At 40.4% G+C, this 121,896-nt stretch overlaps 5 protein-coding genes, 1 long non-coding RNA gene and 1 other non-coding gene across 11 annotated transcripts; 1 reads left to right on the top strand and 6 right to left on the bottom strand.

Moving 5' to 3' along the window:
- The first annotated feature begins 289 nt into the window (after nt 1–289).
- On the top strand, nt 290–31,475 carry birc2 (baculoviral IAP repeat containing 2). The gene is given in 16 exon segments (XM_034178389.1): nt 290–383; nt 505–522; nt 525–562; nt 564–641; nt 644–793; nt 2,619–2,921; nt 4,884–5,154; nt 8,427–8,526; nt 8,684–8,762; nt 8,853–8,901; nt 23,861–24,103; nt 24,740–24,838; nt 25,195–25,325; nt 25,327–25,354; nt 30,575–30,616; nt 31,129–31,475. Coding segments are annotated over 16 exon segments (1,917 nt in total). The 3' UTR covers nt 31,323–31,475.
- On the bottom strand, nt 22,048–23,829 carry LOC117517392. Its single transcript, XR_004562716.1, has 2 exons — nt 22,342–23,829; nt 22,048–22,110 (listed from the first exon to the last, which is right to left on the bottom strand). It is a non-coding gene; the product is annotated as an uncharacterized LOC117517392 (long non-coding RNA).
- A 788-nt stretch (nt 31,476–32,263) lies between the features above and the next one.
- Nucleotides 32,264–45,454, bottom strand: rpl23a (ribosomal protein L23a). Its single transcript, XM_034178395.1, is given in 6 exon segments — nt 32,264–32,323; nt 32,552–32,621; nt 32,902–33,078; nt 33,326–33,375; nt 33,377–33,507; nt 45,415–45,454. Coding segments are annotated over 6 exon segments (468 nt in total). The 5' UTR covers nt 45,440–45,454; the 3' UTR covers nt 32,264–32,308.
- On the bottom strand, nt 33,199–33,274 carry LOC117518021. Its single transcript, XR_004562892.1, has one exon. It is a non-coding gene; the product is annotated as a small nucleolar RNA Z17 (small nucleolar RNA).
- Nucleotides 45,455–46,141: 687 nt separating the features above from the next.
- Nucleotides 46,142–60,669, bottom strand: ddx52 (DEAD (Asp-Glu-Ala-Asp) box polypeptide 52). Of its 3 annotated transcripts, none has more exons than XM_034178390.1 (15): nt 60,528–60,669; nt 60,112–60,310; nt 56,327–56,466; nt 54,118–54,303; nt 53,897–54,040; nt 53,137–53,248; nt 52,979–53,051; nt 52,673–52,876; nt 52,476–52,566; nt 52,253–52,375; nt 52,003–52,153; nt 51,155–51,230; nt 50,346–50,417; nt 49,865–50,171; nt 46,142–46,297 (listed from the first exon to the last, which is right to left on the bottom strand). In XM_034178390.1, the coding sequence occupies exons 2-15, from the start codon at nt 60,218–60,220 to the stop codon at nt 46,265–46,267; spliced, it is 1,821 nt and encodes a 606-aa protein (XP_034034281.1). In that variant the 5' UTR covers nt 60,221–60,310; nt 60,528–60,669; the 3' UTR covers nt 46,142–46,264. The 3 variants fall into 3 exon arrangements, with proteins under 3 accessions (XP_034034281.1, XP_034034282.1, XP_034034283.1); XM_034178391.1 differs by having other exon boundaries at nt 60,121–60,310; XM_034178392.1 differs by lacking the exon at nt 46,142–46,297 and having other exon boundaries at nt 49,801–50,171.
- Nucleotides 60,670–65,409: 4,740 nt separating this feature from the next.
- Nucleotides 65,410–109,395, bottom strand: heatr6 (HEAT repeat containing 6). 3 transcript variants are annotated; one of them, XM_034178386.1, is made up of 20 exons: nt 109,069–109,395; nt 104,097–104,204; nt 103,315–103,455; nt 103,087–103,202; nt 92,886–93,000; nt 92,708–92,809; nt 92,179–92,343; nt 91,812–92,060; nt 91,451–91,621; nt 85,146–85,352; nt 80,484–80,583; nt 80,010–80,389; nt 79,798–79,920; nt 79,483–79,566; nt 78,919–79,053; nt 78,676–78,798; nt 78,341–78,465; nt 75,879–75,975; nt 74,800–75,004; nt 65,410–66,303 (listed from the first exon to the last, which is right to left on the bottom strand). In XM_034178386.1, exons 1-20 carry the CDS (start codon nt 109,351–109,353, stop codon nt 65,747–65,749), a joined length of 3,588 nt encoding a protein of 1,195 aa, XP_034034277.1. In that variant the 5' UTR covers nt 109,354–109,395; the 3' UTR covers nt 65,410–65,746. The 3 variants fall into 3 exon arrangements, with proteins under 3 accessions (XP_034034277.1, XP_034034278.1, XP_034034279.1); XM_034178387.1 differs by having other exon boundaries at nt 91,451–91,625; nt 91,816–92,060; XM_034178388.1 differs by lacking the exons at nt 103,315–103,455; nt 104,097–104,204; nt 109,069–109,395 and having other exon boundaries at nt 92,891–93,000.
- Nucleotides 109,396–114,957: 5,562 nt separating this feature from the next.
- On the bottom strand, nt 114,958–115,377 carry dynll2b (dynein, light chain, LC8-type 2b). Its single transcript, XM_034178385.1, has 2 exons — nt 115,224–115,377; nt 114,958–115,150 (listed from the first exon to the last, which is right to left on the bottom strand). The coding sequence occupies exons 1-2, from the start codon at nt 115,347–115,349 to the stop codon at nt 115,013–115,015; spliced, it is 264 nt and encodes an 87-aa protein (XP_034034276.1). The 5' UTR covers nt 115,350–115,377; the 3' UTR covers nt 114,958–115,012.
- Nucleotides 115,378–121,896: the final 6,519 nt, after the last annotated feature.

Raw genomic sequence — 121,896 nt, 5'->3', positions numbered from 1 at the left:
TGGTAATAACAATTGGAATGCTATTTTCACTTTTGTTTTTTCTCCAGTGTCTTGTAGTCCACAGTTCTAGGGTGTCACTTTCTATTTCACTGCAACTGGATCTGGGTTAAGATTTGTTTTGAGATGCCACCTCTAAAACAACCCACCCACCCTGAAAACCATGTGATCTGTTATACCGTTTTCCACTTGTGTGTGTGAGAGAGAAAGTGAGACTTTGGGACTTCTCAAACCTCTCTCCCTTTGAAAGATGTCTCTTTTGCCTTATATTTAATATATACATATTCCTAACATGGAAACTCTTCATCAACTCAAAAACAACCAATTTTTGATGGGGCTTTGTCGCAACGGGCCTCCACCTGATCTTCAATATGATAATTCCTCAGGTACTGATGCTTGCTTTTTTCTTTGTCTTCAGAGTGATGTAAAAGGAAAGACAATTTATTTTCAGCTATTTTCTGACACCCTGTATTTCCAAGCTAACACATGACTGTGCCTCATCCTTAGAGCTCTTCCGAATCTCAACCTTGCTCGTTTCCCTTCATCGGGAGTGACAGAGCGAAGTCCTTGCAAGGGCAGGTTGGTTCTACACCGGCGTGGGTGACCGAGTGCAGTGTTTCAGGTGTAATGTAACAAGCAGAGGGCTGGCAAGACTGGAGATTGTCCGATAGAGAAACACAGACAACTATCTCCAACTTGCTGCCCTTTATCCAAAGTCCTGCCATCAACAGCCAACCTGCTCTCTTCATCTCACTCTGCCTTTTCACCACTCTCCGTGGCGCTCCCACCCATACCAGTAAGATGAGAGACATGTCTATAAAAATAAGTATAGCCTAGTCTCTTGGTGTCTGTATTATGAGATACTTAATTTTCGGCACAAGTAATCATTCTAATGTAGCAACAGTAAAGTATTTTTAAATCAGTCTTCATGTTAGTTCAACGTTAAACAGATAGAAAGAGGTTATCTGCCAAGAGTCATATTATTCACTGAAATTTCCCACATTGTTAGTTGTACAGCTTAAAAAAATAGGGACAAACAAGGTTTGAAAGAAGGGTCAACCTTGAGTTAGGGCCCCTTCACACATAGTGCGAATTTGGTCAAAGTGCGCATGAAGTGCACATGAAGCAGGAATCGTATGCAGTACGTGTAAAATTGTAGCTGCCTTTAACACTTTGTACACCTGTTGCTACAACTATTTGCGCAAAGCAGCGGCTGAAAGACGGAGTGTGCGCTGTGAGAGCCCATCAAACCCTCTCGTGGCAGATGTCGGCCAAATTCCAGGTGACACATGAACACCAAACACCAGTCGCATGGCACTTAGAAAATGTGTGGCCATTTGCACTGTTACTATGACAACAGTCAGCAGACGATCACTGTCGAGCTGGATGTGAAATTTGTCTAAGTGTCCCCATGAGTGTGGCTTTGCAAACAGACACAGTGACACGTTGGTGTGTGCGCTGAACTGACAGGGGGCGTGTCCGCCCACAGGAGCGGCTGTGGAGATCTGTGGTTCTGAACGTCACGGCTGGGGAATTTGTACCGTGTTTGGACAGACATGAACTACCAACTGCCCACTGTGACGCGATTGTCTGCTTGCTGTCATCACGTGGACATACATAAAAACATGTTGCTGTTGCAATAGGCTGCAGCGAGCACGTGCACGCTGTGCACATTGACAGGCTACCCCAGGTGATCTGGACCGTCACATCATAACACGCAGTGGGTGATCTGAATGTCACGCCGCCCGTGTGAGCTCTGTTCCACATGACGCGGTGTCTGTCCTGCGGACCGCCGTCCACAAAACACGTGTGTCGGGCAGGACACGTGCACGGGGCCAGCTGGACACACCGCCAACAGATGTGGACATGTTACGAGTGCCCTGCATCTCATGTCATTTCATGACTGTACATCTGTGATCATGGGTCATCTACAGAGGAATAGATGTATCACACTTGTATTGCCTGCTTGATAAGAGGGATTCAATAAAATGCAGTGTTTTTACTATGGTCTGTGTGTGGTTTAATTTTTTTTTAAAATATGTCCATGTCCTTCTTGATATCAGGCATTTTCACGCACCTTTCACAGGACAGTGATGGTGGCTCAGTGGTTAAGTTTCTGACTGGCCGTCAGAGCTTTTGGAAAGTGCAGGTTCGAATCCCGTGGGTGGCATGTATTTTTTTATTTTCACAGCAGCTGTGCAATGTGGTTACACATGCTTGTTGCTGCCCGCACTGTGTTCTTGCGTGCATGAACCATCACAGCGGCATCGGGCATGCCTGCCCGTCGGGTCGTGGTTCGCTCATACAAGTTGTTCCGCCGTGAGTCGCCCTGAGTTGTACTTATTCGTACTATGTGAGAAGGGGCCCTTAAGGAAGACTTGATTAGTTTCGATATCTTAAGATTTCACATAGATTATAAATGCACAGAAAAATACCTTATGATCCCACAAAGATCATAAATTAAGTGAAACCCAAATTTTTATTGCAAAGATCATAAATGTGATGGAACCTGCCTTATGATATTAGAAAGATCATAACGTCCTGCTGATAGAATGACTCCTAGATTATCGAGGTATGTTTATCAAGTGCCCTGTGGTTAAACTTTAGCAATGCTCCTCCAGCTTTCAGGTCCAGGCCCAGCTGCTAATCCTCCAGCAGGGAGCCAAGGCGATGAACCTATGGGCTATTTAAATATGGGCTTTTCTGCTCCACCACCATCCAGCCCTCTCAGTTCTCGTGGTGTAGAAGACATGTCCCACCAAAGACCAACGTGCCACAACCCCAGCATGCGCAGGGAGCAAGACCGCCTGGACTCCTTCCATTCCTGGACGCTGTCCATCATCACCCCTGCTGAGCTTGCCAAGGCAGGCTTCTACTACCTGGGCCAGGGTGACCGAGTGGCGTGCTTCAGCTGTGGAGGACAGGTGTGTTACATCACAACAACACAAGCATAGTGGCTGTTAGGGAGAAAATCACTGGCTGTTTTTTGCTGGCTCTGACTCTTGTAGAGAAGAAATCTACATTCTCTACAAGAATCAAGACAGAAGTCAGACCACCAGAGCAAGAATTTTAGCTGAGGAAGCTTCTGTGATTTGAAGCGAAACGTCCTCGCGTCAAACAACCCAGTCCAGTTGAAGATTCAAGCTACTCTACTACTGGCCAGTAGTGTTCATGGCATATGAGCGTCTGGACGCCAGGAGATGGAAGTGTTCTATTTATTTTATTTATTTATTTAACACCAGTTATATCAGATGGTTATTTAATTACAACTTACTTTTTTTTTTTGCAAATATACAGAGACCGCCTGGGGACATGGTGGTTAATTTTTTTGTCCCAGATTATTGCGTTCCCTTGCAATACCTTTTACGTTCCCTCACAATATTATTGCGTTTCCTCACAATAGTTTTTGCGTTCTCTCGCAATAACCTAATATCATATTAAAACTCATGCCTAACGAACCACACAGTGAGTGAAATCAGGTGGGGGGAGACTGAATGCATATGCGCGTGCGCACACAGCAGACAGCAACAGGATTCGCGAGAGGATGGTAAAAAAAGAAAAGAAAACAAACATTCATAAGGCACATTAACAGGTGTTGCTACTTACTACCACTTGTATAAATAAACTATATTTCATAGGGAGTCTTACAGCTGTGCAAGTTGTAGCAACTTACTCCCTCATCTGTTGTAAATCCTGTTGCTGTCTGCTGTGCGTATGCGTTGATTCTCCCCCCACCTGATTCCATTCACTGTGTGCTCTGATAGGCATGAGCTTTAATATGATATTAGGTTATTGCGAGGGAACGCAAAAACTATTAGGAGGGAACGCAATAATCTGGGCCAAAAAAAATGTAACCACCATGTCCCCAGGCAGACTCTGTGCAAATGCCTTCATTTTTTTTTTTTACAAATAAAAAAATGGCATATTTTACAAAACAAAAGCACATTTATATATGTGAACACCCAACACACACCTCACATTGTGTTGGTTTTTTACATAGAATGAATGAGTCAACCAATCAGTGTTTAGCGGAGGCACATTTTACCCATAATCCCTTTGGTATCTGTCTTTGTTTGTTGCAAAACTTCAGAATTAGTGCATTATTTAACATTAAAAGATATATGTTATATTTTAACTTTGTACAAATGACAGAATTGACATTAATGGAGTTATTCTATCGGTATTAATTTTATTTTTAAATCCAAACCATAAGTCAGCGCTACTTTATTTTCCAAGACCTCCACCTCACGGCAACACTGTTACTGGGCAGGACTCACAAAGACAGAAGTACTGATTCATTGTTTGGGTCTGTGATCGCCTTTGATGCTACCAGAAGTGGTTGTGATGTTAAAACTAAAAAACAGCTTGTTAGTAGTTGCAAGTGTACTGGAGACAATATTGGAAGTTATCGGTTAGCTGTAGCTTCCGCAAAATTTTTGGGTGGTTTATTGGTTTAGTTTTATAAAAGATAACTTTTCAGTTAGCTGATTATCTGTTATCGAAGCTAACCCCCCCCAGGTCTTCTGTCAGTTGATACATAGTGAATGACTATCATTATATGTTTAGGTGTAATAATAACCTTTGGGTATGTCATTTTTGTGGAAATTCCTCAAAAACACCTACAGGTGATAGAGATCTTCTTTTTCTGTTTTTTTTTTTTTTTTTGCTCAGTCTAAAGTAAAAACCATCATGTCAACATGATTTGATAAGTGTTGCACAGACCAATTTAAAAGCTAATATTAACAAAGAGGTGATTGTACAATGACCTGCACCCACCATTCCACGTAAGTACACCATTACGTATACTTACATGATCCAGCATGTAAATATACGTAATGGTGGGTTTTCCTTTATGGTCGATGTGACTAAAATCCCACTTTTTGCAGCTTTGTAACTGGGAGCCCGGTGACAGAGCTGTGTCCGAACACCAGAGGCATTATCCCAACTGTCGATTTGTCCGTGGAGACAGAGCTGACAACGTGTCACTGGCCGGACCTACATCTGGATCAGTGTCCTCCCAGGGAGTCCTGGCACTCAGTAATGTATCCAACCCAGCCATGCAGCAGAGCGAAGAGAGGCTACTTACCTTTGTAAACTGGCCAACTCGGATTCCTGTCAGACCTGATCAACTGGCTAGAGCTGGTTTCTACTATGTAGGTACGAACAACATCCGGAGGAGCAAAGAAATACACTTATTGCATAAAAGTAACCTGACAACACCTTTAAACAGACTGAAGAAATATTAACTACATTTCTGGTCATCAGGTTTCATTTCATATATGTACATTGTACACTATGTTGCATCATAACTGTGCTGTCCACTGTGCTGTCTGGAGGCTGTTGGCAGAAAGTTGGAATAATTTCTGATGTGATTTTTATTTATTTTTTTTATTTTTATTTTTTCTACTACACTGAGGATGTACAGTCTTTTTTTGGTAGTACACGCACGCACAAGCGCCGACCAGGTTGCGTGTGTGCATGCACGCGGGGGACAACCACTCTCCCGAGACATAATTTGATTGAGCTAACTGATTGAGCTAATTGACACTGCTAATTCTTTAACACACACCCACACACACACACACAAATTCACTGTGCTGGCTGGAGGCTATTAGCAGGAAGTTGGAATGAAAAGCTGGACTCATTTCTGACTTGATTTTTTTTTTTCGCTGCACTGAGCAGGTCATTACTGACGGTCAAAGCGGTTTTCCAGAGCTGCAATCCTGCCCAAGATGGTTTCCAGCGTGCGGTTAACACCCGCTGACTGCGCAGTCACTGCCTTCCCAATTGAATCAATCATGGGGCAGCCTGGACGGCCCAATTATTGCTGCTTCCACCTTCTTAATTTTCCGGTAAACCAGTGCCATGCCCGCTCCACACAGCAGAAAGCCGGTCACCACCAAGCCAAATATATACACATCTTCAACGTCCTCCACAGACAGCGTGTAAAGGCACATGACCTGCCATCTCCTCCACGAGTCCATCACGTAACCCATCACATGCGTCCCGGCAGGACAGATCGGGTCCTCCGCCCCCGAATGTCTTGTGGAAAAAATAGTGTCAATTGCGTTCAGAGACCACTTTAACAAATCCATTTTTGTTGTTTTCCAGAAGAGCAAAACTGGAGCCTCACAGACAACATGCCACAGAAGCAGGAAAAGATAAGGAGGGAGAGAGAAGAAATGCGTCCGTCTCGGCCGAGTGCAAGCTGGCAAAAAAAAAAAAAAAAAAAACAGAGCAAGTTGCTGTGGTCTATTTGTTGTGTTCGCACATGCACATGTAAACACAGAAAAGAAAAAAACTGGCTGCGGTTCCTCTCTCTCTCTGCCCTCAAACTCTGTCGTCATTGTGTTATAAACCAGTCACCATTTGTTTTATTATACATCTGTGTAGTTAATTATCTTCAGAAAAGATGAGTTCGCGCGTGGACGTGAAAAAAAAACGGGCTGCCGCTGCGGTTTCTTTACAGAACCCGGGAGAGGTCACTTAAAGTGTTTTTTTTTTTTGGCCATGATAATTTGTGCACACATTTTCCTTTAATTGAGCCAACAAATTAATAAACTGTGCGCATGTTTTCCTTTCGTTAAAAATGAACTCCATAGTATGACCTAAACTGTCATCCTCACGATGGGGAGACGCCCTCAGCATCCTTTTTAATGTGCTTAAACTCCAGATGTCGTCATGCTGGGTAACTTGAGTTCTCTATATGTCCTTGTGCGCCCAAACCATCATGATATACCCTGACCAGATCCATTACTAATGGGGAAATGTAATACACTGGCTCCTGGTTTGTTGGCTAATAGCTAACATTTATGTATCAAGACAATACTGAGTGCACGTTTTACAAATTGTGGCCACATTTAAGTAGATCGTACCTTTGTTTTACTCAAACGATGCTTAAAACGTGCGCACAATATAATAAAATGAGCGCACAATATAATAAAATGAGCGCACATTCTCTCCACATGCAAAACATTTTGCGATGACACTTCCAGGGCTCCGTAGTTCCTCGCGCTCTCTCCCCTGAAACTCTGTCATAATTGTGTTATAAACCAGTCACCATTTGTTTTATTATACATCTGTGTAGTTAATAAATAAAATAATCTTCACGGACGATTCGTTCGCGCGCGCACGTAAAAAAAACCAACAAACTATCTGCCGCTGCTGCTGCTCTCCCCTCAAACTCTCCCCAGAGAGGAAGAGTCTGACACATCAGAGGAGGAGTTTTAAGGTTGATATAAGACTGACTTTTGGTTGTGCAAGTTACTTTTTTTTTGGTGCAAGTAATTTTTTTTTGTTACTAGCGCCAGTGCAAGTAGGTTAAAAAAAATGTATTTCGACCCCTGATGGCAGTCTGCTTTATATCGGCGACCGGCAGGACTAGAACTAATATACATTGTAAGCTCAGGGTTCTCCAACCCCCGACAATTAGGCAGGCAGACATCACATCCATCGCCACATCACAGAAAATGACTATCTGCCACAGCCAGGTGAAGCATGGGCGTCTCCTTTGTCGTTTCTAGCAAGGCACATTCATTGGTGATTTGGATACAGTCAACTCTGGGGTCAAGGGTAAACTTTTCAGTACATATTGTACAGGTTTGTATGGTAGTATATTTTATAACTTAAGTGGTAATAGTCTTAATAAGTTTGGTATTGCATGGAGAAAGGCACAGAGACGTCTTTTTAAATGACCTTACACTACTCATAATAGGTTACTACCCCATATTTGTGATATACTGCCACATGATACTTTGATACATACCAAATTTATTAGTCATGTTATTGCAGGATGTACATATGATAATCCTGTTGTAAAACATTTGTTTCAATTATGCTTAGGGACTCAGCTGCCCAGAACTGGGTATAATTTACTGTATTTATGTGATTTATATGGTTTAGACTGGTTTTATATACATACTTTGAGTAAGGGTCACATCAAAGGTCTGATTTACAAACAATTTCTGGATTCAACAAATGAAGTTGATGTTCAACAAGGTGTTCAAATTAGAGAACTTGTAAGAATCAGGGACTCTGATTTTAACAATTAATTTCTATTGTCTAAGAATGAAATATGTGACATAATTATGTACTTATGTACAGAATGAATTATTATTTCTTATTAATTTAATTTTAAAATTTGTTTTTTACCTTTGTTGTTTTAATTACATGTAAATATGGCTTTATTGGACGAATAAAATGTTATTATTATATTATTATTAGTCAATTTTAAAAACGGCCCCTCAATTTCCAGATGAAAAATGACCACAGTTATCATTGTCTAAATACTTAAGTTTTCAAGGAAATGAAAGTAAGGTGAATTGGTTTCAGTTATCATCCTGAGAAGCAGAATATCTTTTTTTTTTTTTCCTTCCCTTAAATGTACCATAAATGGTCACACTTGACTTGTGACGCGTGTTTGTGCTCAGGTCGTAATGATGATGTCAAGTGTTTCTGCTGCGATGGAGGCCTGCGATGCTGGGAGTCTGGAGATGATCCTTGGGTGGAACATGCCAAGTGGTTTCCTCGGTAAACGCTTGTTTTTGTTTTTTAAATATTGTCATTTTGTATTAAAAAATTGTCATTACACTTTTTTTTAATAACCCAAAATGTGAATACTACTAGAACCTGTATATTTCATGACATCTCTCATTCAATATAAGTGTGTGTTCTGGGTTTACTGCAGCTGTGAATATTTACTTCAGGAGAAGGGACAAGAATTTGTTCATCAGATACAGGCTCGCTTTCCCCGACTGTTTGAGCAAGTCAGTAGATTATTAAAAAAAGATTGGGAAAGTTCTTTGTTGTACTGATATAAATAATTTAATTGTTTTGTCTTGTTTTTCTCTATAAAGCTTTTAACAAATGGGGACAGCACCTCCAGAGAATTTATGGATGCACCTGGTGAGTTTAAATCTATCTAGCAGACTACTACATATTACTGCTATGAAATATGCAAATATAGACAGTACAGTACTAATATCTGAAAGTTTTCAAGATTTTTTATTTATCCATTATTTATACAGGTAGTCTTATTGAGACATGAAGTCTAATTCTCAAGAGAGACCTGTTTCAGTTAGACATACAATATAACAATAACAATTAGTTACAGACAGACAGTGATATACAGTGCCAAACAGAAGCAGATTAAAATACTGAAAACATTCATATAAAATAATACCAATGCATACATGAAAATAATACCAATGCAAAGGTCTACGCATGGATAGTGATGATCAGTTGACCAGAGAATACAGAGTACAGTGGTGAATGAGATGTTTACAGGCAGTTATAAATCTTAAAGCTCCATGGAAAACAGCGTTCAGCATCTGTAGAGAGCTGGCAGAGGCATTCATGTAAACAGTGTCACCATAATCAAGAACTGGCAAGTAAGTGGCAGCTACAAGTGTTTCCTGGCTTTGAATTTAAAACATAATTTGTTCCTGAAGAGGAAACAGAGTTTAAGCTTCAGCTTCTTTACAAGATTTTCAGCATGGGACTTAAAAAGAGATTTTCATCAAATCAGATTCCTAGATATTTACAGAAGACCACAACTCAATCAGGATGCCTTTTGTGGATGTAACAGATGGGAGAACTGCTGGCACTTTCTTTCTGTTTGAAAACAGCATACCGTTTGTTTTGTCAGCCTTTAGCACCAATTTGAGATGGAATACATTTGACTGAATAATGCCAAATGCAGACTGTAAACATTGAAAGGCCTGGGGAGCAGTACTTGCGTGATGATGAAGGCTTGTATCATTGGTATAGAGATGTAAAGATGCATCAGTGATATTTTGGCTCACGTTGTTTACATAGATTGTAAAAACAGTGGGTGTTAAAACTGAGCCTTGTGGCATACCATTTGCGACCATTAGGTAGCTTATGAAAGACTACTGTACTGCACACACTGCTTATGGCCTGAAAGATAGTTTGAAAATATCTGAGAGTGTGTGACATAAAATGCCATGCTCTATCTATCAAATGCTTTGGGCAGATCTATGTAAAGTGCAGCACAGTAATACTTGGCATCAATGCTTCAACAACATATTTTAAACCTTAATCGTGGCAGACGCTGTGCTGTTTTCTGAAGCCAGACTGAATGAAAAGGAGCATGTTTATTTATAAAATAACTAAAACTATCATGAAAACAAGAGCAATCAGAGATCCAGATCACCTCCAAAATTAAGTGGAGTTTTTCATGCCCTTCAGGGTTCTCAGCAAGATTTTTTTTCTCAGCGTAATGGGATTTAAAATCACCTTAAAAAGCCAGGGGTTCGGGGGATGCTTAGGCTTCGTGCCCCCCTCCCCCCGAAGCTTTTGTATTATTGGCTTATAAAGGGCCTTCTATGTCAGTCTAAATATACCAAACCCTGGAGTCCAGACGGAAGAAAAGAACTTCTCTGGGCTTCAAAATGTGAGAAAGTGTCTCCAAAAACTCGATTCAAAATTTGAGGTTGAAGCTACAGAGACCATCATCTGGTTAAATGTCATGAGGGTCCTGCTCACCTGTTGTCTCTGCAAACTCACACCTGCTGCTATGCTTCTACATAAAACAAAGGCTCTTTACACAGCAACTATTTTATTATTTGGAAAAGCTGTTTCCTTTTATATTTCACTTCAAATGAGTGAATCATTAAACATGTCCATGTAGTCAGAGTTCAGTCAAAAAGGCATTTGCACGGGGAGAAGAAGTGCGCCCTTATTGTGCATAATTTTAAAACATTCACAATCACTAAATAGTGAAATTACTCAGTCCTAATTACAACATTAAAAGCAATCACATAGTCAATAAGAATGTAATTAAATGTTGAAATGACTAAATTAAAAAAATGATTTCATCATGAGTTTTATGTCACATTGAGAAATCCTAATTAACAAACACACTGCAGTTGTTGCATCATGTCCTGATGTGTTTATAATATATCTATATACATAAAGGGCTACGTCTGTCTGTCCTGACGGGATGAACTCCCAAAACTATAATAATGTAGCCCTAAAAACTATATATATTCTGAATTCTCATGACATGGGGAACTGAAACTTACCCCCAAAATAGCCATTTATGTAAGACCATACAGTGTTGTACCATGTGCGATAAACTCCCAAACTATAATATGTAGTCCTAAAAACTATATACAGTGAGGAAAATAAGTATTTGAACACCCTGCGATTTTACAAGTTCTCCCACTTAGAAATCATGGAGGGGTCTGAAATTTTCATCATAGGTGCATGTCCACTGTGAGAGACAGAATCTAAAAAAAATCTGGAAATCACAATGTATTATTTTTTTAATAATTTATTTGTATGTTACTGCTGCAAATAAGTATTTGAAGACCTGTGAAAATCAATGTTAGTATTTGGTACAGCAGCCTTTGTTTGCAATTACAGAGGTCAAACGTTTCCTGTAGTTTTTCACCAGGTTTGCACACACTGCAACAGGCATTTTGGTCCACTCCTCCATACAGATCTTCTCCAAATCTTTCAGGTTTGGAGTTTCAGCTCCCTCCACAGATTTTCTATTGAGTTCAGGTCTGGAGACTGGCCAGGCCACTCCAGGACCTTGAAATGCTTCTTACGGAGCCCCTCCTTAGTTGCCCTGGCTGTGTGTTTGGGGTCATTGTCATGCTGGAAGACCCAGCCATGACCCATCTTCAATGCTCTTACTGAGGGAAAGAGGTAGTTTGCCAAAATCTTGCAATACATGACCCCATCATCCTCCCTTCAATACGGTGCAGTCGTCCTGTCCCCTTTGCAGAAGAGCAGCCCCAGAGTATGATGTTTCCACCCCATGCTTCACGGTTGGGATGGTTTTCTTGGGGTTGTTCTCATCTTCTAAACATGGTAAGTGGAGTTGATTCCAAAAAGCTCTGTTCTGGTCTCATCTGACCACATGACCTTCTCCCATTCCTCCTGTGGATCATCCAGATGGCCTCTGGTTAACTTCAAATGGGCCTGGACATGTGCTGGCTTGAGCAGGGGGACCTTGCTGGCCTGCAGAATTTTAAACCATGATAGCATAATGCTTTACTAATGTAATCTTTGTGACTGTGGTCCCAGCTCGCTTCAGGTCATTGACCAGGTCCTCCTGTGTAGTTCTGAGCTTTCTCAGAATCATCCTTACCCCACAAAGTGAGATCTTGCATGGAATCCCAGACCGAGGGAGATTGACAGTCATCTTGTGTTTCTTCCACTTTCTAATAAATAATCATAACAGTTGCTGTCTTCTACCAAGCTGCTTGCCTGTTGTCCTGTAGTCCATCCCAGCCTTGTGCAGGTTTACAATTTTGTCCCTGGTGTCCTTAGACAGCTCTTTGGTCTTGGCTATGGTGGACAGGTTGTGGACAGGTGTCTTTTATACAGGTAACAAGTTCAAACAGGTGCAATTAATACAGGTAAAGAGTGCAGAATAAGAGGGCTTCTTAAAGAAAAATGAACAGGTCTGTGTGAGCCAGAAGCTCACACAGACAAGCTCTTGCTTGCCTCTACTGGTGGTTGGCTCTCACTGCGGTATTGTATCACTTCCTGTTCCGGAGCACAGCTGTGTTTTGCTGTATCTGTTAGCTGTTTAATCTGCGCAGTTAGATTGATCTAGTTACCTAGATAATGATTTGTTTCACAGTGTAATCTTCACGTACCTTAACTAAACCACTCCCTATGCTTAATCACCTCTAAATTATTTACACATTGTTCACTTTGTGTGTTTTTAGGAAACCGCTAGCTTAGCGCAGCTACTAGCTCTTAGCCAGTTTAGCATGGCGGCTTCTCCTGTCTCTCCCGCACTTTTCTGCTCTGGGTGTGAAATGTTTAGTTATTCCTCGGCCTCCTTCAGCAGTAATGGTACTTGTAATAAGTGTAGCTTATTCGTAGCTTTGGAGGCCAGGCTGGGCGAATTGGAGACTCGGCTCCGCACCGTGGAAAATTCTACAGCTAGCCAGGCCCCTGTAGTCGGTGCGGACCAAGGTAGCTTAGCCGCCGTTAGTTTCCCTCTGGCAGATCCCGAGCAGCCGGGAAAGCAGGCCGACTGGGTGACTGTGAGGAGGAAGCGTAGTTCTAAACAGAAGCCCCGTGTACACTGCCAACCCGTTAACATTTTGAACCGTTTTTCCCCACTCGATGACACACCCGCCGAGGATCAAACTCTGGTTATTGGCGACTCTGTTTTGAGAAATGTGAAGTTAGCGACACCAGCAACCATAGTCAATTGTCTTCCGGGGGCCAGAGCAGGCCTGGGGAAAACCTGGTCTTGTTAGGAGAGACGGCATCCATCCCACTTTGGATGGAGCAGCTCTCATTTCTAGAAATCTGGCCAGTTTTCTTAAATCCTCCAAACCGTGACTATCCAGGGTTGGGACCAGGAAGCAGAGTTGTAGTCTTACACACCTCTCTGCAGCTTCTCTCTCCCTGCCATCCCCTCATTACCCCATCCCCGTAGAGACGGTGCCTGCTCCCAGACCACTAATAACCAGCAAAAATCTATTTAAGCATAAAAATTCAAAAAGAAAAAATAATATAGCACCTTCAACTGCACCACAGACTAAAACAGTTAAATGTGGTCGATTAAACATTAGGTGTCTCTCTTCTAAGTCCCTGTTAGTAAATGATATTATAATTGATCAACATATTGATTTATTCTGCCTTACAGAAACCTGGTTACAGCAGGATGAATATGTTAGTTTAAATGAGTCAACTCCCCCGAGTCACTCTAACTGCCAGAATGCTCGTAGCACGGGCCGAGGCGGACGATTAGCAGCAATCTTCCATTCCAGCTTATTAATTAATCAAAAACCCAGACAGAGCTTTAATTCATTTGAAAGCTTGACTCTTAGTCTTGTCCATCCAAATTGGAAGTCCCAAAAACCAGTTTTATTTGTTATCTATCGTCCACCTGGTCCTTACTGTGAGTTTCTCTGTGAATTTTCAGACCTTTTGTCTGACTTAGTGCTTAGCTTAGATAAGATAATTATAGTGGGCGATTTTAACATCCACACAGATGCTGAGAATGACAGCCTCAACACTGCATTTAATCTATTATTAGACTCAATTGACTTTGCTCAAAATGTAAATGAGTCCACCCACCACTTTAATCATATCTTAGATCTTGTTCTGACTTATGGTATGGAAATTGAAGACTTAACAGTATTCCCTGAAAACTCCCTTCTGTCTGATCATTTCTTAATAACATTTACATTTACTCTGATGGACTACCCAGCAGTGGGGAATGCGTTTCATTACAGTAAGAGTCTTTCAGAAAGCGCTGTAACTAGGTTTAAAGATATGATTCCTTCTTTATGTTCTCTAAAGAAGACATGGATGACCTCTAATTTCCTGCTTTTAAACTCAGATAAAACTGAAGTATGTATTGGCCCCCAAATCTTAGAAAACATGGTGTCTAACCAGATCCTTACTCTGGATGGCATTGCCTGGCCCTTAGTAATACTGTGAGAAATCTTGGAGTCATTTTTGATCAGGATATGTCATTCAAAGCGCATATTAAACAAATATGTAGGACTGCTTTTTTTGCATTTACGCAATATCTCTAAACTCCGAAAGGTCTTGTCTCAGAGTGATGCTGACAAAGATAATCATGCATTATTCCTCTAGGCTGGACTATTGTAATTCATTATTATCAGGTTGTCCTAAAAGTTCCCCTAAAAAGCCTTCAGTTAATTCAAAATTGCTGCAGCTAGAGTACTGACGGGGACTAGAAGGAGAGAGCATATCTCACCATATTGGCCTCTCTTCATTGGCTTCCTGTTAATTCTAGAATAGAATTTAAATTCTTCTTCTTACTTATAAGGTTTTGAATAATCAGCGCTCCCATCTTATCTAGGACCTCGTAGTACCATATCACCCCATAGAGCGCTTTGCTCTCAGACTGCAGGCTTACTTGTAGTTCCTAGGGTTTGTAAGAGTAGAATGGGAGGCAGAGCCTTCAGCTTTCAGGCTCCTCTCCTGTGAACCAGCTCCCAATTCAGATCAGGGAGACAGACACCCTCTCTACTTTAAGATTAGGCTTAAAACTTTCCTTTTTGCTAAAGCTTATAGTTAGGGCTGGATCGGGTGACCCTGAACCATCCCTTAGTTATGCTGCTATAGACGTAGACTGCTGGGGGGTTCCCATGATGCACTGTTTCTTTCTCTTTTTGCTCTGTATGCACCACTCTGCATTTAATCATTAGTGATCGATCTCTGCTCCCCTCCACAGCATGTCTTTTTCCTGGTTCTCTCCCTCAGCCCCAACCAGTCCCAGCAGAAGACTGCCCCTCCCTGAGCCTGGTTCTGCTGGAGGTTTCTTCCTGTTAAAAGGGAGTTTTTCCTTCCCACTGTAGCCAAGTGCTTGCTCACAGGGGGTCGTTTTGACCGTTGGGGTTTTACATAATTATTGTATGGCCTTGCCTTACAATATAAAGCGCCTTGGGGCAACTGTTTGTTGTGATTTGGCGCTATATAAAAAAAAAATTGATTGAAAATTGAAATTGATTAATGCCATATACCAACACAGTGCAGAGTAGCTACCTAAACTCTGTAAGTGAGATAGAGTATCTCGTCAATAGTTTTACATCCTCATTGAAGACAACTTTGGATGCTGTAGCTCCTCGAAAAAGAGAGCTTTAATCAGAAGTGCCTGACTCCGTGGTATAATCACAAACTGCGCTAGCTTAAAGCAGATACCCCGTAAGTTGGAGAGGAAATGGCGTCTCACTAATTAGAAGATCTTCACTTAGCCTGGAAAAAGCGTCTGTTGCTCTATAAAAAAGCCCTCCTTAAAGCTAGGAATCTTGCTACTCATCACTAATTGAAGAAAATAAGAACAACCCCAGGTTTCTTCTTTTCAGCACTGTAGCCAGGCTGACAAAGAGTCAGACTCTTGCTTGAGCCGAGTATTCCCTTTAACTTACCTAGTAATGACTCATGACTTCTTTGCTAATAAAATTTAAACTATTAGAGAAAAAATTACTCATAACCATCCAAAGATGTATCGATATCTTTGGCGCTTTCAGTGATTGCCGGTACTTGGTTAGACTCTTTCTCTCGATTGTTCTGTCTGAGTTATTTTCATTCGTTACTTCATCCAAACCATCAACATGTCTATTAGACCCCATTCCTATCAGGCTGCTCAAGGAAGCCCTACCATTATTTAATGCTTCGATCTTAAATATGATCAATCTATCTTTATTAGTTGGCTATGTACACAGGCTTTTAAGGTGGCAGTAATAACCATTACTTAAAAAGCCATCACTTGACCCAGCTATCTTAGCTAATTATAGGCCAATCTCCAACATTCCTTTTCTCTCAAAAATTCTTGAAAGGGTAGTTGTAAAACAGCTAACTAATCATCTGCAGAGGAATGGTCTACAACCCCTGGCAAAAATTATGGAATCACCGGCCTCGGAGGATGTTCATTCAGTTGTTTAATTTTGTAGAAAAAAAGCAGATCACAGACATGACACAAAACTAAAGTCATTTCAAATGGCAACTTTCTGGCTTTAAGAAACACTATAAGAAATCAAGAAAAAAGATTGTGGCAGTCAGTAACGGTTACTTTTTTAGACCAAGCATAGGAAAAAAATATGGAATCACTCAATTCTGAGGAAAAAATTATGGAATCACCCTGTAAATTTTCATCCCCAAAACTAACACCTGCATCATATCAGATCTGCTCGTTAGTCTGCATCTAAAAAGGAGTGATCACACCTTGGAGAGCTGTTGCACCAAGTGGACTGACATGAATCATGGCTCCAACACGAGAGATGTCAATTGAAACAAAGGAGAGGATTATCAAACTCTTAAAAGAGAGTAAATCATCACGCAATGTTGCAAAAGATGTTGGTTGTTCACAGTCAGCTGTGTCTAAACTCTGGACCAAATACAAACAACATGGGAAGGTTGTTAAAGGCAAACATACTGGTAGACCAAGGAAGACATCAAAGCGTCAAGACAGAAAACTTAAAGCAATATGTCTCAAAAATCAAAAATGTACAACAAAACAAATGAGGAATGAATGGGAGGAAACTGGAGTCAACGTCTGTGACCGAACTGTAAGAAACCGCCTAAAGGAAATGGGATTTACATACAGAAAAGCTAAACGAAAGGCATCATTAACACCTAAACAGAAAAAAACAAGGTTACAATGGGCTAAGGAAAAGCAATTGTGGACTGTGGATGACTGGATGAAAGTCATATTCAGTGATGAATCTCGAATCTGCATTGGGCAAGGTGATGATGCTGGAACTTTTGTTTGGTGCCTTTCCAATGAGATTTATAAAGATGACTGCCTGAAGAGAACATGTAAATTTCCACAGTCATTGATGATATGGGGCTGCATGTCAGGTAAAGGCACTGGGGAGATGGCTGTCATTACATCATCAATAAATGCACAAGTTTATGTTGATATTTTGGACAATTGAAAGGATGTTTGGGGATGATGAAATCATTTTTCAAGATGATAATGCATCTTGCCATAGAGCAAAAACTGCAAAAACATTCATTGCAAAAAGACACATAGGGTCAATGTCATGGCATAGGGTCAATGTCAGCGAGCAGATCTGATTTGATGCAGGTGTTAGTTTGGGGGATGAAAATTTACAGGGTGATTCCATAATTTATTCCTCAGAATTGAGTGATTCCATATTTTTTTCCTCTGCTTGGTCTAAAAAAGTAACCGTTACTGACTGCCACAATATTTTTTTCTTGATTTCTTATAGTGTTTCTTAAAGCCAGAAAGTTGCCATTTGAAATGACTTTAGTTTTGTGTCATGTCTGTGATCTGCTTTTTTTCTACAAAATTAAACAACTGAATGAACATCCTCTGAGGCCGGTGATTCCATAATTCCACACTCAGCACAGCCACAGCACACTCAGCAAAACAACAAATGCTTAGGCTGAGGCTGTGGGTATGACCAGGCAAATTCAAATTTCCAGCCCTGTATATGTGTTGGCCATCTCTGTTTATTTAATCCTTTTCAGCTACTTTATGTTCTCAACTGTTATGCACCTGAGTGTCCTGTACAACCCAGTTTGCCTTCCTGTCTGAATACATTCATTTTATGTTTGTAAAATTGCACTGTAAAAACAGTGAAATACACCACTACCTCAATTTTGATTAATTGATATTTACATTTACTGTTACCTACCTTTTGTGTGTAATTTTGTTATAAATTTGATTGCAAAACAAAGTCTGCATTAAGGACTTCAAATGTGTTTGTCTTTTAACCAAGTATTTCCACTTAGTTTGGGGAGTCCATCTCTTATAGTTCTGCTGGACAAACTTTAGCCCATTAACTATTATATTTATAAGACATCAGCATTACAAAAACAAATGTTGGGCATTTGGCTTATGTCTAAAACAGGTTAACCTGGGCAGCGCCGGGTACCCCAGCTAGTATACAGTAGTGTTCAGAATAATAGTAGTGCTATGTGACTAAAAAGATTAATCCAGGTATTGAGTATATTTCTTATTGTTACATGGGAAACAAGGTACCAGTAGATTCTCACAAATCCAACAAGACCAAGCATTCATGATATGAACACTCTTAAGGCTATGAAATTGGGCTATTAGTAAAAAAAAAAAAAAAAAAAAAAGTAGAAAAGGGGGTGTTCACAATAATAGCATCTGCTGTTGACGCTACAAACTCAAAACTATTATGTTCAAACTGCTTTTTTAGCAATCCTGTGAATCACTAAACTAGTATTTAGTTGTCTAACCACGGTTTTTCATGATTTCTTCACATCTGCGAGGCATAATTTTGTTGGTTTGGAACCAAGATTTTGCTCACTTACTAGTGTGCTTGGTGTCATTGTCTTGTTGAAACACCCATTTCAAGGGCATGTCCTCTTCAGCATAATGCAACATGACCTCTTCAAGTATTTTGACATATCCAAACTGATCCATGATACCTGGATCATCTTTGATCATCCTGGAGCTGATCAATGGGTGAGCCTTTGCCATTCTGGTTATTCTTCTATCCATTTTGATGGTTGTTTTCCGTTTTCTTCCACGCATCTCTGTTTTTTTTTTTGTCCATTTTAAAGCATTGGAGATCATTGTAGATGAACAGCCTATAATTTTTTGCACCTGTGTATAAGTTTTCCCCTCTCCAATCAACTTTCTAATCAAACTACGCTGTTCTTCTGAACAATGTCTTGAACATCCCATTTCCCTCAGGCTTTCAAAGAGAAAAGCATGTTCAACAGGTGCTGGCTTCATCCTTAAATAGGGGACACCTGATTCACACCTGTTTGTTCCACAAAATTGACGAACTCACTGACTGAATGCCACACTACTATTATTGTGAACACCCCCTTTTCTACTTTTTTTTTACTAATAGCCCAATTTCATAGCCTTAAGAGTGTGCATATCATGAATGCTTGGTCTTGTTGGATTTGTGAGAATCTACTGAATCTACTGGTACCTTGTTTCCCATGTAACAATAAGAAATATACTCAAAACCTGGATTAATCTTTTTAGTCACATAGAACTACTATTATTCTGAACACTACTGTATATAAAATTATATATATACCCATGATAATTAATAATTCAATTCAATTTTATTTATATAGCGCCAAATCACAACAAACAGTTGCCCCAAGGCGCTTTATATTGTAAGGCAAGGCCATACAATAATTACGTAAAAACCCCAAAGGTCAAAACGACCCCCTGTGAGCAAGCACTTGGCGACAGTGGGAAGGAAAAACTCCCTTTTAACAGGAAGAAACCTCCAGCAGAACCAGGCTCAGGGAGGGGCAGTCTTCTGCTGGGACTGGTTGGGGCTGAGGGAGAGAACCAGGAAAAAGACATGCTGTGGAGGGGAGCAGAGATCAATCACTAATGATTAAATGCAGAGTGGTGCATACAGAGCAAAAAGAGAAAGAAACACTCAGTGCATTATGGGAACCCCCCAGCAGTCTAAGTCTATAGCAGCATAACTAAGGGATGGTTCAGGGTCAAAGTATAAATTAATCCCTGAACTAAAATTTCAAAAACAAAAACAGCAGTGCACCAAAAACAAAACAAAATCAATAAACCTAATTCATCATGCTATAGCAAGTAATCAAATAATTTTTGTTGAGCCTTTTAAAGCCAAGTAGAGAAGCTTGAATCTTCGACTGGACTGGGTTGCTTGACGCGAGGACGTTTGGCTTCAAATCGCAGAAGCTTCCTCAGCTAAAATTCTTGCTTCTGGAGGAAGCTTATGCGATTTGAAGCGAAACGTCCTCGCGTCAAGCAACCCAGTCCAGTTGAAGATTCAAGCTTCTCTACTATGGAAACCACCTGGACAACTGAGAGCCTACACAGAAACTTTTAAAGCCAACCAAATTACTGAGTGATTGTTGTTATCCAGAGAATTATTCCAAATATTAACACTTTTAACAGAAACACAATGACTTTTTATGGTAGTTCGAATCTTTGATTTCTGATTCAGCTATTTCAACACAAAATATTGACTATCACTGATATAATACGTGCAATCAACTCGTGTAGCAGAGTGGGGGAGCTTGGTCACAGATCGCTAACTTCTCAATTCTCTACACACAAAGAAGGTGCCCACTGTAAAATATCATATATTACAGCTACAAATTCCCAGGTCACCCCCTCTGATTTTGTTCGAAAAATTCCTACATCTAGGTCTCAGTGGTGGCTGCTGGTCTGTCAGAGAGGGGAAGCTCATTGTTGGCTTACATTATAAAATTTGTCCATTTATTTATATGTAAATTCAAATATGTAAAATGGTCATAACGGTCCCTAGTTGCACAAGCATTTCACAAATTATATCTCTGTTACATACCAATGGTTAGTGCGCTTGGTTTCAGTGTGGAAGGTTCCCAGTTCAAACCCCAGCCCTGCCACATTTCTCTGTGGAGTTGCGCCAAAAATGGGCATCTGGCATAAAACTTGTGCCAGAATTAACATTGCAGGTCCACCTTGGATCTGCTGTGGTGACCACGAGTGAAAACAAAGACAATTATTGTTTTTAAACATAAATATCAAAGATTTCAAGAAGCACATAGAACCTTTATTATTAAACATACATAAGTCTGTTTCCTGACATTGTTCAAAGAAAATGTTATTTTAAAGATTGGCCAGCAGATGTCGCCATATGTAATTTGTACCAAAGCTTCAAAACACTGAACCATTGCTTCGGTTTCTCCATCACTAATTTTCATGAATAAAATACATCAGCAACCACTAATTATTACCACATATGCCCGGATAGACTTATAATTATGAATTCTTTGGTGTTGTCTTGCGAACTGGGACATTAATTAACGTACGATGACTTTTAGAACACTGAAGATCAAAGCACAGAGTAACTCACTGAGATCTTTTCACATAACGTCTAATCCAATGTGCTTCTCTGTGCGCTTTTAAAACAGACTGATTTATAGTGCAAGCAAAACACTTTGGCATAATTTGGACTCATTTCAAAGACATAAAATACAAATGAGGAAACAGTGCTGACTGTTTCTCAACCTAAATTTCACTGACTTGTCATTTATTATTAGTCTCTGAATGTTGATCCAGAGATGTAAATATAAAAGCACCTTATAGCTTTTTCTGTATTGCTGCATATCATCTTAGCACCAAATTGACGACTTTCAGGTATGTTCTGGCCTTTTTTTTTTGTTTTTTGTGGAACTAAGGAATCTGTGTGGACAGCTGGTGATACAAGTCTTCTGTTCCAGAAAATGGCAGCTTTGCCTGTAACTTATTCACTGAATGTAATAAACTGATATTACAGTAAACTCCATCTCAACCTTTTTCCATCTTTAATTCACTCCAGTGCTCTACTCATCACAGGCCTGGCAAAGACCTGTTTTGACAATGTCAAGAGGACATTTATATAATTATAGTTTCTCTCATCAACTTTGCATTTTCGCTTTGTTTGCGTGTCAGAAAATGCTGTTTTTGTCCCCAGAAGTAGAGAAATTACACCATATGCATCATATTTTACCCCTTTAGTGTCTGCCCTTAAACAAAACTGCACTGCCCAATAGGCAAACCTTAAATGTTGATGTATACACGAGAAGACAACTTGCAAATTTAAGTTTGTTTGTACAAATATTTATTTTTCTACAAGTCTTTTCACACCCACTTCAGATAATGCCAATCTGTAAGGAAAGAAAAGGACAAATTACAAACTGTTCTTCTCTGAATCAAAAACACCTGAACCTGAGTGATCTGGCATCAGTGGTTCCTTTGAATGCATCACAGACATTCAGACTCTAAATTAACATCACGTGCACAGGATTAACAAGTCAAAGAAACTAACTGTGGTACTGAATTAGAAATAATAAAATAATTTATACTGGGTTACTGTTAACCTAATTTGGAACACACACCTTGTTTGCAACGTCCAAGGCATCGTAATCTGGTGCAAGACGAACATATGCCTTCTTTTCACCATCAGGCCTGAAAATGGGTCAGAAAATACATGTCAGGAAAGGTTTTCTCTCCCACCACCCTCTTTTTAAGCCAACTGTTCACAGCAAACCATCTATTTCACTCTTATTGAGTTAAATTTAACCAAATACAATTTTTAATGACAGAATGCTGACTAAAAAAACAAAGTCCTTATGTGTGCCCAACAAATGGAAATCTGAAAGCATACCACTTTGGCATAAATTTAAAAATGCATAAATACGTACACAAAAATGTGCAAACTAATTCTCACATTCCTATAACTGTCATTCAAAATGGGATTCAGCCTTTCGACAGATCGTCCAATCATTGTGCAGAACTCTGCCTCTGGTAGGTGTATGATATTATTCACCATGCAAGCTGTATAAGAAAGTGGTACTGCAGAATCTAGGGGTATTCTGATACCAGAAATTAAAATTTTGTATGCTGTTTTATAAAATTCTGCAGTATCACTTTCCTATACAGTTTGGTTTAAATTTTCCCTGACTATGAAGAAAGTGAATATTTACAAACCATTCATGTGAATAAAACATTTTTCTAAATATGAAGGTATGAGCATTAGATAAAGTCCTTTGGTCAGTTGAATGATCTTATATTAACCAATCTTCAGAAAAAATATAAAGATTCCAAGCGCATAGCCACATGGCCAAATCAGAAGACAAAAATGGCCCGTTTCAGAGCACTTTAAGCGTGGGACTACTTTTAAAATTTTTTAAGAATTCATTACCAAACTGTGTTACCCTGGCAACCTCTGTACCTGTGAATACATAATCTCTATAATTGCTGAGTTGTGATGAGAAAGTTCCAAGTTTGATATTTTCAGAAAAGCTCCTACAGTTTCACCATATTGTTCCCATTTTGGCCAAAAAGCCATTTTTAGCCTCATACAGTGCAAAAAAGTATTAATCCCAGAGGCTATTTGATGCAACAACAAAAAAAGAAAAAGTTAAAAAGAAAAATATGGACACCATTTAGTAAACCTGTGCAGTATGATCTTCCTAGGTGGTTCCATTATAAAATTATAAGCCCCTGAAGTTGGTGGGAAAAGGTAAATTTTCACATACAGCATCTTCAACATGAAATTTCAAAGGCCTCTATTACCTAAACTAAGAGGAATTGAAAGCTAAGCTTTTGCATGGTGAGTAATATCTTATAGACCTATACTTAGGAATTTTCTTAGCAGAATCTGAGGGGGTGACCTGGTGACCCTTAGGTGAGTTGGTAGGGAATGACCCTTCTACATTCTGTATTCCATAAACAAAGAGATGCACATTAAACAGCATTATCTTTTGGTCAGTCCAAGATAAATGTTGTACATTATCCTAAGTGGGACATGTACTTACAAGATCTGATCTGTTGTATAAACTCTGCCAAAAAGATATGACTTTGCTAGATGTCAATACAGTGTTGGGAGGCTCATGTTTGTGTCTCGTCTCTCAGTGGTCCACCTCGGCTCAGGAGAGGAGCGCAGCGAAGACGCAGTCATGATGAACACACCTGTGATTAAATCGGCCTTGGAGATGGGTTTTGAGCGTAGTCTGGTTAAGCAGACCGTCCAGAGTAAGATCCTGACCAGCGGAGAGAACTATAAAACAGTCCAGGAGCTGGTGTCAGACCTGCTCAGTGCTGAGGATCAGAAAAGAGAAGAAGAGCGGGAGATGCTGGCAGAAGCAATGGCGTCTGGTAAGTTTAACAGCAGTGTTATAGCTGGATGTAATAAATACATAATTTCAGACTCACAAATGGGCCCACAGAAACATTAAAATTAAAATAAATACATAAAACAAATTCATATAAAAACACAACCCGGCATTATAAAATGTTTGTATAAAAGCTAGTGTTGCTAGACAGCAAATGAGTACTGAAAATTTATACATCTGTCTTCGTAGTGTGTCACATGTAGGAATACCCGGGTATACACACAGTTGACTAGCGGTGTGCCATCTGGGGACCTGGAGAAGCAGCCTAGTTGTGTGCCACTGTGAGCCTCCGCAAACTATTTTTTGTATAACTCCACCGAAGATGAGCTGTTTATATATGCGCATAAAGAGCATTGAACTTTTTTAGGGCACATACTAAACTTCTGAAGTAACATATTGGCCTGAGTATATAATTTACAACACTGTCTGTACATACTAGTGACCAAGAGATTTTATTTACTTGCACGTTATGAGATTATCCCACAAATGGAAAACTGGTAAAATAATCTACAATCATGAAATTACCATTACCATCCTTCACCATTGCCATATTGCCAGCACACCTTGCATGTTATATGTGGGCAAAATCCAATACATTTTTTGTGACGTCCTCTTTCAGATGGATTTACTTTTGTAAAGAGACACCAGGCAGCATTGATCCAGCGTCTGAAGACTGTCGAACCCGTACTGGAGCACTTAAGAGAGCAAAATGTCTTAAGTATGTTGTTTGGGCATAACACCCCCCCCCCCCCCCCCCCCCCAACACACACACACCAAAAAAAAAAACCTTTGATGGTTTGTGCTTTTGATAGAAATCGTGCCACCTGATCTTATTCATACCTAATTTTTGACACCCCTAATAATTAATATTATATTGTAATGTTGTTTCTACAAACAGAAATTGTAGCATTCAGCTAGCTATCACAACAGATTTTATTTTGTTTTTAAATAAAAATGCATACTGTACTCACTGGCATCAGCAAAATGATAATGATCAGCATTGCTTACTTTAGTTCTCATCATTTGGATGTATCGCCCATCCCCCTTTTGTGCTTCCTGTCCATCTTAATGTAGCTGCTGAGGAGTACAGTGGACTTCAGGCCCAGACATCAGCACAGCAGCAAACTGCCAGGCTGATAGAGCTCATCCTCATGAAAGGGCAATGCAGCGGACTCGAGGTCTTCCGCAACTGGGTTCAGAAAAATGGACGTGCACCTGCTCAGAGATCTCATGGGTATTGTGTTTTGCACAGCAGTCCACTTTCTGTCGTGCTTGTGTCGGTTGTATAGTGAAACATTTATAATGGTGTTTTTGTAATACTAACACGATATTAAACTGTCTGAACCTTGAGCAGTGTTCTGGGAAGCTTTATATCTATATTAGAATAGCCAAGTGGCCTCTGTGTGTGTGCGTATGGATTGATCACAGAACGGGGAGAGCTGCATTTCCAATTTGGTATGCTGATATAATTGTGGGTCAAGGATGAACGCTGCATAAATGGAAAGTTGATAGGACTAGTATTTTTGAGAAATTAGTGATATTAGCTAATAACAGTGAACAATGGACATGTGCTGTCAATGCACCATGGGAGTTAAGGTTTTTAATGTTATTGTGGTTTCGTGTTAGTTTAAACAGTGTTGTTAGTATTACTGATTTATTGTGTGTTTGTGGTTCACTTAGTCAGTTTAGGTTGGTGTCATGTTGCCGGGTGCCATGAGGTGAAAGCTGTACTACCTTTGTCTTCCTGTCACCGTCTTTGTGGTGTGTAAAAGTTAAAAGCACCTGCTTACAGAATACAGAGAAGACAAAAAGCTGTGCTTGCATACGATGAGCTTCGTCATGGACAAACTGAGGTGACATGACATTTGCCGTTGGTATGCTTATATTTTGGGGTCACAGATGAATGCTGCCAAAGTATTTTGGAGAAAACGACCAACAACACTGATCATGGGTGTTGCTATAGGGCAGCGCAGTCTCGCTTGAATCCCTGCATCTGTGGACAGCCTGCCCATTGTACATACAAACACAGCATCACTTCACACAGAAAAGGCATATTGTTTTGTTTTCGCTGCAAATCAACCGGGTAGCAGTCGATAAAAGTGCAGTTTATATTTTCGGTTCTCAGTGGAGAAGATGAGCAAATGGGAGAGGTTGGTGTCAGTAAGATTTAGGTTTACACACCTAGACAGATTAGCTGTGTTCTTTCGCCTACTCAGCCACCATGGTTTGAGCTCTGGATATAAAACAACCGGAACACAGCTTCTGCTCTCCACCGCGTCACTTTTCTTTACATTTTCCACTTCTGTTAATTACCGAAAAATTGTGCCGTGTTTCTGATGGGTACATACAAAGGACTGTCCCCAGATGTAGGGTTATTGCATCATATTTAACCCTTTAGTGCCCACCCTCAAACAAGACTGCGCTGCCCAATTATATTCTGGACTCACATGCCATTGCAGCAGGGAACATAAATCATCTTTATATTAAAATCGTGAGTGATTTTATTTAGTAAGTTCAATGTAAGTACATAATTGTAAATACTTAAAAATACATGAATGGCACCAAAAGTCAAAACACTTATTCCATTTAATAAATCAATGACAAAATAGAAGTACTAATAAAGTGTATATGATAAGAACCTAAACAATTTTTAAATACATTAAGACAGTAAATTAACATTAAAAAAATATGTAATAAGCAGGAAATGAAGGGCTTGAGTTCTTAGAAAAATTGTTGCGGTCTAAGGTTCTAAAAATGTTCTGGACGTCTCATGCCAATTCCAACTTACACAGACCTTGTATAATTTATTACCACCCTTGAAAAATGTCACCTCCCTAGTTTATAAACACTACCCAATCTAGAGCCCGTGGATCCCCACGGTCAACACACAAGTTTACATTATAATGCAGGAAATGCTTGAGGTGTTTTCTGTACAACTATTTAGAGAACAATAAAGATGTCACACAAATTATTGGTGCCGCTCAAAAACAATTCCTGTCCAAAACAAGATAGTGAACACAGGCCTCACCCACAGGAATGTCATTCCTCCTGTTGACCACCTGGAAGTCTGTGTTTGTACATTGGTCTACCTTTGGTGGTGTGTATAAAGCCTCGGCCCCACCAAACCATGATAATGAACCCGCATGGGGTGTCAGCGATTATTTGAAGAAAGATCCACGCTTTCATCTACAACCCTGGCAAAAAGTATGGAATCACCGGCCTCGGAGGATGTTCATTTCAGTTGTTTAATTTGTAGAACAAAAGCAGATCACAGACATGACACAAACTAAAGTCTTCAAATGGCAACTTTCTGGCTTTAGAAACACTATAAGAAATCAAGAAAAAAATTGTGGCAGTCAGTAACGGTTACTTTTTTAGACCAACCAGAGGAAAAAAAATATGGAATCACTCAATCCTGAGGAAAAAATTATGGAATCATGAAAACAAAAGAACGCTCCAACACATCACTAGTATTTTGTTGCACCACCTCTGGCTTTTATAACGCTCGCAGTCTCTGAGGCATGGACTTGAGTGACAAACAGATACTCTTCATCAATCTGGCTCCAACTTGTACATGTTCTCTTCAGGCAGTCATCTTTATAAATCTACATTGGAACGGCAACCAAACAAAAGTTCCAGCATCATCACCTTGCCCAATGCAGATTCGAGATTCATCACTGAATATGACTTTCATCCAGTCATCACACAGTCCACGATTGCTTTTCCTTAGCCCATTGTAACCTTGTTTTTTTCTGTTTAGGTGATTAATGATGGCTTTCGTTTAGCTATTCTGTATGTAAATCCCATCTCCTTTAGGCGTTTCTTACAGTATCGGTCACAGATGTTGACATCCAGTTTCCTCCCATTCGTTCCTCATTGTTTTGTTGTGCATTTTTTGATTTTTGAGACATATTGCTCGTCGTTTTCTGTCTTGACGCTTTGATGTCTTCCTTGGTCTAACAGTATGTGTTGCCTTAACAACCTTCCCATGTTGTTTGTATTTGGTCCAGAGTTTTGACACAGCTGACTGTGAACAACCAACATCTTTTGCAACATTGCGTGATGATTTACCCTCTTTTAAGAGTTGATAATCCTCTCCTTGTTTCAATTGACATCTCTCGTGTTGGAGCCATGATTCATGGTAGTCCACATTGGTGCAGCGCTCTCCAAGGTGTGATCACTCCTTTTTAGATGCAGAACTAACGAGCAGATCTGATTGGATGCAGGTGTTAGTTTTGGGGATGAAAATTTACAGGGTGATTCCATAATTTTTTCCTAAGAATTGAGTGATTCCATATTTTATTCCCTCATGCTTGGTCTAAAAAAGTACTGTTACTGACTGCCACAATTATTTTTCCTGAGTTCTTATAGTGTTTTTCAAGCCAGAAAGTTGCCATTGAAATGACTTTAGTTTTGTGTCATGTCTGTGATCTGCTTTTTTTCTACAAAATTAAACAACTGAATGAACAGCCTCCGAGGCCGGTGATATCCATAATTTTGCCAGGGGTTGTATTATGTATCCGGTATGAAGAAGTTCTATGTGCCGCTAAGTACCTCACATGTGCCAGGTATCAGCCTCTAGTCCAGCCTCAAATGGCTCTTGTCACCCGCAGATGATCACATGTAGCGCCATGATAACACGACATCAGTGCACGTTTGGCATGGGTTTGGGCCCAAACCTCCAGCCCTCCCACAACTGGGTCCCCTTAATCATTTTTTTTTTACGCAGTCAAAATTATACTGCAGTACATTCCGGTAGGTGTGCGCCAGGCTGCTGTTCAGAGTCATTAAATGCACCAGACTGGCTAGAACCAAACCACGAAATTCACTGGACGTCACCTCAGAGCGCTTCCTCTCGCTGGATTTATTTCTTCTGTGGCTTAATAGCATTTTGACAACCGTGATCCACTTTAACTTTGTGTTTGTCCATTAATGCCTGTGAAATCGTGCTTTGTGGTGCGCACATTCTGTTGACAGTTGCCCTCTGCTTTCCTTCTCACTGGCTGTTCATTTCTTCCATGGGTTTAAACACACATTTGACACCATGATCCAACTTTTGACTTTGTGTTCGCCTGTTATTGACTGGAAAATCACTCTTTTGTGCATGCTGCTGTTCTGTGTCCCTGGACAGTCACCTCTGCAGCTCCTTCTAGCTGGCTTCCTATCCATCCGCGGCTTTAAACACACATTTGACACCGTCAGCCAACTTTTAACTTTGTGTTATTGACTGCAAAATCACTGTTTTTCGAGCTGGCATTTTGCGTAAATGCCCTTTTTGAGCTCAAGTCATTGCATCAGCTCGCACAGAGCACAGCTTATCTGATCCATTATAACAAGATATTAAATCTATCATAAACATACTTTTACAGCAGCTCATAAAGAAGGAATGAACATGCAACTGTTTTACCAAGCTATTACAATAACAAAGTTACCTTTTAAGCTGTTCCAAAATACACTCTCCACTTCATGGAGCAGGAGAGAGGGGACAAAAAGGGCCCGGATGTAATGGTTTTGTGATTCCATAAGTGATTAGAGGTGTTTTCAACATCCAAACTGACAGAAAATGATTAATCCACTACAAAACAATTATTTTATATACAGCATCTGGCACACACATAGCAGATGGGATTGTGCACAGGGGCGCTGACCCTGTCCAAAGTAGTCTTCATAGCTGCCAGGTGCTCAAATAATGGGCTTTTAACAGCCTAGTCCTCATCACAAACATGCCTCTGTCATGCATGTTAGTCCTCATAGTAACTCGCAAACTGCCCCATGCTGTTGTTGCTAAATTTTGAACATCTTGAAATTAGCACCACACTCAGATGAGCCTCATTAACTGAATACACTGCCTCTAAGAGCCACCATTCTCCCATGATAGTTGAATAAATCCTCATAGCCAAAAAAAAAAAAAAAAAAAAGTTGCGTGGCTCATTAGTCATCCTTCATTATTTAGTGGGACCAGGGCTAAGAATTGTAAACATTTTAGGAAAAAAAGTTGAGTGGCACTGCATGTTCTGCAAATGTGTTTGTCGTTTCTGTGTTGCTGTCACACTCGACAGTGTGTCTCCTTTATGTCCGTGCTCTTCTGTCCAGCAGGCTCCAGTTGGAAATTTGTTGAGTTGTAGTCCATGACTGTTGGTCTCAGCCGAGTCATTTAATTATGGGGAAAATTTTAGACCAGACATTTTGAATACCATTTTGATGAAATATCACCATTTTAAAGCTTTTTATTCTAAGTTTAATGCTCCAGGGGCCATCAAAAATGTAATGGCATTTTTGTTAGTTTCTGGTTATGATAGGTCATGTGATAAGATTTAAAAAAAATTTTTTTTTTTTAAAACCTGCTTTTCAAACTTTTGTGAGATTTTGATGATGAAAGAAATCAGCACACAAACATCTTATGTTGATACACTTTGGACCAGTCAGAGTTTATATTTTCTTTTTATATTTACAGCCCAGTCAACGGAAGCTGCATCACCAAGTCAGGATCTTTCAGGTAAAAACACTCAAGACACATCTGTTTAAGAAACTGAGGTTTAAAACATTAGCTATTCTTTTCCATGCACTTATTTTCTCCCACCAGTCCTGTGCATACCACCAAAATGTTACTCCTATTCCACAGCGATACTGAGAAACCCATCGCTTAGCCCCCAGAATCGTCGATGACGAACTCATCTTAATGTGTCTTAGCTGCAGAAGCTATCAGACAATATCTAGTGATTTTAAAACATTCTCCAGAACACTGATGTAGGGTTATCTGACGAACTCATCTTAACGTGTCTTAGCTGCAGACGCTATCAGACAATATCTAGTGATTTTAAAACATTCTCAGAACACTGATGTAGGGTTATCTGACAAACTCATCTTAACGTGTCTTAGCTGCAGACGCTATCAGACAATATCTAGTGATTTTAAAACATTCTCAGAACACTGATGTAGGGTTATCTGACAAACCTATCACCATCTGTCCTTTGAAAGGTTTTGTTAAAAGTGCGTCTTCCTGTACAGATCTCCCAATGGAGGAGCAGCTGCGCCGCCTGCAGGAGGAGCGAACCTGTAAGGTGTGCATGGATAAAGAAGTAAACATCGTCTTCATCCCATGTGGGCACCTGGTGGTGTGCACAGAATGTGCACCTTCACTACGAAAATGCCCAATCTGCAGAGGTCTGGTTAAGGGCACGGTCCGAACCTTCCTGTCTTAACCAGGAAGTAGTTTTGACTAATCAGTAATTAATGTAAGCAATATGATATACATTATACATTTATAAACTGTTGTAGGATATTGGGGGGGGGGGGGGGGGGGGGCACTTTGCCCATTCAAAACATATTAAGAAAAGAGTTGCAAAAATTGTTATTCTGAAGAACCAGTTCAAGGTCACATTAAGAATCCTCAGATTAACAACAGTGTAGTACTTCATTTGTTAATTTTTTGTTCAGGACTCCAGTAAATTAGTTTTTATCCTGTAGTTTGTAATCCTGGCCAGCTGTTCTGTGGGAAGGTCATTTGGACTGCATTACTTGTTCCATTCTCAACCATCAAATATATTCTTCTGCAACACAGGACTCATTTCAAAGACATCATAAAATACAAATGAGGAAACAGTGCTGACTGTTTCTCAACCTAAATTTCACTGACTTGTCATTTATTATTAGTCTCTGAATGTTGATCCAGAGATGTAAATATAAAAGCACCTTATAGCTTTTTCTGTATTGCTGCATATCATCTTAGCACCAAATTGACGACTTTCAGGTATGTTCTGGCCTTTGTTGTTGTTGTTGTGGAAATAAGGAATCTTTGTGGACAGCTGGTGATGCAAGTCTTCTGTTCCAAAATGGCAGCTTTGCCGGTAACTTATTCACTGATGTAATAAACTGATATTACAGTAAACTCCATCTTGACCTTTTTCCATCTTTAATTCACTCCAGAAATCGGTACATGCTCTACTCTTCACAGGCCTGGCAAAGACCTGTTTTGACAGTGTCAAGAGGACATTTATATAATTATAGTTTCTCTCATCAACTTTGCATTTTCACTTTTTCATATTTACCCCTTTAGTGTCCACCCTCAAACAAGACTGCACTGCCAATAGCAAACCTTAAATGTTGATGTATACAGGAGAAGACAACTTGCAAATTTAAGTTTGTTTGTACAAATATTTATTTTTCTACAAGTCTTGTCACACCCACTTCAGATAATGCCAATCTGTAAGGAGAGAAAAGGACAAATTACAAACTGTTCTCTGAATCAAAAACACCTGAACCTGAGTGATCTGGCATCAGTGGTTCCTTTGAATGCATCACAGACATTCAGACTCTAACTTAACATCACGTGCACAGGATTAACAAGTCAAAGAAACTAACTGTGGTACTGAATTAGAAATGATAAAATAATTTATACTGGATTACTGTTAACCTAATTTGGAACACATACCTTGTTTGCAACGTCCAAGGCATCGTAATCTGGTGCAAGACGAACATATGCCTTCTTTTCACCATCAGGCCTGAAAATAGGTCAGAAAATACATGTCAGGAAAGGTTTTCTCTCCCACCACCCTCTTTTTAAGCCAACTGTTCACATCAAACCATCTATTTCACTCTTACTGAGTTAAACTTAACCAAATACAATTTTTTTGTGACAGAATGCTGACTAAAAAAAACAAAGTTCTTATGTGTGCCCAACAAATGGAAATCTGAGAGAGTCTGTCAACCCAGATGTCACATCAATTTTTTTAAAGGATATATTAAAATGTATAAAGTGTCAGTCTGGATTAAAGCTAATACCTGATCAACGTGTTGACTTTGGCAACGTCGATGTCGTACAACTTTTTGACTGCCTGTTTGATTTGGTGTTTGTTTGCCTTGACGTCTACAATAAACACCAGCGTATTGTTGTCTTCAATCTTCTTCATAGCTGACTCTGTTGTCAAGGGGAACTTGATAATGGCATAGTGATCCAATCTGGAAAAGAAAACAGTCCACGAGAATAACAACCCAAGATCCAAAACCACACAAAGGCTGCATATTCATTTGTGTCCTGCCAAACTAAATTATTTATAGTTCTACCACCATTCAGAGTTGGGTGCATCAGTAGTCTAAAAAGTAAGAATCATTTTTTTTTTTTCATACTTTGGTCGCGACAAACATCATTTGCACCAAGTTCAGTGGGTGTTTTTTTTTTTTTTCTCCACTGCATTCATCCACTCACTTGTTCCTGCGAGGAGCACTTTTCCTAGGGTACTTGGGCTGCCTGCGCAGTACGGAGGGTTTTAGGGCGACGGAAGGTGGGAGAAGTCCTGATCTTCTTCTTCCTTTGGCTATGTACACCTTTGAGCACAGCCTTCTTGGCCTTCAGAGCCTTTGACTTAGCCTCAGTCTTGGCAGGGACAGCTATGACAAAAAAGACAGGCACAAATGCAACTTTTCAGTTTGTAATGATCCTCACACATGCACTTTGCTGACACCACCACAATTACCCCAAAGAAATGTACGCACTCCCCCTGCTTGGTACCACCATGCCTGAATCCTAGGGAGAAACACTGAAATCTCAACTAATTTGACAATTCTGCCATAAACGGAAACACTGATGGCTGACTGGTGGAAGTGGACAGTAGTATCAGCACCTTTCAGTCACCATGGACTGCAGGCATCTGTGCTAGTACCTTTTACCTTCTGTTAAATGAGCCATAGAAATTAAGGAGTGTATGAATGTGACAGAGGCGAGCTGGAGACACTGTGCGTGTGATAGTAAATCTCACTCCCTGACAACAATAGGAATCTGTGACGTGAGACATACACAACACAGAGGTTAAATAAAGATTACAACCCCAATTCCAATGAAGTTGGGATGTTGTATAAAATGTAAATAAAAACTACAATGATTTGCAAATCCTCTTCAACCTATATGTAATTGAATACACCACAAAGACAAGATATTTAATGTTCAAACTGATAAACTTTTTTGTTTTGTGCAAATATTTGCTCATTTTGAAATGGATGCATCCAATACATTTCAAAAAAGCTGGGACAGTGGCAACAAAAGAGTGGGAAAGTTGATGAATGCTCAAAGAACACCTTTGGAACATTCCACATGTGAACAGGTTAATTGGAAACAGGTGAGTGTCATGATTGGGTATAAATGGAGCATCCCCAAAAGGCTCAGCCGTTCACAAGCAAAGATGGGGCGAGGATCACCACTTTGTGAACAAGTGCATGAAAAAAAATAGTCCAACAGCTTAAGAGCAATGTTTCTAAATGTTCAGTGAGTTGGCTCTCACTGTGGTATTGTATCACTTCCTGTTCCGGAGCACAGCGGTGTTTTGCTGTATCTGTTAGCTGTTTAATCTGCGCAGTTAGATTGATCTAGTTAACTAGATAACGATTTGTTTCACAGTGTAATCTTCACGTGCCTTAACTAAACCACTCCTATGCTTAATCACCTCTAAATTATTTACACATTATTCACTTTGTGTGTTTTTAGGAAACCGCTAGCTTAGCGCAGCTACTAGCTTTTAGCCGGTTTAGCATGGCGGCTTCTCCTGTCTCTCCCAGACTTTTCTGCTCTGGGTGTGAAATGTTTAGTTATTCCTCGGCCTCCTTTAGCAGTAATGGTACTTGTAATAAGTGTAGCTTATTCGTAGCTTTGGAGGCCAGGCTGGGCGAATTGGAGACTCGGCTCCGCACCTTGGAAAATCCTACAGCTAGCCAGGCCCATGTAGTCGGTGCGGACCAAGGTAGCTTAGCCGCCGTTAGTTCCCCTCCGGCAGATCCCGAGCAGCCGGGAAAGCAGGCCGACTGGGTAACTGTGAGGAGGAAGCGTAGTCCTAAACAGAAGCCCCGTGTACACCGCCAACCCGTTCACATCTCTAACCATTTTTCCCCACTCGGCGACACACCCGCCAAGGAACAAACTCTGGTTATTGGCGACTCTTGTTTTGAGAAATGTGAAGTTAGCAACACCAGCAACCATACTCAAATGTCTTCCGGGGGCCAAAGCAGGCGACACTGAAGGAAATTTGAAACTGCTGGCTGAGGCTAAGCGTAAATTTGGTAAGATTGTAATTCGCGTCGGCAGTAACGACACCCGGTTACGCCAATCGGGGGTCACTAAAATTAACATTGAATCGGTGTGTAACTTTGCAAAAACAATGTCGGACTCTGTAGTTTTCTCTGGGCCCCTCCCCAATCGGACCAGGAGTGACATGTTTAGCCGCATGTTCTCCCTGAATTGCTGGCTGTCTGAGTGGTGTCCAAAAAATGAGGTGGGCTTCATAGATAATTGGCAAAGCTTCTGGGGAAAACCTGGTCTTGTTAGGAGAGACGGCATCCGTCCCACTTTGGATGGAGCAGCTCTCATTTCTAGAAATATGGCCAATTTTCTTAAATCCTCCAAACCGTGACCAGGGTTGGGACCAGGAAGCAGAGTTGTAGTCTTGCACACCTCTCTGCAGCTTCTCTCCCCCTGCCATCCCCTCATTACCCCATCCCCGTAGAGACGGTGCCTGCTCCCAGACCACCAATAACCAGCAAAAATCTATTTAAGCATAAAAATTCAAAAAGAATATAGCACCTTCAACTGCACCACAGACTAAAACAGTTAAATGTAGTCTATTAAACATTAGATCTCTCTCTTCTAAGTCCCTGTTAGTAAATGATATAATAATTGATCAATCAATCAATCAATTTTATTTATATAGCGCCAAATCACAACAAACAGTTGCCCCAAGGCGCTTTATATTGTAAGGCAAGGCCATACAATAATTACGGAAAAAACCCCAACGGTCAAAAAACGACCCCCCTGTGAGCAAGCACTTGGCGACAGTGGGAAGGAAAAACTCCCTTTTAACAGGAAGAAACCTCCAGCAGAACCAGGCTCAGGGAGGGGCAGTCTTCTGCTGGGACTGGTTGGGGCTGAGGGAGAGAACCAGGAAAAAGACATGCTGTGGAGGGGAGCAGAGATCAATCACTAATGATTAAATGCAGAGTGGTGCATACAGAGCAAAAAGAGAAAGAAATACTAAGTGCATCATGGGAACCCCCCCAGCAGTCTAAGTCTATAGCAGCATAACTAAGGGATGGTTCAGGGTCACCTGATCCAGCCCTAACTATAAGCTTTAGCAAAAAGGAAAGTTTTAAGCCTAATCTTAAAAATAGAGAGGGTGTCTGTCTCCCTGATCTGAATTGGGAGCTGGTTCCACAGGAGAGGAGCCTGAAATGTGGTCTATTAAACATTAGGTCTCTCTCTTCTAAGTCCCTGTTAGTAAATGATATAATAATTGATCAACATATTGATTTATTCTGCCTTACAAAAACCTGGTTACAGCAGGATGAATATGTTAGTTTAAATGAGTCAACTCCCCCGAGTCACACTAACTGCCAGAACGCTCGCAGCATGGGCCGAGGCGGAGGATTAGCAGCAATCTTCCACTCCAGCTTATTAATCAAAAACTCAGAGCTTTAATTCATTTGAAAGCTTGACTCTTAGTCTTGTCCATCCACATTGGAAGTCCCAAAAACCAGTTTTATTTGTTGTTATCTATCGTCCTCCTGGTCGTTACTGTGAGTTTCTCTGTGAATTTTCGGACCTTTTGTCTGACTTAGTGCTTAGCTCAGATAAGATAATTATAGTGGGCGATTTTAACATCCACACAGATGCTGAGAATGACAGTCTCAACACTGCATTTAATCTATTGTTACTCGATTGGCTTTGCTCAAAATGTAAATGAGTCCACCCACCACTTTAATCATACCTTAGATCTTGTTCTGACTTATGGTATGGAAATTGAAGACTTAACAGTATTCCCTGAAAACCCCCTTCTGTCTGATCATTTCTTAATAACATTTACATTTACTCTGATGGACTACCCAGCAGTGGGGAATAAGTTTCATTACAGTAGAAGTCTTTCAGAAAGCGCTGTAACTAAGTTTAAGGATATGATTCCTTCTTTATGTTCTCCAATGCCATATACAACACAGGGCAAAGTAGCTACATAAACTCTGTGAGTGAGATAGATTATCTCGTCAATAGTTTTATATCCTCATTGAGGACAACTTTGGATGCTGTAGCTCCTCTGAAAAAGAGAGCCTTAAATCAGAAGTGCCTGACTCCGTGGTATAACTCACAAACTCGCAGCTTAAAGCAGATAACCCGTAAGTTGGAGAGGAAATGGCGTCTCACTAATTTAGAAGATCTTCACTTAGCCTGGAAAAAGAGTCTGTTGCTCTATAAAAAAGCCCTCCGTAAAGCTAGGACATCTATCTTAACTAATTATAGGCCAATCTCCAACCTTCCTTTTCTCTCAAAAATTCTTGAAAGGGTAGTTGTAAAACAGCTAACTGATCATCGGCAGAGGAATGGTCTATTTGAAGAGTTTCAGTCAGGGTTTAGAATTCATCATAGTACAGAAACAGCATTAGTGAAGGTTACAAATGATCTTATGGCCTCAGACAGTGGACTCATCTCTGTGCTTGTTCTGTTAGACCTAAGTGCTGCTTTTGATACTGTTGACCATAAAATTTTATTACAGAGATTAGAGCATGCCATAGGTATTAAAGGCACTGCGCTGCGGTGGTTTGAATCATATTTATCTAATAGATTACAATTTGTTCATGTAAATGGGGAATCTTCTTCACAGACTAAGGTTAATTATGGAGTTCCACATGGTTCTGTGCTAGGACCAATTTTATTCACTTTATACATGCTTCCCTTAGGCAGTATTATTAGACAGCATTGCTTAAATTGTCATTGTTACGCAGATGATACCCAGCTTTATCTATCCATGAAGCCAGAGGACACACACCAATTAGCTAAACTGCAGGATTGTCTTACAGACATAAAGACATGGATGACCTCTAATTTCCTGCTTTTAAACTCATAAAACTCAAGTTATTGTACTTGGCCCCACAAATCTTAGAAACATGGTGTCTAACCAGATCCTTACTCTGGATGGCATTACCCTGACCTCTAGTAATACTGTGAGAAATCTTGGAGTCATTTTTGATCAGGATATGTCATTCAATGCGCATATTAAACAAATATGTAGGACTGCTTTTACTAATTCATGCATTTATTTCCTCTAGGCTGGACTACTGTAATTCATTATTATCAGGTTGTCCTAAAAGTTCCCTGAAAAGCCTTCAGTTAATTCAAAATGCTGCAGCTAGAGTACTGACAGGGACTAGAAGGAGAGAGCATATCTCACCCATATTGGCCTCTCTTCATTGGCTTCCTGTTAATTCTAGAATAGAATTTAAAATTATTATTCTTCTTATAAGGTTTTGAATAATCAGGTCCCATCTTATCTTAGGAAACTCATAGTACCATATCACCCCAATAGAGCGCTTCGCGCTCAGACTGCAGGCTTACTTGTAGTCCCTAGGGTTTGTAAGAGTAGAATGGGAGGCAGAGCCTTTAGCTTTCAGGCTCCTCTCCTCTGGAACCAGCTCCCAATTCGGATCAGGGAGACAGACACCCTCTCTACTTTTAAGATTAGGCTTAAAACTTTCCTTTTTGCTAAAGCTTATAGTTAGGGCTGTATCAGGTGACCCTGAACCATCCCTTAGTTATGCTGCTATAGACTTAGACTGCTGGGGGGTTCCCATGATGCACTTAGTGTTTCTTTCTCTTTTTGCTCTGTATGCACCACTCTGCATTTAATCATTAGTGATTGATCTCTGCTCCCCTCCACAGCATGTCTTTTTCCTGGTTCTTTCCCTCAGCCCCAACCAGTCCCAGCAGAAGACTGCCCCTCCCTGAGCCTGGTTCTGCTGGAGGTTTCTTCCTGTTAAAAGGGAGTTTTTCCTTCCCGCTGTCGCCAAGTGCTTGCTCACAGGGGGTCGTTTTGACCGTTGGGGTTTTTCCGTAATTATTGTATGGCTTTGCCTTACAATATAAAGCGCCTTGGGGCAACTGTTTGTTGTGATTTGGCGCTATATAAATAAAATTGATTTCATAATATAATAACAAGATTCAGAGAATCTGGAGAACTTTCTACATGTAAGTGGCAAGGCTGAAAACAAACATTGAATGCCCGTGACCTTCGATCCCTCAGGCGGCACTGCATTAAAACCGACATCATTGTGTAAAGGATCTTACGGCGTGGGCTCAGGAACACTTCAGAAAACCATTGCCAGTTCACATCGTTAGTCACTACATCTACAAGTGCAAGTTAAACCTCTACCATGCAAAGCAAAAGTCATACATCAACAACATCCAGAAACGCCACCACCTTCTCTGGGCCCGAGCTCATTTGAAATGGACAGATGCAAAGTAGAAAAGTGTGCTGTGGTCTGATGAGTCCACATTTCAAATTGTTTTTGGAAATCATGGACATCGTGTTCTTCGGCCAAAAGAGGAAAAAGACCACCCAGATTGTTACCAGCGCAAAGTTCAAAAGCCAGCATCTGTGATGGCATGGGGGTGTGTTAGTGCCCATGGCATGGGCAACTTACACATCTGTGTTGGTACCATCAATGCTGAAAGGTACATCCAGGTTTTGGAGCAACACATACTGCCAATAAAGGATATTCAGTTGCATTATGGATCTGTATAGCGGGACTTGAGGCCTAAATGGGAACTAAGAAAATTTATCGACACGAAGACAGAAGTAAGTAAACTTTATTTATATAGCACTTTTCACAGACCAGGGTCACAAAGTGCTTCACATGATAAAATCAATAAATACAAAATAACACATACAAACATTTAAAAGAAAATCAAGCTAAAATGCAATTTTTAAAAAGTGAGTCTTAAGTTGCTTTTTAAAAACATCGACAGAGTCTATCGAGTGAAGGGAGCAGGGAAGCTCATTCCAAAGGCGCGGCGCCACGGCTTTAAAAGATCTGTCCCCTCGAGTTTTAAAACAGGTACGGGGAACCATCAGCAGGTTCAGGTTGGAGGACCTCAGGCCCCTGGTGGACACATACGGTTGGATCAGTTCCTTGATGTATTCCGGAGCCTGCCCATGCAGAGCTCTAAATGTAAGCACCAGGATTTTATAATTTGTCCTAAACGAGACAGGGAGCCAATGCAGGGACTTGAGTATTGGGCTAATATGGGCTCTCCTGTGGGTGCAGGTCAGAAGCCGTGTAGCGGAGTTTTGCACAACCTGCAAACAAGCCAGTTCTTTCTTATTAAGACACGTGAACAGGCTGTTACAGTAATCCAGTCGCGAAGATATAAAAGCATGTACAATCATCTCTAACTCTTCAAAAGACACCATTTTTCGAAGTTTAGCGATATTCCGGATCTGGAAAAAACAATTCCTAACTAACTGTTTCGTATGATGTTCCAGAGACATCCCTTTATCCAAGATAATGCCAAGATTGCGCAGGCTGCCCTTAACTGAACTATTCAGTTCACCAAGGTGCAGCCTAATAGCAGGCACGGCACTCTCCGGAGCAACAATCAATGATTCAGTCTTATCAAAGTTCAGCTGCAAGCTGTTTTCACTGAGCCATTCCTTAACTTTGGTGAGACAATTGGTTAAAGAATTGAGTTTCTGGGTCTCAGTTGTTTTAAAGGAGCAGTACAGCTGCAGGTCATCAGCACAGAGATGATCGGATACGTCACAAAACTGCTGGATCAACTTGCCGAGAGGGATGATATACAAAAGAAATAAAATAGGTCCCAGAACCGAGCCCTGCGGCACACCCCACAAAAGGTCAGCAGACTCAGACATCACATTATCAACAGACACACTAAACGTTCTACCAACCAGGTAGGAGCTAAACCACTCTAATACAGGACCCGACATCCCCACCAGATCCTGTAGTCTCCTGATCAGGATGCCATGGTCAACTGTGTCAAATGCAGATGACAAATCCAACAAAACCAAGACAGTGCATTTGCCAGTGTCAGCGGCCATCATAATGTCACTTGACACTTTCAACAGAGCCGTTTCAGTGGAGTGAAACTCACGGTACCCAGATTGAAAAGTGTCATAAATGTTGTTAGTCTGCAAAAAGAAAGTTAGTTGGGCACAGACCAATTTTTCCAGGACTTTAGCCAGGAAGGGGTTTTTTGATATTGGCCTAAAGTGCTTCAGATCTGTAGGGTCCAGTCCAGCTTTCTTAAGCTGTGGCTCCACAACAGCATGCTTAAAAGAACTGGGGAACACACCAGTCGACAGGGACATATTAAACATTTTGGCAACACATGGCCCAATAGAATCAAATACATTCATGAAAAGTCTAAAAGGAAGAACATCTAGTGTACTAGAAGATGGTTTCATTTTGCTGATGATGGATAAAATGTCCTCCTGTGTAACAGGAGCAAATGATGCCCAGCATTGAGGGGGTGGTCCCATATGCTGGGGGCCTTGACAAGGTGGCACTGACTGTGGCAGTCTATCTTTTATAGCCCTGACCTTATCAATAAAGAAAGTCAGAAACTCATCACTAGTAGTTTTATAGTGAACAGGAGTGACATAAGTAGCAGGTGCCACAATAGAGTTAATAGTTTCAAAGAGCGCCTTGGGATTTCCTCTATTAGAGGAAATCAGCAGATTGAAGTAGTTTGCCCTGGCCTCTTCTAACATCTTATTTAGGGAGGCTATTAGGTCTCTCAAATGCAGCCTGTGGACCTCCAATTTTGTAGATTTCCACAAGCGTTCAATTTGACAACAAGATCTCTCTAGATTCATGATTGCATCATTAATCCAGGGGCAGAACTTTTCACGAGATGCATTCTTAGATTTAAGTGGTGCAACTTGATCCAAGATGGTTGCACAGTGACCGTTAAAGCTGTCCACAAGGCCATCAATTTCAGTGCATTCACTAAAAAGAAGAGGATCAAACTTATCACAAAAATGTGTGGATGTTGCCCCTGTAATAATCCTCCTTTCTACCTTGGAGAGCACAGGCCTTGGCTGAGACAGCACCCTCAAGTCAAAGAGAACACAGAGTGGTCGCTCAACATAACATCCTCTACGCACACATCAGTAACATGCAGACCCAATGTGAAGACCAGATCCAAAGTATGGCCTTTACTATGGGTGGGGCCTGACACATGCTGTTTAAAATTAAATGTCTCAGTCACTGATAAAAGTTCTACAGCATGACTTGATGTGTCAGTCAATGTGCAAATTAAAATTCCCCCATAATTAAAACCCTTTCCAATCGAATTATGGATGTTAAAAGGTCTGTAAAATCCTTTAAAAAGGTCCCAGCAGGGCGATAAATCAAAATACAATAAAAAGTATCTGAGGAACCAACTTCCATCATAAGTACCTCAAAAGAGGCGGCGTGATCTGTGTTCGTATGTCTGCATGTGAACCTGTCCTGGTACACAGCAGCCAGGCCCCCACCACGGTGAGAGGGGCGGGGCTTTCCCACAACTAAACAGCCAGCCGGACAGAGCTCATTTAAATGTATGAACTCGTTCTCCCTCTGCCACGTTTCAGTGAGGAAAAAGAAAATCCAGGTTCCTCCTTACAAAAAGTTCATTAATAGAGAATGCTTTATTTGTGATGCAGCGTGCATTCAATAATCCGATCCGACTCAGCGATGACGCCTCGGTCGAGCCAGCAGGAAGCAGCGGGATTGGCTGCAGGCATCTCCCACGGTCATGTGACATCCAGCTATACCGGCACAGCCCACGTCGCTCCCAGGATGTACACAAAGATGGCCGAGATGAGCCAGGGATCCAGGCGGGACGTCCATCAGGGATACAGCGATGCAAGGGCCAACCATTGCTGCATGGAGGGATCGCGGAGAGCGTTAGCAGAGCAGCACCGCCAGCCATGTCCTGCTGAAGAGAAACGGGGCACAGCCACCTGTAGCTTCGGTATGAGCGAGCCACAGACCTCGCCTCACATTTTACCCGAAACTGGATGCCCGCTCTGCAACCTTGAGGCTTTGAGGATTTCCTCTTGGACCCCTTTTTGGAATTACCTAGACGATGCAATAACAGGTATTCCTGGGAGGAACGCGAGCACACAAACGGGGGTGGGAAAGTTTGTTTGTATCTGTCCCAGTCATTAAAAAGGCATTCCATTGACTCTTTGATTTGAAAAAGAGAGCCTCGATCATAACTCCTTACAGCATAGACACAGTCGCAGTCCGTCACAACTGATATCACGGCACAGACGATCAGAAACATGACAGAAAGTCGGCACATTAGCAGGCAAGACGCAGCCCAAACAAACACAGGCGCCATCTTGCCCCCAAATGGTGTCGATAAAAGATAACGTAATGACTCTTAATTACTTCTTTTGACCAAATGATCTGTAACCAATCTTAAAAGGTTAATGCACAACACTGACACATGAAAATTTCAGATTAGTCCATTTCGGATCAGAAAAAAAAAAAAAGACGCACACACCTTCAGTCCTGATTTACGTACAGTCACTTGCCCAGTTCTGGATCATTGCCAGTTCCGGATCAGTTCCGCCGCTGTTTTTCGTAATCAGAGCGAATAAGCCAATACTTGGTACCAATGGAAAGACTGATGTTTTGTCTACAAACGACCACAAGCTCGACTGGATCCAGCCATCTTTGTGATCACCAGAGGAATCAAAACATCTGGTCTCTGTGGTGTGCGTGCATTTTCTGACTCACTCATTCCTGCAAGTGTGAAAGTGACGATCTCTAAGAAGTAACAAAGGTGAGTTAGCCATTCAGTATCACTGGTTCTAGAGTGGGAAAATACTTACTTACTTGGGTAGAAAATGTCAGTGTGTTATGCCTTGCTGTTAAATTGCTGCTCGCATTTATCTCCGACACGAAAATTTGCCGGTTGTGGATCACTGAAGCAGCAGCCCCGTGTCAGTACTTGTGAGCCATGTGTACTTTGGGGGTCATCTCAACATCATGAATGGGCAAGAATGTGGGGGCTTTTAGTTTTTAATTCGGGAGAAATCTCACCTCTACACATTTAAAACCCTCCTTTGCTCTCCATCTCTAACAATATAATGTGTGAAATGACAGCAAGTTGGGGCATCTTGTGCTATCCCCCACTTCATTGAGTTAAAAGCTTAGGGCGACATGTCAAAATCCAAGAATGTTTATTACCACACATTTTATTTTATCTTCATTTATTAAGGAATGCCACCCAATATGAGTAAACACTTCATTTTTTGCTCGTTAAAAATGTATAACAATGCCTTTCGAAACTAAGTAAATTCTCATTTAATAAGTATAATTTATATCATTTTGTGTTCAAAACATTCTCGGGCACAGTGTGTATCATTCTGCATTAGAAGGGCTCCAGCCAGATGCCAGGAATGCCCCCAAAGTGACACAGAGTGTCGTGATCCATTTCCGGCAAATATCTGCACCACACATAATGTGGCTTCACATGTTAAGTAGAAGGGCTACCCCATCCTGACTTCTTCAGCTAGATAACATCCAAATACCCAATACAACAATACCCAATAAAGGATATTCAGTTGCATTATGGCTCCGTATAGCGCAACTTTCAAAAAAGTGATCCAGAACTGGGCAACTCGCTGTAGTAAGTCACAATGCCTACCAGCCCCTGGAGACCTAAACGGGAACTAAGAAAATTTATGGACGTGAAGACAGAAGATAACGTAATGACTCTTAATTACATCTTTTGACCAAATGATCTGTAACCAATCTTAAAAGGTTAACGACAACACTGACATGAAAATTTCGGATTAGTCCATTTCGGATCTGCCAATTTTCTGAATTAAAAAAACAAAACAAAACGCACACACCTTCAGTCCTGATTTAAGTATGACTGTCTTAATTCCAAACATAAAACAGGACTTCAGGTGTGTGCAAACTTGACCTGCTCTTTCATCAAAACTGGACTGGCATCAGGAAGGACATTTGGAATAAAACCTGTGCCAAATCCCAATGCAAATCTGTGATGAATCCACTATGGCGACCATGAACAAATGGTTACCTAACAAAACAAAAAAATAAAGATCGGACTGGATATCCTGGACTGACAGAATATCCTAAAAAACGGCTTTAACAAGTTACTGCATTTCAAACACCACTAAACATACATTAAATACCGCTGCTTAAACGTCATAATACACACAAAAGTCGTATCAATGAGGCGTACATAATCTACCGTATGAGGACAGAATGTTTCGAGGGACCTGCACCTACATTATCACGCTAACGCTAGCCTAGCATCACGTTACAACACGCAAAGCCGGAGACGCGCAATCATGTGCACATTCACATACTCGACAACAATATACCCAGATGTTTTCAAGCCCTATGAATAGAATTTTGCTTTCTGATAACACCTGCTTATTAAATCAATGGCACGGTTTCGTATGAGCGATGAATTAAATAAGCAAAACTAAAAGATTAACAGACCTTCCTTTTTCACCTTCGGTGCCATGTTGAGAAAGGAAGACCACGCGGGGTTTTCGACGGGATAATACACGGGCGAGATCAACCCGCAGATGTATCGCGAGAGTTAAAAAGCTCCCTTTAGTTTGACAAAAGGCACATGGGAGCTCGAGCCCGGGTTTGATGTTTTCTTCTACTCAATTACATTTGCCTTAAAAAATAATAACCAGTGTGCCAATAACTTCACATATACTTTTAGTTGTGTTTCAAGTTACCTTAAGAAACACTGACTACAAAATTAGCTCAGTATTGCTGAACATTTTAAAATTCTGTAGTTAGAATTTAGATGTACCAGTAATGCTTACAAAAGTGTGTCACTCAAAAACAGATCCACCACTACACTCATCTGGTTCATTCTTTGGCATCATAAATGTTACTCAATTTCTTTGTTTTCCACTTTAAAACATAAGTGTTGTCAGAAAGGTTTATTGGACCTTGTGGATCAAATGTAATCAATATTTCATCATCTTCAAGCAGGGGTGTCAAGAAGGATTCTAGGGGCCCATGATTGAAAGGGGCCCAGAGAAGCCCCTAATACAATTATAATACTGGCAAAATAATATTGGGGGGGGGGGGGGGGGGGGGGCAGTAAGACTTCTTTTAATGGTGCCTTCAAGCTTCAAGTCCAGGGCTAAATGTCAATGTTCTGTCATCAGCTGCAGCTGAACAAATGAGACAGAGACTAAATACATATATCAAAAGTTTATTTTTTTCCTCCAGCTTCAAATACAAAACAGAAATGTGAAGATTTGCAGTAAAACATAACTGCAAGAGGTCAGCCTCCATCCTGTTGCATGAAATTGTCTTTTATTCCTCACGCGACTGCTGTTGCTGTTCCCCGTTTAACCTGAGGGTGAAGAGTTAAATAAAAAAGGAAATCCCTGTGAGATGTGGCACAGGGACCAAGTCCATCACTTTCACTCATCCTAAACAGTACACTTTATATTTCATTCAGACTTTTTAAAGTATTTCTGAAATAAGTACTCATTTTGTAACATGTGCTTCTTGAAAATAATCACTATTCAATAACTACTAAAGTTAATTATTAACTACCAGCTATCACACAGATATGCAGTAGTGTTCAGAATAATAGTAGTGCTATGTGACTAAAAAGATGAATCCAGGTTTTGAGTATATTTCTTATTGTTACATGAGAAACAAGGTACCAGTAGATTCGATAGATTCTCACAAATCCAACAAGACCAAGCATTCATGATATGCACACTCTTAAGGCTATGAAATTGGGCTATTAGTAAAAAAAAAAAAGCAGAAAAGGGGGTGTTCACAATAATAGTAGTGTGGCATTCAGTCAGTGAGTTTGTCAATTTTGTAGAACAAACAGGTGTGAATCAGGTGTCCCCTATTTAAGGATGAAGCCAGCACCTGTTGAACATGCTTTTCTCTTTGAAAGCCTGAGGAAAATGGGACGTTCAAGACATTGTTCCGAAGAACAGCGTAGTTTGATGAAAAAGTTGACTGGAGAGGGGAAAACCTATACGCAGGTGCAAAAAATTATAGGCTGTCCATCTACAATGATCTCCAATGCTTTAAAATGGACACAAAAAAAAAAAAAAAGACGCGTGGAAGAAAACGGAAAACAACCATCAAAATGGATAGAAGAATAACCAGAATGGCAAAGGCTCACCCACTGATCAGCTCCAGGATGATCAAAGACAGTCTGGAGTTACCTGTAAGTGCTGTGACAGTTAGAAGACGCCTGTGTGAAGCTAATTTATTTGCAAGAATCCCCTGCAAAGTCCCTCTGTTAAATAAAAGACGTGCAGAAGAAGTTACAATTTGCCAAAGAACACATCAACTGGCCTAAAGAGAAATGGAGGAATATTTTGTGGACTGATGAGAGTAAAATTGTTCTTTTTGGGTCCAAGGGCCACAGACAGTTTGTGAGATGACCACAGTTCACAGTGAAGACAGTGAAGCATGGTGGTGCAAGCATCATGATATGGGCATGTTTCTCCTACTATGGTGTTGGGCCTATATATCGCATACCAGGTATCATGGATCAGTTTGGATATGTCAAAATACTTGAAGAGGTCATGTTGCCTTATGCTGAAGAGGACATGCCCTTGAAATGGGTGTTTCAACAAGACAATGACCCCAAGCACACTAGTAAATGAGAAAAATCTTGTTTCCAAACCAACAAAATGAATGCCTCGCAGATGTGAAGAAATCATGAAAAACCGTTGTTAGACAACTAAATACTAGTTTAGTGATTCACAGGATTGCTAAAAAAGCAGTTTGAACATAATAGTTTTGAGTTTGTAGCGTCAACAGCAGATGCTACTATTATTGTGAACACCCCCTTTTCTATTTTTTTTTACTAATAGTCCAATTTCATAGCCTTAAGAGTGTGCATATCATGAATGCTTGGTCTTGTTGGATTTGTGAGAATCTACTGGTACCTTGTTTCTCATGTAACAATAAGAAATACACTCAAAACCTGGATTAATCTTTTTAGTCACATAGCACTACTATAATTCTGAACACTACTGTATACTAGCTGGGGTACCCAGTGCTGCCCAGGTTAACCTGTTTTAGACATAAGCCAAATGCCCAACATTTGTTTTTGTAATGCTGATGTCTTATAAATTTCAACAAGACAATGACCCCAAGCACACTAGTAAACGAGCAAAATCTTGGTTCCAAACCAACAAAATTAATGCCTCGCAGATGTGAAGAAATCATGAAAAACTGTGGTTATACAACTAAATACTAGTTTAGTGATTCACAGGATTGCTAAAAAAAAAGCAGTCTGAACATAACAGTTTTGAGTTTGTAGCATCAACAGCAGATGCTACTATTATTGTGAACACCCCCTTTTCTACTTTTTTTTTTTTTTTTTTTACTAATAGCCCAATTTCATAGCCTTAAGAGTGTGCATATCATGAATGCTTGGTCTTGTTGAATTTGTGAGAATCTACTGAATCTACTGGTACCTTGTTTCCCATGTAACAATAAGAAATATACTCAAAACCTGGATTCATCTTTTTAATCACATAGCACTACTATTATTCTGAACACTACTGTAGAAACACACTCTTGCAATTCGTCAGTCACATATAACAAATACAATTATTATTATTATAATTATTATCAACTGTCACCAACTTTCAAATTAACAATCCCAAGGGAACACATCTAAAAGGAGTTCAAGTTTGAGCAGTATGAGATTTCTCCAAGACCCTCTAATGGACTGGTCACACGGCACACAGTGTTAGCTGAACGAAAGGGGAAAAAAGCCACAGATCGTCGAGAAAAAGTGTACGAATGAGCCAGCACTTCTCCCATCACCGAAAAGCCTGCAAGTGCAGACTGCATAAAAGACAGAAACGAAACTAGCAAAAGAAAAACAAAGTGAATGGTGACCTTTGATGCTGTGATCATTTCTGCAGTGAGTCTGTGCTCTCCATGGCCACCTGCAGCTGCGTTGTCTTGACAACAGGTTCGTCTACACTATGTGTGCGCACATGTACGTTGCAGCCAGAGACAGCTGCAACGTGTGTAAATAGTTAAAGTAATTGATCAAATGTTGTTGCCGCTATTGTTTCTATATGAAAATGTTACTTTTCGTCCCACACATGGACGAGTCACATTCAGCTCGTCGGATCTTTAGTTATTGATCTGTTCAGATATCGACAATGCTCATGCAAGATGTTAGACTTGGGAGGATGGACGAAGTTGGACGACAATCAAACAGAACGCTGACGGTACGGGAACTATGCAAAGGATCAGGAACCGTCAACACAGAAAGCAAAACGGAATACAAACGAATTGAGGTTGCCGTTGGGATTCGTTCTCATTTTTCAACAGTTTGAAAATTCTGACGAAGCGCCACCTACAGAAACAAAGCTGGACGACCGTTAAATGACATCTCCGAAAGTCAACGTAACTCCAGATTTCTTGTTTTGTTTTGGCTTCGGTGTCCTTCGTTAGTGCCGTGTGACTGGGGCTTTAAGAACACCCACTTTACTGAATACTGAACAAAATTGATCAGATTTTCACCAAATTTTAAATAGACATCCCAAATAACTATATCTTGGAAGAGTTGGAATTTGAGCATGATCGGATTTCATGATGGCCCCCTAAGGACCACCCAATTTACTGAAAAAAAGCATTTTTATTATAGACTTCTGTTTATCCCACCTTTATCATGATCAGTTGACTTTGTCAAGATCCCAGCTCTAACCAACCAGCCACAAATCATCATCATGTTATCATTATATGGCTTACTCAAGTTCTAAACCTTTCAGCTTTAAATTTTGAGAGAAAAACTGCCAATACTGTATTTACCCAAATACTGATGTGGTATCTCGGTTACATCAGCAGCAGTTTTTAGTGTTTTAGGCACAAAATGTAAAATATTAGAAATAATTGTGCTGCTCTACATCCGCCTTACTTTCTTTTTCGGTTTGGCTGCAGAGAATTTGGCTCCCATCTTTGCTGAGGTCTTCCTGTGTTTTTCTGGTCCTTTTTCTTTCTGCGTTTTATTCTTCACTCCCTGTGCTTTTCTCTTCTTTTCAACATTCTGCCTCTGCTTGACCACCTGAGGTTCACTTCCTGCTTTCTGCTTGTCCTCCAACATCTCTTTTTCTGCCTGTTGACTTTTCTTAGGTGGTTTGACTTTTTTCTTCATCATGAATCGAGGAGTGGTGCAAATGGTGCTTCTTATCGGAGGTTTCTTCTCAAGCTTTCGCTTAGCTTTGCTAAACAAAGAAACATCTGGATTATGAGCAATCACAAGACCATAACTGAAAACTTAATATTCAAGGCTGATTGCCGAGTACAGGCAAAGCTCCATTTAGCAATGAGTCTAATTAAATTCATGCCTGGATCTTCACTGTCATCATCATCACCATCTTCTCCATTTAGGATCTCACCTGTGCAGTTTCTTGAAGCCAATCATGTAGTCTGGTACAGGACAGCCAGCTTGCTTTATTACATTAGCAATGCTGTTAGGAACAGAAGCACAGGTGTCAAATGCAGAAAACATGGCACTCAGTGATGAAAGTGAGGTGCGTACGTGTGTGTGTATGTGGGGGGTTCTTCTGGCAAGTAGGGATGACGTGTGTGAAGGCCGGTGTTGAATGCAGGAGCCACAAGAATTGCGCAACACAATCTGGGGTTTTAAAATCCAAGGAAATTGAGAAAGACTTTACACTCAAAAGTATCAAAAGTAAAAATTTAGTCGCTAAGACAGATTAAAAAATGTCAGTGGGTGGAATTAAAATTTTTTTGTTACATTTTATTTATTTTTTTATTTATTTATTTTTTTTAGTTTTTTTAAATCTACAAACTGTTGCACCTTTTAAGATGTCGGCATTTAGCGTTTGTCTTGGAGAGCAGAAATACAATGTAACATTTGACCTGCCTGCCTCTCCTGAGTGCTTTCGGCTTCTCCTCTTTTTCACTTGAGGTCACCACAGCAGATCCTTTATGAATCTGCACAAGATTTTTTTATGCCGGATGCCCTTCCTGACACAACTCCACATTACATGGAGAATGGGCAGGAGAGGTCTTAAACCAGAAACCTGCTTGGGAAAACAAATGCACTAAGCGTTTGTCCATCACGCTGCCCATGCTCTTTTATGTTCAAGCCTCGACACGGGAATTCTGGCAGTCACTTTCCAGACTGAACATGCTGTGTCTGCACAGAAAATAATGCAGCAGTTTTGGAAGTCTCACATACCTTCTCAGCAGCGGCTTGTCATTCTCTGTGAAAAAAGTGATAGCCTTCCCCTGATGTCCAGCTCTGCCAGTACGTCCTGGAGACAAACAAAGAATGACATCAGAGAACAATCAGGCTTGGCAAAATGTAGATGCAGCAATATTAAATAATCTGAGGAGTGATAAGCATTAAAAGACAAAAAAACAAATATCTTTTATGACTTGTAACCTTTTTCCCTTAAAACAGCACCTTGAGGTGAACCACCTCGTGGATTCAGAGCAACATCACAATTACTGACTGATTATTATTCCCATACAACAACTGAACAGAGTAGGGCCCAGAACACATCCCCGATGAATGCTAGAATATACAGGGAAGACAGAGACTCTGCTGCAACTTATTGGAGATCCAGCAAATTTTCAGGATGTCCAAAAGAGTAGCTCAATCAACACACAAAAAAATTACGACTGTCAATATTTATGCTTGCATTCACCAAGCTCAGGTGTGACCAATGTTTGACTTTATTGTGCAGGGAAACAAACTGGTCTGGTCTCTAAGCAGCAAGCAGTTGGCACTGAATCCTATTGATAATGATCGTTGCCCAGCACAGAGAGCAGTACAATACAACCATTCCAGAAAAAAACAGGTTTGTTGAGAACATTTTCATCAAGTGTCATAAAAATGTATTCTTTAATAAACTGGCAGTTTTGCAGCAGTTGATGTGTGCAAATTTGAGCATTTAAAAAAAATTAAAAACAAACAAACCAAAAAACAATAAATGCCCATTTTCTGTCCAGGAACTATCCATTTAATCACATGAGCCTGACACAGGATAATCACTGTACTGAACTGGAAATTTCAGAACTAACCAATACGGTGAATGTACTCCACAGCGCTGGTAGGGAAGTCGTAGTTCAGAACTATATTAACGCCTTTGAAATCGATTCCTCTGGCGAGTAGAGCTGTGCAGATCAACACCCAAATCTTCCCGGCTCTGAAACTGTTCACAACGTTGTCTCGCTGTAATGACAAAACACAGGAAATGGTGAAGTGTACTACAACGTAGTCCAGCGACATAACACAGACTGGTGCTGTGGGACGTTGCGTATCTTTGCGTACCTGCTGTTGTGTGCGATCTGCGTGGATGACGTCCACATTAATGCCTTCATACACCAACTCATGAAATAGTTCACGTGCACGCTCAATAGACTGGACAAACACCAGCATGGGAGGTAGGAAACCCTGACAGAAGGACAAAACTTGTCAAAGTGACATTTTCATGACTCGTTGCCATGCTATTAACTGTCACATAATCTACTCTAGTTAAGTGGTATGATCGTACATTTTTAACGATGTCCCTCATGGCCACAAGCTTGCCATTTTCTGAGCCAACAAACAACAGCTCCTGTTTGACCGTTTCAACGGCTGTATTTCTGCAATGACAACAAATGAATTTACTTTCTTAAAACAAAAAGAAGTATGTAAACTCTTCAAGGGGACAAGTATTACGGCCAGCTGGAGTAATGGAACAAGTGTCACCTGTGCCCGATGTTGACAGACACCAGGTTGTCCAGGTTCAAACGGCACCACTGTTCTACATCTGGTGTGCAGGTGGCACTGTAGAAAGCCCTGTGCACCTTTGGACCTGAACACGCCAGGAAAACTGTGGCAAGCTGCTCCCTAAAGCCCGTCCTGCCGTCCTCAAACAGCTTATCGGACTCATCGACAACCAGCCACTCCACACTGAACACCAACACCAAATAAAAAAACAAAACAAAACCAATAACAGATTTAGAAAACCAACAACAACAAGAGAAACGGATGAAACAGGAGATTAAATGTAACCTGCTGAGATCGAGTGCTGGAGGATCTTGCTTCAGGAGGAAGATCAGCCTGTTTGGAGTACTGACAAGTATATCTGCAACAAACAAAAAAGCAGTATCGAGAGCAGTGATATGGTACAACACATTTGGACAAATTCAGCATGTATAAATAAATCTTACCATATTTTTTGTTCGACTTCGGTCCATATTTTTTTGCTGCCAAGGAAGCTTTGTTAATGATGTGAACTCTAAATCCCACCCCCTCGGACAGGCGCAGCAGCTCTCTGTAGGTCTAAACAACACATATAGTACAAGTATGTAAGCAAAATTAATAGAAGCGTTTGGTAGAATCCTAAGGATTTGAAGGCGTGTGTCGTGCAGACGGTAAAAAGTGGTATACAGTGCAGTGCAAGTGTCACTGTTCATTTACAAATGACCCAGTTGTCATTTTCACACCCAGTGCCCACAACTTTTAAAAAGTAAATGTACATACAGTCATCTATGTAGCCATTAGTGTTGGTCTGAAAATCAGGTATGGTAAAGTGCAGTGTTGGTGGACTGCTATCACGAGACAGCAGAAAGTGATTATACCAAAGACCACCAAAAACCTGGTCTAAAGTTAAACACAATAGATTGACAATGACTGTGGCCACTTTCAAAAAGTCTGCCTTGACTCTGTTTCATGCTCTACTAAGTCCCAAAGTCAAGCCCAAGCCTTGGGACTTAGGCGAGCACAAGACTGAGTCAAAACAGATTCTTTGGAGGTGGCAAGACCAAGACCAGCCTCGAGAGGACTTGAGTACGACAACACTAGCATAGCGTGATGAGATTGCATTTAAATCGAGGTTAAAGTTGGTTGGGTAAGTTTACTGGCAGTTGTAAAAGCCAGGAAAAATAAAGGAACCAACACAAGTACAGAATTACATGTTTGTTTGCATACCTGGCTGGCCAGTTCTCTTGTTGGTGAGAGGATCACAGCTCTGAAGCCGAGGTTGGCTGGCTGCTGCAGGTGTGCAAGCAGAGGGAGACAGAAAGCCAGAGTCTTGCCTGATCCTGTTGGCGCACAGGCCAGCAGCTCGCGACTCTGTCGGAGAAATCAAACACTTAGGACAAACCCCAAAAACACAGCCACTATAAAAGTTTAAAAGTTTGTGTACTGACATGCATCATGAGCGGGATTGCCTGCATCTGTATAGGTGTTGGAGATTTAAGACCTGCGTCTTTAATGTTTTGGAGGACACGTGGGTTGAGACGATACTCTGACTGCAGCTCCTCAAATGTGCACACAGGATCTGGCACGTCGCACCCATGCACATTTATACGGTGTTGTGAGCGAATGTGGTTCACCTGAAGTCAATTCAAGACGGGGAAAACAGTCTACTTCTGGAGGACAGTCACATGGACAGCGTGTAGACACTTAAGCCTTCAGAGCTACCTTCCCACATTTAAATTCAGCATTACAAATAGAATCACATACATCCCAAACCGCCGTCATCACCAAATGTTGTGTCACATGACTTCTTTTCAAGACAGGGCCGTGTGTGTATGGAGTGTGTGGACAAGCAAGAGAGCGAGTGCAAGAATACAGAGAAAACCTTTCGGACTAGGGTAGGAGAGCAGAAGCAGAAACATTAACATAAAGCAAAGAGAAAACTCTCAACAGCTACATGTACTCACACGCCCACCAATAAAGCAAAAACATCAGAAAAGCAAACAACAACCAGAATTAAAACAGATTACACCCAAGCTGGTGGACATTATGTGCATGTGTGTATAAAAAAAAGAGTCAACTAAAAATTTGTCAAAAACGAAGACCATGGCATATAGACTGGCGGCCTGTTTAGGGTGCATCCCAACCCTCGTGACCCTGAATTGAAATAAGCAGCTGCAAAAATAAATGAATGAAAGACCACATCACCAGAATCTAAAAGGCAAGAATGTTTAAATGAATTAGAACATGAACATAAAGGCTACATTATGTGTTAGCTAGTGTTTTTTTTTTGTTGTTTTTTTTAATTATCCTTATTCAACAAAAATGAAGTTCTGCTCAACCTACAGCCAACCAGCAGGCTGGTCACAGAGTGTGAAGGAACACACCCAACAGAGCTGATTCTAAATTATGTTTGGTTAAAGAACAAGACAATCCACATCGTGTCCCCCATTTGTTTTAAGATTAGAGGGAATCACTTGAAATTCTGATGGCCTAAGAGAATATTTCAAACTGAGAAACAGCAGAAGGAAATCTGACTGGATAAAACCAAGCTCTCATACTAAGCTGAAATGGAAGCAGCACAACTCGGGGAGAGCAAGTAATTACATCATTGTTACAAATAAATGTCAATACACTGTAAATAAATAAATGGAACAACTGTTGGAAAATACATGTATAAAAATAAATTTTCTCATTCTAATAACAGAGGCCAGCACACAAGGTGTTCCTGGCCCTGATGGCCCATCAATGTTCAAATATCACAGTAGAATTTGACAAAGCTTTTTTTTGTTCCACTACTCCTCCAAGGTGCTTGGGCAAATTTCCATCAAATTTGCTGTGTACATGTAGGTGGACCTCACAATTGCCCATGAGGATTTTGTTTTGGAAAAGGTCAACGCCATTGGGGTCCAAGATCTAAATTTTGGTTTATCTGTCTGTCTGTTCTCTTACTCCTTCAGGTTCTTCAGACAATTTCCACCCAACTTGATATGTGGATGAGTAAACCCCAGAATTGCCCTAAAAGGGTTGTTTTAGGCAAAAGTCAAGGTCACTGGAGTCAAAGACCAAAAATTTTTTCCCCACTCCAATTAGCACCAAATGTAACACACACATATAGAAGCAGGTTCTAGAATTGCCACGGCAAGGTTAAAATTTGTCAAAGGTCAATTGTTAGGAAAAATGTCATAATTTAGGGCTTTTCATCCTGATTTTTATCTACCTTGATAATGTGGATAACAGTCAACCTCAGAGCTGCCCCTACTGGGCTGCTTGAATATTTGTTGGCTCATTTCTCCCAGGTCCTTTTGCCAATTTATGCCAAACTTGGTATGTCAATGAAGCACACCCCCAACAACACCCCCCCCCTTGAAAAAACTGCTGTTTTAAAAAAAAAAAAAAAAATTGTGTCAAGTGTCAAGGAAATTTGATTTTCAACCTGATTTGGCAACTGAGGCACAAATACACTTAAGTGAATTCCTGGACTGCCTGGGTAATGTCAGCCAGATGTCTGTCATTTGAGAGTAGGTCAAGGTAATTCAGGTCAAATGTCAGATTGCCATTACTGTCTTCATGGCCACAGGTATCATTACCTAATTGTCATAATAACATAAACCTCTTTGTACTCCATGTTTGTGACGCAAGTTAAGTTTCAGTGAAAACCTTTTCTTGATGAAGATGCTTTAGTCTCTTCAGGGATGTCCTCTCTTTTCTGTCACTTGGTAGATCTTGTAGCTTTCTGTCCATAGACGAGGTCCATATCACACTGTTTCCATCTCCGTCCTTCACAGTTTCACCATCAGCTTCAGTCAGACAGAAGACATTGCAGACCAGTGATTCATTGGATGGTGTGACTAATTTAACCAATGTAGCCTTTAAATGTAAACTTAACAATTGTTACAGATGTACATCTTTGAATCATCCAGCAGGTGACAGCATTCAGCAGATGAAAGCACAGCATGCAGTGTGTTCCTTTTTATGTGGATTCCACGTCTTAACTACGGAAGCGTATTGCATTCACTGGATAAAAAAAATAAATAATAATTGACCCATGATCTTGTAATTATGAGCTCAGGTGTCTAATTTGCTTGTTATATATATATATATATATATATATATATATAGTTTCCGTACTTCCAATCCCTCAAAGAAGTGGAAGAAGGGTAGCTGATGATGGCACACTGTGATCAGACACAAAGTGTGGATTTCCCTCTAAAGCCCCTTTCACACCAGGCCTGCTTCGAGTTTCATTAGCTGCGTATCTAATAATGCAGGAATGTCTGCGTCTGTTGTGCGCAGCAGGGGGTGAGAAGCTTGAGGAGGTGAGAGTGCAGAGGAGCTGCAGCCAGACTGTAATGAGAAGGTGTGCGCTCTGATTTCTCTTCTAGTTTATATGTCTTCTTGTGCAGGTGTGTGCTCTAATTTCTGTTAATGTTTATCATTCTCTTTGTGACCGTGGAGCTGCAGCTGGCGTTCACGCGTGCATGTACCGTCTATGTGTGAACGTGGAGATGACCTCCGTGAGGACTTGTACTGGATGTGGACATGTATAACACAATGGAGAACAGCAGTAATCAAATTGGTGTTGGGTAAGGTTATATTGTGTGGGTGTGGCATCCAGTCACGTTAAGCACCATTAAGTTGCCTCAACTTGCGAGAAAACTACTAAATGCAGTGTTGAGGCTGTCATTCTCAGCATCTGTGTGGATGTTAAAATCGCCCACTATAATTATCTTATCTGAGCTAAGCACTAAGTCAGACAAAAGGTCTGAAAATTCACAGAGAAACTCACAGTAACGACCAGGTGGACGATAGATAATAACAAATAAAACTGGTTTTTGGGACTTCCAATTTGGATGGACAAGACTAAGAGACAAGCTTTCAAATGAATTAAAGCTCTGTCTGGGTTTTTGATTAATTAATAAGCTGGAATGGAAGATTGCTGCTAATCCTCCGCCCCGGCCCGTGCTACGAGCATTCTGACAGTTAGTGTGACTCGGGGGTGTTGACTCATTTAAACTAACATATTCATCCTGCTGTAACCAGGTTTCTGTAAGGCAGAATAAATCAATATGTTGATCAATTATTATATAATTTACTAACAGGGACTTAGAAGAGAGGGACCTAATGTTTAACAGACCACATTTAACTGTTTTAGTCTGTGGTGCAGTTGAAAGTGCTATATTATTTTTTCTTTTAGAATTTTTATGCTTAAATAGATTTTTGCTGGTTATTGGTAGTCTGGGAGCAGGCACCGTCTCTACGGGGATGGGGTAATGAGGGGATGGCAGGGGGAGAGAAGCTGCAGAGAGGTGTGTAAGACTACAACTGCCAGCGAATGTGAGCATTTGCCCACTCAAGTCGGTTACGACGACGAACTGGAGTCAGGTCGAGACCCCGATGAGGACGACAAGCATGCAGATGAGCTCCCTGAGACGGTTTCTGACAGTTTGTGCAGAAATTCTTTGGTTATGCAAACCGATTGTTTCAGCAGCTGTCCAAGTGGCTGGTCTCAGACGATCTTGGAGGTGAACATGCTGGATGTGGAGGTCCTGGGCTGGTGTGGTTACCAGTGGTCTGCGGTTGTGAGGCTGGTTGGATGTACTGCCAAATTCTCTGAAACGCCTTTGGAGACAGCTTATGGTAGAGAAATGAACATTCAATACACGAGCAACAGCTCTGGTTGACATTCCTGCTGTCAGCATGCCAATTGCACGCTCCCTCAAATCTTGCGACATCTGTGGCATTGTGCTGTGTGATAAAACTGCACCTTTCAGAGTGGCCTTTTATTGTGGGCAGTCTAAGGCACACCTGTGCACTAATCATGGTGTCTAATCAGCATCTTGATATGGCACACCTGTGAGGTGGGATGGATTATCTCAGCAAAGGAGAAGTGCTCACTATCACAGATTTAGACTGGTTTGTGAACAATATTTGAGGGAAATGGTGATATTGTGTATGTGGAAAAAGTTTTAGATCTTTGAGTTCATCTCATACAAAATGGGAGCAAAACCAAAAGTGTTGTGTTTATATTTTTGTTGAGTGTGTATATATATATATATATATATATATATATATATATATATATATATATATATATATATATATATATATATTTATTTATGAGATCAGGGGTCTAATTTTTTCTTTATCCAGTGAATGCAATACGCTTTCATACTCAAAAGTTAAAGTACAATATTTTGAGGTGAGAAATATGCTGTACCAACGAAAAGCTTTGGTGTCCCCATTCACACATTCTATCCAACATTTAATTTGCTTTATTTTTCCCCTTCTGTTATAAATTTTCCCCCACATTGGGTGACAGACTAGGCATCATGTATCTCACTACTGTTGCCAGCTTAAGTTGTTAGCTCATATGAAGGCAGGTGCCACGTCCCCCATATGCCTGTTACATCTATGGGATAGTACACAAGCTAAACACAGTTGCTTATGTAGTTAATTTGATGAATCAAAGTTCATCAGACTTTAAACAGTATGTCACCAATATTTGTCTTTCCAAATTGTAGATGTACCAGATGACAGCATTTGCAGTTATTGAGTTATTGCTTAAAAAGATGGCAAAGATGGAATAACTAACTTGCATGCGTTTTTGCTGTATAAACCAGACACTGTTACCAGCACAGAGAGTAATTCTGGACTGTGGTAGGACAGAACTGACTTGGTCGTGGCCACGTCACTGCCAGTTTGTGAAAATGCGTGGCTGATGACGTGTTTTGCCATAAAGATACATTGTGTATTTGAGAGTGGCATTTCCTCTTGAATTCTAGATTGAAGTAATTATTTGTTTGAAATTAGTTATATTTCTGTTGTTGGGACCTTAGGGTGGGCTTCAACTATTCAGAGGGTTTGGATAACATCGCAGCAGCAGGACTGGAATCTTGTCCGTACTAACTCGAAACTGGACGATAGAAAAATGATGGCCAGATGTTCAATATCCTGATATTTATTCCTACCTCATATACACACCAGGTATTTTTGTATTTTATATCATTTATATCGTGTATGCATTGTGAATTGCTGATATGCTCCACGAGGGGCCGTGCTGCTGATTATTTCTCCCCAAAGTAACGCACGCTACTGATCGATGTGATACATAATCCACTTGGTGTGTTGTGATGGATTTTAATTTTCTTTCTCACTCTGTTGGTACAACCCACTGTCTCGCCCACACAAAAACTGATGAAAATGAAAAAAATTTGTATCAACTTACACTGTCTGCTACTGATTGCTTACACCCCAGCAGGCGATGCTAAGCACGTTGCTAAGAACTCACAGAGTGCCCGGATGTGTAACCAAATCAATAAGACATTTGTCCCTGTCAACAGTAAGGCACTACATGATCAGTAATGAATAATCTTAACTCCATCAAAATGTGGGAAATTAGATTTCCTAATGATAAACAAAAACAAAGAAACTATATCAGTCACATCTTTCACCTTCCTCCTTTTTCCTTTTGCTCTTTGTTTTTCCACTTTTCTCCTCTTCATTTCGTCTCCTTTTGCCGCCTGGACACACCCCCGCCTCCTCCTCCTCCATTCTGGATTTATTGCTCTGAGCTCCATTGGTTGGGCTTCTGCCAAAATAATCGATATCGGAGAGATCGACTTCTTTCTGTGGTCTCACTGACTATACAACGAAGGTGAAAAGGCCAGTTACTGACAGATAAAGCAAAATAAACATTTCTGAGAATATATAATTCCATCACTTTTCTGCTGAAATGCTCCATTAAAGAACCAAGCTTCAAAATTTCCTACATGCCAACATCCTTTTACGTAGGTTTTAATAAAGTAAAGCAGATATACAACGAAATCGTACAGACAGCAACAGTTTTTCTTACAGTTACCTTAAACCGTGCGGCGTCTTCACCAAATCTCTTTAAATCAAATTTTGCTCCGGATCCAAGTTTCCGAAACAAGTCAAAACGTCCATTACTGCTGCGCGTGCTGCTGTAAGCATTCAGACAGCACTAATCAACACCGAAAATCGATCCTGGCTGATTCCTCCTCCTCCTCCACCAGGGGCTGGGACGGGCGGGCAGCTGCGCGCGCACACACACGGAAAAATGGCACTACTTTGTTCTTTGGATTGACTACACATAGCGGCACCTGCTGGCGACTTGTGGAAGTTGTAAAAACATAAACGTTAATGTGCACATCCGTCTTCTTTTTTACCTACGTTTAATTTTAAGAGAGAGAGATAAAAAAAAAAAAAAAAAAATCAGACTCACAAAAATTATGTGCACGGATAAAGTTTTATTAAGACACGCAAAGGCTTCCTGTGAATGTCAAAATTTTACAACCGTAAATCAGAAATATTTGGACGACATATGTCACAAATGACAACGATTGAGGCACTTTTGTTTGCAACATAATGCAAAATGTACACCAAATGCGCTTTTCAATATTAAATTCAAATGTCCACAAAATCCACAATCTGGATCAAACTCTGTCAGGCGATAGTGAGTGCCAGTCTGCACCCCACTTTAAAATATGAGAGTGATTGGAGCATTTTCTTTATGAAGATATAATGTAAAACATACAAAGTTAAATTTAAATGGCCACAAAATCTATAATCTGGATCAGATCCGGATCAAACTTTGTCAGGCAATAAAGGATACATAACGCTCTGAAATATGAAAGAAACTTGATATTTTTTGACAGTTATGAATTTTTGAAAATTCGTTCAATGTTAAAGCTAGGGATTTTTCCTGACTTTTTCCTTTGACATTGAAAACTGAATCAGTTCTTGCCTTCCAGGATATAAATCTACAGTAAAAAATTCATAATACATGAAAAATTCTGGGCTCCAGGCTGTTCACAAATAAACAAATGAAAACATAACCTCCAACTTCATTGGTGGAGGTAAAAATTGGGACACTAAAGCATTTACTACTTTGTAATGTTGCCATTCCATTTCACAGCACTTAAAGGATGTTTTGGCTTTGATACCAAGCAATGAAGCATTTCAGATGTTATTTTGTTACATTCTTCATGCAGCCTTAATGTGCGTAAGAGCACATGGTCATCGTATTTTTTTCCCCAACTTTGTCCACATATTCCCTATCTGTGTGGACAGGTGCAGGACTTGCAGGTTACAGCCGTGCCTTTGTAATGTGAGCAGAATGTTTTTGTTTTGTTTGTTTTGTTTGTCTTGTTGAAAAATGCATGTGCATCTCTGGAAAAGTTGTGTTAAAGGCATCATATGTAATCTACTCTTCTGCATTAATGCTGCCATCATATAAGTGTAAATTACCTTTACTTTGGCTTTTTAAACGTGCTAAGTTGGTCTGGAGCACAGAGGTTTTCATTTCTTTCCACAAAAGATCTGGAATACCATTTCACCTTACCACCACACTACACAAACTGTGTAACGGCCCAAACCTGGTGCCTCCGAGCCCAGAGAAGCCAGCACCGTTTATGGTTTCTTTTTACAAAGTAAACTAAGTTTTAAGTGCCATTTGCAAAAGTAACTCCGTATTGTATTCGAGAAAGGTTGCCCAAAGTAATCCATTTCTTATGTGATTATACCACCTATTGATGAATGACTGTTCTTGATACTGTGCCATCTGAAGGATTGGACATCAGGGTTGTTCAGTTTAGGCTTGCACCCTTGGCCTTTATACCTTGAATTCCCTCCAGGTTCCTTGAATCTTTTATTAGGTACTGTACAGGGATAAATATGAGAAATCCATTCAACACCTTTCTTTGAGGAACAGTTTTTAAACATTTAATAATTTTCTCATGCATGTCAAACTGGTGATCCGCTGCCCATCTTTGCTCATCAAAGTCTCAAACTTTCAAGGTTATTGCTTTTGTACCAAATCCTGACTACAATCACAATTTGACGTCACCTGTTTGAAACAAGTTTTTAATATATACTGTATATATTTTAAAACTTCATTACTTTCTCTTAATTGTCCAACTCCACGTTTTTTTTTCTCCTTTTGAATGTTTTGTAGGCCTGAAATGCAGAAATGTAATTATATTAACAAATAAAGTTGACCAGAAAAACATGAAATATCTTGGGTTCTTTCTTTCTGCATTGAAACATAATTAAGGCCCACTGACACGAACATGACTTTTGATTCATGCACTTGCACAACCTGTGTTGTGCAGGAGAGTAAACTCGTCTTTAACGGGTGCAGACTGAAAGTGAGAGGGGCGCTGGCGCGTGCAACTGCGCAAAGAGAATTTTGAAATGTTAAAAAAAAAAAAAAAAAATCCTTCACACATAATTCGTGGCACGATTTGCACAGCTTGCCTGAAGGATTATAATGAGATGTTAAATCTATCACAAACATACTTTTACAGCTGCACACAAGGAAAGTGCCACTGTTTTACCAAGCTGTGACAATGTAAACATGACATAACTACCTTTTTAGACAGCTCCACCTACTTTCTTCAGCGCACACATGTGAACGGCTCTGCTGGAGCGGTCCTCTGTGATTCAGGAAGCGATTACAGCCATTTTCAACAGACTTGCAGAAAAAAATGATTAATCCACTACGAAATAATTATTTCATATACGCAGCATCCAGCGTAGAGTGTGTGACAGGAGGTGGAACAAAGCATGCCGACCAGCTGGAAACACAGCGGGTGGGATCATCATGACGACGTGCGTGCAAGTGCGTGAATAAATGTACGTCACACCAGTGCAAACCGAGTTGCGCATTGTGGTATACCTACTAGGCTGAGTTATGCAGCTCAGCGCAGTTTTTGCTCCCCAATGCAGCAGTAATCGGAAGAAATTAAACGTTTTTTTTCCTGTGTAGAGCACTAGACGATTAAAGTATGCCGTTAAGCAAGTCTGAGCTTCTGCATGCAAGTCTGCAGTACACTGAGCTACTGCATGCAAATCTACAAAGCTGTACGCTGTAAAAACTGAGTCGGTGGCTCCTGTAAGAGTGTTCCATGATGCATAACACAAAATGTCCTTGTATTTGATAAAAAAAATATATCAGAACCTTTTACGGCTATCTAATTGATAAAAACCATCTGATCTTTTTATATGTTTAATTGATAAAACCAAAGTGTTCATGTCTATTTGGAAAAAGAATCAGCATGATGGAACACTTTTTATTGCGAGAAACTACACTACATACATAAACACACACTATAACATTTTTACATAACCATGAACTCACTGCGAACAGACACCGCCCATTTCTCACCACTGCAGCCAGCTCACATAGACACTGACTCAAGCCAGGTTAAGGACTGCCCATATGGGGGTGGCTTAGGCTAAGGTAATAAAAGTTAAAGAACAAAGGTAGTCGGGGTTCTTTGTTCCTGGTGTTTGCATGCAATCGGTTCAGATCCCAGCGCTGAGATAACTCTGTATCGGTGTAACAACTCTTTACAATACAACATCTAAACTTTGAAGTCTGTTTCCTGTCCAGTTCTTTTTGGAGGTCTCACCATGATAAAAGAACCCAACACTCCAAACGTTGTGGCAGAAACAGAAGCCAGTTTGTGAGCACCTTGGAGGGAAAGGCTTTGAAGGTGAGCAATCACCCTCATTGTAGCTGCTGAGTGCCAACATGATCCTTGATGGCTGTGTATAAGTTCACAGCAAGGAGGCTTTGCAGCAGCACGATCACCCTCGTTGTCTTGGTGCTGCTGAGGGCCGACACAGTGATCAGAGCAAACTGCACCTTGGTTTGTGCAAACCAGGCAGCAGTTTACAGAAGTGTGACTTCAAGTGTGAAAAAGTTTCAGATTTGATCCATGTAGCACACAGCATGTGTGATCTAACGTGCGCAAGTCTGTGATAAATGATCCACACACCCGGCATGCGTGCATGAGCCGGCAGGTATCCATCCATTAAAGGGTGATTCTTAGACTACGGGCACTTATGTCCTTTGATCATACTGTATGAAAAACAGAAAAAAGGGGAAATTTCACACTTTTAGTTATCTTTACAATGAAAGTGTGTTAAGAAATTTGTTCTAGTAGTCTATGATTTTTTCACCTTTTTTCAGCATCATTATATGCAAATATTGCCGTTTTGTGCTTGTCCCACACCCAGACTTTTGATCTTCAATGATAAAAATGAATGGTAAAGAAACGTTTTTTCTAATGTTTTAAAATATCGCTGAATAAAATATCAGTAAAATAATCAAAACATAATTGGGGTATTCAATGTCATACAACTGTTGATTTTTTTTTTAAACAAAATGTAGTTGTCCCACACTATTGCCGTAATTTCCACCACAACACTGTAATGTCTCGTTAAACAGTTTGTATGAAAGATCGTTTGGGTAGTTCCTATGGAGATAAACAGTGACATCAGAGCACATGTATATAGCGCCAAATCACAACAAACAGTTGCCCCAAGGCGCTTTATATTGTAAGGCAATGGTGTGGTCGAAATTACATTTACAAGGCCAATAGTGCCCGTAGTTAAAGAATCACCCTAAAATGCACATCAGAAAACATGGTCACATTCCTTCAATTCATAAAATGGATTTCTTTGAAAGTCCAGAGAACAAACAGCAGGTCCCGAAAAAAAGAGCAGGCAGACCGAAAAGCCCTCTCTCTCTCTCCATACGCAGGAGAAAACGCAGAGTACGTGCGCATTTCAGGCGTACTCTAAATGCAACAAAATGCTACTCTACATTTGTGCTAGTGTGAAAGGAGTTGAAGGTTTTTTTTTTTTTTTATGTGCATTTTCAAAACAATCCAAACTTATTTTGATGATGGTGTGCAAACAGCATATCAACATAATCAAAATCATAAAAATGTTTATTTTATATTTTAGAAATATAAACACTCAACCACCTTGTACAGAATACATTTTTCATCATCTTTGCAAAAGAGAATTTTGCAGAATCACTGAAGCCTTTTTTTCCAGCTGATCTCTTTAAGACGAGGCAGAATAATCAGTTGTATTAATATCAGATGTAAATTCTGGAACTTTATTTATTTTTAGACGTAACTGTAGGAAAGGTTCATAATGAAGGTGACCAACCAGACAGCATGAGCACCTGGTCCTCCTAACTGCTGTGTTCTTCCAGGTCAACATGACTGCAAAATTCTATTTCAAAAACCAATAAACACTTCATCAACATGATTCTTCACAGCTTTTCAGCAAATCCTCCAGGAACTCAACCACAACCTCCCGACCATTCTCCTCAGCACCCTGATCCACCGAGTGTCCTTTTAACCCTTTCAGTCTGATTAAGGTCTGACGCAGTACTTGGATTCTCTGCTGAGAGTTGGAAGTGTCATCCCGGCAGTCTTTGGGTTTCTCAGCCACTTCTTCATCTCTGAGATATCTGATCAAATGATCTTCGATTCTGCTCCTGTCCTCTCCGAGTAGGGAGGCCCCAAGTGCAGGCATGTCCTGTAACTCACTGAGGCTCAGCAGGTGGAGAACAGCGTGTGACAGTGTGTGTCTCAGGCCAGCACTGTAGAAGTCATTTGTTTCTTTACTCTTCTCGAGCCCTGTGGCCAGGGAATGCCACACACAGCTGAACCTTGTCGTGTCCCCGTAGCAATCGCGGTGGACAGGCTTCGCCAGTGCAGCTGCAGACCCAATCCTCACCTTGAAGACAGCATGGGAAGTAACTCCATGACAGAGGGCAGCAAATGCGTCACAAATCCACGAGGCTTGACCGTCTTGGAGGTGGAAGAGAAACAAAAGCTGTTTGTTAAAATGAGGTGACGATTTGTCATTAATACAAGATAAAATTTTCCATTGGAACCCTAAACATAGCACAACCAAACAAGGTGGAGACAGCGAAGAAAACTACAAACTGTTCTCCTGTTGAACAAGATCATATTTCACTCACTAACCACTGCTGCTCTTTTCTAATAAACACATTTTAAAGGGACAGCTTTCACTTCATTAAATACCAATTCAAATCTCAGGCTTGTAGCCAGGATCTGAAATGGGGGTGGTGGTGGGGTGTTGGTGAAAGTGGATCTTTGTCAGCAGGGAGCCTGGGCCGCTCAAGGCCCCCTGAAAATTTTGGGTTTGTGATGTCCAGGGATGCATCCTGTAGAGATTTTGGATGACTATTTTTTCACCCTGATCCCCCTCAGTTTAGTTGTACTGCTTAATGTGTGTTGTATTTGCATTTTCTTTTGCACATTTTCACCTTTTCTTTGCCCTTAACCAAAATTTATATCACAACCAACACTTTTTGATAAGATTACTAACCACAAGAGCTGTAATCATTTTCATATTTTTGGCTTTCCTCATCCTAACTAACCTGATTTTAAAGTTAGAACACCAAACAGACCCAGTAATGCTGAGCTTAGACATTACATTAAAAAAAATATTGCTTCACATCCCACTTTAGTTATGCAAAAAATTAAACTAAACTTATTCTTATATGGCTCATCAATTGAATGTCCAGAACTATAGTTAAAACGTAGGCCCACAGTAATACTGATTTAAACATTTTAGTTGGTAAAATTATTGTTATTATTTAGTAGTAGTACTATGAAAAATATCTTAAGAAAAGAAAACCCACTGAATTTATGATTGGGTTGGTAGATTATGATATTGTGAGCTCATATGAAAAGTTGTAGACATGTGTGATCATTTATGCTAAAGTTTAGAGCGTTTTTGTATGGCTGGTCTAAAGCCACCAGCAGGCAGTCATGTTGGCTGCTATAACAGCAATGTGTGACATGTGTGCACAGAGGTTCAACACTCCGCCAGTGTCGCCCTTCAGCATATAAAGGTCAAAGATGTTAGAGGTCTCAAACATGTTCCAGGAAGGGCCAAAAGGGTGCAGGCTTTCTTTCCAATATTCCAATAACCCACTCCACCAGGTGATTTCACTGATTAACATCACTTGGAGCAGGTGGAATCACTTAAAGGAGGCCTGCATTGAAAAAAATGCAGTCAGATTTTTTGAACAAAAAATGACTTACATTTACACATGAGATCCTGTGTGTGTGTGTTAATGTATTTGATTCATGTTAAACGAAACTAGCCGATGGAGAGCTTGAAATGTGTATGTTCGGAACTTAAATGACTGCTGACTGTCCTGTGCATGTCTTTTGGTTCAACTACACCAAAACAGTTATTAAAGGAGACCTGCATTGAAAAAAATGCAGTCAGATTTTTTGAACAAAAAATGACTTACATTTACACATGAGATCCTTCTGAATGTAGTAAAGTAAATCTGCAAGCCCAGATCTGTCATTCAACGGAGAAATCTTCATTTGAAAATGACAAATTTACAGCTAACATTTAGCCCTCCGCAAATTGTCCCTCTCATCATGGACGCTGCCGAGACGTCACGGACAAGACCCTCTCCCAGCATGCATTGCGCCAATTGTAATTTGTGGATTTACGTCAGTTTGCATCTGCACCTTTTTCTTGTCTTATACGGAAGGATCTACTTTTTTAAAACTTCATATTGTCTTGCGGCACGTTTGGTGAGTACACATTTCTTTTATTTGTGCTTGAAAATTATTTTGGGGGACGTTTTCATATGCCCGTTTGATTGAGTGGTGTCGCAATGAAAATCTACTGTCTTTCGCCTCCGGTACCATCGCGGGATATGGAGGCGAGACCCGCAAAGAATCCCAGTCATTAAAAATATATAAACCTCTCTCAGCATCCATGGAGCTCTGGGGCTCCGATTGCCGAGAAGTGCGGTGCTGTGGATTTTGCAGCAAGAAGTCTGTCCTTGCAGCAACAGGTGTACCGGCCGCTTCGCATTAAAACAGCGAGCGTAGCGGAGGCAGAGAGCAGGAGAGGAAGAACGGCGCCCGCTGTCGATGTCGTTGCTGATCTGAGCACACAGATCTGTATCTCACATTCATTGCAGCTTACTTTTGGATGTTGAAACCAGGACGTGTATAAGTAACATTACTAACAGATAAATCAATTTCAATGCGGGATCGGACTGAAGGCGGGAGCGCGTCGTCTTGTCCCTGATGTCATGGAAATGATAGGGCTGTACAAACTGTTTTCACAGAGGGCTAAATTTTAGCTGCAAATTTGTAATTTTTAAATGAAGATTTCTCCGCTGAATTACAAATTTGGGCTTACAGATTTACTTTACTGCATTCACAAGGGTCTTATAAATACATATCAGCTATTTCTTTCTGAAATCTGACCACATTTATTTCAATGCAGGTCTACTTTAATCAACTCGTAGTGCAGACAGAGATGGTGGGGAAGCAGGGAGAGAGAAAAGGCTCTGGCTGATCTAATGGGAGGTGTGACTGCAGCTCTAAGTTTCAGAGGGACTTTTCTTCATCTGCAGTGACAAGGATTTAATTGTTTTCAGATTCTGTTTTCTGCAGGGCGTGTTGATGAATCCACTACAATTAACAGGTAAGACTTTATATTTATTGTGTGTGTGAATTTACATTACACGAGGACTGCAGCTTTTAGCCAATTAATGAACAGCATCAACTGACGCATTTCGACTTATGAGAAAGCCTGTTTAAAAAAAAAAAAAAAAAAAAAAAAAAAAAAAAAAAAAATCTATAAATTAGCTGCATCATTGTTTAGGCCGCAGTGTTCAAAGCGTATGAAAAAAGTAGCGGCTTATAGTCCGGTAATTGCAGTATTTACATCGGCGTGTGTTCGCCACATGTAGCTTTCTGTGTGCATGCTACATCACAGCATTCCGCAGGCAATCCAGGGGATTTCTTCTGATTGGTTAAAATTGTGTCAATGGTGACATCTATGAAATCATCAATGATGGATGAATTCTGACTTTCGGAGGCGGATATTTCAGTTGCAAGAGCTCATTTTCATTTATACTCAACAATCGCTAGTTTATAGCACAGTCTATCTTCCCAGCTGTATTTTATCAGTGAGTTTTCTTTTCCTTTCAAATGTGGACCTTTAATCAAGGGGTGTTGTGGAGGGCATGTCTCCCCCACAAACCCTTTCCATCTGTATTCACCCCTGGTTTACAGTCCCTGAGTAAGACCAATCAAGAATTAGTGTATTTATGTGGAAAGTGCGACCTGATTGAGAGTTAAGAATGTTTTATCGTGACAGAACGTAATGATGTGCTGTTACGTGCAACATTATTCTTGACTGTGTGTAATGGTTCCTGATAATTCGCCAGCGATACGTGCCATTAATCGTAACACGTGGTCATAGGTTGCAATAGTTCCTGAGGACTCCTGATGCCTCTGCCCCGAATCATCACATTCGTGATCAGCGGCCAAGAATGTATACTTTGTGGCATTTGTGACTTGTCGTTGTTAAGTGTAAACACCGCATAAAACTCTGCTCTTTGCCCACTGTGTCTCACTGAAACACTCTGTGAAACACACCACCCCCCTCCTCCTGCAGACAGGACATAGATGAATGAAAGAAACAGACACAGGGACTCACTGCCAGGAGAAAAAAAACAAAAGGGAGACATTCTTCTAAAAATCAATTTTTGAACTTTTTAAACACAGTAAAGTTTATAACTTGCGTCAGGACTTGATTCTGCATCGGCACGAACCCCGCCTTTTGGCAGCCCAGTTGATGGAAATCCGTCTTAGTGACATAAATTTTATCCCTGAACACGGGCATAGTTTCGGCATTTTCTAGTTACTGAGGTTAACAACCCTCAACCATCTGTGTGCTGGATCACGCAATTTCCACAAGAACCAAGTATCCTGAGAGTGCTAATCACTGGTTAGTGTTGAAGTCTCACAACATACAATAAGATCGGAAGCACCAGGACCACAAAGACTTGGACCTTTGTTTTATTGCAAAGATATCTGCATCGCCAAAAACCTCTGTCAAAGGACCTCATGACTCCATAAGCTCTTCCCAGCCACCTGTTGATCTCAAACATCGGGCTCCCAAAAACACAAACATCACTGCCAAGATAACCGAGTCTTTCAACAAGTTTGACACTTTTGATAGCTAAGTCCAGGAAGTCATTAAAAGCTTGGATCAGAGTCTTCATCCAGGACAATTGTGAACCCAGAGTATGGGTAAGGAAAGATTTAAGGACTGACTTTGCGGACAGTGCTGGGATCTTTGTAGAACCAATAGATGCTGTGATTGAGTCTTGAGAAACTGAGAGGACTTTGAGTATTTGGGATTCTGAAGACTTCCTGAACTCAGCCATCAGAGGTGTATCGGTGCTATAAGACTCAAAGTGAGTGCATCTTCAAGGATGGCTTCACTGGCTAGTGCCATATCTGACATTCTATTGGATGCAGAGTTTTTGCAGGTTTGTATCACAAAAATCCAAGAGCAGAGAGCAGAAGTTTTTAGAGTACACAGTAACAGTTTCAGTACGAAGAGGAGGAAGAATTTGACATATAGTTCTGAACAAGAACAGAGCAAATCTTTGAGCAAAAAGTATGCTCTTGAATATAGTCAGTAATCTAACCCCACAGCGGTGTATGTGTAGTATGTAGACAAAGTGCAAGACTTGAGTTACTTCTCACCAATGACATTCATGTCTTCAGGAGCTCGGCCTATGAATCGAGAGATGCCTGGGAAAAGTTTATGAAGCAGGGGTTGAAATACATTTTTTTAACCTACTTGCACTGGTGCTAGTAACAAAAAAATTACTTGCACCAAAAAAAGTTACTTGCACAACCAAAAGTCAGTCTTATATCAACCTTAAGACTCCTCCTCTGATGTGTCAGACTCTTAATTCCTCTCTGGGGAGAATTTGCCGCTGCTGCTGCTGTCCCCTCAGTTTTTTTTTTTTTCACGTGCGCGCGCGAACAAATCGTCCGTGAAGATTATTTAATTTATTAACTACACAGATGTATAATAAAACAAATGGTGACTGGTTTATAACACAATTATGACAGAGTTTCAGGGGAGAGAGCGCGAGGAACTAAGGAGCCCTGGAAGTGTCATCGCAAAATGTTTTGCATGTGGTGAGAATGTGCGCACGTTTTATTATATCGTGCACATGTTTTATTATATTGTGTGCACCTTTTAAGCATTGTTTGAGTAAAACAAGGGCACGATCTACTTAAACGTGGCCACAATTTGTAAAACGTGCACTCAATATTGTCTTGACACATAAATGCTGACTATTAGCCAACAAACCAGCAGACATTGTAAAACATTTCCCCATTAGAAATGGATCTGGTCAGGGTGTATCATCATGGTTTGGGCGCACAAGGACATACAGAGAACTCCAGCTGCCCAGCATGGCATCATCTGGAGTTTAAGTACATTAAAAAGGATGCTGAGATCGAAGTGTCGTGAGGATGACAATTTAGGTCATATTAAGAAGTTCATTTTGAACGAAAAGGAAAACGTGTGCACGTTTTATTAATTCAAGGGCTCGATTAAAGGAAAACATCCACACGAATTATCACGGCCAGGAAAACGTGCGCATGCTTTATTAATTTGAGAGCACGTTTTATTAATTTGTGTGCTCAATTAAAGGAAAACGTGTGCACAAATTATCATGGCTAGAAAAAAAAAATCACTTTAAGTGACCTCTCCCGGGTTCCGTAAAGAACCGTAGCGACAGCCACTTTTTTATTTACGTGCGCACGCGAACTAATCGTCCGTGAAGATAATGTTATTAACTACACAGATGTATAATAAAACAAATGGTGACTGGTTTATAACACAATGATGACAGAGTGAGGGCAAAGAGAGAGAGGAACCGCAGCCAGCCAGTTTTTTTTTCTTTTCTTTGTTTACATGTGTGCGTGCGAACACAAAAGAGCACAGCAACTCGCTCAGTGTGTCTGAGTCATAAAACGCAAGGAAGACGAAGACAACACACTGGAAATAGTTTTTTCCTCATTTATTCCTTCATTGGTTCATTTTATTGGTGCTTATAGTTGATAAAACTTGGATAAAGTCACTTGCACCAGTGCAAGCGCAGTATAAAATTACGTGCACCGCTCGAATAATACGTGCACAAACTAGCACATGCACGTACTATTTTGAGCCCTGTGAAGTCATGAAGTTGCTGGACAAAGGTTTTGTTGATGACTTTGCAGGAGATCAAAGGTCCAAGTCTTTAAGGTCCTGATGTTTCCCCTCTTAATGTGTGGTTATGTGACACTGGCACTAACTGGTGACCTAAGGCAACAACTGGATGTTGGTACTAGTTCTCTCTGGTTAATCTTTGAGTACCGCTAGAATTACTTTGTGTCAAATGCATGGTTATGTAGTGAAATGTACTACTAGCATTGTATTTTTAAAGGATTTGTTTTCTGTGCACATTATATCATTTATGAGATGACATTATTTCTAAGAGCATTAAATACAACCCCTGGCAATAATTATGGAATCACCGGCCTCAGAGGATGTTCATTCAGTTGTTTAATTTTGTAGAAAAAAAGCAGATCACAGACATGACACAAAACTAAAGTCATTTCAAATGGCAACTTTCTGGCTTTAAGCAACACTACAAGAAATCAGGAAAAAAAAAATTGTGGCAGTCAGTAACGGTTACTTTTTAGACCAAGCAGAGGGAAAAAAATATGGAGTCACTCAATTCTGAGGAAAAAGTATGGAATCACCCTGTAAATTTTCATCCCCAAAACTAACACCTGCATCAAATCAGATCTGCTCATTAGTCTGCATCTAAAAAGGAGTGATCACACCTTGGAGAGCTGTTGCACCAAGTGGACTGACATGAATCATGGCTCCAACACGAGAGATGTCAATTGAAACAAAGGAGAGGATTATCAAACTCTTAAAAGAGGGTAAATCATCACGCAAGGTTGCAAAAGATGTTGGTTGTTCACAGTCAGCTGTGTCAAAACTCTGGACCAAATACAAACAACATGGGAAGGTTGTTAAAGGCAAACATACTGGTAGACCAAGGAAGACATCAAAGCGTCAAGACAGAAAACAAAGCAATATTTCTCAAAAATCGAAAATGCACAACAAAACAAATGAGGAACGAATGGGAGGAAACTGGAGTCAACGTCTGTGACTGAACTGTAAGAAACCGCCTAAAGCAAATGGGATTTACATACAGAAAAGCTAAACGAAAGCCATCATTAACACCTAAACAGAAAAAAACAAGGTTACAATGGGCTAAGGAAAAGCAATCATGGACTGTGGATGACTGGATGAAAGTCATATTCAGTGATGAATCTCGAATCTGCATTGGGCAAGGTGATGATGCTGGAACTTTTGTTTGGTGCCGTTCCAATGAGATTTATAAAGATGACTGCCTGAAGAGAACATGTACATTTCCACAGTCATTGATGATATGGGGCTGCATGTCAGGTAAAGGCAGTGGGGAGATGGCTGTCATTACATCATCAATAAATGCACAAGTTTACGTTGATATTTTGGACACTTTTCTTATCCCATCAATTGAAAGGATGTTTGGGGATGATGAAATCATTTTTCAAGATGATAATGCATCTTGCCATAGAGCAAAAACTGTGAAAACATTCTTTGCAAAAAGACACATAGGGTCAATGTCATGGCCTGCAAATAGTCCGGATCTTAATCCAATTGAAAATCTTTGGTGGAAGTTGAAGAAAATGGTCCATGACAAGGCTCCAACCTGCAAAGCTGATCTGGCAACAGTAATCAGAGAAAGTTGGAGCCAGATTGATGAAGAGTACTGTTTGTCACTCATTAAGTCCATGCCTCAGAGACTGCAAGCTGTTATAAAAGCCAGAGGTGGTGCAACAAAATACTAGTGATGTGTTGGAGCGTTCTTTTGTTTTTCATGATTCCATAATTTTTTCCTCAGAATTGAGTGATTCCGTATTTTTTTCCCTCTGCTTGGTCTAAAAAAGTAACCGTTACTGACTGCCACAATTTTTTTTCCTGATTTCTTATAGTGTTTCTTAAAGCCAGAATGTTGCCATTTGAAATGACTTTAGTTTTGTGTCATGTCTGTGATCTGCTTTTTTTCTACAAAATTAAACAAGTGAATGAACATCCTCCGAGGCCGGTGATTCCATAATTTTTGACAGGGGTTGTATTAACACACAGTCACATTAACTATAATTTCACAACAATAAACCTACAGTATGTCTGTTATGTTGCCATAGTAATCCCACTCTTCAATTCCAAATATCAACCAGTTGATCAGGCCAGAGATAATCCGTGGCTGTTAGCATGAGTCCTGGGTTGATCCATTTATGAACAACAACAAATGTAGGTCACTATTTGGTGATGAAAAGACATATGTGCTTACTGCCTCCCAAAATCAGAAAAATCACATTTACCTTGAAGCAACACAGGGTTTTTGAAAGCGGTTCCAAGGGCGTAACAGGCGTTCCATCGCACTTTCATTATCGTCTCTGAATGGAGAGACTCCACAAGAGTGCGGACTGCTTCCTCCACTGGGCACTGGAACACAGACCGGGTCATCTGACTCTCACGCAGGAAATAAAGTAGATTCCCCAGTGCTCGGACTGTGTAACAAATCACCTGTGACATTCAAATAAGGAATCGCAAACACAAGCAAATCAAAAACAGGATCAAAAATTGGCACCAGAATGGCCTGACAGGTACATAACAAATGCAATGAAACTACTTAGCATTTAAAGTCCACTGGCAAATTAGCTTCAATCATGCAAGTTCAGACATTCTCGTATAGGTGTTGCACTCCATTACCAGATGAATCACTAAGAACCTAAGCACGTTTTTCTGAACATCAGCAGGGTTTTTTCAACAGCTTCTAAATGTGAACGGAGCGCAAGCGGCTGACTCCAGACAAAAAACCGTACCCAGCATCTTTATAAGTGGTCCGAGTCAGTGTAAGTCTTAAGTTGAAAGCCCTTCACCATTTCAGAAAGACACTGACAACATCTAGCATTTTCTCAGGCAACCAATCAGATGAAACAAAACTTCTCAGCTTCACAGAAGGTGAGACTTATTTGTGATTTCTGTCTACAATAAGCTGATTTGTCACACAAAATCTATCACAACAGAGACAAAATAATAACCTCATCTGTGACACCAGATTGGACAGACACAATGTTCCTGCTGATAGTGAGTTCTTTTTATCAGTTGTATCCAATCCAGCTTTATTTATAAAGCGCTATAAAATCACCCAAAGGGTCAAAAGGGTACAACCTAGTCGTTAGCTGTTTAATGTCACAGAAACAGATCTCACAAGGGGTCATTTTTCCCTTTTTAGGAAAGTGTTGAGATGAGGTGCTGGGATTAAGCATTTCTAGGAACCCTCAGCACTTTTCTGCCAATAAATAAATAACAAAAAGAAAAGAAAAGAAAATGCTTTATAGACACAGGCCTTATATGACACTCTAAAAACAGATCTAAATAAATGTGAGTAACAAACCCGATCATGGACAGCTGATGCTCGAGTGGCTGCCTGCAGCATCTTTAGCAGCAACATGTCAGATATTTCTTCCTGGAAGTCCATCCCCATTTTCTCCCTGAGAGACAAGTAATAAACACTTAAGTAAAAGCTCCAAAAAAACAGAAGGAACAATTATTTTTTTGATAAGTATTCAGTCACATAACATTAAAAAAAAAAAAAAAGATCTACTAGAGCAAACGTGTATTTCTGACAAAGACAAAAATGTGGTGTCTGGCATTGTTAAACAACTGTTTTCAAATTTTCTGACTCTACCTCTTTCACCCTGATCAGCCCCAAAAATTAATCCTTTCTGATTGCAGGTTTGATAAAATCATCCCTGATACCACTTTTTTCCAGACTGAGTACAAGTACATACGTTTGAGTACTCGTCAATACAGAGTACCGATACGCATACTTAATGATACCATTACAGTTTTATGATAATTTTGAAAACATGTTTTTATTCATCTGTTGTTCTTACTTTTTGACTGTAACTGCTACCACTATCATTAGCTTTGTTTTTATTTACAAACATTTCACTTAAATCATGTAACTTCACTTTTTGACTACAACAAGTTGTCCTTTAACAGTGTGTTTCTTAACAAACATGACACTGCCAGACATCTTACTGAAATGTAACCTGTGGACTTCAGCACTACAAAATATACAACACCACAGCAATAACAGAACTGAAACTGTCCATCACTAACTTTGTCTGTGAGCACTAAGCCTTTTTTGAAAATGTGAGGGGCAGATTCTTTTTGATGAAAAGAAGCTTCTCTGCATTATCAGCTGTGAGAATGTTTGTTTTTATCTACACAGTAAATTTTGCAGAGTAAAATTTACTCTGATGGGAAAACATTTGGTCCCAGTCCAAATAGAGTTAAATAGACTATCACAGTGCTAAATCAACTCTATGACAGTGTAAAATCAACTCTTACTGGAGTAGAAACACTTGATTTGAAAAGATTGTAGAGTTGATAGAGTGTATTGTACTCCATTTTGAGCATTTTAATCTACAGTGGAGGGGGCTGTTTGACCATTATATTTGCTTTTTATTGCAGTGATTGTATGTGCTTTTATGTATTTTATTTTTAACAACCTTTTATTGTGCAGCACTTTGTGGGTCTCTCTGCTTGTGAAAAGTGCTATATAAATAAAATTTACTCACTTACTGTTTACTACATAGCTTGTAGCAGCGAAGCAGTTGAGAGGAGCAGCAAAGCTCAACTCTCTACTCAATAGCAGTGGCGCTGTGAGGCGGAGTTCTTGGAAAATAATGCAGTGCTGATTTATGGTTTGATTTATAAATAAAATTAATATGACAGAATAACTCCATTAATGTTAATTTTGTCATTTGTACAAAGTTAAAATATAACACATATCCTTTAATTTGAAATAATGCACTAGTTCTGAAGTTTTGTAACAAACACAGACAGATGCCAAAGAGATTATGGGTAAATGAGACTCCACTAACATTGATTAGTAGACTCATTCATTCTATGTAAAAACCAACACGTTAATGTGAGGTGTTTGTGTGTGTGTGTGTTGCATATAAATGTGCTTTTGTAAAATATGCCATTTTAATTATATGTAAAAAAAAAAAAAAAAGAAATTTGTAAAAGTCATAACTAAGTCAAGTTGTGATTTGACAACTGTCTGATGTAACCAGAGTCAAAATGCATAGAACACTGCCATCTACTGGCACTCAGACACTCAGACTCTTACCCATAATCCTTTTCATAGTTTTTTTTTTTTTTAGCACCAGAGAGTTCTGCGGTTTAAACAGAATCCACAATGACAATTGTAAATTAACATTACACAACCAAAATGAATATTTGTTTCTTTAGCTGCAGCAACAGGCTGCAACAAATATCAAGCACGCAAAGAATTAGAATTTATGGGACATCTCAATACTTAGGGTGAATATTGCCATGAACACTACTGGCCAGTAGACAGCAGTAGAGACCGTAGAGCAAACAGGAAAATATTGGAGAAGCAACCTGAGCTTCTTCTGACATTTAAAACAAACTGCTTGAAGTTCCTTCCTCATTATCACCAGAGGGAGTTTTTCCTTGTCACTGTCGAATGTGTGCTTGCTCGGGGGGTAAGGTTAGACCTTACTCCTGTGAACCGCCTTCAGGCGGATTTGTTGTGATTTGGCACTATCCAAATAAATTTAATTGAATCGAGTCACCTGCTTACAGATTCATCTAACATGCATCCTTTTCACCCCACAGTGACATGACAAGTCACCTTTTCACCTTCTTGTACAATCAAGCTGTGCAATACAACTTCTCCGGTTGATGAGTCCTTGGTAAATATATTCATTCCTAATTATTCAAGCTATTTATGACCAAAATTAATTAATAAATATAGCTCATGGACTTCCAGGAGACTCATGACTGTAAATTACATCATAACTGCACACATTTTCTTACATATTGATAACAAGAGTATCTGTGAGGTGGCCTAGAGACCAGTGAGCGCTGGCCCAGACAACTGGCGATCGATCATCAAATGCAGTGAGGATGGTGTTTGCTGTATCTGCAAGGAACATCACATCCTGGAAAGACACAAAAATCCCCCTGTAAATTAAAACACTACTAATGCACCCTGCGAGTAGTTTGTAATATAGCATTTAACTGGCTCGGTGATGTCTTGATAAATCTGATTGATAAATTCAGAAACCTTTAGTGTTGTAACATTTAAAGGGAGTTTATATGAATCCTGCCTTCCAGCACAAAGCGCAAAAAATGTTTTGTGTAGTCCTTACCTCTCGCAGACATGGGAACTGTACATAGAATCCAAGAGCTCTGACTGCTGCACTCCTCACCATATAATTTTCACTGTAGAACAGCCCCAGTAATACAGTGATGCACATTAGCTGGGTCTTGTCCTAAAATAACATTGTACATCAAACACACACATAAAACTACACATGCATACGTATCACATACAGCAGGAGAGAAGTTCAATATTGGCTGTGTTCAGATGGTTCAGTCCAAGGCCAACTCACAGGCAGCTGTGCAAAGGCCTCTGGCAGGATATGGGACAGCACATCACAGGCACTCGACTGCAGCTTAGGATGGTTTTCATTCTGCAAAGCTCCATTCAACGGTCCACTTAAAACTTCAGACCACAACTGCACAACCTACAATCATGCACATGAGATATGCATTAAATGAAAGCATATTATTTATCACTTTCAAACTAGCACAGCACGCTGTGCAACAGGGATTCTTTTAGAACACATCTACCTAATGTGTCTCCAGAAATTCAGGTGTCATCAGCTGTTTTAATACAAGGTGCACATCAAGGGTTGAATGTTGCTTTCTGTGTCCATACTGATATCCAGCCATGCAACGCCTATAATATGTACTGCAGACGTTTTCTTGATTCATGTTTGAATGTGGATTTCCACAGAGTATTCATTTAAGCAAAACCTGTGTTGGGCAACCTGTCACACACCAGAACTAAATAAATAAATAAATTTAGAAAAATACATAAATTTTATTCGATCTCAGCAGAGGCAAACTGGACTTTCCTAATGCCATTTCAGTAATATAGAGATGGTAGTTACTTTGTCGATGGGGACCCTCGAGCTCTCGGGCACATTGTTTGCTTTGTACTGCTGGATTATTCCTGTCCCAAACTCTTCAAGCAGCTAAAGCAAAGATGACAGGAAAAGCATCAGTGGAGTGTTACAGACATTCTGACCAAGTTCATAAGTCAGTAATAATTTGTAATATTTATTTTTAAATGCATCATTGAAATAGATAGATATATAAGCAATAATACCAATTTTAACAATTACACCTCCACTGTCAGGTATAAACTGCATTTTCAATAAATCATTTGTGCTGTGACCATTACGAATCTGGGTGGATGACATCACCTTGGAACTGTGCAGTTGTACAGAGCGGTCTGCATCTACAAGGCAGTGGGTGCTCAACTGCACAATCTCAGTCAGATGTGGCTGGACTAGAGAATAGTAGCCGCACAACAGATTGGAAAGAACCTGAAATTTGCAGGTATAGGAAAGTATTTAAGTATGAGTGTCTCAGTGGCTTTGCCTCTTGTTTTTGACTTTCAAACATCATCGCTAACCTGTAGAGCTTCTACTCTGACAGGGGCAGGCTCCAGCACAACTCTTCCCATTTCTCCTCCATCACTGTTTGACTGGTCCTCCCTGGTTTCAGTCACCAGCAACATACACAGCTGCATCAGCCACAAGGGGGCCGTGTCACCCTCTCCTGGTCTGTCAGGAACTTGCTGTTGGGAGGGTACAACTGGTGTAGGTGAGGACAAAGAAACTGCACCTCTTTGTCTCCATGGGAGCACAGAGTTTTGCTGTGTGAAAGAGCAGGCGCCGCCATTACTGCTGATGCCCTCTGGCTGCTGGAGGAGTTGCTCCACCTCTGGGAGAGGGGCCTGATTTTTCAACAGAGCCCCATACAGTGTTAGGACTGATACGCGTACATTTGCATCTGAAATCATAGAACAGTTGTGCCAGATTAGAAAAGACTTCTCCGTATGTTACCGAATACATGCAGAGTATTTAGAGTGACAAAGTTTACAGACCTTTGTGTCGTACATAGGGAGACAACTGTTTGAAGAGTGTGCTGAGTAGACCAGGTTTAAGGCGATGATAGGGAGAGTTACCCAACAGGTAAGCCAAACACTAAAGGGAATACAATGCAAGCAAAATACATCTGCATATGCAATCAAAGATGACTTGTGTTTCCTGTACAGTCCATATAAATATAAAAATTACACTATAGTACAGTAAATCATGTGGCTGTTAAAGTACTTTTTTCTTGGGGGGGAGGACTTGTGATAAGGCAGAGCATATGGCCATTAGTGTCTCCATTGTGACAAAGCTGTTGGGTAATAAACAGAAATAATTACTGTGGGTTATGATGATTGTTAGATAATATCTTGTTGGGAAGGTGTCGTAGCACGGACCCACAACAGGGGGCGCAAATGAACGGACAATGAGTAAACCAAAAGGCAACAATTTACTGTTGTGACAATACACAACTAAATGTACAGAAATTGCAAAGTCAATTAACACCAGGTGACGTGTGGGCAGGCTCGAAGATAGAAGACCCCGACGAGAGAGAGACCGCGCTCCACACGGCCTCCACCACCAACGGTCTGAAGAACACCGGAGCCGCCAAGTCCCGAATCCCCAGGTGACCTCTGTCTTCGGCTGTCGACCCTGGTACTGCTGGCAGAAAGCAGAGAAAAGATGAATGAGTGTAACTCCTTACACTCAGTGGTCTATAGTCTGTACACAGTTAGGAGGAGAACCTCCACCTCCGAATCACACACTCGTGCAGCTCCTGGTGTGACCACTTATCTGTAGCGCGGTTGTCGTCGTCACGCTCCACGCCACTTCCCAGATAAGGGCGAACACCACAGGATACCGGCTGCAACAAAAGTTCAGGTTATTACTCAACGTATGAGACAGCAGAGAAATTACCTTACGGTAGTCGATTTCTCGGCGAGGAGGTGGAGTCACGATCCGGCTTTTAAGTTGGTGATGATGATGATGAACGAGTGACAGCTGGTGCAGGGGAAGAATGACAGCTGTCACTTCTTCAGGGTCCGGCGCCCTCTCGTGCTTGGAGCCCGCACTCCAAGCAGGGCGCCCTCTGGTGGTGGTGGGCCAGCAGTACCTCCTCTTCAGCGGCCCACATAACATATCTGTGCTAATTCCTTATTTCATGTTAGTTATCAAGTATTTGCTTTTGTTATCTGTTTAGAAGTGTCTGGAACCTGGTTCTAACTGATTCAAGGTTTCAACATAAGAGTTAAGTTTAACTTCCACCACACATGTGCAAGCTTCAGACAAAGGGGGGGCTCCCCCATTTGTGGGACGCCAGTAAGATTAGGTTTGTGAGACTACAACCCACCCATTGTAAGGCCTACATTCTCTTGTATAAAGGCTATATGTCCACGTTCGAGGTCTTTCAGAAAATGGAGCCCGTGTGTGGGCTCTGTGTATGGGGACCCAGGCCTAGTTTTCAGTGTGACTTTCAATAAATTCAAACTGAGGAATATTGATTTTGTTCTTTGTAAGGGGCGGTATATTACAGAAAGAACCGGGAGGAATTACAATGATCCAACTACACAGGTCCACAAATTTTTACATTTGACAGTCTACACCTCAGCATGACCACTGGATGCTACAAGTACTCGGATACTTAGTTCCATCATCTCTGTCTTCATGTTTGACTTGCTTAGTCTGTCTTGCTTAGTTTTTTTTTTTATTATGTTATTGTTTGTATGGCCAAAACAGTTGGTTATATCTCTGTCTGGTCTGCTTGAGGTTTCTTCCTACAAAAAACACTAAGGGAGTTTCACCCTTACCACTGATGCCTATGCACTTGTTCAGCAGGGGTAGGTAAGGTTGGACCTCATCTTTGTGAAGCATCTTGGTGTCAGTTATGTTGTGATTTGTTACTTCATAAAGAAACTGAATTGAATACAATGTACTCCACATGAGGCAGAAAAAGAGACGTAAGTCCTATATAGGCCATGGTGCCTGTGCTTATCTCCAGATTCTGCAGCATGAAGCAGCAAGAGTCTATCACTCCCTCGAGACAGGACACCCGTTACTTCGGCAGCCAAGACCTGTGTCTATTTACAGCTACTAGGAGGAGTGAACCAATGCACATTGTCTTGTACAACCCCGATTCCAATGAAGTTGGGACGTTGTGTAAAATGCAAATAAAAACAGAATTCAATGATTTGCAAATCCTCTTCAATCTATATTCATTTGAATACACCACAAAGACAAGATATTTAATGTTGAAACTGATAAACTTTATTGTTTTTGTGTAAATATTTGCTCATTTTGAATGAACAAATATGAAATGTCTTTTCAAAACAGTTGGGGCAGTGCTATGTTTACCACTGTTTATCACTTTTCCTTCTAACAACACACTAATAGTTGAAGCTTTGTAGGTGGAATTCTTTCCCATTCTTGCTTGATGTACGACTTCAGTTGTTCAACAGTCCTGGGTCTGTCGTATTTTACGCTTCATAATGCGCCACACATTTTCAATGGGCGACAGATCTGGACTGCAGGCAGGCCAGTCTAGTGCCTGCACTGTTTTACTATGAAGCCACGCTAATGTAACACGTGGAGAATGTGGCTTGGCATTGTTTTGCTGAAATAAGCAGGGATGTCCCTGAAAAAGACATGCTTGGATGACAGCATGTGTTGCTCCAAAACCTGGATGTACCTTTCAGCATTGATGGTACCATCACAGATGTGTAAGTTGCCCATGCCATGGGCACTAACACACCCCCATTACATCACAGATGCTGGCTTTTGAACTTTGTGCTGGTAACAATCTGGACGGTCTTTCTCCTCTTCTGTCTGGAGGACACAACGTCCATGATTTCCAAGAACAATTTGAAATGTGGACTCATCAGACCACAGCACACTTTTCCACTTTGCATCTATCCATTTCAAATGAACTCGGGCCCAGAGAAGGGAGCGGTGTTTCTAGATGTTGTTGATGTATGGGTTTTGCTTTGCATGGTACAGTTTAAACTTGCACTTGTAGATGTAGCAACAAACTGTTAACTGACAATGGTTTTCTGAAGTGTTCCTGAGCCCACGCAGTAAGATCCTTTACACAATGATGTCGGTTTTAATGCAATGCCGCCTGAGAGATTGAAGATCACGGGCATTCAATGTTGGTTTTCAGCCTTACCGCTTACGTGTAGAAAGTTCTCCAGATTCTCTGAATCTTCAGATTATATTATGGACTGCAGATGATGGAATCCCTAAATTCCTTGCAATTGCACGTTGAGAAACATTGTTCTTAAACTGATGGACTATTTTTTTTTTTCCACACAGTTGTTCACGAAGTGGTGATCCTCACCCCATCTTTGCTTGTGAACGGCTGAGCCTTTTACGGTTGCTCCTTTTATATCCAGTCATGACACTCACCTGTTTCCAAACAGGTGTTCTTTGAGCATTCATCAACTTTCCCAGTCTTTTGTTTACCGTCCCTTTTTTGAAAGGTGTTGCAGGCATCAATTTCAAAATGAGCAAATATTTGCACAAAAACAAAAAGGTTTGTCAGTTTGAACATTAAATATCTTGTCTTTGTGGTGTATTCAATTGAATATAGGTTGAAGAGGAGTTACAAATCATTGTACTCCGCTTTTATTTCCATTTCACACAACGTCCCAACTTTATTGGAATTGGGGTTGTATAAGGACACAGACAGGTAGCATGAGCGGGATTCAAATTTAAGTCTGGGTCATTCCATATAAACTCAACCGAAGTCCAAAAAAAATCGCCCATACTCACCAACTCCGATTTGGCTTAACAAAATTTTGTTTGTGCCTCTACATGTATGGCAAATCCAGAAAATATTCACAACACTTCACTTTTTCCATATTATGTTCCTCCAAAATGTAGTAAATTAATTTTTTGGCTAAAAATGTGACTCATAACACCCCAAAATGACAACATGGAAAACTTTTTTTTTTTTTTTTTTGTGCAAATTTATTAAAAATAAAAAACCAAGAAATCACATGGACGTAAGTATCCACACCCTTTGCGCAATACTTTGTTGATGCACCTTTGGCAGCAATTACAGCCTCAAGTCTTCTTGATTATGATGCTACAAGCTCAGTGCACCTATCTTTGTGTAGTTTACACATTCCTCTTTGCAGTACCTCTCAAGCTCCATCAGGTTGGATGAGGAGCGTCAGTGCACAGCCATTTTCAGAGCTCTCCAGAAATGTTCAGTCAGATTCAGGTCTGGGCTACTCTGAAACCCATGTTGATAACACTGTCGGTATTGTTTACACACAGGATCAGCTGATCGCCCTGAGCCGGCCGCTTTGTCAGTTGTAAAACATGACATCAACTAAATGTGCCAAATAATAAATACAATTATTCACAAAACGTTCTCATTTTAATTTCTTGTGCATTCAGTTAAAATCGTTATAGAAACTTTGCATAATTTATTGCCACCCTTGAAAAAATGTAAGCTACCTATTTTATAAACACTACCCAATCTAGAACCTGTGGATCTCCACAGGCAACATGCTAGTTTAAGTACAATTCTTGTCATGTTTTCCATATTAAAATATCTGGCAGTAAAAGAGAAGCCAACATCACCATTCAAGCAGAGAAAACTAAAAGGAGTCATTAGTCAGTGGTGTTATATGAGAAGTAAAATGTGTTTATAGAGGGGGTTGTCGTCATACCTTTATGACCTGTGTGAGTGTGTGAGCAGAAGCCTCAGCCAGCAGAGCCAGTCCAAGAGTTCGATGTAGCTCTCGGATGGAAGTAGCCAGGGAGAATGACAGAGAGGTGAACGACGCACGAGGAGTTGACATATCTTCTGCCACTGCCAGGAATTGACGGGAACCCTCCAGCATGGCTGACACTACTTGAATTGCACATGCACGTACCTGGAGGGTTGAAGTCAGATGTTACAGCCTTCTTAGAGGGATAGGAGACAGTCACTCCTATGAAGCTGGCCATACACCACATGATACTGGGCGAGTACCGGCCATTCACCGCAGAACAAATGGTGCAAAAGAAATGTGGGGGGATAAAATAAAATTCAGAATGAGGTGCCATGCTGACAAAATTAAAATATTTTTTTGCTGCTGTGTAAGTCTTTTCAGTTGATCCCTTGTTTTCACTTGGATATGCATATTAATTTGGCACAGGTTTTATGCCAGATGGCGTTACTGATGCAACTCCACGTTATATGGAGAAATGTGGCAGGGGTGGGGTATGAACCGGGAACCAATATATAAAACTTGTTTATATTTGTAATTTATCTTTTATAACGGGAAAATTTCCAAGCAAAATGAAAATGGCTAAAGTTGTCCCTCTATTTAAAAGTAGAGATAAACACATTTTTACAAACTATAGACCAGTCTCTTTACTCCCACAATTCTCTAAAAATTTTGGAAAAGCTATATGACAATAGATTAGAGTCATTTATTGGAAAGTATGAAATTCTTAATGAATGCCAATATGGTTTTAGGAGTAAGCGGTCCACTTCAATGGCAGTAATTGAAACCATAGAGGAGATAACCAATGCTATAGAGAGAAAGAAATATGCAGTTAGCATTTTTATAGACTTAAAGAAAGCTTTTGATACTCTTAATCATTCAATTTTGATTAAAAAATTAGAAATGTATGGTGTTAGGGGAGTTGCACTGCAATGGATACAGAGTTAGTTAACGGAGAGAAAGCAGTTTGTGAAAATGGGTGAGTTTACATCAAATAACTTGGAGATTTTATGCGGAGTACCCCAAGGTTCAATTTTGGGGGCAAAATTATTTAATTTATATATAAATGACATATTTAACATATCCAAAATGATGAGAATGATTTTATTTGTGGATGACACAAACATATTTTATGCAAATTAAAATTATAGTGAACTTACCTGTATTATTAATGAGGAACTGAATAAACTAAAAAGTTGGATGGACACAAATAAATTATCTTTCAATCTAGATAAAACTAAAATAATGTTTTTCGGAAATTACAAAGTAAACTCTGAGATAAAGATATGTATAAATGGTGTTCAAATTGAATGAGTATCAGAATGTAATTTTTTTGGTGTAATAATAGATGAAAAAATAAGCTGGAAAAAGCACATTAGATATATACAGAGTAAAGTTTCCAAAAATCTCGCAGTTATTAATAAAGTTAAATATTTGTTGGAGCATGATGCCCTTCGAGTGTTATATTGTACACTGATTTTGCCTTATTTAACTTACTGTATAGAAGTATGGGGTAACAACTATAAGAGTTCACTTCATCCCCTCGTTATATTACAAAAACGCGCAGTTAGAATTTTGCATAAAGTAGGATATCTAGACCACACAAATGAATTGTGTATCAGGTCAAAATTATTAAAAATGACTGATTTGGTAAAGTTTCATACTGCATTACTAATGTTTAAAGCCAATAAAAATGAACTGCCATGTAATATACAGAAACTGTTCTGTAAGAAAGAAGGACAGTATGGATTGAGGGGATGTGGTAACTTTATAGTAAATTATGTAAGAACTACTCTGAAAAGTTGGTGTGTGTCGGCATGTGGAGTTAAATTATGAAATCATTTGGACAACCACATTAAATTGTGTGGAAACACTTAAGTTCAAAAAGAAATAAAGAAATTAAGTTAGCACAGTACATAAACGAGTAAAAATGTTTATAGAGTTAGTAAGAAGTGTAGACTATTGTATAGACATAGAACAGTATTTGGTGTATGACATTATGCCAGTAATGATCAGGGTGCAAGACTATTTGTAATTGCTTAGAAGGTTAAAATGTGTTAAACTTTAAATGAATTGAAGATAATGGAATGCCACTGATGCAATTGTTAGTACCTAACTATATTCTAATGTAGATATAAAATGTAAATGTAAATATGAAATTGTTCTATTCTGTTTAGTTATGTTATTTTCTGATTTCTATCTTATTTGAGTGTATTTAACTGTGGATAGTAACGGGTGTACGGGGTGGGCGTTTATAAGCTTTTGCCTCAGCCCATGCCCTTTCAGCCGCACCTAATTTGAGAAACTGAGTTGTTATATTTTTCTTTTGTTTGTTTTTTTTAGTTATGTTAGTAAGAGTTTGTTGGTATTTTCTTTTGTTTTGTTTATGTGCGTGCTGAATAAACTCATTCATTCATTCATTCAACCTTCCGTAAACCAAGCGCACTAACCACTTGGCCACTACCCCTGCTCTGTTGCTACTGTATGTATTTTCATTAATTATTGGCTGGATCCTCAGATCCGCCGATCAAATTGGCCAATGATTCCTGAAAAAAATGTCATTGCATCAAGAGGGTGAAAAACAGAAAGCAACACTGAACTTTTTCACAAGGAACACATCAGATAAGAGAAAGAATCACACAATCAGATAAAGTAAATTCCCAGAGACACACACATATATATACAGTGAGGCAAATAAGTATTTGATCCACTGTCAGTTTTACAAGTTTTTCCACCTACAAAGAATGGAGAGGTCTGTATTTTTTAATCATATGTACACTTCAACTGTGAGACAGAATCTTAAAAAATAAAAATTGACAATCACATTGTATGATTTTTAAATAATTCATTTGCATTTTATTGCATGAAATAAGCATTTGATCACCTACCAACAAGCAAGAATTCTGGCTCTCAGACCTGTTAGTTTTTCTTTAAGAAGCCCTCCTATTCTGCACTCTTTACCTGTATTAATGGCACCTGTCTAAACTCGTTACCTTTATATAAAAATAAATAAAGACACCTATCCACACACTCAATCACACTCCAACCTATCCACCATGGCAAAAACAAAAGAGCTGTTGAAGGACACCAGGGACAAAATTGTTGACCTGTACAAGGCTGGGATGGGCTACAGGACAACAGGCAAGCAGCTTGGTGAGAAGGCAACAGCTGTTGGCGTAATTATTAGAAAATGGAAGAAACACAAGATGACTGTCAATCTCCCTCAGTCTGGGATTCTGTGCAAGATCTTGCCTCGTGGGGTAAAGATGATTCTGAGAAAGCTCAGAACTACACGAGAGGACCTGGTCAGTGACCTGAAGAGAGCTGGGACCACAGTCGAAAAGATTACATTGGTAACACATGATGCTGTCATGGTTTAAAATCCTGCAGGGCAGCAAGGTCCCCCTGCTCAAGCCAGCATGTCAAGGCCCGTTTGAAGTTCACCAATGACCATCTGGATGATCCAGAGGAGGCATACGAGAAGGTCATGTGTTCAGATGAGACCAAAAGAGAGCTTTTTGGTATCAACTCCACTCACTGTGTTTGGAGGATCAGAACAATTCCAAGAACACTGTCCCAACCGTGAAGCATGGGGGTGGAAACATCATTTTTTGGGTACGTTTCTGCAAAGAATACAGGACAACTGCACCATATTGAAGTGAGGCTGGATGAGGTCATGTATCGTGAGATTTTAGCAAACAACCTCCTTCCCTCTCAGGAAAAGCATTGAAGATGGGTCATGGCTGGGTCTTCCAGCATGACAGTGACCCCAAACACACAGCCAGGGCAACTAAAGAGGGGCTCCGTAAGAAGCATTTCAAGATCCTGAAATGGCCTGGCCAGTCTCCAGACCTGAACTAGATAGAAAATCTTTGAAGGGAGCTGAAACTCAAAACCTGAAAGATCTGGAGAAGATCTGTATGGAGGAGTGAACCAAAATCCCTGCTGCAGTGTGTGAAAACTTGGTCAAGAACTACAGGAAACATCTGACCTCTGTAATTGCAAACCAAGGTTTCTGTATCAAATATTAAGGTAGCTTTTTCTATTGTATCAAATACTTATTTCATGCAATAAAAAGTAAATTAATTGTTAAAAAAAAAAATCATACAATGTGATTTTCAGATTTTTTTTTTTTATTCTGTTCCTCACAGTTGAAGTGTACCTATGATAAAAATTACAGACCTCTCCAATCTTTGTTGGAAAAACCAGCAAAATTGACAGTGGATCAAGATCAAATACCTACTTGCCTCACTGTGTGTGTGTGTGTATATATATATATATATATACACACACACTCAACAAAAATATAAACGCAACACTTTTGGTTTTGCTCCAATTTTGTATGAGATGAACTCAAAGATCTAAAACTTTTTCCACATACACAATATCACCATTTCCCTCAAATATTGTTCACAAACCAGTCGAAATCTGTGATAGTGAGCACTTCTCCTTTGCTGAGATAATCCATCCCACCTCACAGGTGTGCCATACCAAGATGCTGATTAGACACCATGATTAGTGCACAGGTGTGCCTTAGACTGCCCACAATAAAAGGCCACTCTGAAAGGTGCAGTTTTGTTTTATTGGGGGGGGGGATACCAGTCAGTATCTGATGTGACCACCATTTACCTCATGCAGTGCAACACATCTCCTTCGCATAGAGTTGATCAGGTTGTCAATTGTGGGCTGTGGAATGTTGGTCCACTCCTCTTCAATGGCTGTGCAAAGTTGCTGGATATTGGCAGGAACTGGTACACGCTGTCGTATACGCCGGTCCAGAGCATCCCAAACATGCTCAATGGGTGACATGTCCGGTGAGTATGCCGGCCATGCAAGAACTGGGACATTTTCAGCTTCCAAGAATTGTGTACAGATCCTTGCAACATGGGGCCATGCATTATCCTGCTGCAACATGAGGTGATGTTCTTGGATGTTGGCACAACAATGGGCCTCAGGATCTCGTCACGGTATCTCTGTGCATTCAAAATGCCATCAATAAAATGCACCTGTGTTCTTCACCATAACAGACACCTGCCCATACCATAACCCCACCGCCACCATGGGCCACTCGATCCACAACATTAACATCAGAAAACCGCTCACCCACACGACGCCACACACGCTGTCTGCCATCTGCCCTGAACAGTGTGAACCGGGATTCATCCGTGAAGAGAACACCTCTCCAACGTGCCAAACGCCAGCGAATGTGAGCATTTTCCCACTCAAGTCGGTTACGACGACGAACTGGAGTCAGGTCGAGACCCCGATGAGGACGACGAGCATGCAGATGAGCTTCCCTGAGACGGTTTCTGACAGTTTGTGCAGAAACTCCTTGGTTATGCAAACTGATTGTTTCAGCAGCTGTCTGAGTGGCTGGTCTCAGACGATCTTGGAGGTGAACATGCTGGATGTGGAGGTCCTGGGCTGGTGTGGTTACACATGGTCTGCGGTTGTGAGGCTGGTTGGATGTACTGCCAAATTCTCTGAAACGCCTTTGGAGACGGCTTATGGTAGAGAAATGAACATTCAATACACGAGCAACAGCTCTGGTTGACGTTCCTGCTGTCAGCATGCCAATTGCACGCTCCCTCAAATCTTGCGACATCTGTGGCATTGTGCTGTGTGATAAAACTGCACCTTTCAGAGTGGCCTTTTATTGTGGGCAGTCTAAGGCACACCTGTGCACTAATCATGGTGTCTAATCAGCATCTTGATATGGCACACCTGTGAGGTGGGATGGATTATCTCAGCAAAGGAGAAGTGCTCACTATCACAGATTTAGACTGGTTTGTGAACAATATTTGAGGGAAATGGTGATATTGTGTATGTGGAAAAAGTCTTAGATCTTTGAGTTCATCTCATACAAAATGGGAGCAAAACCCATTGTGTATATATATATATATATATATATATATATATATATATATAGTGATCGCAATCTCTACTGGCAGAAGCGCAGTTTCTACCAGATCGCAATTTCTACCTTGACATATACATAGACACAATACAAATAATAAATGTTTTTTTCATTCGTGTAATGTAAAAACATATTTCATGAGGTGAAAGATGGAATGTTCATCCAATGAGATGGAGTCGAGTTGAATGGAACATTTTATCTTTCACTGAATGCTGCACGCGATGCTACCGCAGGTGCGCCACACACAGAGCAATGCAGCCTGTATTTCTCTGCGTTACCGGTGTAACACACATTCTTAATATCACAGTGTAACATACATTCAGGTTCAGCAGGGAAGGTGTTGTACCTTGGCTGATGGGTCCTTCAGTATAACTGTGAGGAGAGTAAGGGCCGGTGGCCCTCCAATAGGAGGCTCTGGGATGAAGGAAGACCAGTATCCATACATGGTCTGCTTCTCTATGCTTTTTAACACAGTTAGCAGACACTGCAGAGCTCCCTGACGCACACGACCATGATAATATCTGAAAGGGCAAAGTCTTGAGTGGATAAACTATTCATCTCATTCATAGACAGTTCTGGTGGATATTACAACCAATCACTGCTTTTTCAGCTAACCAGCATTGGAAACAAAATACCTAAAAACCAACAACTTAATATAAATACAATTTGAAATGTTAGAATGTTGTTATAAGTGACTGCAGAGTTCAGTACCTCAATTTGTTCTGAGCTGTGTTTTCTTGGTCAGAAATTTCAGAGTCAGAACTGCTTTGTTTCCAGGATGGGTAAAAGGATGTAACCGAGGGTTTAGATAAGGACTCTCCATTTCTAAATTCCTCTCTTCCTCCTCTTACCCCACCCTTCTGAAGCACCGGCACCACTTCCTTCTCATCTTCTGCTCCGTCCTCAACTCTGCCTGTCTTCTTCCCCTTCCCTCGGGACTTCCTCTTTTTATTTTTCTAAAAGACAATAATAAAGAGCACAGTCAGACTGTTACAGATGCGGTTAGAATCAACAACTGGATTTGAATTAAGACCAAAAAATAAATAAACAAATAAAAACAGCAGCTTGTCTTACCCCTGAGATGTTGCCAGGCACTGTAGCTTCTGTCTGTGCTTCTGGGGGTTTGGCTGGTTCAGGAGGTTTTGATGGAGCAAGACCCTCATACTGAGGAAGAGGTGCTGGGTAAAGCACAGCCGGCCAATCAACACTACCAGCAGGACCTCCATGGAACATGAGCTTCTGCAGGATACAATTTATTGTTGCAATATTCAGAAAGCACACACACATTTGACATTTATGCAATGTAGCACTACACCCGTCACATCTGCAATGTCATCCTTTGTGTCAGCAAAACGCACACATTCTGAAATAGGCTCAATCCTTTTCAGGTAAAGGTGGTGTAATCCTCGTCATCCTCAGAAACATACAAATTATTTACCAACAACCACAAAATGTACAGTAATCACTTCCTCGACTCCCCATGTGGTATTTATGACATGTATTGAGTATGTACCATGTGTTATTGAGTTATTGTATGTAGAAGAATATAATGCATGCACACACACTGTGTACTTGGTGGCAGGACTAAGTTTGGATTTTGCACCTTGAGAACGGCCAAAACAGACCCAAGTTCTTCCTCTCCACCAAACGTCCACTTCCCAAAAAAAACACAGCTCTGAAGTCCCTTCAGTGCTGCCTGGATCACCTATACAAAGACCACAAGGTCAGACATGATTCAGGGTTTTGTGCTTGTTGTCCAGCTTTTAATTATTTATTTATACCTTACAGTAGAAGAGCTCGTCAATATCAGGAGGTTGGGGTGACTGCAGTGTTTGCAGGAAGACTTTGAAAAATATACTTCTGTACCGGTCATCCAAAGGAGGCTGACCCGGCATCCTGGAGAGAAATAATACTGTGGCAACAACATACAGTTTCATTACAGAACATAAGACTGAAGAACTGCCCAATTTGTTGACTAGAATGCAGGCAAATGTACAACCCCAATTCCAATGAAGTTGGGATGTTGTGTAAAATGTATTCCATTTCAAAATGAGCAAATATTTGCACAAAAACAAAAAAGTCTCAGTTGGAACATTAAATATCTTGTCTTTGTGGTGTATTCAATTGAATATAGGTTCAAGAGGATTTACAAATCATTGTATTCTGTTTTTACGCATTTACATTTCAAACAACACCCCAACTTTATTGGACTTGGGGTTGTACATGATGTACATTTTCAACACAACTCAACATGGGACCAAGCAGCAGTTACCATTGCTACATGCCAACGTAAAATGCAGTTTTGTCTTTAGTGCAGAGCTCACAGAGTAGGCACCTAATGCAGATCAAAACAAGTCTCACTACTTCACGCAGTTACTCTTAGGGGAGGTAATGGTCTAGTGGCTAAAGCATTGGGCTTGAGACCAGAGGACTGTCAGTTCAAATCCCAGTCTGACCAGAAAATCACTAAGGGCCCTTGGGCAAGGTGCTTAATCCCCTAGTTGCTCCTGGTGAGTACCTTGTATGGCAACACCCTGATATCAGGGTGAATATGAGGCATCATTTGTAAAGACTAGACTGCTGTAGTCCTTAATGTCTTCATGTCAGTGGATACTGTTGCCTAGAAACATCAATACATTCGTATAAGACCTGGTAGACTGCATATACAGTGCGTCCAGGAAGTATTCACAGTGCCTCACTTTTTGTCCACATTTTGTTATGCTAGTCTTAATATAAATGGAGTAAATTCATTTTCCCCCCTCAAAATTCTACTCACAACACCCCATAAGGACAACATGAAAACCATTTCTTTTTTTTTTTTGCAAATTTATAAAAAATAAAACACTAAGAAATCACATGTAAGTATTCACACTCTGCGGTCAATACTTTATTGATGCACCTTTGAACAGCCTCATCCTCACCACACACGCCTCTAAAATCCTCATTTGTCTTTGTGGTACCCCGTACACAAACTGCCCCAAACTGTTGTTGCTAAATTTTTTAACTTCTTGAAATTAGCGCCCCGCTCAGAGATGAGCCTCTTTAACCGAATATACTGCCTCTAAAAGCCCCTCAGAGCCACCATTCTCCCACAGTTGTTGAATACCTCCTGCGTGGCTCAATATTGACTGTTCATTAGTTGGTGGGACCAGGGCTTCACATGCCATTCCAACTCATTATAGGAACTTTGCACAATTTAAAGGAGAACAGAAATGCCCATGGATTATTTATAGCATGAATAAACACACACACAAAAAATGTGTTCTTTTGATAGTTCAAGAAACACTAAAGTGCATAAAACATCTACAAAAAACCTTGCATAAGTTGTGGTCTGAGAGGCTTTGACATCGACTGGCTGCGGCCATTTATGCAGGTCAGGCAGGTGACGTCATTGGTTGGAGGAAGATGAGCCTCGTTCTGAGATTCCCTGCCAGAGGCACCAACATAGATGTTAAATATGACTACTACAGTCCACACTCCCAATGCTGCCCACTAAACGCGAACGTGCCTTCATGGACAGCGACATGACACCTCCTAACCGGGCCAAATATTGACGAAGTTCCCAGATGTTAATGCATTTTCAATGGGGATTTGCAACTGAACACACTCAGAAAAAACATTTGCAAAATATGTGTTAAAATGCCATACCTGAATATCAAGCCAGTAAAATTAATTAACATTAAATCATGCCAGGAAAGTATTAAACTTACTGACACCCACACATTACCAAATATTAGTGTTGAAAGTTACACAGATCTGCGCTGCTGGGCTGAACCAAGCTGCTGCTGTTTTCAGCATAGGACGGCTCCTAAAACCATTACAAAACACAACACACACACACGCACGCATATATATATATATACACTCAACAAAAATATAAACGCAACACTTTTGGTTTTGCTCCCATTTTGTATGAGATCAACTCAAAGATCTAAAACTTTTTCCACATACACAATATCACCATTTCCCTCAAATACTGTTCACAAACCAGTCTAAATCTGTGATAGTGAGCACTTCTCCTTTGCTGAGATAATCCATCCCACCTCACAGGTGTGCCATACCAAGATGCTGATTAGTGCACAGGTGTGCCTTAGACTGTCCACAATAAAAGGCCACTCTGAAAGGTGCAGTTTTGTTTTATTGGGGGGGGGATACCAGTCAGTATCTGGTGTGACCACCATTTGCCTCATGCAGTGCAACACATCTCCTTCGCATAGAGTTGATCAGGTTGTCAATTGTGGCCTGTGGAATGTTGGTCCACTCCTCTTCAATGGCTGTGCGAAGTTGCTGGATATTGGAAGGAACTGGTACACGCTGTCGTATACGCCGGTCCAGAGCATCCCAAACATGCTCAATGGGTGACATGTCCGGTGAGTATGCCGGCCATGCAAGAACTGGGACATTTTCAGCTTCCAAGAATTGTGTACAGATCCTTGCAACATGGGGCCATGCATTATCCTGCTGCAACAAGAGGTGATGTTCTTGGATGTATGGCACAACAATGGGCCTCAGGATCTCATCACGGTATGTCTGTGCATTCAAAATGCCATCAATAAAATGCACCTGTGTTCTTCATCCATAACAGACGCCTGCCCATACCATAACCCCACCGCCACCACGGGCCACTCGATCCACAACATTGACATCAGAAAACCGCTCATCCACACGACGCCACACACGCTGTCTGCCATCTGCCCTGGACAATGTGAACCGGGATTCATCCGTGAAGAGAACACCTCTCCAACGTGCCAAACGCCAGCGATTGTGAGCATTTGCCCACTCAAGTCGGTTACGATGACAAACTGGAGTCAGATCGAAACCCCGATGAGGACGACAAGCATGCAGATGAGGTTCCCTGAGACGGTTTCTGACAGTTTGTGCAGAAATTGTTTGGTTATGCAAACTGATTGTTTCAGCAGCTGTCCGAGTGGCTGGTCTCAGACGATCTTGGAGGTGAACATGCTGGATGTGGAGGTCCTGGGCTGGTGTGGTTACACGTGGTCTGCGGTTGCGAGGCTGGTTGGATGTACTGCCAAATTCTCTGAAACGCCTTTGGAGACGGCTTATGGTAGAGAAATGAACATTCAATACACGAGCAACAGCTCTGGTTGACATTCCTGCTGTCAGCATGTCAATTGCATGCTCCCTCAAATCTTGCGACATCTGTGGCATTGTGCTGTGTGATAAAACTGCACCTTTCAGAGTGGCCTTTTATTGTGGGCAATCTAAGGCACACCTGTGCACTAATCATGGTGTCTAATCAGCATCTTGATATGGCACACCTGTGAGGTGGGATGGATTATCTCAGCAAAGGAGAAGTGCTCACTATCACAGATTTAGACTGGTTTGTAAACAATATTTGAGGGAAATGGTGATATTGTGTAAGTGGAAAAAGTTTTAGATCTTTGAGTTCATCTCATACAAAATGGGAGCAAAACCAAAAGTGTTGCGTTTATATTTTTGTTGAGTGTACATACACACACACACGCACGCGTACACACGCGCACGCGTACGCACACACACACGTACATATGTACACACGCACACACACACACGATATGTAATCCAAAAGTAATCAGATTACAAGTAATCTGATGTATGTACATACATACATGTAATCCACATGTATTCTTTCAAAGTAATCCTACCCAACCTTGAACACACACACACATATACATATATACACATATATATATATAAGAGAGGCCAATATGGCTGAGATATGCTCTCTTCTCCTAGTCCCTGTCAGTACTCTAGCTGCAGCATTTTGAATTAACTGAAGGCTTTTCAGGGAACTTTTAGGACAACCTGATAATAATGAATTACAATAGTCCAGCCTAGAGGAAATAAATGCATGAATTAGTTTTCCGCATCACTCTGAGACAAGACCTTTTGTAATTTTAGAGATATTGCGCAAATGCAAAAAAGCAGTCCTACATATTTGTTTAATATGCGCAATGAATGACATATCCTGATCAAAAATGACTCCAAGATTTCTCACAGTATTACTAGAGGTCAGGGTAATGCCATCCAGAATAAGGATCTGGTTAGACACCATGTTTCTAAGATTTGTGGGGCCAAGTACAATAACTTCAGTTTTATCTGAGTTTAAAAGCAGGAAATTAGAGGTCATCCATGTCTTTATGTCTGTAAGACAATCCTGCAGTTTAGCTAATTGGTGTGTGTCCTCTGGCTTCATGGATAGATAAAGCTGGGTATCATCTGCGTAACAATGAAAATTTAAGCAATACCGTCTAATAATACTGCCTAAGGGAAGCATATATAAAGTGAATAAAATTGGTCCTAGCACAGAACCTTGTGGAACTCCATAATTAACTTTAGTCTGTGAAGAAGATTCCCCAATTTGTTCATGTAAATGGGGAATCTTCTTCACAGACTAAAGTTAATTATGGAGTTCCACAAGGTTCTGTGCTAGGACCAATTTTATTCACTTTATATATGCTTCCCTTAGGCAGTATTATTAGACGGTATTGCTTAAATTTTCATTGTTACGCAGATGATACCCAGCTTTATCTATCCATGAAGCCAGAGGACACACACCAATTAGCTAAACTGCAGGATTGTCTTACAGACATAAAGACATGGATGACCTCTAATTTCCTGCTTTTAAACTCAGATAAAACTGAAGTTATTGTACTTGGCCCCACAAATCTTAGAAACATGGTGTCTAACCAGATCCTTACTCTGGATGGCATTACCCTGACCTCTAGTAATACTGTGAGAAATCTTGGAGTCATTTTTGATCAGGATATGTCATTCAAAGCGCATATTAAACAAATATGTAGGACTGCTTTTTTGCATTTACGCAATATCTCTAAAATCAGAAAGGTCTTGTCTCAGAGTGATGCTGAAAAACTAATTCATGCATTTATTTCCTCTAGGCTGGACTATTGTAATTCATTATTATCAGGTTGTCCTAAAAGTTCCCTAAAAAGCCTTCAGTTAATTCAAAATGCTGCAGCTAGAGTACTGACGGGGACTAGAAGGAGAGAGCATATCTCACCCATATTGGCCTCTCTTCATTGGCTTCCTGTTAATTCTAGAATAGAATTTAAAATTCTTCTTCTTACTTATAAGGTTTTGAATAATCAGGTCCCATCTTATCTTAGGGACCTCGTAGTACCATATCACCCCAATAGAGCGCTTCGCTCTCAGACTGCAGGCTTACTTGTAGTTCCTAGGGTTTGTAAGAGTAGAATGGGAGGCAGAGCCTTCAGCTTTCAGGCTCCTCTCCTGTGGAACCAGCTCCCAATTCAGATCAGGGAGACAGACACCCTCTCTACTTTTAAGATTAGGCTTAAACTTTCCTTTTTGCTAAAGCTTATAGTTAGGGCTGGATCAGGTGACCCTGAACCATCCCTTAGTTATGCTGCTATAGACGTAGACTGCTGGGGGGTTCCCATGATGCACTGTTTCTTTCTCTTTTTGCTCTGTATGCACCACTCTGCATTTTATCATTAGTGATCGATCTCTGCTCCCCTCCACAGCATGTCTTTTTCCTGGTTCTCTCCCTCAGCCCCAACCAGTCCCAGCAGAAGACTGCCCCTCCCTGAGCCTGGTTCTGCTGGAGGTTTCTTCCTGTTAAAAGGGAGTTTTTCCTTCCCACTGTAGCCAAGTGCTTGCTCACAGGGGGTCGTTTTGACCGTTGGGGTTTTACATAATTATTGTATGGCCTTGCCTTACAATATAAAGCGCCTTGGGGCAACTGTTTGTTGTGATTTGGCGCTATATAAAAAAAAATTGATTGATTGATTGATTTACATGAACAAATTGTAATCTATTAGATAAATATGATTCAAACCACCGCAGCGCAGTGACTTTAATACCTATGGCATGCTCTAATCTCTGTAATACAATTTTATGGTCAACAGTATCAAAAGCAGCACTGAGGTCTAACAGAACAAACACAGAGATGAGTCCACTGTCTGAGGCCATAAGAAGATCATTTATAACCTTCACTAATGCTGTTTCTGTACTATGATGAATTCTAAACCTTGACTGAAACTCTTCAAATAGACCATTCCTCTGCAGATGATCAGTTAGCTGTTTTACAACTACCCTTTCAAGAATTTTTGAGAGAAAAGGAAGGTTGGAGATTGGCCTATAATTAGCTAAGATAGCTGGGTCAAGTGATGGCTTTTTAAGTAATGGTTTAATTACTGCCACCTTAAAAGCCTGTGGTACATAGCCAACTAATAAAGATAGATTGATCATATTTAAGATCGAAGCATTAATTAATGGTAGGGCTTCCTTGAGCAGCCTGGTAGGAATGGGGTCTAATAGACATGTTGATGGTTTGGAGGAAGTAACTAATGAAAATAACTCAGAACAATCGGAGAGAAAGAGTCTAACCAAATACCGGCATCACTGAAAGCAGCCAAAGAGAACGATATGTCTTTGGGATGGTTATGAGTATTTTTTTCTCTAATAGTTAAAATTTTATTAGCAAAGAAAGCCATGAAGTCATTACTAGTTAAAGTTAAAGGAATACTCGGCTCAATAGAGCTCTGACTCTTTTTCAGCCTGGCTACAGTGCTGAAAAGAAACCTGGGGTTGTTCTTATTTTCTTCAATTAGTGATGAGTAGTAAGATGTCCTAGCTTTACGGAGGGCTTTTTTATAGAGCAACAGACTCTCTTTCCAGGCTAAGTGAAGATCTTCTAAATTAGTGAGACGCCATTTCCTCTCCAACTTATGGGTTATCTGCTTTAAGCTGCAAGTTTGTGAGTTATACCACGGAGTCAGGCACTTCTGATTTAAGGCTCTGTTTTTCAGAGGACCTACAGCATCCAAAGTTGTCAATGGGGATATAAAACTATTGACGAGATAATCTATCTCACTCACAGAGTTTAGGTAGCTACTCTGCCCTGTGTTGGTATATGGCATTGGAGAACATAAAGAAGGAATCACATCCTTAAACCTAGTTACAGCGCTTTCTGAAAGACTTCTACTGTAATGAAACTTATTCCCCACTGCTGGGTAGTCCATCAGAGTAAATGTAAATGTTATTAAGAAATGATCAGACAGAAGGGGGTTTTCAGGGAATACTGTTAAGTCTTCAATTTCCATACCATAAGTCAGAACAAGATCTAAGGTATGATTAAAGTGGTGGGTGGACTCATTTACATTTTGAGCAAAGCCAATCGAGTCTAACAATAGATTAAATGCAGTTTTGAGGCTGTCATTCTCAGCATCTGTGTGGATGTTAAAATCGCCCACTATAATTATCTTATCTGAGCTAAGCACTAAGTCAGACAAAAGGTCCGAAAATTCACAGAGAAACTCACAGTAACGACCAGGTGGACGATAGATAACAACAAATAAAACTGTTTTTTGGGACTTCCAATTTGGATGGACAAGACTAAGAGTCAAGCTTTCAAATGAATTAAAGCTCTGTCTGGGTTTTTGATTAATTAATAAGCTGGAGTGGAAGATTGCTGCTAATCCTCCGCCTCGGCCCATGCTACGAGCGTTCTGGCAGTTAGTGTGACTCGGGGGTGTTGACTCATTTAAACTAACATATTCATCCTGCTGTAACCAGGTTTCTGTAAGGCAGAATAAATCAATATGTTGATCAATTATTATATCATGTACTAACAGGGACTTAGAAGAGAGAGATCTAATGTTTAATAGACCACATTTAACTGTTTTAGTCTGTGGTGCAGTTGAAGGTGCTATATTATTTTTTCTTTTTGAATTTTTATGCTTAAATAGATTTTTGCTGGTTATTGGTGGTCTGGGAGCAGGCACCGTCTCTACGGGGATGGGGTAATGAGGGGATGGCAGGGGGAGAGAAGCTGCAGAGAGGTGTGTAAGACTACAACTCTGCTTCCTGGTCCCCAACCCTGGATAGTCACAGTTTGGAGGATTTAAGAAAATTGGCCATATTTCTAGAAATGAGAGCTGCTCCATCCAAAGTGGGATGGATGCCGTCTCTCCTAACAAGACCAGGTTTTCCCCAGAAGCTTTGCCAATTATCTATGAAGCCCACCTCATTTTTTGGACACCACTCAGACAGCCAGCAATTCAGGGAGAACATGCGGCTAAACATGTCACTCCCGGTCCGATTGGGGAGGGGCCCAGAGAAAACTACAGAGTCCGACATTGTTTTTGCAAAGTTACACACCAATTCAATATTAATTTTAGTGACCTCCGATTGGCGTAACCGGGTGTCATTACGCCGACGTGAATTAAAATCTTACCAAATTTACGCTTAGCCTTAGCCAGCAGTTTCAAATTTCCTTCAATGTCGCCTGCTCTGGCCCCCGGAAGACATTTGACTATGGTTGCTGGTGTCGCTAACTTCACATTTCTCAAAACAGAGTCACCAATAACAAGAGTTTGTTCCTCGGCGGGTGTGTCGCTGAGTGGGGAAAAACGGTTAAAGATGTGAACGGGTTGGCGGTGTACATGGGGCTTCTGTTTAGGACTACGCTTCCTCCTCACAGTCACCCAGTTGGCCTGCTTTCCTGGCTGCTCGGGATCTGCTGGAGGGAAACTAACGGCGGCTAAGCTACCTTGGTCCGCACCGACTACAGGGGCCTGGGTAGCTGTAGGATTTTCCAAGGTGCGGAGCAGAGTCTCCAATTTGCTCAGCCTGGCCTCCAAAGCCACGAATAAGCTACACTTGTTACAAGTACCATTACTGCTAAAGGAGGCCGAGGAATAACTAAACATTTCACACCCAGAGCAGAAAAGTGCAGGAGAGACAGGAGAAGCCGCCATGCTAAACCGGCTAAGAGCTAGTAGCTGTGCTAAGCTAGCGGATTCCAATAAACACACAAAGTGAATAATGTGTAAATAATTTAGAGGTGATTCAGCAGAGGAGTGCTTTAGTTAAGGCACGTGAAGATTACACTGTGAAACAAATCGTTATCTAGTTAACTAGATCAACCTGTGCAGCTTAAACAGCTAACGGATACAGCAAAACACCGCTGTGCTCCGGAACAGGAAGTGATACAATACCGCAGTGAGAGCCAACCACCAGTAGATATATATATATATCCTTTATTGACCGAGTTTCATTCATGAAGTCTCTGTGTGTCAGTGGTGTGTGTAAGTGTCGTCAGTGTCCTCGGACAACACAGGCATGGGCAGGAAACATACACCTGTTTATCAACCAAATGTCATGGTCAAAGTGACAAGAATAACCAAAACCACTTACTTATGGAAGGAAATATTGTCTCCCTTGTTCCTCTGTTTGTGGCTTTGTCAACATGTGAAGCTTTCCGGCATATTCCACCTGTTTCTTGACGAGACTAATAGAACTTCAATGAGCGAGCTCAGTAAACTACACTCGTCCCCAGCAGAGGAGACCCCAACCAGTGACGTCAACCGGACATGCCCTCCACTGGCTTCAGCCAATGGCGATTTACTTGTCAATTTAGTGGGATATTTGGTTCAAATATTATCTACACTGCGCTCAAACATTCAGCAAGTGTATGAATAACACTTAATTTTTACAAAAGAATGCTCAAACAAATTCTTAAAAAGCGCTTGTTCCCTTCAATTCCACCCTTGAAAAATGTCAGCTACCTACTTTATAAACACTACCCATTCTAGAGCCCGTGGATCCCCACCGGCAATGCGATACTTTATTTTTTATTTTTAATAAATTTGCAAAAATGTCAACAAAAAAAATAAGAATCACATTGTCAGTAGGGGGTACTGTGTGTAGAATTTTTTTTTGTTGGGGGGGGGGGTGGAGAGAAGAATTTCATCCATTTTGGAATAGGGCTGTAACACAAAATGTGGAAGAAGTGAAGTGCTGTGAATACTTTTTAGATGCACTGTATACAATAACATTATTTACAGAAAATCAGTTTTTAAACCACTCATGGTGACATCACAGACACTGCAGCCATTTTTCCTTTACAGTAGTCTAAATGCTGGCACCTATAAAACCAGTTTAAAACTGTACCATATGGATAACTGCAAGCTGTATTAAGGCATGAAAGCTTACCTGAGACAAATACTGGCTATACAGGCAAGAGAAACATGCTGTAACTCCACATCAGGTTGAGATGGAGAACTATACATGAGCAGTATCCCATCTTCATCCAGAAGTCCTGAGAGCTGCTACAAGGGTTAAAAAAAAAAAAAAAAAAAAAAAAAAAAAATCGCACTCAATATAAATTCATCAGTTATCAGATGCTGCAACATGTCAATAAAGTGTGTGTGAAATACGTACCCAGATGCACTGAGAACCATTTCCATACACAACTGAGGAGAGTGCCTGGAGGACATCCAGATGTGTCCATGTACTGCACACTTTCAATGCGCGAACAACATAATTCATCAATGTAGTCAAAGTCAGCTCATCCAATATTATCTAAAATAAATTAACAAATCATCATGTAATCTCTGTATAAATTAAAATTACAATAAATTACTCTTACAGTTTAGAGAAGGTTAAGAAATCACTCAATAGTAGGGACTAATTGTAGCTAAAACATTCAGCAAAAAAATTCTAAAATGAATGAAATAAATTCATTTAAAACTTACAAACTAATACCAAAAATTACAGTATATGGTGGTTTTCAACCAAAGTGAACACAGTTATTAATTTTCTTGCCAATCAGATGTTTTGTTTATGCTGTTTGATTCCCCCCCAGCTATGGTAAAGTGTAACAACATGACTAACTTATTCTCCAGATGTACTGTTTAGCTTTTAATCTTTTTTTTAAATTAACATTTATTTAACCAGGTAAGTCCCATTGAGATCAAGATGTCTTTTGCAAGGGTGACCTGGACAATTCTAAAGTTTCCAATTCACCTAACCCGCATGTCATTAAATGTGGGAGGAAACTGTAGCTCCCTGAGGAAGCCCACACAAACACAGGGAGCACTTATTTATTTTTATTACACTTTGTTTTATGTTTTCTCTTTCAGGGTATTTGTGAGACAAATCTAATTCTATAAATGCATGACGATGCAGCCAGTACTGTTACAAAATGTTTGCAGTATATTTACCTTCAGCTGATTAAGCAGGCGATGTACAAGCTGACAGAATTTCACTACTAAATGTTCTTGACTGAGAGGCACAAGACAACTTGCATTTTTGAGCAGAGTACACACATCCTGAAATAAAAGTGAAAAGGTTTAAACACACACACACACAAAAACACATTTTATGTCATCAAACTAAACATGCAAGCTTCATACACATTTGTTCACAGTACAGAGTATGATGTAGGTTGTGTGATTGTTTGTCCATGTGAATAAATGTGTACTACATTATCTCAAAGGTACTGGCCAGATTTTAACAAAATTTCTGGGAGATTTTTGTTCATGCAATATTAACCCCTTAACACCCGAATTTATATAGCTGTATATAAAAAAATGTGTGTGTTTTTGCATTTAAGTAGATGGTAAATAATGTTGAGATTATTAATTTCACTTTTGCACAAAAACTAGATAGTAATATTGGGTATTCTGGTAATGACTATGTTATAATGTTATAATAATAATGATGGTATGTTGCAAATTTGCGACAACGGGCATACAGGTCAATTTGGTAAGTTGCATATTTGAGTCAGAGATTGTAGCATATATGCGACAATGGGCCTTAAGGGGTTAAAAAATGTAAAAAAAAAAAAAAAAAGAACTGGGAAAGATGGCTCATCGTGTGAGAGAAGAATTCATTTGTACTTTTATTTTATCCATAGGCATTTGTACTATACTCGTATATTGACTTCAAGATTTTCATATCAGAGTCTTTTCATTGGGTTCAAGAAATTTGCAAACTGAAAGTTGACTACACAAACATGAAATATCTTTGGTTCATACTGTCTAGAATGAAATAGAAGCCAATGCAAATGTAAGGATCACTGTGACCCCCCATTTTCTATATTGTTACAACTTTTTCAGATCGTGTATTGTAAATGGATCGCAGTGCTTAGCTGAATCCCACAGGGTAATGTTCTTGAACCACTGCTCTTCATACTGTACATAAACAACCTACCAGACAATGTGAAATCTAGCCTGTATACTTTTGCAGATGAGCAAATATTTATCAAGCAGTACGTAGTGAACAGGATAATTCTCTGGTCTGATGTGACAAAAACTGAACTCATTCTCAGATCCATCAGGACTCTTCCTACAGCTAGCCGCCCATCTAAACTGAGCAATCGGGGAGAAGGGCCTTAGACAGGGAGGTGACCAAAAACCCGACAGTCACTCTATCACTCTATAAACCAGGCACCAACCCTACAGTGAAGTATGGTGGTGGCAGCATCATGTTGTGGGGATGTTTTTCTGCGGCAGAAACTGGGACACTTGTCAGGATTGAGGGAAAGATGAATGCAGCAATGTACAGAGACATCCTGGATGAAAACCTGCTCCAGAGCGCTTTTGACCTCAAAATGAGGTGACAGTCACCTTTCAGCAATACAATTAACCTAAGCACACAGCTATGATATCAAAGGAGTGGCTTCAGGACAACTCTGTGAATGTCCATGAGTGACCCAGACCTGAATCCAATTGAACATCTCTGGAGAGATCTGAAAATGTCTGTGTACAGATGCTCCCCATTCAACCTGATGGAGCTTGAGAGGTGCTGCAAAGAGGAATGGACAAAACTGCACAAAGATAGGTGCACCAAGCTTGGGGCATCAAATTTGTGTGTGAATAGTTAGGTACATGTGATTTCTTAGTTTGTTTTTTTTTTTTTTACTTAACAAATTTGCAAAAGTTTCAAAAAAGTTTTTTTTTTCATGTTGACATTATGAGGTGTTGTGAGTAGAATTTTGAGAGAGACACAGAGAGAAAAAAAAAAACACCACACAAGTAGGCTACAGGTGGGAAGAGATACCACAACCTTCTTGCTGTGAAACAGTGCTAACCACTACTGCCCCCAAAACCAGAATACAACTTGAGAAATCAAGTAAAGACAAGGACCTTGGCCTCATCGTGGACTACCTTCAAAGACCATGACAGCACCAAAGCTTACCAAAGCAAATTAGATGATGGGGTTCATCAGCAGAAGCTTTTATCACATTGGCAAGGTCATGTTTACCAGACTGTACAAAGTAATGGTAAGATCACATCTAGAATCCGAGCAGAAAGTAACAACTGAGAAACATACACAGGAGAACAAGAAATGCATTATCATCCCTGAAAGAGCTACACGGATAGACTTCAAAAACTCAAACTACCCACCCTGCATTACAGAAGATGAAGTGAAGAGTTGACTGAGGTCTTCAAAAAGATCACAGGCATCAGGTACAAGGAACTGACTGCACCTCTGCTCCAATTAGATGAAGGTCAAAAAAATGCACGGTCACATTTCCAAGCTGGAGAACCCAAGGTGGAACACAAACGCCAGGCAACAAAGCAAAATGTTTTAAGAGTCAAATGCTCCACTTGACCTAGTGGAAGTCAGCGCTAACTGAACTACACACTTGGATTCAAATCTAGACCCACTGGTCCACCAAAATTTAAAACAGTCCTAGTTTGTTGTGGTGGCATTCTAATGTCAACTCATGAGTGCATTTTTTTTTAGGAAGTGGATAGAGCCAGTTGTGACTGGTCAGGCATGACGATGTCATCACGTCACTGTGATTGGTCAAGTGCGATGACCCACGTGACCCACTTTAGCGAGGACCATAGACATCCCATTGAGCATTGAGCAGTGATGTTGCATTACGTGTCAACAATACTTTTGCATCATTTGATGAATTTAAATCTTCTTTAGGTCAATTTGAAAAGAAGCAATGTATTACACATTATAAGAGGGATTCTAGGACATTGGAAACTGCATCAAGATGTGTGAATATAGAAAATCCAAATGCAGATTTGATTTACTATGAAGTGGAGGTCACGTGCATCAAGAGAGGAAAAAAAAAAAACAGCGGTAAGTATTAAATTAATGTAATAATTAGTACAGTACTTTGAAAATACTTCGTAAATTTTAGCACCACTCGGCAGGAATCCATTGCGATATCACTGATAAATCCATTCCCACTTCCAACCCAAGTGATTTCCTAACTGGAAACAAAGTTAGTTTAAAAGATGTGACATTCATGGTGTTTAGTAGTATGAACTTGAAAAGAATAGTTGATGTGTTTTAGGACTAATCAATTTCTGTGTACAACAAAAATAACCGCAACATCAATATTGAATTTTAAACTGAATGTGTAAACTTATTCAAGACTTCAACTTGTCATCTATCATGTGCTGTCTAATCCTTGCATATATGTTATAATATAGTCATCTGGTATTTTAAAGGAACTGTTCATTGAGAGATTATTGTTGAAATAATATTTTTTTTATTTAGAAAATTACAAATCACTGATATTGTTTCTTGTTTCATTTCAGTGGACCTCCGGTGGTTTGCAAATGAATTTGATGCCGAGTCGGCCGTTTCTGGAAACTTATGGTTGGAGTGAAGAACATCAAAGATATCGCAGACATGGCATTTGCATGTTGTGGTGAGAATGTGGACGTCCATCATCCGCCAGTATTTTAGTTCACAAGGATGGTTACATCAGCTTGCTTGTGTAAAGGAACTGTGATGCACTAGAATGATGTGTCCAGTTTGCAGGAAACATCTTGAGGGTGAGCAAGATGCTTAAACTGGTTACACTTCAGCTGTGCTGGAATTACCAGAACACCAAAGGCAAAGAAATGGTTTTGTGGCAGTTGCTATAATAACATTTGAATAACGTGTATAGAGGAGGATTTTGTTAAAAACACAAACTGAAAGTTCAGCTACAATTTGCTAGAAGGTACATCTGAGATGCAAGCCTAGATTTGATGTTTTGGTCAAAGAAAATCCTCCTCTGTACCACTTCATCATGCAGCTGTATAACTGGGGATACAAAATGTAAAACATGCACTACGCACAATTTCTGCAATCACAGCCACAGAAGCCTGTAACTTCTTGCGGGTTGTCTGTGTGTCTTGGTGGTTTTCCTAACCCTTTTCCTTCTTGCACAGCCACTCAGTTTTTGAGAACTGTCTACTCCACACAGATTTACCACTGAGTGTCTTACTGTTTGTATTTCTTCATGTTTGATGTAAATAAAGTTCAAGACACATTGTGACTTGGAAATGTTCATGTGTCTATTCTCTGACTTGTCTGAAGAAAACTGACAATAAAACTGATAAGTATTATACTATATAATAATAATGGCTTTATTCCAGACTCGAGTACATACATAAATTATATATACATAGGTCCATATCTGGGCAGTTCACATGTAGCTAACACCCATAACCAGCGGCTCCTAATCCTGGACCTGTATTTTAAGATGGTGCAAAGAATAGCACATATGATGGGATTCACAGATTTGTGTGTAAATGCTACCATGAACAATATACCAAATTCCTGATCACAGTCTGTACACTGTATATCAAAACTGTGCAGTGTACTTGAATTCTCATATTTGGAAAATCCAATGAATAATTTGAAAATGTTATGATAGGACACATACAGCTTGTTGAAAGATGATTTCTTGAATTTCCACAAAGTTGATTTGTGTACAAAGGAGAGCAGTATGAACAAAACTAGATTAATTTAACATCAAGATTACACATATGGAATTTGTGTAGTAATTGTAACAATTTGAGTATTGTACCAAAGTGTTCCATTACCTATGCATTACTTATGTAATTAGTTACAACTATTTTTAAAAAATAGTTAACTTATGGGGTTTTACAATGCAACCTGTTAAGTATGGTGATCTGCTCTGTGCATTTTTTTTTCATAAACCTGTCATTCCTGCGCCTGTCTATAGTTACACTCATTTGTTTACTGCTGATAATTGTGCATAAAACTCACAATGAATCCTTAAAAAAAAAAAAAAAAAAAAAAAAAAAAAAAAAAAACACAAAACCTTGCATCAATTTCCACCCATCATGTGACCCACTTTCGACCAATCACAGCTGCTTCAGGATAAATAGCCAAGTCCTCTTCTTGGCTCGGACTGTATTTTTTTAATACCTGTGACGGGATGTTAATGTCAGGGTTGACGGTTTTAGTGTAGTTTTCAGCCAGCAGATGGTCAAACAGCAGGTTCAACTCGTCTTTTTGCTGCCCTTCGGCCGTGGCTCGGAGCGCTCGTAGTTTGTCAGCGCAGCGGGAAAACTGCCTCTCTGCATCTGACGAGTGGCAAAGCCAAGCATGGGTGTTTCGGGGAAAGAATGGGGGCGCCTCCGCCGACAAAACCACTGGAGGAAACGCAGGAGCATCATATCGATAAACCACCGCCTCATTCTCAGCCGCCATTTTCTGAACCCGGCCCACGTTTCTTCTTCACATCAGGTTATTTAGTTAGTTAATGCCGTAGTGCCCCCTAGAGAGAAGACCAGAGTGTTACATTTAGCTAAACCCAAGTCAGACAGATCCATAAGTATTTGGACAGAAAGTTTTTTGTAGTTTTGCCTCTACGCCACTATAGCAGCACACTGCATTCACTGGATAAAAAACCCATCTTATCTCGTAATTACGTGATCTTTTCTCATAATTATGAGATCAGGAAAAAAATGCAACACTGAGCAGTGCTTCGCTCAGAAGCACATACTGCACATCCACGAAGAGGTAGCTGCACATGGCAGCTCTGATTATACCACTCAGGGGTGCAGAGGGGCTCGCCCCCGGGAAGGGGGCATGTCATTCTGGGGGCCCCGTGTCCCTCCCTGGAGGAATTTAATTCATCCAGGAACACCTTAAGGAAAATCCACACTTTGTGTCTGATCACAGTGCAATGTCGTCGGTTTACAAATCGGCTGATTCTCGATTATGACTCAAATTCTCACGCTAGGATGTTTTCTTTGTGGATGTGTAGTATGTGGTTCTGAGTGAAGCACTGCTCACTGTTGCATTTTTCCTGATCTCGTATTTATGATATCTTTTTTCTTGTCATTACAAGATAAGGCGTCAAATCGTTTTTTTTTTAATCCTGTGAATGCCGTGTGCTTCCGTACACCACTGCTGCCACTATAAAACGGAAATAAAGCAATCCGAATGTGATAACAGTGTAGCGTTTCAGCTTTAACTCAAAGGGCTCAACAAAAATATCGCACTAACGTTAAATATTGCATTAAAAATATTTTATATAGTCCCCTACTCTTCATAGACCATAAATAATTGGACAAATTTGATCTATTCATTGTAATGCAATGCCATAACTTTTACAGCCTGTTTTGCGCATTTTACATGTCCTTGTTCTGGGCAGTATGTGAACTGAGGCAAACGAACTAGGATTTTTTGTGCATTCCTCAACTTCACTGCAATTTTTGGAATTGCGCTGGGCGCTTCCAGTGTCACAATGAGAACCTCCACTCATCTCAGCTGCTTAACCAACCCTCCAAATTACTACTTTTTTTTTTTTTTTTTGAGATTAAGGTAAATGTTAGGGATTCATTTTTCTCAAATGCATACAAAGTTTGGAAATTAATTTGCATATTTGCATATGCACAACATTCACTACAGCCCCATGGTATGTGGGTGATTCTTTAACTACAGGCACTATTGGCCTTGTAAATGTAATTTCCACCACACCATTGCCTTACAATATAAAGCGCCTTGGGGCAACTGTTTGTTGTGATTTGGCGCTATGTGCTCTGATGTCACTGTTTATCTCCATAGAAACTACCCAAACAATCTTTCATACAAACTGTTTAAAGGGACATTACAGTGTTGTGGTGGAAATTATGGCAATAGTGTGGGACAACTACATTTTGTTTAAAAAAAAATCACAACAGTTGTATGACATTGAATACCCCAATTATGTTTTGATTATTTTACTGATATTTTATTCAGAGATATTTTAAAACATTACAAAAAACGTTTTTTTTTTTTACCATTCATTTTTATCATTGAAGATCAAAAGTCTGGGTGTGGGACAAGCACAAAACGGCAATATTTGCATATAATGATGCTGAAAAAAGGTGAAAAAGTCATCATAGACTACTATAACAAATTTCTTAAAACACTTTCATTGTAAAGATAACTATAAAAGTGTGAAATTTCCCCTTTTTTTCCCCCTGTTTTTCATACAATATGATCAAAGGACATAATAACTGCCCATAGTCTAAGAATCACCCATGTACACTTGTATTTTTAACTTTTGAAACTGTGGTGGGACAAATTAAGACTATGGCCAGCTGCCACTGTTTATATCAGTTCAGGAGAAACTGGGAACTAATTGTTACATTATAAAGTTATATATTCTAAATACTAAGAATGGAAGTGTACAAACAGTAATGTGGTCTGTTTTCATAGTCATGACAGGTGTTGCGGACCGAACGGTCCGCCCTAAAAATCGGTCCACCCTGCCTTCACTGCACATGCATCATTAGCCGTGGTTCACAGATTATCACCTTGTTTCTGCTTAAAACTGCACTCCAATCAACATCTATCTTAGCGACAGTTATCTGAAGCTTTTGTACAACAATCATTTCCACATAAATTCAGCATTACTTCATCATAAAAGATGGAGGAAGCGATCAGAGTGCCATGGCTAGCTGATGCGTTTACTGCACGTCGTCATTTCAAAGCGTCACCGAGTATTGCCTCGTTTCTCCTTAAAACGGTCTTGTTTCTACTTAAAACTGACTTTAGAATGATTTAAGAGGTTTTACCTTGTCATCTGATGGTTAATCACATTCATCCATTTGATCGCTTTGGGTGAAGACATTGTCTCAGACGAGCTGCTGAGCTCTGAAATGCACAGTGGCGGACCAATTTGTAGGGGTGGACCATTCGGTCTGCAACACCGGTGTTCAGTAGCACTTCTACTGGAAATTTGGCAGCTGTTAAAAATGCATGTGATGATAGAACTCTATATGAAAATGACACCCATGTTAGAAATTAAGACTGTTGTACCACCCAGCACAGCTTGGGACATAAATTACACAAGGTTTTGATCAAGATTATTACACTGGAATTACTGTATGTAGTTTCCTCTTGGAAGAAAGTTGTTGCATCGTCATGGAGGAAGCTTGGTAACCCAACCCATTGAGATGATTGGTTTGTTGAATTATGCACAACTTATACCTTCGGGCAAAGGTGCAATGTTTGAGAAAATATGGAGCTCCATTAACTATACAGAAAAATGTGGACATACATGGTCAGATCATAGATTAGTGTGGACTTCATGGATAGTGATTTTAGAAGGGAAAAGTACATTTTTGTACTTATTTTTCTGCAAAGCAAGTGGGTCTGTGAGACAAGACTTGAAATAAATCCTATATAGACCCGAGGCCTGTTGGTGCTGGTGCTCATCTCCAGATTCTGTAGCACGAAGGAACTGAGAGCCTATGACTTCCCCTGAATGGGGCACCAGTCTAATGTAGGTTACTTTCACATCCAAGGCCGGTACCAATTTACAGCTGGGTGGACTGCGACAATGCTGATTAAGTGTCTTGTCCAAGGACACGGACAGTTAGTATGACCTGGAAACGAAACCAAGTACAAAGATTGGTCACCCAACTCATCACTTCGAGGTACGTGCTCTGCTAGCGAGACAGTCAGATAACCAGTATATAGACAAAGTTTTCAATCTAGTTATGTGCTTCAGGCTACTGGCTTTTCTCATTGGAAAATTCACTTGATCTGCATCATCCTAGTTCACCCAGCTGAAAATGGGTACCAGACAGCTGTAGGCGGCTATCCACTTCATACTGTGGTATCTAGCGATAACCATGTTTAAATGAATGGATATTACAATGGACCTTCATAATATCAACCACAAACTGGAACAATTTGCTTCACAATGGAAAAACTTAAGTAAAACTTGTTAAGCCTCATGTTATTTTTCCTAAATCAATGATAGTGTAAACAAAAGATCAGTCCCTACCCATACATAATCCCCCCCCCCCCCCAAAAAAAAAATCCTAGTTTGTGAAAATAGAGATTGGTGGCGAGTATGGCTGATATATGTAATGTTGCATGTCCCTAAAGAAAAAGGAAAAAAAAATGATAATCATCCTTGTTGGCTGCAACAGAAACATTTTTATAACTGCAGTGGAAATTGAAATTACATATATACAGTTTTACAACATGCCACATCTATTCTTTAAGCATAAGCAACAGTCACTGCAGTTTCATTTTAGATCGGATGCAAAAATTTCAAGGCAAGGACAAAAACTCTGTTGCTCATCTTAGCATGAAAGATAGTTATTACACAACATATACATGTTCCCCAAAAATATTATCTGGAAATTAAACATCACCTAGCCTGAGATGAACACATGGACAGATATTTAATGGTGATGTCCTAGCCACCATGAGACTGTTTAACGCCTCGTATTAATGTATTTTTACTTCTAATGTGTTTTTATATTTGTCTTATTTATTGGTATTTTATTGTATGGATGAATTATGTACGTACAGTAGTGTTCAGAATAATAGTAGTGCTATGTGACTAAAAAGATTAATCCAGGTTTTGAGTATATTTCTTATTGTTACATGGGAAACAAGGTACCAGTAAATTCTCACAAATCCAACAAGACCAAGCATTCATGATATGCACACTCTTAAGGCTATGAAATTGGGCTATTATTAAAAAAAACAAAGTAGAAATGGGGGTGTTCACAATAATAGTAGTGTGGCATTCAGTCAGTGAGTTTGTCAATTTTGTGGAACAAACAGGTGTGAATCAGGTGTCCCCTATTTAAGGATGAAGCCAGCACCTGTTGAACATGCTTTTCTCTTTGAAAGCCTGAGGAAAATGGGACGTTCAAGACATTGTTCAGAAGAACAGCGTAGTTTGATTAAAAAGTTGACTGGAGAGGGGAAAACTTATACGCAGGTGCAAAAAATTATAGGCTGTTCATCTACAATGATCTCCAATGCTTTAAAATGGACCAAAAAAAAAACCAAAGACGCGTGGAAGAAAACGGAAAACCACCATCAAAATGGATAGAGGAATAACCAGAATGGCAAAGACTCACCCACTGATCAGTTCCAGGATGATCAAAGACAGTCTGGAGTTACCTGTAAGTGCTGTGACAGAAGATGCCTGTGTGAAGCTAATTTATTTGCAAGAATCCCCGCAAAGTCCCTCTGTTAAATAAAAGACGTGCAGAAGAGGTTACAATTTGCCAAAGAACACATCAACTGGCCTAAAGAGAAATGGAGGAATATTTTGTGGACTGATGAGAGTAAAATTGTTTTTTGGGTCCAAGGGCCGCAGACAGTTTGTGAGACGACCCCTAAACTCTGAATTCAAGCCACATTTCACAGTGAAGACAGTGAAGCATGGTGGTGCAAGCATCATGATATGGGCACAATGACCCCAAGCACACTAGTAAATGAGCAAAATCTTGGTTCCAAACCAACAAAATTAATGCCTCGCAGATGTGAAGAAATCATGAAAAACTGTGGTTATACAGCTAAATACTAGTTTAGTGATTCACAGGATTGCTAAAAAAGCAGTTTGAACATAATAGTTTTGAGTTTGTAGTGTCAACAGCAGATGCTACTATTATTGTGAACACCCCCTTTTCTACTTTCTTTACTAATAGCCCAATTTCATAGCCTTAAGAGTGTGCATATCATGAATGCTTGGTCTTGTTGGATTTGTGAGATCACTGAATCTACTGGTACCTTGTTTCTCATGTAACAATAAGAAATATACTCAAAACCTGGATTAATCTTTTTAGTCATATAGCACTACTATTATTCTGAACACTACTGTATGCATGCTCTCAGGCAGATGAAATTCCACTTAAAGGGGATGAATAAAGTATTTATCTATCTATCTTTATCTATGTGGAGTATTTTGCAGGCCCGTCCACGAGTAGTCTAGACAGGAACGCAGCAAACTCCATGGATTGTGTCATGTGGCAGGTGGACAACGGTGGGCGGGGGGGACAGGAGGCAGGTGTGGTGCAAATGTACAATATGATGCAGGGGAAATTTAAAAAGGAGTTTGAGGCCTTCAGCCAGATTTGAAGAGTAGAATGGCTACTTGGTTGAGGTAGAAGTAGATGAAGGGCTTTGTCGCAAGTATCACATCGGTGCCAAAGTTCCTTCCAACAATGCAGTGCCATGTGGGGTTATACTTCTTGTCAAACTCCTGCAAGACAAATATCACTTAACAGCAACAACAGGAATAAGGTACTTATTGTAGTTTTTGAATAACAACCTACCTTTTTGACATAGGCAGCAATATCCTTAATGTTGTACTCCATAGCCTGCAAGGCACAGTCCACTGCATCTTGCTGCATGTCCTCAGACATGTCTGTATTCTTTATCACCGCCTTCTTGTCTGACATTCTTTTCACTAAAAAGGCAGAGAAATGATGTTCAGACAGGTTTTCAAACCGCTGCCAGTTTTCATCAATTAGTATGCTTATGGACAGCGGGTCCTGGCCATTAAAGTGACTAGTCATGTTGCCTGCTGCAGTCGCTAGTCGGGCTGTAAATTAAGTACAACTCCATCCCCATCCCAAAAAACATACAAATAAAAAGGCCAGAATTACCAAGCAACCCTAAAAAGACAGCCTTGAAGAAGAGGAAAAAGACCTATAGAAGACCTTGCAACATGTGCCAAGCACTAAATTCTTTGCTGCACTTTTATTACAGCACTTGAAAAGGTGAGTGAGGAGTCAGATTGGCAATTGTCCTGGATCAAAACAAAGAGCCAGGCTTTCAAAAACTTCTGATAAGATCTGTGGTGAATGTGTCAATATTTAGAGAGATTCTCTTCTTTCAACAGTGATGTTCATGTTTCTGGGTCCTCTGCCTTGAGGTTGAGAGATGCCTGGGAAGAGCTTATGGAGTCATGAGATCTCTGGACAGAGGGGTTTGATGATGCAGATACCTTTGTAGGAGAACAAAAGGGCCAAGTCTTTACGGTCCTGGTGCTTCCTGGCCTATGGCACGGTTGTCTAGAGACTAAAGTTTTCTGGAAATTACCAGAAATCTGGGTTTTTAACTTACCTGGTGATTATTCAAACAATAATGTTGGGGAAGTGTAGTGACACGGACCCACAACAGGGGGCGTAAATGAACGAACAATGAAAGATGTGTGGGCCGCTGAAGGGGAGGTACTGCTGGCCCACCACCACCAGAGGGCACCCTGCCTGGAGTGCGGGCTCCAGGCACCAGAGGGCGCTGCCACCTCACAGGAGCAGCCGGGGTGACAGCTGTCACCTACGACAGCTGTTACCAATCAGCTGATCCGCAGCGGTATATCTGCAAGACGTCATCTCCACTTCTTTGCCGAGATATCGCTCTACCAAGGAGGTAACATTCTCAGCTGACTGTGTTTATAACAGAAATATCTGTTGCTTGTGTGTGTTTGGACAGCAGATACTCTGTTTCTTTTTTCGACGAGAGGTGGAGGTGGTTTTTCACCATACGTGTTGCCGGGTGCACGCGCACCCACATCTAACTGTTTTTGTTCCTCGGCAGCAGTACCAGATCCGACAAGCGGAGGCAGTGGCCACCTGGGTGTTCGGGACTTGGCGGCTCCAGTATTCCCGGGGTTCGGTGGCGGAGGAAATCGTGTGGTTCCGGTTCTGCTTTAGACGGACGTCTCTTATCTTCGAGCCGGCCCACATGACACATTTTTTGTGAATTGACTATTTATCTATAATTGTAATTCGCCGTGTTGGTTGTGCTTCTTCACAACAGTCAAGTGTTATTATTTGACTTCCTCCATTGTCCGTTCATTTGCGCCCCTGTTGTGGGTCCGTGTTCCTACACTTTCACAACAAAAGAGTCGAATATGAACGCTTTACTGTTGTGAATGAGCACAACCACAATACAGAAGAACACAGAATTTTGCAAACAGTCAATCCACAAAGGTGACGTGTGGGCAGGCTCGAGGATAGAAGACGTCTGTCCTGAGAAGAACCGGAACCACACGATTTCCTCCGCCACCAAACCTGGAGAATACTGGAGCCGCCAAGTCCCGAATTCCCAGGTGGCCACTGTCTCCGAATGTCGGATCTGGTACTGCTGGCGAGGAGCAGAAACAATAAGATGTGGGTGTGTGCACACCCAGTAACAACAATGGTGGGGATTCCACCTCCACCTCAAACACAGTAACACAGTTGTGCAGAGCCTGAGAGCTACTTATCCGTTTTGGCGTGAGGGGTGAAGAGCGTCATTCCTACACAGTCCACAAAACCCAGCACCCAGCTGAAGGAAGCTACAGAAACTCCCGCAAACACTCAGAGCACAAATACAAGTGCGTTTGGTACCGAACAGAAGGGCTGAGAGTTTACCTTCACAGGTCGATGATATCTCGGCAACGAGGTGAAGATGTCTGGGTTTTATGGAGTAGTATGATGAAGTGTAGATGGGTGACAGCTGTCACCCCCGGCTGTGTCCGTGGCGGCAGCGCCCTCTCGTGCCTGAAGCCCGCACTTCAGGCAGGGCGCCCTCTGGTGGTGGGCCAGCAGTACCTCCTCTTCTGGCGGCCCACACAACAAATAATCCACATTTTGAGTATTCATGTATCCGCTACTAAGGCGCCTCTATGTGCCTCACTGTACCTCACATGTGCCACGTATTGGCCTCTAATGACCCACAACCAACCTGTCATTTGAGTCCTGTCCAGCTTCGATTGGCTCGTGTCGCCGCATATGATCCACGTCAAGCCACATATGACCTATCTAGTGCCATGTAAAGTGACGTTGGTGCACATTTAGGTATGGGTTTGGGCCAAACCTCCAGCCCTCCCACACTTGGTCCCTTTCAAGTTTTGGGTTTCAATTCACAGCATCCATTCAAGATGTCACATTTTTTAAACACAGTCCAAAAATAGATGCTCAAGTACAGTCTGGCCGGTGTGCACATCCGTGCGCCAGGCTGCTGTTCACATGTGTTCCAGAGTCATTAAATGCACCAGACCAGCTAGAACCAAACCATAGGTTCCTGGACATTAGCCGCTGCGCTTCTTCTCACTGGCTTTATTTCTTCTGTGGCTTACAGTCATTATGACACTGTGAACCAGCTTTTAACTTTGTGTTTGTCAGTTAATATCTGCAAAAATCGCTCTTTTGTGCGCTGACGTTCTGCGTTCCTGGACAGTCGCCTCTGTGCTTCTTCTCACTGGCTTTATACACACACAGTCATTTTGACTCTGTGATCCAACTTTTAACTTTGTGTTCGCCCATTATTGTCTGCAAAATCACTCTTTTTGCGAGCTCGTGTTCTGCGTTCTCCTTAGTTTCCCTGGCTGTGTGTTTGGGGTCATTGTCATGCTGGAAGACCCAGCCATGACCCATCTTCAATGCTCTTACTGAGGGAAGGAGCTTGTTTGCCAAAATCTCACAATACATGACCCCATCCATCCTCCCTTCAATACGGTGCAGTCGTCCTGTCCTCTTTGCAGAAGAGCACCCCCAGAGTATGATGTTTCCACCCCCATGCTTCACGGTTGGGATGGTTTTCTTGGGGTAGTTCTCATCCTCTAAACATGGTAAGTGGAGTTGATTCCAAAAAGCTCAATTTTTGCTCTCATCTGATCACATGACCTTCTCCTATGCCTCCTCTGGATCATCCAGATGGTCACTGGTGAACTTCAAATTGGCCTGGACATGTGCTGGCTTGAGCAGGGGGACCTTGCTGCCCTGCAGGATTTTAAACCATGACAGCATCATGTGTTACTAATGTAATCTTTGTGACTGTGGTCCCAGCTCTCTTCAGGTCATTGACCAGGTCCTCCTGTGTAGTTCTGAGCTTTCTCAGAAGCATCCTTACCCCACAAAGTGAGTCTTGCATGGAATCCCAGACCGAGGGAGATTGACAGTCATCTTGTGTTTCTTCCACTTTCTAATAAATAATCATAACAGTTGTTGTCTATTACCAAGCTGCTTGCCTGTTGTCCCGTAGTCCATCCCAGCCTTGTGCAGGTCTACAGTTTTGTCCCTTGTGTCCTTAGACAGCTATTTGGTCTTGGCTATGGTGGACAGCTTGGAGTGTGATTGACTGAGTGTGTGAACAGGTGTATTTTATACAGGTAACAAGTTCAAACAGGTGCAATTAATACAGGTAAAGAGTGCAGAATAAGAGGGCTTATTAAAGAAAAATTAACAGGTCTGTGTGAGCCAGAATTCTTGCTGGTTGGTAGGTGTTCAAATACTTATTTGCAGCAGTAACATATAAATAAATTATTAAAAAATCAAACATTGTGATTTCCGGATTGTTTTTTTAAATTATGTCTCTCACAGTGGACATGCACCTAACATGAAAATTTCTGATCCCTCCATGATTTCTAAGTGGGAAAACTTGTAAGATCGCAGGATGTTCAAATACTTATTTTCCTCACTGTATATGCTAGGTTTACAATCAGAAATAAGAAAGGAAAAAATAAAGCAGAAAATAATTTTCACACACATTTATTCAAAAAAAAAAAAAAATCATACATTGTGATTTCCGTTTTTTTTTAAGATTATGTCTCTCACAGTGGACCTGCGCCTAAGATGAAAATTTCATCCCCCTCCATGATTTCTAAGTGGGAGAACTTGCAAAATCACAGGGTGTTCAAATACTTATTTTCCTCACTGTATTTAGATATACCTTTATATACTAACATAGTTCCACCTTACAATTATATATAATATATACCTTACTTAATTTTCACATCATATGAAACTGCAAGTATATATATATATATATATATATATTATACAAAAAATGGATGGTAAGGAGTCCAACATAGAGAAATATTGGATGAAGAAGTTGGACGACTTGCCATCCATCAATTATGTTCTTCACCCCCCCTCCCAAATTAAGCAAACAACAAAGAGTCAAGTAAATTAGATCAATTTATTTTGTTGTGAACAGCATATGATTATATGATTAATTCAGATGAATGCTTATAAAACGTCAGTAGCGTGCTTGTCTACCTTCTTAGTGTTTTTGGCATCCTTGGAGTTCAATATTTCCACCAGTTACTCCTCTGTGAACTCAACAAATCTCGCTTAAAAAAACTTAACATCCACCCTTGTACTAAACTGACACCAACAAGACATGTATCTAATAAGTGGTATTAACTAATCCAACCACAGTAGTAATATATATATATATATATATATATATATATATATATATATATATATATATATATAAATCCACAGTGGTAGCTGGTTAAATCAGCAACAGTGCTGGTTATTATTTCCAAATTCAGTATCTAAAGACAAGACATACTTCAGAGGATCTAATTTATCTACGAAAGCGATCAAGAACATTAAAGCAGCATTTCAACAATTTCTGTAAATTTGTTGCCATAGCCCTGCATTGAGGTGTTTCCAAAAGCCTGAGTTAGCTTAACAAAATGTCCTACAGGGACTAGCACCCCCCTATTGGACAGATCTAATTACACCCTACATACTGACCCGTGCTCTGCATTCTAGTGACATCGAGTTAGTGCTCCAAAGGTAAAGTCGGCAAGTCAGAGCTTTTATCGTGTACTTATTCTGTTCAATAGTCTACTCGCCGAGATAGTCTGTGGAGTTAAGTACATTCAGATTAAAGACTTGTCTGTTCTCTCCATCTTCTAATTGTCAGATTTAATTGTATTGAATCCTATTTTCCCTCCAGCTTATTGCGTTACTTGTGGTGAAGGCCTTGGTCTCATCACATCCACATTCTGCAAAATGTTCATGAAGCAGTGACCACTTGCTGATGAACATATTAGCACTTTGCTAGTTCAGTTTTAACTTATTTACTGTGAACTATTCATTCTGGCTGATTCCTATTTTGTTGTCTGTCCAAGGTCAAGTTGCTGATGAAGACGTGACCACCAGCTAGGACATGGGCACTGCCGACACAGTTGGGAGCTTTATAAATCCTTCTGTCTGTCCATCTGAGATCCTTCCAGGACTGGAACATGAGATCTACAGAGAACTGTGAAAATTTGAAGTGTGTTGAGTATTTCTCAAATAATCTAATGGACAAACTCTGGAGAATATTCCTATGACTTATCTGGCTTTAATATTCAAGTTACCAATTATAATCCATTTTCTGACACTGCTCTTCACTATTTGGATGTCTTTTAAGGCACAAACTCTACATGTATGGTTTCTTAGCTGCAGCATTTCTGTCTTTGCATTGTGTGATGGTTCTCTGTTGTGCTCCCTGTTATACAACCCCTGGCAAAAATTATGGAATCTCCGGCTTCGGAGGATGTTCATTCAGTTGTTTAATTTTGTAGGAAAAAAGCAGATCACAGACATGACACAAAACTAAAGTCATTTCAAATGGCAACTTTGTGGCTTTAAGAAACACTATAAGAAATCAAGAATAAAAATTGTGGCAGTCAGTACGGTTACTTTTTTAGACCAAGCAGAGGGGAAAAAAAAATATGTAATCACTCAATTCTGAGGAAAAAATTATGGAATCACCCTGTAAATTTTCATCCCCAAAACTAACACCTGCATCAAATCAGATCTGCTCGTTAGTCTGCATCTAAAAAGGAGTGATCACACCTTGGAGAGCTGTTGCACCAAATGGACAGACATGAATCATGGCTCCAACACGAGAGATGTCAATTGAAACAAAGGAGAGGATTATCAAACTCTTAAAAGAGGGTAAATCATTACGCAATGTTGTTCTTGTTGCAAAAGATGTTGATGATATGGGGCTGCATGTCAGGTAAAGGCACTGGGGAGATGGCTGTCATTACATCATCAATAAATGCACAAGTTTACGTTGATATTTTGGACACTTTTCTTATCCCATCAATTGAAAGGATGTTTGGGGATGATGAAATCATTTTTCAAGATGATAATGCATCTTGCCATAGAGCAAAAACTGTGAAAACATTCCTTGCAAAAAGACACATAGGGTCAATGTCATGGCCTGTAA

The sequence above is a fragment of the Thalassophryne amazonica genome, chromosome 9 (assembly GCF_902500255.1).
Source record: "Thalassophryne amazonica chromosome 9, fThaAma1.1, whole genome shotgun sequence".
NCBI lineage: Eukaryota > Metazoa > Chordata > Actinopteri > Batrachoidiformes > Batrachoididae > Thalassophryne > Thalassophryne amazonica.
The sequence above is the reverse complement of the archived record's forward strand: the minus strand, read 5'-3'. Positions and strand labels throughout refer to the sequence as shown.

What these genes read in the sequence shown, in the direction of transcription:
- ddx52 (XM_034178390.1), bottom strand. Translation starts at nt 60,220, where the DNA reads ATGGAGGAGGAGGAGGCGGGGGTGTGTCCAGGCGGCAAAAGGAGACGA. An exon ending in TCTGTCAACATCGGGCACAG is followed by an intron (nt 52,567 to 52,672) that starts GTGACACTTGTT and finishes TTGTCATTGCAG; the next exon opens with AAATACAGCCGTTGAAACGG. An exon ending in GGCTTCAAGAAACTGCACAG is followed by an intron (nt 50,172 to 50,345) that starts GTGAGATCCTAA and finishes TTCTTTGTTTAG; the next exon opens with CAAAGCTAAGCGAAAGCTTG.
- heatr6 (XM_034178386.1), bottom strand. Translation starts at nt 109,353, where the DNA reads ATGGCGGCTGAGAATGAGGCGGTGGTTTATCGATATGATGCTCCTGCG. An exon ending in TCCCTATGTACGACACAAAG is followed by an intron (nt 80,390 to 80,483) that starts GTCTGTAAACTT and finishes CTATGATTTCAG; the next exon opens with ATGCAAATGTACGCGTATCA. An exon ending in CGAGGGTCCCCATCGACAAA is followed by an intron (nt 79,054 to 79,482) that starts GTAACTACCATC and finishes GCATGATTGTAG; the next exon opens with GTTGTGCAGTTGTGGTCTGA.
- dynll2b (XM_034178385.1), bottom strand. Translation starts at nt 115,349, where the DNA reads ATGTCAGACAAGAAGGCGGTGATAAAGAATACAGACATGTCTGAGGAC. An exon ending in TTGCTGCCTATGTCAAAAAG is followed by an intron (nt 115,151 to 115,223) that starts GTAGGTTGTTAT and finishes TTTGTCTTGCAG; the next exon opens with GAGTTTGACAAGAAGTATAA.